The 144,179-nt window shown below is 40.0% G+C and overlaps 5 protein-coding genes and 1 pseudogene across 28 annotated transcripts in view; all 6 read right to left on the reverse strand.

The window, feature by feature from the left end:
* Positions 1–17,516, reverse strand: part of DENND2C (DENN domain containing 2C) — a 78,244-nt gene extending 60,728 nt beyond the window's left edge. For all 5 annotated transcript variants that reach the window (XM_003733537.6, XM_009001942.5, XM_035252525.3 and 2 more), the window contains exon 1: positions 17,421–17,516. The gene's annotated coding sequence lies outside the window, so the exon portion shown is untranslated. The remainder of the gene's footprint in view (positions 1–17,420) is intronic.
* A 3,754-nt stretch (positions 17,517–21,270) lies between these two features.
* On the reverse strand, positions 21,271–47,845 carry AMPD1 (adenosine monophosphate deaminase 1). Of its 3 annotated transcripts, none has more exons than XM_002751265.6 (16): positions 47,750–47,845; positions 46,185–46,196; positions 41,088–41,268; positions 39,294–39,456; positions 36,624–36,789; positions 28,576–28,795; positions 27,902–28,031; positions 26,671–26,865; positions 25,929–26,060; positions 25,492–25,655; positions 24,043–24,169; positions 23,710–23,873; positions 22,946–23,066; positions 22,102–22,275; positions 21,815–21,925; positions 21,271–21,455 (listed from the first exon to the last, which is right to left on the reverse strand). In XM_002751265.6, exons 1-16 carry the CDS (start codon positions 47,769–47,771, stop codon positions 21,297–21,299), a joined length of 2,241 nt encoding a protein of 746 aa, XP_002751311.1. In that variant the 5' UTR covers positions 47,772–47,845; the 3' UTR covers positions 21,271–21,296. The 3 variants fall into 3 exon arrangements, with proteins under 3 accessions (XP_002751311.1, XP_078188956.1, XP_009000191.1); XM_078332830.1 differs by having other exon boundaries at positions 46,185–46,348; XM_009001943.4 differs by lacking the exon at positions 46,185–46,196.
* A 2,602-nt stretch (positions 47,846–50,447) lies between these two features.
* Positions 50,448–51,366, reverse strand: LOC100389677 (pre-mRNA-splicing factor SPF27-like; annotated as a pseudogene).
* A 9,201-nt stretch (positions 51,367–60,567) lies between these two features.
* NRAS (NRAS proto-oncogene, GTPase) lies at positions 60,568–73,731 on the reverse strand. Of its 2 annotated transcripts, XM_002751266.7 has the most exons (7): positions 72,258–72,371; positions 71,644–71,771; positions 69,690–69,868; positions 65,866–66,025; positions 64,879–65,002; positions 64,516–64,554; positions 60,568–64,418 (listed from the first exon to the last, which is right to left on the reverse strand). In XM_002751266.7, the coding sequence occupies exons 2-5, from the start codon at positions 71,752–71,754 to the stop codon at positions 64,883–64,885; spliced, it is 570 nt and encodes a 189-aa protein (XP_002751312.1). In that variant the 5' UTR covers positions 71,755–71,771; positions 72,258–72,371; the 3' UTR covers positions 60,568–64,418; positions 64,516–64,554; positions 64,879–64,882. The 2 variants fall into 2 exon arrangements, with proteins under 2 accessions (XP_002751312.1, XP_035108428.1); XM_035252537.3 differs by lacking the exon at positions 71,644–71,771 and having other exon boundaries at positions 72,258–73,731.
* CSDE1 (cold shock domain containing E1) lies at positions 72,890–113,213 on the reverse strand. Of its 16 annotated transcripts, XM_035252528.3 has the most exons (22): positions 113,151–113,213; positions 105,118–105,504; positions 100,610–100,697; positions 96,279–96,425; positions 94,470–94,668; positions 93,068–93,177; positions 92,575–92,667; positions 91,866–91,963; positions 89,954–90,035; positions 89,528–89,656; positions 89,267–89,392; positions 88,454–88,666; positions 86,488–86,628; positions 86,238–86,402; positions 82,628–82,735; positions 81,850–82,025; positions 80,877–80,989; positions 79,290–79,409; positions 76,166–76,344; positions 75,212–75,375; positions 74,207–74,339; positions 72,890–73,824 (listed from the first exon to the last, which is right to left on the reverse strand). In XM_035252528.3, the coding sequence occupies exons 4-22, from the start codon at positions 96,414–96,416 to the stop codon at positions 73,777–73,779; spliced, it is 2,535 nt and encodes an 844-aa protein (XP_035108419.1). In that variant the 5' UTR covers positions 96,417–96,425; positions 100,610–100,697; positions 105,118–105,504; positions 113,151–113,213; the 3' UTR covers positions 72,890–73,776. The 16 variants fall into 16 exon arrangements, with proteins under 16 accessions (XP_035108419.1, XP_035108417.1, XP_035108423.1 ...); XM_035252526.3 differs by lacking the exon at positions 100,610–100,697; XM_035252532.3 differs by lacking the exon at positions 96,279–96,425.
* A 12,787-nt stretch (positions 113,214–126,000) lies between these two features.
* SIKE1 (suppressor of IKBKE 1) lies at positions 126,001–136,168 on the reverse strand. 2 transcript variants are annotated; one of them, XM_002751267.7, is made up of 5 exons: positions 135,933–136,168; positions 135,603–135,708; positions 134,697–134,839; positions 133,070–133,183; positions 126,001–131,119 (listed from the first exon to the last, which is right to left on the reverse strand). In XM_002751267.7, exons 1-5 carry the CDS (start codon positions 136,089–136,091, stop codon positions 131,018–131,020), a joined length of 624 nt encoding a protein of 207 aa, XP_002751313.1. In that variant the 5' UTR covers positions 136,092–136,168; the 3' UTR covers positions 126,001–131,017. The 2 variants fall into 2 exon arrangements, with proteins under 2 accessions (XP_002751313.1, XP_009000193.1); XM_009001945.5 differs by having other exon boundaries at positions 135,921–136,168.
* Between the last annotated feature and the right edge of the window lie 8,011 nt (positions 136,169–144,179).

A 144,179-nucleotide genomic window follows, 5' to 3' on the forward strand; every position in this document is an offset into this window, starting at 1 on the left:
TGCTGGGATCACAGGTGTGAGGCATTGCACCTGGCTACTTTCACATAATTATTCTTTTACGAATCCCCTCCAAAGTAAAAAATAACTGTCCCAAACTAGAACCTTTTAGTTATACAAATTGCTTCAAAACAACTTTAAATGTAACCTAGTGTTTTCCTAGTGTTTTTGTTTTGTTTTGTTTTGGAGACAGAGTCTCGCTCTGTTCCCAGACGCATGGTATGATCATAGCTCACTACAGCCTTGACTTGTGGGCTCAAGTGATCCTCCTGCCTCAGCCTCCCAAGCAGCTGGGACTACAGGTGTATGCCACCACACCTGGTTGATTTTTTAATTTTTTTTTCTCTACTTAAGAGACGGGGTCTCGCTGTGCTGCCAGGGCCAGTCTTGAACTCGTGGGCTCAATCCTCCTGCCTCAGCTTCCCAAAGTGTTGGTATTAGAAGGTATGAGCCAACACGCCTGGCCAACATAACCTAGTAAGACATTGGAAAAGAAAGGCAGCAAAATCATTACTAAAGGATTCAAAGGTTGAAGAAATTTTCCGAAAGCTGAAAAGAAGCAATTAAAGAAAAAGTTTTAAAAGTCACAAAGTAATACTACTTTTTAGGAATTTTGAAAATTGAGAAAACAGGGGAAAAATACCTGTAAGTCTAAACTACCTCCGACATGGTCACTGGGACATTTTGGTATATTTCCTATCCTTTTTTTTAAAGCACATTTTTATATACTTGCAATTACTGTGCATATATAATTATATCCTGCTTTTTTCCATTGAGTTACATAAAAAGATGCAATTTTCAAGGATTTTAGACTACAAACATAACAGGCTTTCTTAAAAACATACATTCATAACAATTGTACAATGTAACTTTCTATTTCATTCTAAAGCTTAAAAACCAGAAGATGCATACCTCAAATTTTCAAATGACATTCCAAACTTATATATTATTTGCATATTTTATCTCACTTGACAGTATAAGAGCAACAAAAGTAAAACTGCAGCAATATAGTTATTAAATACATCTCATATCCCTCACAGTGCCATTTAAAACATAGTAAGGGCTGGCATGGTGGCTTACACTTGTAATCCCAGCACTTTGGGAGGCCAAGGCAGGAGGCTCGCTTGAGGCCAAGAATTTGAGACCAGCCTGGGAAACACAGTGAGAACTTCACTCTACAATAAATAAATAAATAAATAAATAGCCAAGTATGAAGTCCCGTAGTCCCAGATACTCAGTGGCTAAGGTAGATGGACTGCTTGAGCCCAGGAAGTGGAGGCTACAGTGAGCCATGATTGTGCCACTGCACTCCAGCCTGGGAAATGGTGCAAGACTGTCTCTAAGAATAAAAAATAAAAATAAAAAGTGCCTGTAATCTCAGCATTTGGGGAGGCCGAGGTGGGTGGATCACCTGAGGTCAGGGGTTTGAGACCAGCCTGGCCAACATGGTGAACTCCCATCTCTACTAAAAATCCAAAAATTAGCCGGGTGTGGTGGCATGTGCCTGTAATCCCAGCTACTTGGGAGGCTGAGGCAGGAGAATAGCTTGAACTTGGGAGGCGGTGGTTGCAGTGAGCCGAGATCATGCCACTGCACTTCAGCCTGGGTAACAGAGTGTGACTTAGTCTCAAAAAAAAAAAAAAAAAAAAGTCATTACCAGCTTTTCTCCCTGAACAATTGGCTGGCCCTAATTAGGCAAAGCAGAGTAAGGCTGGCAGGCATACTTGCCTCATGCTAAAGAGCAAGGTAAGGAGAGCATTTGTGTAGGAGGGCTGCCTTCTGTGGAGGTATCAGAGCCCAAACAAGGTAAGGCGTGCAGTCTCACGGAGAGGTAGCCCAACATGGGATGTTAGAGCTTGAGCAGAATGAGGAGGGTATCCAGGCTGACAGATGGCCTGGTGTGGGTTGTCAGAATCAGGGCAAGGGGAGGAAAACATCCTAATGGAGAGCCAACCAGCACAGAGTATTGGCAAGTGGACCTCGGGCTTGAATTCAGCTCCTTGGCTGGGTGCCAGAGTGTAATGCACAAACTGCCCAATCAAACACAGCACCCTGACTGAATACTATGCAACTATGAAAAAGGTGAGGAAGAGCTCTGTATGCAGATATGCAAGATATGTCCAAAATAAAAGTGAGGGAAAAGCAAGTAGAAAAATAATTTCCAGTACACTTTTTAAAAGGATATACATATGTCTATATACATGCCCTCCCTGCATTCATGCACTGCAATAATATGAATTCGGATGTTAGACAATTGACTCTTATTCTCTGTTCAGCCCCCTTTTCTCAAATGGGGGATGGGCTGGCTATAGTTCTCTTCCTCAAATTGTAGGAGGCGGGTAGTTGGGAAGCAATCATTCTTCTGACCATTTGAACTTTCTCAGTTCAGTATAGTAAACCCTTGGTATGTGTAGGGATTGATTCCAGGACCTCCCTTGGATACCAAAACCCACAGAGGCTGAAGTCTCTTATATAAAATGGTGTAGAAATTTGCATCATAAACCTACTTATAACTTACATCCTCCCTTTACTTTTTTTTTTTTTTTAGAGGCAGTCTCCCCATTGCCCAAGCTGAAGTAGAGTGGCTATTCACAGACACAGTCATGGTGCACTATAGCCTCAAACTCCCAGGCTCAACTGATTCTCCCACCTCAGCCGCCCAAGTAGCTGGGATGACAGGTCCCATGCCTGGCTCTCTCCCATATGCTTTACAGAATCTCGAGATTACTTATAATACCTAATACAATGTAAATGCTATGTAAATTACTATTATACTGTATTGTTCAGGAAACGGTGACAAGCAAAAAAAAAGTCCATACATGTTCAGTACAGATACAACCAACCAATTTTTTCTGAATCTTTTTGAACCATGATTGGTTGACTCTACAGGTGCAAAATCCACTAATACAGAGGGCTGATTGTATATGTTCAGTTCAGTTGTACCAATAAAGTTTTTTTTATCTTCACATTGGGACTTTTTTTTTTTTTTGAGGCAGGGTCTCACTTTGTCACCCAGACTGGAGTGCAGTGGTGCTATCTTCGCTCACTGCAGCCTCCGCCTCCTGGGTTCAAGTGATTCTCTTGCCTCAGCCACCAGAGTAAGTGGGATTACCGGTGTGCACCACTACTGGCGTGCATTTTTTTTTTTTTTTTTTTGTAGAGATCAGGTTTCGTCATGTTGCCCAGGCTGGTCTTGAACTCCTGGACTCAAGTGATCTATCTGCCTGTCTTGGCCTCCCAAAGTGCTGGATTCCAGGTATGAGCCACTGTACCCAGTCATCTGTCAGAACTTTTTATACTATTACTATTAAGCCATATTTTTAAAATGTTGTTTTTTCATTATCCTTAAAACAAGACTCAAGATTTTTATAAGATTGAATTTTTCGTCCCCACTTATTAAATTATGGTGGCTAGGCAAGAAACTGTCAATAATGGTACCAGTGAGAGGACTTGGGGTAGGAAAACAAGTTATTTACTTTTTATTTTATAACTTTTTATAATGCTTAAAAGATTTTATCATGTTTATGTGTTTTTTTGTTGTTTTTAAATGTTAAAACAGAATCTGAATGGTGGAACAATGGACCTTCTAAGTGGTATTTGTTATATTTTTCTATACTAAGAAAATAAATTAAAACCCTAATAAATTTTTTTTAAAAAATGAACACTTATGATGATGTAGAGATATCACTTCCAATAATTTATCCTAATGAAATAAGTACAAATTCATAAAGATATATGTACAAGAGGAGATTTAGAATACTATAAAACTGAGTATAAATGTCCAGTAGGTGACAAATGTACCATGGTAAATCCATACACTGAAATATTATGAAATTATAATATGCTCAAGATGTATTAGGTAAAAGAATGTTATAAAAGGTTATATAATACAAATTAACTGTAATCTGTATAAATAAATAAATGGAATTTATAGTTAATATGGATATGCACCGAAATCCTAACAATGATTATGTCTGGGTGATACAACCATGGTTGAATTTTCTTTTGGTTTATCTGTATTTTCTTTCTTTTTTAAAAAATTATACTTGAAATTCTGGATACATGTGCAGAACATGCAGGTTTGTTACATAGGTAAACACTTGCCATGGTGCTTTGCTGTACTCATCAACCCATCATCTACATTAAGTATTTCTTCTAATGCTATCCCTCCACTAGCCCCCACACTCTGACAGGCCCCGGTGTGTGACGTTCCCCTCTCTGTGTCCATGTGTTCTCATTGTTCAACTTCCACTTATGAGCGAGAACATGCAGTATTTGGTTTTCTGTTCCTGGGTTAGTTTGCTGAGAATTAAAAAAAAATTTTTTTTTGTAGAGATGGGGTCTTACTATGTTGTTCAGGCTGGTCACAAACTCGTGGCCTCAAGCGATCCTTCTGCTTCAGGCTCCCAAACTGCTGGGATTACAGGAGTGAGCCACTGTGTTCAGCCTGTTATAAACATTCTTATACGTATCTTTGATAGACAAAATCACACTTCTCTTGGGTATTATCTAGGAGTAGAATTGCTGGGTTATAGAATAGGCATATTTTTTGTTTTTGTTTTTGAGACAAAGTCTCATTCTATTGCCCACCTGGTATGCAGTCCCTCAATCTTGGCTTACTGCAACCTCAACCTCCTGCATTCAAGCAATTCTCCTGCCTCAGCCTCCTGAGTAGCTGGGACTACAGGCGCGTGTAACCACGCCTGACTAACTTGTAGTTTTAGTAGAGATGGGGTTTCCCCATGTTGGCCAGGCTGGTCTCGAACACCTGATCTCAGTGATCTGCCCGCCTCAGCCTCCCAAAGTGCTGGGATTACAGGCCTGAGCCACCATCCAGGGCCAAGTATGTATATTTTTAACTTAAGTAGATGTTGTCAGAGTTTTCCAAAGAGGCTGTACTAATTTACACTCTCACCATTAATACATGAGGTTCCAGTCACTCCTCAATCACACTGGAATTGTTAGTCTTTTTAATTTTAGCCATTCTTGTATGTAGTTCCCACTGTGATTTCTATGTCACTTTTCAAACATTTCAAAGTTTGTTTGTTTGTTTCTTATCATACCATTATTTTTACTTTATTACTATACCATCACATTTTATTTTATTTTAATTAATTAATTTATTTATTTGAGATGGAGTTTCTTTCTGTCGCCCAGGCTGGAGTGCAATGGCGCAATCTCGGCTCACTGCAACCTCTGCTTCCCAGGTTCAAGCGATTCTCCTGCCTCAGCCTTTCGAGTAGCTGGAATTACAGGCATCTGCCACCACGCCCGGCTAATTTTTTGTATTTTTAGTAGAGATGGATTTCACCATGGTGGCCAGGCTGGTCTTGAACTCCTGACCTCATGATCTGCCCACTTCAGCCTCCCAAAGTGCTAAGATTACAGGCGTGAGCCACTGCTCCTGGCACCATATTTTATTTTTAAAATTATTTTTATACATCATCATGTCCTGTTGAAATTAAGCTTTATAAACTCCAAAACATTGCTAATCGAGAGTAAGTCAGTTCTCAGACATTCTAGGTAAGTCCTCATGTATCACAGATGGTAGCTTAAGTCGTGAGAGTAGACAAAAGATGGTGGAAATACTATCAATGTGCGGAATCATGGAAACCGAAGGGAGAGACTCTAACAGGAAGAACAGAGTGGTCAGCAGTGACAGATACATTATCAAAAGGTCAAGTAAGATAAAAACTGGAGTATCTGTTCATCATTAGGACTTGGACAAGAGCAGGTTCAGTGGCATGGAGAAGGCTGAAGGAAAACCAGTGAATTGAGAATCAGATGAGAAAAAATAATGCAAATATCAACTATAGACAATCCATTCAAAGAGTGTATCCAAGTAGGCAAGTGGACAACAGAGTGGAGCCGGACAGGAATGTGATGTCCAGGAAAGCTTTCTAAACGTGTTTCTTAAACAAGCTTAATCTTGTTTAAACACCAGTGGGAAGGAGTCACCAACGAGGAGGGAAGAAAAGAAACAAGGGTATAAAGCAAAGACCTCAAGAAGGAGAGAAAGCATGGGCCTCCAACGGAACCTGGAGAGATTATCAGCATCTGCCAGGAAGAGGGAAAGTCTTCCACTGGCACAGAAGGTAATGATTAGAGAAAGATAAGAGTGCAGGTAAATTTCCAGGTTTAGGGGCTACACACTGATGAACTTTCCATCTGATGGCTTCTACTTTCTATTTTAACAGCCACGGTTATTTGCTGAGAGTAAAGTGAGAGATAGAAGAGCCAAAAGTTTAAGGAGAAGGAAGAAGGTTTAAAATAGGGGGTGTGGGGAGGGGAAGGTGCAAGAATACACAGGTTCCGTAAGCAGAGAGCTTTCAAAGAATTTTGAAAAAAACCTTTGAGAACATTCGTCATGATTACGGACTACAGATGAAAAGAAAAGAGAACATCAGATAAAGAGTGGGAGAAAGGCTACTGAGAGGAACAAAACCAGGATAACGTGGGTGACGGACATGAGAAGAAAAGGTTCTAAAAAGAATGACGCAAACCAGTGTCATACAAGTAAGGAGAATAAAAACTGAGGAAGGATCCTTGCATTTGGTAAGAGGACATTAAATAAATGGATTTTTAAAGGATGGTGAAGGCAGATAACAGCTAAAATTTTTAAAGAAGATTAGTGAGGAAATGAAGAACATATGAATACAACATTTATTTGAAATTCAGTAAGAGGGAGAATAAAAACAAAAAGGTGACACAACTTCAAATGAAAAATTTTAAAGTTGGGGCAAATCGGTATTTTTTAAAACTGCAGCAAAAAATAATGAAAGATATATAAATACATGGAAGAGGGAGGAGAAAGTCTGATGGAAGAAACGTGCTAGTGCTCATGAGAGGTCAAATGAATGGCATACTACTTTGCAACAGTTCTTTAGTCTTAATTCAAAATGATAACTGAGGCTGAGGAGGATTGCTTGAGCCCAGAAGTTCAAGACCAACTGAACAACATAGTGAGATCCTGTCTCTATTTTTAATTTTTTTTTCATGCCCAGACTGGAGTGTAGTGGCGTGATCTCAGCTCACCATAACCTCCACCTCCCAGGCTCGAGCGATTCTCCTGCCTCAGCCTCCCGAATAGCTGGGACTATAGGCATGCTGCCACCATGCCCGGCTAATTTTTGTATTTTTAGTAGAGACAAGGGTTCACCATGCTGGCCAGGCTGGTCTCAAACTCCTGACCTCAAATGATCCACCCAGCTTGGCCTCCCAGAGTGCTCGGATTACAGGTGTAAGCCACCATGCCCGGCCTTATTTTTAAAATTTTTAAAATGATGATAGGCAATGTCATTTAATTATTCTTCACAGTAAAAGAAGAACTAAGCTGCGGTAATTCATTCTCTTCTTGGAGTCACATTAAAATCAATTATTGATGTGATGCATTGCTTCTCAGTCTTCTGGCTAAGATCAAGTGTACTGACATGACAGGGCACAAATGAATCTCTCAGCCAAATGTTTTTCTTTAATGCTCCAGGTTTCTCTTCAGGAAAATAACAACTAAAAGTCTAGCAACAGTAATAAGAACTATCAATATCTCCACATTTTATTTTCTTCAAACTTTCTTCACTGATAAAGTCATCTTCAAGATGCAGTAATGGCCAGGCGCCGTGACTCACGCCTGTAATTCCAGCTTTGGAATTACACTTTGGGAAGTTGAGGCGAGTAGATCATTTGAGGTCAGGAGTTCGAGACCAGCCTGGCCAACATGGTGAAACTCCGTCTCTACTAAAAACACAAAAAATTAGCCAGGTGTGGGGGCTGGTGCCTGTATTCCCAGCTACTTGGGAGGCTGAAGCAGGAGAATCACTTGAGGCAGCCAAGGTCCCACCACTGCACTCCAGCCTGAGCTACAGAGAGAGACTCTGTCTCAAACAAAAAAAAGATTCAGTAGTGATGCTTGAAAGACATAGATGCCAGACATAGACAATAGTAGCAAGTGTCATTTGTCATAAAAATGTCTTTTGGAACCCTTCAGCATACAGCTTCAAAGATAGGTCACTAGACAGCCAAAAATAGCAGTCAAATTTGCAAATTTTGTTATTCTAAAATATTGAAAAATATCTGCCCAATGAGATTTCCTTCCTTCCTTCCCTCCCTCCCTACCTCTCTCCTTCCTTCCTTCCTTCCTTCCTTCCTTCCTTCCTTCCTTCCTTCCTTCCTTCCTGCCTCCCTCCCTCCCTCCCTCCTTCCCTCCTTCCCTCCGTCCCTCCCTCCTTCTCCCTTTCTTCCCTTTTTTTTTTGACCAAGTCTCATTCTGTTGCCCAGGATGGAGTACAGAAGCATGCTCACAGCTTATTGTAGCCTCAACCTTTGGGTCTAGGTAATCCTCCCACCTCAGTCTGCTGGGTAGCTAGGACCACAAGCACATGTCATCATGCCTGGCTAACTCTTTGTATTTTCAGTAGAGACTGGGTTTCACCATGTTGCCTAGGCTGGTCTAGGCATAATCATTTAAAGTTATAATCATTTAAAAGTTTTTTTCCCAGTTTAACTTCTGAGGATCAACAATTTATTTTTTAAAATTCTGCACACATACTTGTACAGCTGTGGTCAAATTTAAACAACACAAGAAAATCCTCCTTATTATCTTCACTACCTAAAAGCACAGTACAACTTAGAATATCAGTGACCCCATTCATTTGGATTACAAAATCTGCACCAGACTATAGCCACCTTACCATTATTGCTGAAATGTCCCATAATGGTACAGAATAGAGATATGTCATCACTAAGAAGTATAATTTTTAATTTCCAGCTGATTTAGCATCAAAAATCATGAGCACAATATCCATGAATTCTAGCTGAATACTTTTTCAAGAGATAATGTAGCCATTTTTCCCTTATGCCACTGATACATGACTAAATGAGACAATAGTCTTTCTCAGGAATGATACTTGAATAAATAGGAAACTGAGATAACTTTGTCTTTGTTCTTTCTTTCTTTGAAAATATTTGAAAGGGCTTACTTAAAAGTCCAGTATGCTATATTTCCAAGAATCTTTTTAATCTTAAAGATTTTTAATTTGTATTTGCAACGCCAATTAAATTCCCTGTAATTATAGGAAAATGACAACACGGGTCCGTCATTTTACTAAAGTTTTGCCCATTTGGTAAAATCATATTTTAAAGAATCTTCATTGAAAGTCTTATACGTTTTCTCAGGTGATCATTTCCCTCAACGTTTTTGTTCTTCCGGATCCAGTTATTGCATATACCTCTGCATTTTTTACTCCGTTTTTTCCTCTAATCGTGAAACAACAAATTTTAAAAGCAAATTGATCTAGTTTGATTTAAAAATACAATTATCACTAGAGTCTTGAAAATACCACACTTGACAAATGCAAAGTTCAAAAATAAAATTTAGTTGAATGACTCATCGTTTTTAACAACAGCAGATAAAATTCTCCCACACTTTGGTTAACCGTGATTTATGTCAATATAACTATACAATGACAGCTGTCGCATTACACTCGTGATTAAATTGACCATCACTCTAATTCAGATAATTTTCCTCTTTTGTTCCAAGTTACCCTTATAGTTTAAGTAGGGCCCAGGGAAAAGGAAATTTTCAGTAAATGCTGTTGTGCAGCAGGCTATGTCATTTCCTCACAAAGTCCCTATTATTATAGGCTTAATAGACCCTTATTTAATCAGAATATCAAAGAGTACAGATAAATATTTAAATACAAAATTATGCTTTACATTGCTAAGTAACCAATTTAAACACATCCCACACAGCTGGGAGATTTTGTTTTTTTACTCCAATGGGAAAAAAGACAGAGAAAACTGCAAATCCCTTTTAAGTAGCAGCAAAAATCACTCTCTCTCTTCCCCACTACCAATCTGTCCTGAATTTTAACATCCCCAAACAAAAAAATCCGTAAACATGTCATTTCTATGAATTCAAACTTGAAGGAAATAAAATAATTTCTCTCCATGTCCTTTGTTGTAAATATTTATCACTGCTATGAAAACTATGAAAGTTAGAAATTTAACTTTGAAAAGTAAAGCATAAATAATAACCTTTAAGTAATATAAATTGATTAATATTGCCTGAACTAAATGCTAAAAACTATTTTCACGCCACTAACCAGAAGTCTAAGACTCATAAGAAAAAGCCGGGCGCGGTGGCTCATGCCGTAATCCCAGCACTTTGGGAGGCCAAGGTGGGGATCATGAGGTCAAGAGATCGAGACCATCCTGGCCAACATGGTGAAACCCCGTCTCTACTCCAAATATAAAAATTAGCTGGGTGTCGTGGCTCGCACCTGTAGACCCAGCTACTCAGGAGGCTGAGGCAGGAGAAATGCTTGAACCCAGGAGCGGAGGTTGCAGTGAGCCGAGATTGTACACTGCACTCCAGCCAGGCACCTGGTGACAGACAGAGACTCTGTCTCAGAAAAACAAACAAAGCAAAACAAAACAAATCAAAACCAAAAAACAAATCTTGAATTTCTTCCTTACAAACAGGGGCCAGGCATAGTGGCTTCAGACCTGTAATCTCAGTGCTTTGAGGGGGCTGAGATGGGAGGGTCTCAAGCCCAGGAATTAAAGCCCAGCCTAGACAATGTATCAAGATCCCATCTGTACAAAAAGTTTTTTAAAAATTAGCCAGCCTTGGTGGCATGCACCTGTAGTGCTAGCTAATTGGGAGCCTGAGGTGGAGGGATCGCTTGAGCCCAGGGGTTGGAGGCTGCAGTGAGCTATGATGGTGCCACTGCACTCCAGCCTGGGTGACAGAAAAAGACAAGACAGAAAAAAAAACAAAAAGAAAAAGAAAGAAAGACGAAAAAAAGAGAGAGAGAAAAGAAAGGAAAGAAAGGGAAAAAGAGAAAGAGAGAGAGAGAAAAGAAAGGAAAGAAAGGGAAAAAGAAAGAGAGAGAAAGAAAAGAAAAAAGGGTAAACACCTGGGATGGATAGCTGTGAAAAAGTCCTTTAGATTTTCTTCTCTTATCATTTACTTAATGCTTCAGTCTTATAATTTAATATACTGTTTATGAAGTGAAGACATTGTCATGCTTTCTTTTCTTTAGAATAAAAATCATTCAAGGCAAAGAAGAAAAAGAGAAAAAAATTCCATCCTGTGTAACACTCTGGGAACTAGTGCAGAATACCCCTTCACGTTTGTCTTTCATTTCATCCAGGTTTCAATGGCTCCACTTTCACGGAAGCAAAAAGATCAATGTTGTATTGTAAATTTACTTTTTTATTCTGACTCTGTACAAGTTAATCTACTTCTCTGTATCTCAGGTTCCAAACCAGTTAAGGGAATATTTTCCATTTTAATGAGAAATGGAGGATGAGTGAAAATGTTTTAGTTATTTTAAGAAATGTACAAGAATTTAAAAATAGGAGGTATAATTTTGAAGAACCATGATTTTGTTCTAAACCAAGCTTACGAACTCAAGTATTTCAAAGAAGAGCCCTTAGGGCTGGCAAGACTATGGCCTACCTGTGGGTCAGTCTGGCCCACTGCCTATTTTTGCAAGGCCTCTGAGTTGAGTGGTTTTTACATTTTTTAATGGCTGGCGGGGGGGATCAAATAAGTATAACATTTTATGATGTGAAAATTATATGAAATTCAAATTTCAGTGTCCATAAATAAAGTTTTATTGGAACACAGTACATGCTTATTCATTTAAGTGTTGTCTATGGCTGCTTTTTGACAGAATTGGGTAGGTGTGACAGAGACCGTACGCACACAAAGTATACAATGTTAATATTTACTATCTAGCTCTTTAAAGAATATTTGCTAACCCCCGCTTCAGAAGACCATATAGTTATTCTTTTCTTTTCTTCTTTTTTGAGATGGAGTTTCACCCGTCACCCAAGCTGGAGTGCAACGGTGCAATCTCTGCTCATTGCAACCTCTGCCTCCCGGGTTCAAGCAATTCTCCCACCTCAGCCTTCCAAGCAGCTGGGGCCTTAGATATATGTAACCATGCACGGCTAATTTAAAAAATTTTTTTTGTAGAGATGAGGTCTCCTTATGTTGCCCAGGCTGGTCTAGAACTCCTGGGCTCAAATAATCCTCCCGCCTTGGCCTCTCAACGTGCCAGTTATGGGCAACAGTCTTTTGTTGTTTTCTAAGCTTTGTCTATGACTTCCAACAACTAAAGATCCAGTGTTGGGATAGGAATATGCTTTCAAAGCTTTGATTAAAGGTAAACAGGAGCCAGGCACAGTGGTTCATGCCTGTAATCCAAACACTGGGTAAGCTGAGGCAGAAGGAGTCCTTGTGCCCAGGACTTTAAGACCAGCACACACACACACACACACACACACACACTATATAATATATATATATACATATATAATGTATATATGTATACATATATACATACATAAATTTTTTTTGAGACGGAGTTTTGCTAGTGTCTCTCAGGCTATAGTGCAATGGTGCAATCTCAGCTCACTGTAACCGCCACCTCCTGGGTTCAAGTGACTCTCCTGCCTCAGCCTCTCAAGTAGCTGGAATTATAGTCTGGCTAATTTTTGTATTTTTAGCAGAGATGAGGTTTGGTTTCACCATGTTGGCCAGGTGGGTCTCGAACTTCTGACTCAAGTGACCCACAGCCTCAGCCTCCCAAAGTGCTAAGATTATAAGCATCAGCCACTGCGCCTGGGCAAAAAATTTTTTTTAATTATCAGGGGGTCAGGCCAGGTACTGTGATTCATGCCTGTAATCCCAACATTTTGGGAGGCCAAGGCAGGTGGATCACCTGAGGTCAGGAGTTCGAGACCAGCCTGACCAATATGGTAAAACCTCATCTCAACTAAAAATACAAAAATTAGCCAGGTCTGGTGGAGTGTGTCTGTAGTCCTAGCTACTTAGGAGGCTGAGACAGGAGAATTGCTTGAACCCGGGAGGCAGAGGTTGCAGTGAGCCGAGATCATGCCACTGCACTCCAGCCTGGGTGACAGAATCAGATTGTCTCAAGAAAAATAAAATAAAAAATAGTGGCGGTACACGCCTATAGTCCTAGTTTAGCAGAAGATTGAAGCGGGAGGATTCCCTAAGCCAAAGAGGTCCAGGCTGCAGTGAGCTATGATTGCATCACTGTATTCTAGCCGTGGCAGAGCAAGACCCTGTCTCTTAAAAAAAAAAAAAGTAAATAAGCTATACATGCCATGCAAATAAAGAGACAGAAAAATCATTCCATAATAAAGCCAGAAGATCAATGTTCTTGTGTAGCTGTGAATTTGCTATGAAGTTTTTTAGGAAGAGAAGCGCCAATAATACTTTGGGCAATAAGGACAGTCCCTGACTTAATGATGGTTTAACTTAACGATTTTTCAACTTTATGACGATGTGAAAGCAGTATGTGCTCAGTACTCTCCTTAACTCACAATGGGGTTACGTTCAGATAAATCCATTGTAGGTTTATCATATGCTAACTAACTATATCTTCAACTTACGGTGAGTTTGTCGGGACATAACCCTATTGAAAACTGAGGAGTATCTGTACTTCTGGAATAAACGAGTGAGTCCCAAATGAAATTTTAAAAGAACAGGACTCATCTGCATGGAAAAGTTGTGCAACTTTCAATTAATACCCATTTCATTGCTTTATAATAATAATTCATGGGACAAGATGAGCGTAGATAAATAAATAATCCCTTCTACTTATATGAAACAAATCATTTATTCTCGGTCCTCTTCTCTTCTAATTCTATATTCAATTTAATCTGTCCTTACAGCTTCAATTAACACTTCCTGCTTCCTCTGAAACCCGAATCACCAATTTCAGCTTCTGGACTCTAGAGCTTCTCCTGACATCTCCGCTTGAATGCTCCAAAGACAATTCAAACTCAACATGTTCAAAATGGAAACCACGATCTTCCTCTGACATTAAAAAATAAAGACCCTTCATCCAAACAGTTTTCCAAGCTAAAAAACTAAGTCATTTACTTTTCTGTTCACCTTCTGAGCCGATTGATTTTAAAGCCCTGTGAACTCTACGCCTTCACTATCTACCCTCTCCTCTCCATCCCTCCTACTAGTTTCCTACTTCAGGCCCTAATCCTCTCTTATCTGTGCTATTTCAATAGCAAGAGTCTCCCAACTTATCTCCCTACCTTTTGCCTCTCTCTATCCCATCCAGCCTCCAAGCCATCTTCAGGTTATCTTTCTTAAATACTTATATCTAAAATCCTTCACTAGCTCTCCATTGTCTTTAGAATCAAGTCCAAAGTCCTTAGCATGAAACTCTGGCTCTTCAGGACCTAGCACCAGAAGACATCGTTCCCCTCTTTTTCTGAATCATAACTTTTTACTTCCTAAGTCTGTAATGTTGTCTTATATCGTACTTCAAAGCATTAAAAGTACTTTTAACACTATATTTTTTAGAGAAACATCCCGCCAAACTGAATTACTCATTTCTTTGTTCCAAATGAAGGAAACTGAATCCCACATTACCTAGAAAGTTTAGTGATCCTAATGCAATCAGCAAGGAAGCTCTGCACTTTTTTTTTTTTCATCTTATTTCCAGGCACCCTCTCCTTTAGCCCAACCACCCATTTCTATACACTCTGACCTTCAGTGACAATGGACTACAAGACATTCCTCAAACATACCATATACTTTCACACTTATCCCTGGTTTTCATTCATACCTCCTGTTTCCTGACCCAATTTCAGCAAACTCCCATTCATCCTTCAAAGACACATTTAAATATGGTATCCTCTCTCTAACCCTCCTTCCTACCACATGCAGAATTATTTTTCCTCATTAGTGTTCCCATTAAACTCTACCTATACTTTTTTTTTCTGCAACTCTTCAAACATACCTAAATCTATACTTCTTTACAGCTTTTATCATGCTGAAATTGTAGGGACTTATTTACATGTCTGGTTATAAGCTTTTTGAAAATAGGGAAGCATTTTCTTTTCTTGAATCTCACACTTAACTGACCATCTAAGAACAGATATTTTTAACTTCTTAATGAAAAAAAACACCTCATATTGTTAAGATAATGCCATAACTGTCATTACTGAGGGACTGAGAGCTTAGAATCAAACCCATGTCATTCACCAGTAACAACAAAAAGAGTTCCTACATACAAACTATAATTAAATCATATCTTGGACATGACTTCTTCGATATATTGCAATACCAGTTTACTTTTTCCTCTCTTTCCTTCTTTTTGAATAAGTTTTTTATAGACCTCTTTTTAAAATACTTATTAGATTTCATTTATATTTCACTCACAGAATTTGAAACTCAGTATAGTGCAAAGGTTATAATCCTTGGAGGGTGACTGATTTGAATCCTCCCTCTGCTATCGAGGTTGTCTAGTCATGGCCAAGTTACTCAACCTCTCTTTGCCTCTTAATGAGATGATCATAATAACGTCCCTCATGTGCTGTTGGGAGGATTAAATAAGCTAATTACATGTAAAGAATTTAGAATACTGCCTGGCACAGAGTAGGTACCAACGAATGCTAGTTGATGTTGTTATTGTTACCATCCGCTTTAAAAACAACTTTTGCTTTTTCGGTGCTTATTTTCACCCACTTGGTAGAGTGTAATCTCCTAGATGAAAGGAATTACATACTGCTTTTACATAAATATCAGCTTGTGCCTTGGAATACAATAGGCCCTCAAAAAACAATGTGAATGTAAGGTTTCAGACCTCCAAGATCAACAAATTAAAAATCATAGAAAAATTTATACATGGAGTACAAGTTTAAAATTCATGTTTTAAAGTAGTTTCAAAACACCCATCCTCCACTGACTTGTTGAAACATGTTTAAGTAAAATTTCTAAAGCAACACCAAAAAAATTACATTCACTAGTAACTCTCCCTCTACTACTTCATTTATTTTGATCTTGGTATCCAGTGGTCTAAAATTCTCACCTATAACTTAAGCCTCACTACAAATCCTTTAAAAGTAATATATTTTTCAGCTTTTGAAAACTGCTTATTCTCAATAAGAAAAATGAATATTCTTCCTTTATTGCTGCATTTAAAAAATGTACTACCACATTCAACACACACATACACCAACTAATGAAAGACTAAGACACATAATTACTACATTTCCTGGTTTCTGCCTGGCAAACTCAGAACAGGCCTACAAGTATCCCCAGCAAAAGCCCACGGATTACAAAACTGTCATTTTCCTTTTTATTTCCCATCTCCCCCCTAAAATCCCTCACACACATACCCACAGTAAATAACAAAAACGTCAATAATAAAGGCTGCATGAAAAAATATGGCCATATATTAACCATATTTTGAAGGATTTAAATCTTCCTGTAAGCAGCCCCTCAATTCACAAAAACAAATGAAAGTCTTGATTTGGAGCAATATCCCAAACTTCCTTTCGCAGGTATCTTAAACGACAACTATTTAGCTAAGGCAAAGAAGTAGATTATTTGATTGCTACAGACCTCATGGTAAATGATTCAGCAAGTGTATAGATAACACCACTGTGCTAGTCTAGAAAATTTCAGCAATCAGTGAAAAATAGAACACACTCAAACAATGGTGACTTTGTGTAAAAAGAGTGTAAACAACTTATTTACACAGTAAGCAAGGATCTAGCACTTTATCTAAAACACTGCAAGAGAATCACACCAGGCACTTAGTAGTTGCTTCACAGAATATACATGCTCCACACGCACGTTCAAATATCTGACACTGTAGAATACTCTCACTCATCTCATTTGACCCAGAGAATACCCATAGGCATGAACGTGTCAGTTTCACAGTTAGAGAAAGGGACCCAGGAAGTCAATTCGACCGAGGTATCACATCTGGTTCCGTGGGTTCTGGCCCCAGACTTGAGTCTTTTGAGTCATAATCTAATCATCAGCTGCTATACAGCACTAGTTACTCAAATGCTCTTAAATGTTCCACTGTCATATTTTTAAATTAAAATTATACTTGACAACTTTCGGTATTGTGCTTATTAGATGCTGTTAAGAATCAAAACACCAAAAAAAAAAAAAAAAAAAAGGCAAAAAATTGTTTAGAAGTGCATCATCCCAGCAGGTCTAAGTTCAAGCTCACTGGCTAATCTTGGCGAAAGGCCGCGTCTCCCCCGGGCTGCGGGGCGCTCCCTCCCTCTTCCCCAGTAAAGAGCGGCGCCCCGCCGAGGGGTTCCCAAGCCCCAGAGGTGAGCGGCGAGGATATCCTCAGCCAGACCCGCCACGACGTGCGGCCACGAGAGGACGTCCCGAAGCCGAGCGTCCGCTGGGCCCAACACTCTTTTGCTCCTCCGGACCGAAGAGGTGCAGAGACCGCGGGGCGCTGGGACGCTACCTCCGCCAGCCCGGCTCGCACCTTCCGCGGACGACGCCGCTGCGCCGCAGCCCCGCGCCCGACGCCCAGAGGGTGATGCCAACCGCCCCGAGCGTCCGAAGTCCCTTCCGCTTGACACCCCGCTCCGGACCACCCGATTCGTACCTGTCTGAACCTCGACGTTGCCTCTGCAGTCGAGCTGGTCCCCAGAGCCTCACTCCGGTCGGCTCCTTCCCGCCCCCGCAGGCTCGGCCAAAGTCCCCGCCCCGGCTGCCGCCCCACCCCCTAACCCCGCCCAGCCCGGCAAGGCTCAGTTCTCATTGGCTCCTATTCCCACCCGTCACGCTATGCCCGCCCCCGGCACCGCCCCGGCCTGCGGTGAAGGGAACCTCAGTGCCTTTGCGCCTCAGGTCTGCGGAATGGACAGAACCTTTGCAGGACCTGGGTCGCAGCCACGCTGCAGTCCCAGCAGGCGGGCGACCGGACCGGCGCTACCGTCGTCCGGCTGAGCCGTCGAGCCGGAGCTCCATCGCCCTTGCCTTGCCTGCCGTCGCATCGGCCCCCAGGCGACAGCCCTACGTTTTACGTGAAGGTTGACTCTTCGCTACTACTCAACAAGTTGAAGCCCGGCTTCATCAGGGAATCCGAGCACTGTTTCCGTGGCTGACCTCGTGAGCAAACAGTTGCAGTACGGTGCCAGCTTGAAACGTCAAGAGAAGTAAATAACTCCCGCAGCACCTCAGGCTTGGAATCTCAGAACAGGGGCGCCTTGAAACTCCCAGTGCCTGAGGTCAGCCCCCACGCCCTGTTGAGACACACATGCCTAAGCACTCCGCCTGCAACACGTTCTTGCCCAGGTATGTGCATGGCGCTGTGCCTACTGCAAGCCGTAACCCAGTTTCACTGAGGCTGCCGGACAAGGATCAGTGGAGCCTGTTTCCCAGGCACTCGCTAACCACCCCACCCCGCCTCGCCCTGCCCCACCCAGCCAGAGCCTCCTGGGTCTGGTGACCAAACTCTTCCTACATTTGTTCACGCAGAAGTACCAAAATAGAAGACTACCAGAAAGAGGTGTTTAGTTACGTATCACAGATGACTGTCATAAGCGAACTTAACCCAAACATAAAAGCAGCATATCTCAAACCGTTGTGAAGCTGTGACCTGTAGGCAGCAAAACAGAAATTACATTCTATGATGTGTGTGTATGGGGGAGTAATGATCATACTTAAGAAAAAAAGATCATGCCTCAATAAGGAAATAAATGTGGATATTGTTTATAGTAAATTTTGAGCACTCGTTTTTACGGGCTTCCCCCGTCAAAAAAAAATTATTATCTAATGTATCTATTTACTTATTTATTGAGACACGGTCGCTTTGTGTCACTAACACCGGAGTCCAGTGGCCCAATCATAGATCACTTGAAGCCTCAACCTCCTGGGCTGGAGGAATCCTCCCACCTCAGCCTCCCAAATAGCTAATGCTGTAAAGCATGCACCACCACCCCCGGGGAAATTTTTTCATTTTTATTTTTTTGTAGAGACAGGGTCTCACTATGCTTCCCCGGCTGGTCTCCAACTCCTAGGCTCAAGCAATCCTCCTGGCTCAGCCTCCCAGAGTGCTGGGATTACAGACATGAGCCTCTGTACCCCGCCCAGAAATGTATTTTTTGACCTTTGCATTCAGGAAGATTATTTGGCAAAATGAGGCAGGTTGAATTCCAAGTATCACATGTGAAACCAAATTTGTAGATGTAATAATGAATTCACATGCATGTATTCTACTGCCCTCTCATGGGTAAAATGGAGATATACATAATGGGAGCTAATGCCCTTTGAAGCCTGAGAATACAGTGTTTAATGTAGCAATTTGTATTATTTTGATGATGAGGAAGCCAAAATAAAATAAAATCTGGTTCTTTAAAGAACTTACAAATACTTAACAAACAAAACTTCAGAAATCAGGAAGATATTCTTATACCAGAGCTAGTACAAACATGCTGTCAGGGTTACACCTACGCTTACAGCTGCCTGTACAGAATGTGGAAGCTTGCAGGAATTTGCTTTTATTTTTTTTTTCCATTTGAAAGTTCAGGCTGGGCACAGTGGCTCACGCCTATAATCCCAGTTCTTTGGGAGGCCAAGGCACGTGGATTGCTTGAGCCTAGGAGTTTGAGACCAGCCTGGGCAACATGGTGAAACCACATCTCTTTTTTTTTTTGAGACGGAGTTTCGCTCTTGTTACCCAGGCTGGAGTGCAACGGCGCGATCTCGGCTCACCGCAACCTCCGCCTCCTGGGTTCAGGCAACTCTCCTGCCTCAGCCTCCCGAGTAGCTGGGATTACAGGCATGCACCACCGTGCCCAGGTAATTTCTTGTATTTTTAGTAGAGACGGGGTTTCACCATGTTGACTAGGATGGTCTCGACCTCTTGACCTCGTGATCCACCCGCCTCGGCCTCCCAAAGTGCTGGGATTACAGGCGTGAGCCACCGAGCCTGGCCCAGTGAAACCACATCTCTACAAAAGATTCAAAAAATTAATTGGTCGTGGTGGCCTCTGACTGTAGTCCTGGCTACTCGGAAGCCTAAGGTAGGAGGATCACCTAAGCCTGGGAGGTCGAGGCTGCAGTGAACGGTAATTGCACCACTGCACTGTACTCCAGCCTGGGTGATAGAACAAGACCCTATCTCAAAAAAAAAGGTCGTTAGTTTCTGAGATATTTCACAAAATTCTCTTTTTTACTTATAGCCACATACTCTATAACTTCTAGTTGTCCTCTAGGACAACTAGAGGATAGGAATGAAATCATATTCTGTATACCTTTGGTGTTTAGAATAGTACCGGATACTTTAGCTATTTGGTCAATAATTGTTTATTGAGTAAGTTGAATGAAATATCAGCCCAGTCACTACATGCCAACACAGTTGTAGTGTGGAAGTATCATCTGTCCATTTGGAATTTCACCTGAACTTGAGTAATAGGCATGCTTCTTTTTTTTAAATTCTTTTTATAGTTTTTTAAACTTTTTTATTCTTTTTAATTTTCTTTTTCTCTTTTCTTTATACTGAGAAAAGTGCTTGGAAGGCACGCTTCTTAAAAGTTATATGTACATTTTACCTTGGTAAGCAAAATCATTTGAAATGTACCAGTTTAGCTCACTATAATCTTCTTGTCAATCACATCCTTAAAGCTAAGAATCCTTTTGTAAGGAAAGTTCCCCCTGAGTATAATAACTCATAAGCACTGATTTTCTATATTGGGGTGCACCCTCTAGTTTTGTCTAAAAAAGCCACTATTCACTATTCACTTATATCTTGCCAAAGGACTTTTTTTTTTTTTTTTTTTTTTTTTGAGACAGAGTCTTGCTCTGTTGCCAGGCGCCAGGCTAGTGTACAGTGGCATGATCTCGGCTCACTGCAACCTCCATCTCCCGGGTTCCAGCAATTCTCCTGCCTCAGCCTCCCGAGTAGCTGGGACTATGGGCACGGGCCACCACGCCCAGCTAAATTTTGTATTTTTTAGTAGAGAGGGCTTTCACCATGTTGGCCAGGATGGTATTGATCTCTTGACCTCGTGATCTGCCCGCCTCGGCCTCCCAAAGTGCTGGGATTACAGGCGTGAGCCGCTGCGCCTGGCCGTCAAAGGATTTTTTAATGGTTCTAAGTGCCTTAAGCAAATTTTGTTCTATAAACCAAAAGTCTATCTCCCAAAAAGTCATTTTCTTGTATTTTTGCCCAGCTTTAACGGATGTTTTGCCTGAAAGTCATAGAGACTGCAGTCAGAGAAACCTACGTTCCCACTGCTACCCTTCACCAGGTATATCCTCGTGCAGGTTATTAATCTTACTGCCTTTAGTGTACTAATTTCCCCAAAGTGGAGATAATAATATCTACTTTATAAAGGTTGTTAGAAGGATTAAATGAAATGATATCAGTGGAACATCTAATATAGTCCTTGGTTTATAGCAGGGACTGATAACAGGTAACTATTATACAAACTCTACAATGAGAATCTCACTTATATTATTATTCAGTTTACTTATTTTATTCTGTTGATTTAAGACCCTCAGCAATTAAATTGAGTTCATAACACCAGGTTTCATAGCGATAGGCCATTCGGATTTGGGCTACGTTTGTCCTCCGGATGTCATTTCCAGCAGGGCCCTCCTCCAGATAATTATCACCCAGAAACTTTGCTTTCTCCTGTAAGAGAAAAGGATGCAGAATGATTATTGTCTTTTCACCCTGGTATAGACAATAATTGCCTTCTTTACAAAAATTCCTTCTTTACCTTCGCCACTGACAAAAGAAGAATAATAAACCATTAAAAGCACTCACCTGGTGCCTCAGTGTTCACAGTCTGCTGAGGAATCAAGTGTATTTTGCCTCCCTTGCCCAAAAGCATAGGCAAGGAGATAGCATAATCCCTTCTGGCCCCTATCCATAGTAATGGCATATGATTTGTGGGACAATTTTTGTACATGTGCTTCCCCACTACTTTTTCAGTATTCAAGTTAGCAGACCCTATACTCAGAAGGGCAGCCTCTCAAGGACAGGTCTACCTCATGAGAAATTCCGCACTGCAAGACACTGTTCCTTGCCACTTCACACATATCACAGGTGCTCAGCTTGAAGACTTGTGCAGCAATAGCATATTCTTCCATTAGGGGCTCCTGCAGTTAATTAATTAAAATTAATTATTAAATGAGGAAAAAAGAGTAATGAATTAATTAATAATATGCATCCTGCTCAGCAAGAATAATCAAATACCTTGACTTGACTTTCGAATTCTGGATGGAAAACAACAGTCCAGTAAAATGGGCTTGTATTGCCCAGGCCCATACTATACCTTGGTAAAGTGGAATTGCATTGGGTCATCTGTAGACAGTGAGATCATTAATCCTTTCTGAAGGAAATCCAAAAAAGGATTTTTGGCATACTCTAGAAATAGGCTATTATTACTTAGCGGTGACATGGCGATGGGAATCTGGGCTAAGAAAAACAAGTACTGTAACACAGGACTCTGAAAAAGAAAAGTGAAAAAAATATTTCAAGATGTTGAAAAAAGGAGTACAAACTAGAAACAATACAATCTCGTGGTCTGCCTTAAGCTTCAGCTTTCAACAAAATTATCTCTTGTTCTTCAAGTCCCTTAATAAGGAGAATTTAGGATTTTTTCAATGTGAATGCTATTTAGAATAAGTGTATTTAGGATACATTAATTTTCAGAAGGATCGAGTCACACCAAATTGTTTATTCTATCTGTAATTGCCTATGCTAGATGGTCTGTCTCAGGCAAAAAAAACTTTGCCTTGAAACGTTCTTTGCTTTCTCTCTCTACAAGAAGGCGCTGACTCTCACAAAAAAAAATCTTGACGCATGCTATAACAAGAAATCTGGCAAAAACAAGCTTAAGGTAAGCCGGGCCATCTCTGAATTATCCCTTGTCAGGATTGTAAGCTAGAAGTCAGGGGATCTTGTTAACTTATCTCTGACAGCAACTAGCTAGGTAATCTTGAGCAAGTCCCTTGACTTCTCTCTGTAGAATGAACTGCACTAAACTAAAAAATCTTTTATGCTCTATTTGAATATGATTCCAGTGTTGATAATGACTTGTGACAGTATGGTTGGTTAAGGGAAAAAAGATTCCTCTAGCTCCAATATAAAAGTTAAGAAGAGAGCTTCCAACTCACCTTTTTTAAATTCAGGCCATGAGAGATATTATCTGCGATCATGAATGCTGTCATGAGATGGGTGAGGGCTCCAGCTTCCCCACAGTGAGGTCGGAACAGAAACGTGTTCATGCCTCGTTCCCTGGGGAAATAGAACTGCTATAGGAATTGCAAGTTCTGGGTATGGAGTGATTTACAGGAAAAATCAGTAGAAAAATGAACACTCTGGAAGGAAGTAAGCCATCCAAAGAATTCAGCAAAACAGCCCCAAATCGTAATCTTAATTCTTGCTAAATACAAAGTTTCTAAAGAGAAGCAGCAGAGGATATGGGGGTAAGGAAGCAAGTCAAGTGTTGATTGCCTGGATGGAAATATCTTCAGTCTCAATAGGAACGTTACCAATATCACCATCTCATCATTTATTCCATTCACACTTCAAGGGAGAAATGTTTCCAGAAAATCCCAGTATAATATCCCTCTATTTATTCCTTACCCAAGTATATCAAGAAGGGTAAAATGAAGTTTTATAATTAATTGTAATGATTAGTATAAATTCCTGAACTTCCAAAAAAAGGAACTGTGAAAATATTGAAAGCATCAAAATATCAATTTTTGTCCCTAAATAAATAAACTGAAGAAAAAAGTTAAGGGAAAGAAATTTCTGATTTGAGCCAATTGTAAGCATCACAGTAATGCACTGAGGTCTTGACCACCTTAGGTACCAATGTATGAGGAAGAGAGCTGTGTCGAATAGGCCCTCCTAGCTCCAGTTCTCTCCTACTCACTTTCTCAGGCTGTTGAGCACCATGATGTTTGCATACATGTAGTAGGCATAGTAAGTGTAAGATGGATTCTTTTCCAATGTCCACTCCTGGGGCTTGGGACTCTTGGAGGAGAACATGTGGCCACTGTGTTTGGACTCATCATCCACACTGTCAAAGCCAGTGATCTGTTAGGAAAAGTGAACCATGCAGTGTGTTCAGTGCAACTGCAGGGTCCCAGTCCTCACACAAAGGAACAGACCAAACAGAAAGAGATAAGCACCAAGAATTAGTCATGACCAGGTAGGAAGGCTGGTTCACGAGCATCAGTACGAAGGCCTGAAGGGTCATGCTTACATGCTTGAGGAAGACACTGAGCTTTGGGTCAGCCTGGGGGTTGATGGTGGCCTCAAACACTGGCATGAAAATATTCTCCAGCATTTTTCCAAAATGTGGAAGGAAATTCTTGGAACGGAACACATCACTAGAGGCAAGAATGAAAAAAATTTAGGAGAAAAAAAGATTTTTAGGACTGTTAGCCCCACCCAGTATGAGGGAACCAGAGGACCAAATGTCATGGACAGGAAAAGACTTGGTATATCTATCCTAGGTTCATGCTCCTCATATGTTCTTCTTGGTTACCTATAGAGATGGATCCAGTTTGGGCTGGACATAGGAAGTAAAAATTTTTGGGTGGAACCTATGCCCCCATCTTTTTTACAAACCTTTATCGTAAGAAAACTAAACTTTCACAGCTAAGTCCACATAGGAGAATATAGCAATTATGTCATAAAAGTTTCAATGATTTATATATGTGTGCAGCTACAAAATAGGGAGCATGAAATGATACCAAGAATACTTCTGATCCAATTTTACAATTATATAGCATTTCATATATGCCAACCACTCTTCTCAGGGCCCAGAAGTATTAGCTAATGTAATCCACATAACAACTCAATAAGTTAGGTATTGTTTTACCTTGTTTTAGAGATGATGAAACTAAGGCACAACGAGGTGATAAAAGTTAACCCGAAGTTGCACAGCTAAATGGTAGAGCCAGGATTCAAGTATCGCCACTCTGGGTCCAGAGTCTATACTCCTAATCAACCTACTGCCTCTCTGCCTATTAGACAGGAAGTATTATCCCAGTCAAAAAGTTACTTTTTTGGGTTAAAAACGCAGGATGAAACTCTTGCATTGCAGCAGGTCACATGGAACACAAAGGCAGGTAGCCAGAAAATATATAAACACCTAAGTTAGATAAAAGATCAATGATACCGGACAAACCAAAAGAGAAGGCATCCCTGAAGGCGATGAATGATAGCAGGTGGTCTGAAAGGGAGATGACTTCCTCAACAACACCATTGATAAATACTCATTGATTGTGGAGAACTTGAGCACTTGTAGGTGAGACAGTCGACAGACTGTGGTAAAGGTTCTGATACAAGAAAGCCACATCCCAGTAGAGATGAGCATGGGAAAGAATGGACTTCACACAACGAAGAAGACCAGGTGAAAGAAAATGTGTACCAAACTGTACATACTTCTTATTCTATTGTAGTTTTAATCATTCTCAGCCAGATATTTATGATCCTCATTAAGTTAGAGGACTGAACTGAAATGATCTTTCTAGCTCCTGTCTGTGGTTAAGAGTGCTGCACGCAGAAAGGACAAAACGAAGCATGCAGGACCCAATAGTGAGTGCCGATTTCTTTCTAGATGGGCAACACCTTCCTCATTCATGCAGGGGAGTTGAGGCAGATGAGACAAGGCAGGCTTGAGAGTTTCTGATGGGCAGGTACATACTAGATCCTGGGGACCTGGATCATCCATGTCATATTGGGGCAGTGGATACCGTTGCAGACGAACCAGGAGGAGAGTTTGCTCCACTCATCAGGACTGCGGCCATAGATGGACAGGCGGGGCTCAGCATGCTGATACTTGGCCTCCACCAGGTCTGCACCTACCTCCTGCAAGCCAAGGGAGAAGTGCAAGCCAGGGATTCCCACAAGTTCCTCTGGGGTCCAGGGAGAGGAGGTTCCCATTCTATTCCTTTCAGAATCTGAAAGGGTCAGATCCTTAATCAATCTTGAAAAGCACTGTTAATTTCTCTACCTTAGGAATAGGGGTCTTTAAAAATCTTTTTTTTTTTTGAGACAGAGTTTCACTCTTACTACCCAGGCTGGAGTCCCTTTCCTCAAGAACCATGCCAGGTACCATAGATCTGATTGGTTCCTCCTCACCTTGATGATAGTGGCAAAATATTCCCCATTAATGTAATTGTCTGTCTTCAAGTAGAGGTCCCGTAGCTCACTTGCTCCTACAGGGTTGTATTTGTCATTGAACTTATCAAAACGCTGGAAGGTCTGGCGTCCCTGAGTCAGGAAAAAAGAGCAGAAATGTATTTTTGCCAGAGCTGTCTGGACACAGGAGCTAGAAAATAGTCAAGCAGAACTGGGGCCTGGTAGTGGGGAAGGGCATTGGGCTCCAAAATGGAATTTGGGGCTGGGCACAGTGGCTCATGCCTGTAATCCAAGCACTTTGGGAGGCTGAGGTGGATGGATCATGAGGTCAGGAGATTGAGACCATCTGGCCAACATGGTGAAATCCTGTCTCTACTAAAATACAAAAAAATTAGCTGGGTGTGGTGGCACACCTGTAGTCCCAGCTACTTGGGAGGCTGAGGCAGGGAAATTGCTTGAACCGGCAAGGCAGAGGGTGCATGAGCCGAGATCGTGCCACTGCACTTCAGCCTGGCGACAAAGCAAGACTCCAGCTCAAAAAAAAAAAAAAAAAAGGGGGGGGTGGATTTTACTGGGACAGGTGACAATGAGCAAACTTTAAAATTGTCAAATTGTCTATGGTGCTTTCAGGCAGCATGGTAAGCCAAGATGGTTAAGAGGGCTCTGAGAAGGGAGGGCTTGCAGGAGAAAGACGTGAGGTTCTGAGTATTGACGTGAAACTGACTTTGCCATTTCAACCTACAGCATGAACATCCAGCGAATCAACAGTCAGGTCATAAGGATGCATTTTTAACTGAGCAAAAACTTCCTTTAAGGTCATATTCTTCTCCTTGGTGCTATAGACCACTCTGTCGGCATCGATTTGGTAAGATTTCTTAATAAAACGCAGCAGATGTTTCTGGTTCATGCAAGCGGCTGCATGGATATGGGTGTCCACCTGTGTGTACATTTAGAGAAAGAAAAAAACATCAATCAGCCTTAGCTATCCTACTTTGTTTAGAGGATATGATGCTGCAAACCCCACTGTGCTGGGACAGAGAAAGTAACGAGGATGTGAGCTGGCGGAAGTGCTTCAGCAATAAAGAACTCATTACAACCGTGATGCGCCCATGAGAGGATGTGAAAGGCTAGGCTAGATGCAGTAGTAATGCTTGCTTCTTCTGTATAGCTGCACATCCAATTTATTTCCTACGTCTGATCCACGCTACATTCTTCTGGACCATTGTTCACTCCTGAAACACAACTGGAAGTGAAGTAACTACCGTAACGTTCAGGCCCTAAGGAGAAAGGATTGAAATTATGGAACCATGACACAGTGAGGGAATTTCTGAGGTAGATATTCTTATAACTAAATTTTATACTCTGAAATTTCAGCAGATTTAGTCCAAAGTTGTATAGGCAGCTAAGCCAGGATTTGGGCCTGAATCTCTGCTCAAATATTTCCTATTCCCACTTTGTTGTAGTCGTTTTAATGGTTAAAACACATCTTGGAAGTGTTTCTAGTTCACTGGATTTCACAATCTCTAGGCTAATTTGATATTCACAATCCTCATGTGAATTGGATTGGGCAGATGTAGTTCTCAATTTTACAAATGAGGACACTGAAATGAAAATATTTAGTCACTTCCTCCAAGGTCGTAGTCAGCAAGTCAAAGAAAAAGTATTAGAAGGAAGATCTTTCAAATTCTAGAATGGTCATTTTTAATGTTTTGTTGTTGTGGTGGTTGTATTTTTGTTGTCAATGATAATTATAATTTTTTATGTTAAAAATGTGGCAAACCTTTCTATGGGGAAAACAATAGAAATGGCACTTAACCCTAACTCTTTAAATATAATCTGTCTGTTTTTGCTAAAATCCACTGAACCTGTAGAAATCTTAGATTTATCAGAAACACACTGTTTTCTTGGGCTTCTCAAGAAATAATTGGATTGTTTTTGCCCAGGAATTACCTGTGAGCTACTGAAATGTTTACCTTCCTGCAGTTATAAAAATCTCGGTGGGGGTTGTTTTTCAGCTCCTTCAACTCGTCCATCTCGTTGAGCATCTGATGGACCTGGAACTTGGAGGAGAGGAACTTCAGGCGCCGGTGGGTGTAGGTCTTTCTGTGAAAAATAAAATTACGTAATTCCAAAAAGTTGCAGACATTCAAGAAAAACAGCCACAATTTTGAAACGATCAGGACCTTTATCATTCATATTGAAACGAACTTTTCAGTTTACTCTGCAGTTAACCTCACTGAGAAGTACTGGGCTCCAAGGGCTTAATCTTTTCAACAATCTTATTTACTGAAAATAATGAGGGAGACATAATAATGAGGGAGAACCTGGAAAGGTATCTTAAAAATCAGTGGAGAGAGTGTTGTTCAAAGTCAAAGGTCCTGGCTTTGGGGTCAGCAGATTCGAGTGCGAATCCTGACTCAGTCAGTTGTGTCACTTTAGGCAAGTTACTTAACTCCTCAAAGTCTCAGCTTATAAAACTGGAATCATAAAAATAACCACCTCACAAAGCAAGTGTAAGGAATAAAAGGAACAATGTACATGAAAGGTTGAATACAGTGTTTGAACATAGTACCCATTTAGTACATACTTAGTCTTGCTATGAGTAGCAGTAGTTGTACTGGTTGTTTAGGTCTCGCTAAATACTTACACAGGTCCTTGAGCAATTAAAGCAAGTAAAAAATTCATATCGTCTAAGAAGGTGTCCAGATTTGGGTAAGGAAGTGGCTTAGGCTCATCTTTGCTGGCTGCTGCTTCATTAGGATAGACGTACACTACACCGTCCTTCATTTTGAGGTGATAGCCCAGGTTTTCAGGAAGGTTGTCTGTTTGGAAAGGATCTTCTCCCTTCTTCACAGGAGGAGTAAAGACTTTTTCAATCAAACACAGAATAATATGTTAGCACATAGGATGAACTACCACATAAAAATAACTGAAATCTGAAATACTACAACATCTTATTAGCTTGGAATCTGGTACTTAAGTTGTAATTGTTTGGAATTAAGCTAACCTTTATTTTTGCATTATTTTTCAAAGATAACTAAATTAATAATATAAAATTACTATAAAAGTAATATGTTGACCAGACGTGGTGGCTCACGCTTGTAAATCCCAGCACTTTGGGAGGCCAAGGTGGGCAGATCACCTGAGGTGGGGAGTTCAAGACCAGCCTGACCAATAGGGTGAAACCTTGTCTTTACTAAAAATACAAAAATTAGCCGGTCTGTGGTGGCATGAGCTTGTAATCTCAGCTACTCAGGAGGTTGAGGTGGGAGAATCACTTGAACCCGGGAGAGGTACGTTGCAGTGAGCAGAGATCGCGCCCCTGCACTCCAGCCTGAGCGACAGAAGGAGATCCTGTCTCAAAAAAACAAAAAGAAAACAATATATTATCTAGTGTAAGGATAAGTTTCAAGTTCTTTGGAAGTACTGTTTACATAAAGTAACCAATATACTGCTTATAAACAACGTTAATTATTTACTGAAGTTGGTCATCGAAGGCTTTCTGTTTAGAGCATATTATTAGCTGTTAGATAATAACATAAAAATAAAAGTCAAACTACAGTTAAAAAATAAATTTGGATCTTTACCTTATTTAAGCCAATCTTTTTTATTAGGCTTAATTTAGAGTATTTTTTGAAATAGGCTTTTAAAGATCAGTTTTGGGTTCACAGTAAAATTGAGTAAAAAATGCAGTTTCCAGGTGGGGCATGGTGCCTCATGCCTGTAATCCCAGCCCTTTGGGAGGCCAAGGCAGGTGGGTAATTTGAGGTCAGGAGTTTGAGATCAGCCTGACCAATATGGTGAAACCCCATCTCCACTAAAAATACAAAAATTAGCCAGGTGTGATGTTGTGCTGCATGCCTGTAGTCCCAGCTACTTGAGAGGATGAGGTAGGAGAATCTCTTGAACCCGGGAGGTGGAGATTGCAGTGAGTAAGTTTGTGCCACTGCACTCCAGCCTGGGTGACAGAGTGAGACTCCATCTCAAAAAAAAAAAAAAAGAAAAAAGAAAATGCATTTTTCTATACTCCCTGCATCCACACACGCACACAGCCACTCCCCACTCTAGACATCCTGCATCAGAGGGTCCATTTGTTACAATAGATGAATCTACATGAACACATTATAATCATCCAAAGTCCCTGGTGCACATTAGGGTTCACTCAAAGCCTATGGGTTTTGGCAAATGTACACTGACATGTATCCATCCTTACAGTATCATACAGAATAGTTTCACTGCCCTAAGAATCCTCTGTGCTGCACCTAAAGTGGTTTTAATGTAAAAAGAGATATAAAATAAATTATTATTATAAGAGTTATAATTCTTATGAGAATTATTTTTTCAATCTTTTAAAACACATAAAATTTCTGCTCAAGGAATTGAGAAGAGATTAGGTGAATGTGTTCCCTTCTTTCCACTGCTAATAATTTCAGCCTAAGAAAGCCGTGAACACATTTCACACTGTCAGAGCCTTTTAGAATTCATCCTTTTACCTTCAACAAGTATGCTCATTTATGCCTCTTTACTGCTATGCCCAAGGAAGGCATCAGAAAGTCTCCTGTTTGCAAGTGATGCCTGCAGCAGCCAAAGTGAGAAAAATAGCATAGGAAAAAATAAAAAACAGTCTGCACATTTCCTATTCAAAATTCGGAGATAAGGAACTGAAGAGAAGTGAAACAGCATGTTGCCACATCAAATATTAATTTTGAAATCTTTATACTCAAGGATTAATAGTAAGATAAAGTGTAATTTTGGGGAAATAGAGACAAGACAAACAAACTAAATGTCAATATTATAGAGGATGGGCAAACTACTGTTATGAGTTACCAAACTGGAGACATGTTTAATATGATTTTAATATTAAAAGGAATTACAGAGAGGAAGTTGTAGAACTGGAGATCTTTAATAATATGACAATTTGGAACTTCAAAAATCTTAAACATTTGCCTCTTCATAAATTTTAGTTCTCGGATTGTAATCCTCAAATTGTAAGACAATTACAGAAAGATATGTATATAAAGATGCATATTGTACCCTTGCTAGAAACAAGTTTTTAAAAATTGGAAATTTAATTGCCCCAAAATAGGAATTAAGTCAATTATAATCCAATTATACAATTGAAATCTGTAAAATTATTAAAACCTTATTACTGAAAGATAATGTACGTAATTTTCTACAAGGCAGAAAGTAAATACTGAGACAGTAAATCAAATGCTGTGGAAAGTCAGAACGTATAGTTCACTTCTGTCCAGAAGGCAAGAAATGATAGTCTTTGGGCTGCCTCTAGAAAGACTGGGTTGCCTCTGGATTCTTGGACATGTGTTGAATAAGTGAGGGGAAGGACAGCCTGGGCACAGGGAAGCATAGCAGCAATCCAGGAGCAGGAAAGTGTTGAACTATACAGAGAATGAGAAATATTTCTAACCAGAACAAGAGTTTAACGAGTAGAGAAAGTAAGTTTAGAAATAGGTTGAGTGTGCAAGTTCAAAAATAAACAGGCTGGGTGTGGTGGCTCATGCCTGTAATCGCAGCACTTTGGGAGGCTGAGGCAGGCAGATCACTTGAGGCCAGGAGTTCGAGACCAGCCTGGCCATTATGGCAAAACCCCATCTCTACAAAAAATACAAAAATTAGCCAGGCATAGTGGTGCACGTCACTAATCCCAGCTGAGGGAATGTGGTTTTTTTGGGGGGGGTTTATGAGGGGGCACAGTTTTTAGGGCAGAAACTTCCCAATGCCTTGCCCCCCTTCCATTTTTTTTTTTTATTCAGGAGATGTAACCGTTTATGTTTGAATTTTGCCGGCATGGGAAGAAACTAAGAGTTAATTATTTTAGCAGAAGTTTTAAGGAACTTTTTTTATTGCCTGGGGTTTCTTTCAGGTGAAAAGTTCTCTTTCTCCACGCTCCTTTGGACTTTATGTTTGGGTTCCTTTTTACAAACATTTCCTTTGTGGAAGCTATTTTTTTCTCTTCTTGATTTCCCCTTTTGTGGAAGCCTCTTTTTCCCTCCTAAACTTCATTTTTCTTCCCTTCCACTCAGTGTGGAAGCTGCTTTTCTTTCCTGGATTTTATGTTTTTGGATTCTTTCTTAGTGTGAGAGTTAGCTGTTTCTTTATCTCTCCTTCTCCAGTTTCTCTCTCTCTTTAAATAAATTACTTTCTACAAACACTTTTAAGTCCCGCATTTACTGTGCACTGCACTGTGGTCCCCTCTCTCATTCTTAAGAGGGCAAGAGACCAAGAACCTGGAGAAACTCAGGTCCTCTCAAGTCCTCTCAGGTAAGCTAAGGGCACCCTAAACCCCTAAACCCCAATGTAACATTTTGGCGAGCCAGCCAGGAGAGGGGTACAGCCAGGCAGAGCTGTGGAGAACTGGAGCAGCAGCGCCTCAGAGGCACAACCCAGCCTGTCTTAAGCAGCATGGCCCAGCCAAAATTAAAAGCGCAGTTTTTTTTCCCTCTAAGCTCTCTCTGTGTCTCTCTCTCCCTCCCTCTCTCAGCTGCTTTTCTAGGCAAAAACCTGCAGAAGGTGGAACAGGCAAACGCTCTCTGCATGTATCAGGGGCAAAACCAGGCGTGTGCAGCCAGGCCAGGAGGAAAGCTGCAGGGCGGGGCAGCCAGGTGCAAAGTCTCTAAGCAAAGCAACAGCACTTAGAAAAGCAAAGCGGTGGGGAGGGGCAGCATAAAACCGAAAAACCCAGCTGTTAAAAACTGCAGTCAGGAACGGCACAAGGGAACTTCCCCCAGGGCGTTTGCCTGCCGCCATGGGTCCTTGTGTTGGCAGTGGCTGGAAAAGTGGCCCAGGGTGTGTGCACATAGTCCCAGCAACATGGCAAATGGAACATCACAGGAGCCAGGGCAGGCCTTCCCCTCCAGCACATAGCAGGGCGGTGCAGTGGCCTGGCTTTTAAACTAACCCAGCAAGCAGCTTTTTTCTTCTCCCAGTGCAGCTGAGGGAAAAGAAGCAGCTGCTGGCTGTCATCCCGACCCAGCTTTCAGCAGGCCACACCGCTTAAGATTGCAGCATTCTCATTCAAAATATGGCTTAAAAAAGCTTTCTGCCTTCCCTTAATGCAAGTGGCCTGTTAGCACAGTTGGTTACGGTGTAGAGCTAGCAGCTGCCAGGTTACTGGTTCAAAACCCTGGTGAAGCCAATCTTAAATTGGTAAAGCCTTTTGGAAAAATTCAAAAGCTAAAGGCTATGGGACTTTGTGTTTAGTGTATAATTTGTCTTGCTTGGGATTGGCTCTCTCTCTGGCAAAACTTTTCCATCTAAAAAGTCAGTTAAACCGGTTCCAGGCCCCAGATAGTCAATGGCAGGTCTCACAACCTTAAACGCATTTTCTTACAATGGAAGATGGATGGGTTAGGGGAAAAAAAGGTCTGGCATCAGCCATGCCCAGCCTGCCTTCTTTAAATTGTGTGCTCTAATGGCTCCTCCCTAAAAGATTACCCTTCTAGGGCAGTTTTATAAATTGGCCTGCAAAAATTAAACTTTTGCTGGAAAATATCAGTACCCATCTCCTAGCCTCACTGGCCTGGTTCAAGGACTCATTGGTATGAACCACTCAGCCCAACAGCCCTTCATGCCTCTATGGTGGTCACTGAAGGTCAGGCAAACAGTAAGTTCCATAAAGCTGGTAGGTCATAATTTAAATCCAGTACATGGAAGGCCCTCTAATAAAATAAATCATGCATCTTGAGCACACAAAATTTTGGGGTACTAACTGAAAAATGTTTCATTTCAGTATCCTTAGGTACTTTACCTAAGAAACACCTTAGGTCAAAGCGGCTGTAATTTCTTTAACTGGGGGTGCGGGCATTCCTTGTGTTCAATTTCAGATGGGTGCTTATAGTCCCAAGCTCAAGTCCCCATTAAAGTGTATACTGGAAAATTAAAACCAATTTAACACACAGTCTTTAAAAAAAAAGCAGCTCATTTTTCTCTAATGAACAGTGTGTCCAAATTACCCTCTGCTGCATAAAAAGCTAGCCCCTAAAGGGAAGGGAAAAAAATCCAACAGCTTTCCTTAAGCAATTGTGGAAGGCCTTAAAAAAGTACACCCCCATCCCCAAACTCCATTGAACATCAGTTAATACTAAAGGACAAATATATTAGCCAGCAGCAAATATCAGGAAAAAGCTTCAAAAGCCAGCTTTGGAACCAAAACAAAGTCTGAAATCATTACTAAACCAGGCAACCTCAGTGTTTTACAATAAAAAACAGGAAAAACAGGATAAAAGGAACAGGAAAAATAGGGCGGCCTTAGTCATGGGTCTCAGGCAAGCAAACCCCAGGGGCTCAAATAAGGGAAAGGCTTGGACTAGCCACCAGTCTAGCAAAACTTGTTACCAGTGTGGTCTAAAGGAACATTTTATAAAAAATTGTCCCCAGAGGAATAAACCACCATCTCATCCTTGCCTGCTGTGCCAAGGGAATCACTAAAAAGCATGCCGTCCCAGGGGATAAAGGTTTCCAGGGCCTAAGGTGTCAGGACTAATGGTGCCTAAAGCAAGTGCCAGCACCAGCCATCACCCTCACAGAGCCCCAGGTAAAGCTGACCATAAAAGTCCAGGAAGTTAATCTTCTCCTGGACACTGGCATGGCCTTCTCAGTATTTCTCTCCTGCCCTGGAAACTTAGAGCTTGTTCATTCTCTCCCCTCAAACTCTCCCTCTCTGGGCCCATCTCGGAAAAAAACGTTGTAGGTCATTCTGTCTATCTCAATGGCATTAAGGTGGTGAAAATTAACTCATAAATTCATCACATTCAGCTAAAGCCTTGGACACCTCCTAAAAAAAGTCATAAATCCTCCACTCCATAGCCTAAAGCTCCAGAAAACAGTCCTTCATATCCCTGCAAGCCATTAAAAAAATCTACATCTGCTTTTCCAACAAAATCCCCAGGAAAGTAACCAAGCATAAGTCTAATTTATATCCTGGCATTAACAGGGCTATAACCCTCGACTTTGCTCTCTCTCAGACTCCAAGTATCCTTTTCATAGTGGAAAGGAAATCTGTCCCTTTCTAGAAAAAATGCTGCTATTTTGTAAACCAGTTAATTGTTTTAAACATAAAACTTGAAAATCAATCAAACACAGGGCTGAAAGCCTTCCAGAAACAGTATTGTAAGGCTTGTTTAACAACTGACTGTTCTGGCTCTATTTTCTCCTAGGCTCGTTTATAACCATTCTTTACTTGGTGTCTGGGCCTCTCACTTTTAACCACCTTGTCACATTCGTTTCTTATAAAACCATAAGGTCACAAATAATCCTGCCACTGGAACCTTGGATGTTCTTGGCTTGTAAGCTCTATCATAAACCTCTAAATCAACCTGCACCCTTAAAAGGCTCTGAAAAAAACCTCAACTGCAGGGCCCCTTCTACGCCCCATTTCAGCAGGAAGTAGTTAAAAAGCAATCAACGTCTGAGTTCCAACAGAAGTTGGGCTTTCTTGTTCAAAGCAGGGAATGAGGGAATGTGTTTTCTGTCCAGGTCCACGAGGGGGCGTGGTTTCTAGGGCAAAAACTTCCCAATGCCATGCCCCCACTCCCATCTCTCTCCATCCGGGAGATTTAACGGTTTATGTTTGAATTTCTCATGTGTAGGAAGAAACTAAGAGTCAATCACTCCAGTGGAAGGTCTAAGGAACTCCTTTCTTAGAGAAGGTGGGGGCTCCTCCCAGGCTAAAAGTCCTCTTCTTCTACACCCCTTAGGACTCCATGTTTGGGTCCCCTTCCAGGAACACTCCCTTCGTGGAAGCCATCTTTCTCTCTCCTGGATTTTCCCTCTGGAGTCCCCCTTCCACACTCTCTCCTGGAAGCTTGTCTTCCCCTCCTAAACTCCATCTCTCCCTATTCTCTTCTGCTCCGTGTGGAAGCTGCCTTTCCTCTCCTGGATTCCATCTTTCTGGATTCCATCTTTCTGGATTCTCTTACTCAGTGTGAGAGTCAGCTCTTTCTTTTTCTCTCCCTCTCCTGTTTCTCTCTTTTAATAAATCACTTTCTACAAACACTTTTAAGTGTGGCATTTACTGCGCACTGCGCTGTGGTCCCCTCTCTTATTCTTATGAGGGCAGGAGACCAAGAACCTGGAGAAACCTCCTCTCAGGAAAGCTAAGGGCACCCTAAATCCCTAAACACCAATATAACCCAGAAGGCTGAGGCAGGAGAATTGCTTGAACCCAGGAGATGGAGGTTGCAGTGAGCTGAGGTGGTGCTGCACTCCAGCCTGGGCAACAGAATAAGACTCTGTCTCAAAAAACAAACAAACAAATAAAATGTAGTTAGGAGGCCTCAAATGCCAAGCTAAATACTGAACTTTGCTTTATAGATAGCAAGGAGCAGCTGAGAAGGATGTGCTCAGATCTGTGTCTTAAAAATTAGCACCAAAGTAAAGATGAACCAAAAGAGTGAGGCTAAAATTTAGCAGAGTAGTTAAAAAGCTCTTGCAATAATCTGGGCAAGGAGAAGGAAAAGCCTGAATGAGGGTTCGGGGAGTGGTGAAGAGAAAAGGTTCAGAGGGGAGTTGTGCAGACTGCAGCCAGTGGTTGGACGTGCGAGGAAATGGGGCCACAGATGACTATTACTATGATATTTTTACACTGGATTACTCATAATCTAGGGGCGTATTTGACATTTAATATTTAGCAGTTTGAATGAAAGATATATTTCATACATTACGTAAGGGAATTGTTACCTGGGTAGAAGCTCTCATTTGCTACCCAAGCCTGGCCGTCGATGTTCCGCAAGTATTTGGACGGGGTTTTAGGGAACCTCTGAAACGACTTCTGCATGTATTTCTCCCGTATGCATAGTGCCCGATACAGACCTTTGCAAACAATTTCGAAATCTTCAACTGTAACCTGACAAAAAAATAATATCAGCATATCAGGGTGAATCCATGAGAAACTGAGAAGTGGGTGAAGCGTATCCTTGGCACCCCCCAGCTCTCCTGAGTGTTACAGCCCATTCTGAGCCTCGCCACTCACCTGGCTGCTTCTTAATTGACTTGGAACCTGAATCTCCCTCTCAGAGCAGGTCCTGAAGCTTTTCTAGCTTTTTGTCTCTACCAAACTTACCTGTCCTACAAGTCTTCCCCTTATAATCTTGTATTCGTTTGTTTTTGGTTTTTCTTACATAGAAGTGATTACCTAGCTAATAGGATTAAAAGAACCCATTTTAATGTGGTATATAATTTCTTCCTTCCAAGTACGTGCGGAGATTTTAAGTACAAGACAATATCTCAACTGAAACACCATTTGACTCAAATTGTGAGAATTCACACCGCTTGTTGGTCAGTGAGGGAAATATTTTAGGATAAATATGGGGTCATAAATCTCTCAAACCCATGCATTGCCTTCTTCAGCTATGATGGATCAGAGCATCACTCTGTGAAAAGTTAGTCTTTTAGATGGTTTTATTTATTTTTAAAGATGGGGTTTCACCATGTTGGTCAGGCTGGTCTTGAACTCCCGACCTCAGGTGATCCGCCTGCCTTGACCTCCAAAAGTGCTTGGGTTACAGGCGTGAGCCACCACACCTGGCCAGATGGTTTTAAAGATAATTTTATTTCTGGGTAAAAATGGAGAGATTCTAGAGTAAAGCTTTATTAGAGCTGCTGGAAATTTCCCTGCGCCCATCCCCAACTCCTGGCTCGGCCAGGCATGCGCAAGTAGTTATAACTAACTTAACACCACTGGATGCTCATTATCAGAACCCGCAGACTTTTACTCTGGGACTAACATACGCTTGTCCCCAGTAATTTAAGGTCCAGATATTGATCCTGAATGAGTTTATTTTAAAGACCTGCTGATCTTGGCCCAAAGAGTCTGGCACAGGTGCTAGGTCTGGAGGTCTGCTTCTGTACTTCCAATGGCGTGCGTAGCTCATTGTCACCAAATAGGTCACTGGTCTATGAGGTCCTCAAGAATGAGAGCTGGGTCTCACTCACCTTCATGTTCTCAACACTTAGCACACAATGCCTAGCACAGAATAAGTGCTCAATAAAGACTGATTAAAGTGAAGCTAGTACTTATCAGGGATTAATGATCTTGGGAGCTGAGCCCTGATTTCCCATTTGCCTCTCTGTTTAAATTACGAGGATGAAGACTAACTTGGGTCCAGACTACAGCCAGGAAGAGCGTAGACTGTTGCTCAGCAGCCCAGCCACGTTGAGCCAACAGGTACAGCAACATACGTTGTTTTTCCCAGACTCCAGGTCAAGTTTCAGGGGCCCTCCAGTTTTCAGGAGGAGAAGCTGCTCCTTGGCTTCTGTATATTCTGTTCGTCCTCCGAACATCTTTCTTTTTAGTCTTATTTTCACTCCATCAAGCAACCGGATATGAAGTTTATCTCCAAATTTTTATGTTCTTTTGAATTCTGGAGTTCTCCAAACTGTGTTTCCCCTGTACCCATCTTTATCAGACATTTCTTTTTAGCTGTTTAGTGGCTAAAACCCCTGCCGTTCAGTTAGCACCTATGTTATACAGAAAATGATGAACGAGAATGAGGTGAATTTAATTGCTCTGTCACTTTTCAGTATCGTAGGACTGACCCTAAGTGGGTCAGTTATATGAGAAGGGGGCTCAGCACGGGTCATTAAAACTATATTTGGAGCATCAACTGATGGCTGCACAGCAGTTTCACCAATATGATGCTGATTCTGCAAGTCCGTGTGGCAGAGATTTATTAATTGACCAACTGTTCTGGATGAGACAAGAAGGTCAAGTTGTTTGTGACACGAGTTTACTATCCCTGTGGCGTACTAGAGTCTGTTCCAAATAATGATCTACCGTGTAAGCATCTGTAATGAAATGGAAGGGTTCAGCTTGTCAAAAAACAACAGCCTCAATCTAACCTCTCTCTCATCTTCCTTCTTTTCTCTTGTTCCTTCTTTTTTCTCTTCCCTCTCACTTTCTCTGGATCTGTTTTCTGTGGTTGCTTTATGCCACCTGAACCCTTCTGACTATCCTAGGTCTGCTGGGGTCCTTTTCCCCCCAGAACTCCCCATGCCTCCCAGAGGCTCCCTTTTCTGATTTATGACACCATCAGTGAGACGTGCCCACCCTACTGCTCTCCTTGGTCCTTTGCCCAAATCTGTCCATTGTATTCTGTGACATACACACTGCATTCTACTCTATATTCTCCACGTGCTATCAAATAAGATAGAGGAGAAATTATGTGGGATGATAAAAACAACACAGAAATATAAGACATACCATGTTAGTATTTGAAATGCAATAATGAAGTGTAACAAAGGACAGGTGAGCTAACACCTCCGTCAACAAAGAGAAGAAGGTAAGGAGCTAGAACTGTCAAGCTGAACGGTCTCCTGGTTGCTAAGTCTGAGTGGCAAGAAACAACTCACCCCAGAGGCATAGTCGCCAGTGATCTGCACTCTCTGAAAATCAGGCACGGTCTGGTATGTTGGAGATGAACTGTACTCATCGATGGGGGACAGCTGGGTGGAAGACGGTTCACTTAGTGGAATGGAGAATCTAACAGTCTTCCGTCCTTGGAAACGCTTTTTTCTGGGTTCGAAAGTGAAAAGAGTTAATTTTGTCTTCATCAGGTGGTTCATTATGATAGATGGATGTTTCCCTATACAATTTTATTCTGAGGACAAAAAGTAAAAATTAAAATGTGGTTGGGTATCAGAAACAGGATTCACGCATAGTGAGAGGAAAAATCACTGAAGACTAATGACAGTGTGCCCCTGTCCCTGGTCTACCTTGGGACCGCCTTAGCGATCCTGCTAGAAGGCCTTCGCCATGACACCCTTCTTCCCAGGCAGTGCCCTCCCGGCAGAACAAGCAGTCTCGGTGCTAGAGAAGACACAGGCTATGTCAGCTACCACCTGAATCATTTTATTCATGTTCCTTAAACATAGATAAAGGAGCTCCCATCTACCCACCTGGACAAAATGGTGCAAAAATGACTACCTTATAGGAATTCTATGAGATTTAATGTATATAAAATGCCTAGCACAGTACCTGGAACTTATAAGGTGTTCAATATTATTTTCTCAAATCAACAAGAATTTACTGAGTCTGACCCAAGTTTGTTGCTTTGACCCAAGTCCGATGTTAAGTCCTATGGAGGATACCAAAAGAGGTGGACTGCTGTTCTTTCCTCAAAAATGTAAAACCAAGAGAAAGACAGCAGAATAGTCTTTTTCCCCTTGAAGCAGGTGGGATGGGTGGGGGCTGCAAGGAGGGGGTTTCAGCGAGGTGGTTAGTATAGGTTTGAGGTTTGAGGACTAAAGTGTGGCTGCTACTGAATCCTAGAGTGTTCAAATAAAGGAAAATAGAGTTGGTGAAGAAGGAATTTCAAAGACTGCTTGGGGGAGGCAGCAAGTATGTATCGTGGACATAAGATGGGCAGGGCATGAGGGCAAAAGTGGGGAGCAGTATTCCTAGGGCCAGGAGGTGGTCACAGTAGCTGGAGGACAGGATTCTTGTCAGGGAGCATAACATTAAGGTTGGCCTTATCAGAAGATGAAGGCTCTTGAGTCCCAGTTTATATAACCATTGTGTGTAAACTGAATATGTTCACAGCAGCCATTTGCCCACTTTGGTTTGAAATAATTCTATGGTATCTTAGCTTAGATGGGTAGGGAGGCTTCAATCAAGGGAGATGTGAACCAGATAGGAGACGCACTGCTTTCTTCTTTTTTCATCATTGGCACCTCCTCACTCTACTTACTCTAGGATGTACAGTGTGCAGGGAAAAGGAATTTTTTTTTTTTGAGACAGACTCTCACTGTGTCACCCAGGCTGGAGTGCAGTGGGGCAATCTCGGCTCATTGCAGTTCCACCTCCCAAGTTCAAGCGATTCTCCTGCCTCAGCCTCCTGGGTAGCTGGGACTGTAGGTGCACACCACCATGCCTGGATAATTTTTGCATTTTTAGTAGAGACGGGGTTTCACCATGTTGACCAGGCTGGTCTCAAATTCCTAACGTCAAGTGATCTGCCCACGTCGGCCTCCCAAAGTGCTGGGATTACCGTGTGAGTCACTGTGCTCCGCCTTAGGAATTTCCAACTCCGGCAGAGTTCTTCCTCTGAGTCGAACCATCATTCTGCTCAATTGAACCGTATCATCCCTAGCAGATCCCCCCTCCTTAGATGCCAATATACTAAGCATTCTCCTTACACCACTTACCTCCTGGCTTCTATAGAAGTGGACAGAGTGTCCAGATGGAATATGTGTGCTTGCATCTCACGAAGAGAAATTGGACAGATCTCTTCCACGTCAAAGGGGGAAATCTCCTGACGACCTCCTTCATCTTTCACTTCAGAGGCGAACACTTTTTCAGCAAAGCTGCGCATGGCATCATCAATTTCTAAAAGAGGTTTTCACATATTAGTGTTCAAGCCCCTTTGCAAAAGTCATCTGAGAGTGTCTGCTGTGTGTAAGGCATGGGGCAAGGACTGTGCTGCGTGCATGGCTCCCCTGCTTTCCAACCAGGGGCCCTGAAACACCGCAGAGCTCAGTGTCTGCTCTCCTTTTAGTGGGTTTCTGTGTGGGTACCTTGAAAATATGCTCTCAGGAACATGGGTCAGATTCTCACAGCACATTGCGGAACAATCCTAGAGATGAGACTGAGGTCTTATAGGACTGCACCTCATGGAAGGTCACCTGTTTCTGGCCAGGCTACACTGGAGTTCATAGTTTGAACCATGCAGCACAGTTCTTCCCATTAGGTTGGTGGAGATTTTTTGATGGTTTTATAGATGTGGATAAGGTTATTGGACCTTGGAGTTTTTCTTGTTAAGGAGAACCAGTGATTGCAGTGATCTAAATAATTTTGAGAAATAAATGTATACTTTAGGGTCTTTATTCTGCTTAAGACAGATACTGTGTTTTCTCACACATCAAACTTTGTTTTTTTTCAAATCCAGACAACTTGGTGATATGCTGCTGTGTGCAGGGAGGGGACCACTAACATTTACTACCTAGTGCTGGCAGTCCCATTTCTTGTGGACCTGGGCCTCAATAAAAAATGACCATTGGAAGGCAAATTTTACCTGTACAGACCCTAATTTTTCCATTCTTTTTTTTTTCCCTTGAGATGGACTCTCGCTCTGTCATCAGGCTAGAGTGCAGTGGAGCAATCTCAGCTCACTGCAACCTCTGCCTCCTAGGTTCAAGCAATTCTCCTGCCTCTGCCTCCTGAGTAGCTGGGACTATAGGCACATGCCATCACGCCCAGCTAATTTTTGTATTTTTAATAGAGACAGGTTTTCACCATGTTGGCCAGGATGGTCTCGATCTCTTGACCATGTGATCCACCTACCTTGGCCTCCCAAAGTGCTGGGATTACAGGCGTGAGCCACCGTGCCCGGCTTTCCCATTTTTAAAATGGGGAGACATCATGCTTTTTAGTTTGGCAATGAATACCCTAAGACCCTCAGGATATAAGAAAACCAGTGTCTCTGGGCGCTGTGGCTCATGCCTGTAATCCCAGCACTTTGGGAGGCCAAGGAGGGTGGATCACTTGATGTGAGGAGTTCAAGACCAGTCTGGCCAACATGGTGAAACCCCGTCTCTACTAAAAATATGAAAATTAGTTGTGCATGGTAGTGCATGCCTGTAGTCCCAGTTACTCAGGAGGCTGAGGCAGGAGAATCATGTGAACCCAGGAGGTGGAGGTAGCGGTGAGTTGAGACCATGCCACTACATTCCAGCCTGGGAGACAGAGCGAAACTGTCTCAAAAAAGAAAAGAAAAGAAAACCAGTGTCATCATGTGGATGGTGACGGCCACCAAGTATCTGCCTTTCTGTCAAATTCCACTGTGTTCTCCACATCCTCAGTGTTTTCTGTCCAAATAGTCATGACCGCTAATACTTTTCTTGGTATTTCCAGAAAAGAGTTGGTGGCAATAATGACAATGGCAAATAGGTAACTAGTTGGAGCAACAGAAGAAGACAGAAACATTCCCAACAGGATGATGGAGCAAACTGTATGCAGAGAGAAAGATGCCCCCACCCATGAATGTCTATATAGGCCTGCAAACGTCCGTATTTTCTATTCTAAATTAGACGTCATCTGTTGAAGCTCCTTGCTGTGCACTTAGCACCTCCTACATCTTCCTCTATTTCTGTTTCTTTATCTGTAAAGTGGGAATACTAATACCTACCCAACCTCGCTGGCAAGGCTGTTGTGACACAAAGTGAAATAATGTACGTGGAAATGCCTTAAGGAAAATAAAGCACCACATTATATTGAATGATGTAATTTGTGGCATTGGTCAAACAGATATTTGGTGTGTAGGGTTAGCTTGGACTATGAATGAGATGATAAATGATATGACTTAGTACATGATACAATGTACACTGGAGATGAGAGTAATTAATTCATAACTTCACCAACAATAACAGTTCAGCCCGTTTTAAAAACCTGGTTTGTTAAGCAAAGTTAACAGCAAAGCCCATTATATTGCCCCAACTTCATGCATTTATCTGCTTCATTAAACTCAAACACCTGAAACCAAAAAGCATCTTTGCCAAGCACCATGATCCATGAAGAAACAAATGGAACACCAGGTAAATGCATTCGATGGCCTGAGAATGCCTCCACACCCTACTGCCAACGGATCCCCAGAAATAATCTCACTTCTCCCTGAGCATCACGAGCAAGCACATGCATCTCAAGGGAGAGTGGCAAGCGGACGTTGGAAGCGGCTGTATGCACCATGACGGGCAAATGGAAATAGGACAGTTGGTTATGAAGATGAAAATGAGGATGATGATGTAACTGATCAATAATGCTGGAGGCCTCAGGAAGGACGGTGTGGAAATAGACATCCAGAAACCGAATCCTACTTGCTAGACTCTTACAGAACAAGCATTCATTGTCTGGGAGTGTACATTTCTATTCGTTTCATATTTTAAGACAGTGTTGTTTTTACTAAGATTATATCTCTCTAAGCCACTATAGACAGTTCAAAAGTAGAAACTTTACTCTTGAGAAGTAGCTTACGTGATGACCAGAAGTTATATGGTTGATATTTCCTTCCATTGAATCAACCACTTGATTTGACTTCATGTAACCACAACTGAAATTTGATTCCTAATTCAAGAGCTCTGCCTTTAAAAAAAAAAAAAAAAACTTTGAGGAGTGGGTCTGGCATGGTGACTCACACCTGTAATCCCAGCACTTTGAGAGGCTGAGGTGGGAGATTGCTTGAGGCCAGGAGTTCGAGACTTTGGAGGCTGGGCAACACAGTGAGAACCCCATCTCCACAAAAAATATTTTTCAAAAATTAGCCAAGCATGGTGGCATACGTCTGTAGTCCCGGCTACTCAGGAGGCTGAGGTGGGAGTATCGTTTGAGGCCAGGAGGTTGAGGTTTCAGTGAGCCATGTTTGATTGCTCCAGCCTGGGCAACAGAGTGAGAACTTATTTCAAAAAACAAACAAGAAACCCCAAATTTCAGGGACTGGTGTTGATTATAGAAAGGAAAGAGGGAAACATATTTCAAAAGGTAAGTTGATAGGCTGAGCGCGGTGGCTCACGCCTCTAATCGCAGCACTTCGGGAGGCTGAGGTGGGCAGATCAGGCACATCACCTGAGGTCAGAAGTTCAAGACCAGCCTGGCCAACATGGTGAAACCCTGTCTCTACTAAAAATACCAAATTAGTTGGGTGTGGTGGCACGTGCCTGTAATCCCAGCTACTCGGGAGGCTGAGGCAGGAGAATCGCTTGAACCCAGGAGGCAGAGGTTGCAGTGAGCTGAGATCATGCCACTGCACTGCAGCCTGGGTGACAGAGCAAGAATCTGTCTCAAAAAGAAAAAAGAAAATGTGTCTGTGACAGCAGGGTGGCCTTGGGCAAGCCACATAATCACTGGGAGCCTCAGTGTTCATCATCATACAGGGGAATGTTAATAATAATAACGTCAACTTCAGGGAACTGTTATGAAGATTACACAAACATACTGTCCAGAAGTTGGAGATTATTATTTTTAACACAGGAGGTGCAAGACTCTTGAAGAGGAGTATCATGCTTGCTTCTTCACCCAACAGGCCCAGAAAGCATGCTTGTTTCTCAACAGTGCTTTACTACTGTGTAGGAAAGACAACGCTGTAGGCCTTTCATCTGCCACATTTCATCTCCAGAGGAATTCAAAGGCAGACCTACTGTCAGTCAGAAAAAGGACAAGTCTAATTTGAGATTGAGGGGAATATGCAACTAATGTTATAGTTTTACCTAAAATAGGTTTTGAAGGCTGGGCACGGTGGCTCCCGCCTGTAATCCCAGCACTTTGGGAGGCCAAGGCAGGTGGATCAACAAGGTCAAGAGATCGAGACCATCCTGGTCAACATGGTGAAACCCTGTCTCTACTAAAAATACAAAAAATTAGCTGGGCATGGTGGTGTGTGCCTGTAATCCCAGCTACTCAGGAGGCTGAGGCAGGAGAATTGCCTGAACCCAGGAGGCGGAGGTTGCGGTGAGCCAAGATCGCGCCATTGCACTCCAGCCTGGGTAACAAGAGCAAAACTCCATCTCAAAGATAAATAAATAAATAAAATAACTAATTAATTAAATAGGTTTTTATTTTATCTGGTCACAAAAATTCACAAGGATTTTTGTTGTTGTTGTTGTTGCACTGGAGTTGGTTTACTAAGGCAAGACTCAATAGGCCCCTTTGGCTAATCTGTCTTTTATTTCAAAATTTTAAACAGGCTTGGTGTGGTGGCTCACACCTGTAATCCCAGCACTTTGGGAGGCTGAGGTGGGCAGATCACTCGAGGTCAGGAGTTCAAGACCAGCCTGGCCAAGATGGTGAAACCTACTAAAAATTCAAAAATTAGCCAGGTATGGTGGTGCATGCCTGTAATCTCAGCTACTTGGGAGGCTGAGACAAGATAATCACTTGAAACTGAGAGGCAGAGGTTGTGATGAGCCGAAGTTGTGCCTCTGCACTCCATCCTGAGCCACAGAGCAAGACTCCATCTCAAAAAATAAATAAATAAAATAGATAAATAAAAATAAGCACCTCATGAGGTTTCCTTTTTTAAAAATTATATGTATATATAAAATCTTTATACATGCCCTAGAATCCAGAAAAGGCATGAGCTTCTTTGCTATGCTATGGGATATCTATGGTCATTATTAATTTTTGTTGACTTTCAAGGCCATTATTTAATAAATACTGCTGAAAAATAATCATGTTTCTGAATTAAGGAACATAAAGAGTATCATTTTTTAAATCGATACTCTGACAAATGGCAGCAAAAGTAATGCAATACTCACGTTTCTCTTCAGCTGTATGAAGTAAAATAAAACAAGGTAAAATATGCGAACAACTTTCTGAAATCACGGTGGCTATTAATCAGTGCTTTGGGATAGATGCATGTAAACTGCTCTTATTTCTGCTCATGCTTCCAGCTTCTCTACATTTTGCTGCCATCAGAAACCTTGGGAATATGGTCATTATACAGCTCTTCATTTTCTTTTCTTTTCTATTATGTCTCAACATTTTTAAGTATACTTTTTAAAAGGCACTCTCTGTAAAATATTATTCTGTAAAATATCTGATAAAGAAAAATGGTAATGCTCATAGGATGTTGGTAGCGGTAAACGTAAAACAGGTCATTTGATAAACAATTTAGTAACACCTACCAAATAATCATTTCTGAGAAGCTATCCTATGGAAATAATCCTCAAACATGGAAAAAGTTTCAGGTGTCAATATTATTATCAGAACATATATATATATATATATATGTATATATATATATATATATATATAAACTATAAAGAATCTAAGGGAATAGTTAATGGAATATTTATGCAGTCTTTTAAAATGGTTTTTAGGAATAGTTTGGGATATCACGATAAAGTGGATACGTTGTAAAGTTAAACCAAAACATTATCCTGCCAAAAGCAGATTACATGTGCAATATAATCATAACAGCATCTTTTAAAAAACTTCTTTAATTTTACACAGAAAAGAGATTGAAAAGAAAAAAACATTGAAATGTTAAGAGTAGATGTCTTTGCATAGTGCTGAGGACTGCAAATGTTAACCATCAGACCCAGCCATTTGCAGTCCTCAGCACTTTGGGAGGCCGAGGTGGGTAGATTGCTTGAGCCCAGGAGTTTGAGACCAGCCTGGGCAACATAACGAAACCCTGTCTCTACAAAAAAATACAGAAACTAGCTGGGCATGGTGGCACGCACCTGTAGTCTCAACAACTAGGGAGGCTGAGGTGGGAGGGTCACCAGAGCCCAGAAGATTGGGGCTGCAGTGAGCCCTGATCGTGCCACTGCATTCCATTACCGAATTTCCTAACTTTCAAAATGAGTGTTTATTTTTTCAGCACAATTTCTATTTCACATAAAACATGTATTGCTTTTATCATTTAAAATTATAACATTATTATTTTTTAAATTACCCTGTGTACAAACCTGGACCGCAGAAAGCTATTCTCATGAACCATGAGAATAAACAGATTGGGTTATTTTTGTCATGTTCATGATTTTCAACTCGGACCATAGACAGAGCCATTGTGTAGGCGCCGTCTCAAGTACGGCAGCACACCGTTTGTTTAGACTAGCAGAGTAAACAATAAATATCTCACACATTTCTCTACCGGGATCATCAAAGATGCTACATACATAGTAACAGTTTTAGAAACTTACCCACATCCCAAAACTAAAAACAAAAAACCCTTGAAAATGTTTTGTGTTTTCCTGAAATGTATTTTAAAGTTATCATAAACCCTAATTAAGAATGATCGAAATTGATAAGGTAGCTAAAGGAACAGTTGCATATGAATAAGAAAACAATTGAGCTCTCCATTTTATACACCTACCTGGGAGTTTGAACAGAGGCATTGTTGCTGAGATCCTTGATTCTAGGATAGCACAGTGGAAAGGAAGAGAGAGGAGACTGTGGATGACTGACTGGCACTATAAAATATCCTGACATTCATTTTATTATTTTGCTTTGCCCCCTGAAATTTGACCCTTCTCTGCTAAGTGGAGAGAGATGAGCTTTGGACCTATTTATAACTTCAGCCATTTGATAGTGAAAAACAGGTGAAGCTTTCAGTCTTTGGGATTAGAAGACGTGGGCCAATAATTGCATTTCAGTACTCTCTAAATCTTCCTACAGACCGGATCTTTGGCAAGTGTAGTACAGGAAGTGACCACCGATGATGATTTCCCACCTTAGTGAAACAGTGAAGTCTTTCTGGTTTCTGAAGCTGGGATCCTCAGGGTTTCACATCATGAGAGCAGCTTTCTGTGGTTTGTGAACATGCTGGTACATTCATCAGACTCTCAACAGACGCACACGCACACGCAGGAATGCATGTTTTCGTTAGAAATACATCTGACTTAGCAGAAATTCAGTTGACAATTTAATGAATTAAGTGATGAATTTACTTCAAGTCTTACAGAAACTCAACTGTCCTCTGGAGTGCTCAGTTACCACTTCTCTACCTATTGTTATAACAATAGCTTTGTTTTGATAACATTTTATAGTATGTAAAACACTTTGCAAACATTATCTATTTGATACTAATTACAATCCTTTAAGGCAAATAATACCTTATTCCTGTTTCCCAAATAAGAAAACTGGGGCTCTGACAGGTATCTTGCCCGAAGTCATTCTGTTCATCAAAACGGCAAAGCCAAGGCTCTCTGGACCCAAATCTCATGCTCTTTCCACAGTAACACACAGTCTTATTATGACGAATTATCTGATGGCTACTGCCAGGTACAGAAGGTACACTGCTAGACTCTGGAAAATTTTAATTATAACAGCTTACATTGAAGACCAGCTTGGCACTTCAGATTAGCAACAGAATTATGGGCATAAACTAAATGATCTTTTTACTGTTAACTGTTTCTTTTTGAAAACTGGGACAAGCCTTCTTGTTGGCAAAACTTAAAACTTAATATTTTAGTGCTTTGCCTGTGGCCATCCTCTCAATCAGTAATATTGAACACTTTACAAAGGTATTACTGAACCAAAATATTTGTTCATTTCTTTCCAACTCCTTTTTTTGTGAAATTTTCACCTGAATTTCCCAACAGTATCTATAAATTGATATATCCAAACCAAGCATCTTTCTCCACAAACCTGCTTCTCCTTCAGCAATTCCTATCTTTATATAAGTGATAGTCTCCAATTTTCTCATTCCAATTGTGTAAATACCCTTGTTGCCTACCCAGAGGTCATTTTCCCTATCTTTCTTACAAATGAAAACTTATTTGGTTTGAGCATTAATGCGCTCAGCCAAAAAACAACATATGCTAGATTCCTCAGTGGCTAGAAGCAGCCGTTTGACACAGCCTTGCCCACGTGATGTAAGCAGCACTGCTGGGTGGGATGTCTCCAAATGTTCTTTTAAAAGGGACCACCAGCTCAGCTGGCGCATGTTTTGCCTTTTGCCCTTCCTCTTCTTCCTGCCTGGAAAAGGAAATATGTGGATAGGGGGTTCCAAACCAACCATTGTTTTAACACAAATGGTGAGCAGGACAAGAGCCACGTGAAGAATACCCAAACAGAAAGAATCAGGGTCCCTGATGGCATCCTGAAGCCACCATATTAGTCCAGGACTTCCCATATATAGAATTCTAGTTTAATTAAAAAGTATTTTTTAAGAGACAGGGTCTCACTATGCTGCTCAGGCCAGGGCATAGTGGTTATTCACAGGTGGGATCCTACTGCTGACCAGTACGGGAAATCTGACCTGCTCTGTTTCAGACCTGGGCTGGTTCACTCTTCCTCATGCAACGTGGTGGTCTTCCGCTCCCTGGAGGTCACCCTGTTGATGCTGAAATTAGTGTGGACACTTGATCAGCATAGATTTCTACAACCCAGAACTCCTGGACTCAAGTGATCCTCCTGCCTGAGACTCCTAAGTAGCTGAGACTACAAGCATGCATCACCATGCCCAGCCAGACCTCTTTATACATCAGAAAAATACATTTGTTTTAGTCACTGATTAGTCAGTTCTTTTTTTGGTTATTAGAAACCAATGTAATTTCACCTGATAAGTCATTAGTTGCCTCAAAGTTGGTTAATTGCAATAGAGTCCTGATTATTTCCTCTGCCGCCAATCCACATTGCATAATTCCACCACGTTAAATCTTCTGAAAAACCACTTGATCATTATATTCTCAGTTCAAATACATTCAGTGACTTTTTCTTTTTTTGAGATGGAGTCTCGCTGTCACCCAGGCTGGAGTACAGTGGGGTGATATTGGCTCACGGCAATCTCTGCCTCCTGGGTTCAAGCGATTCTCCTGCCTCAGCCTCCTGAGTAGCAGGGACTACAGGCACACACCACCATGCCTGGCTAAACTTTGTATTTTTAGCAGAGACGGGGTTTCACCATGTTGGCCAGACTGGTCTTGACTCCTAACCTCAAGTGATCCGCTCGTCTCGGCCTCCCAAAGTGCTGGGATTACAGGTGTGAGCCACTGAGCCCGGCCTCAATCTCATAATTCTTACTGACAAAGGATACCTAATTTGACCCTATCTGAATTTCAACCCAGTTGTTATATATTCTTTCGCTGCCAGTTTAAAATTGGAGTACATTTTCTTAACTTCTGAAGCTCCTTCTGTGCATGTTCCATCATGTGAACTAGATTTTCATGATATACTTTCCGGGCATTACATCCATGCTGTGACCGTAGCTCCGCATTCTTGATTTGAACTGCTCGATGCTCTAACTGGGCCGTAGAACTGTTTACACATTGTTGCCATGCAGTAATGTCATCTTTCTTTCTTTCTCTTTCTTTCTTTCTCTCTTTCTTTTTCTTTCTTTCTTTCTCTCTCTCTCTTTCTTTCTCTTTCTTCTTTCTTTCCTTTTATTCTTTCTTTTTTTTTTTTTTGAGACAGAGTTCTGCTTTGTTGCCCAGGCTGGAGTGCAGTGGCTTGATCTCAGCTTACTATAAGCTCCACCTCCCGTATTCAAGTGTTTCTCCTGCCTCAGCCTCCTGAGCAGCTGGGACTATAGGCATGCGCCACCACACCTGGCTAATTTTTGTATTTTTAGTAGATGGGGTTTTGCCATGTTGGCCAGGCTGGTCTCGAACTCTGGACCTCAGGTGATCTGCCTGCCTTGGCCTCCCAAAGTGCTGAGATTACTAATGTGAGCCACCGTGCCTGGCCCCAGTAACATCATTTTTCTAACTCAGGGAAGGGGCTGGAAGCACATATCATTTCATACTGAGCAGTTCAGTTGGTTGGTGAGCAGCCATTCTTTCAAATCATTTCTCATTATGTTAGTTTCAAAAGCAGAATAATCTGAGACTGTCACATAACTCAGGTAGTTTTTAATAGGCTGGTATCTGCAAGTTTCTTTCTCCACCAGCATTGTGGCCACTTCCTGGAAACCAATAGCTTATAACCTTGATCAAAATACCACAGTGCATCCACCACAACGTCTCTGCCCACCAAACCTATGCCTGCCATTCTGGGAAACTTAGGTTTGCCTGCATTTTCTGGGTACCACATATTTTAAAGACAGATTTATCAAATCACAAATTAGATATGGGGATCAAGGGAAAAGGAATTTTGAGACTAAATTTCAAGTTTCCTTGTGGGTGATTTGTAGGAGAGTAACGTCACTCACTAAGATGCCGAGCACAAGAGGGTGAATAGGATTAAGGCCAAAGCCAATGTATTCGACTCAACTCATCAAAGTGGAAATATCCAGTAGCAGTTGGATGTCTGGCTCTGGGGCTCAGGATGCAGTCCTAAACTGGAGATAGATTTGAGAGTCACCAGCAATGATGTTGTAAAACTCTGATAATAAATTACATCACTTTGAGAGAATGTGTAATGAGAAAAGAACAGAGGGCCACAGATGGATTCTTTTTTTTTCCCCAGTTTCCTGATCCTTGACCTAGTTCTCTCTCGTTTTTTTTTTTCTTTTTTATTGAGATGGATTCTTGCTCTGTAGCCTAAGCTGGAGTGCAGTGGCACAATCTTGGCTCACTGCAGCCTCTGCTTCTGGGTTCAAGCCATTCTCCTGCCTCAGCCTCCTGAGTAACTGGGATTACAAGCACCCGCCACCACTCCCAGTTAATTTTCATATTTTTAGTAGAGATGAGGTTTCACCATGTTGGCCAGCCTAGTCTCGAACTCCTGACCTCAGGTAATCTGCCCACCTCGGCCTCCCAAAGTGCTGGGATTACAGGTGTGAGCCGTTCTTAAGGACAACCGATACTAACGGTTGGTTGTAGAAAGAAGAGGCCACAAAAAGAAAGGTGAAATGGGAGGAAGGAGAACCAGGAAAAATCGTATCACGGAGACTGTTGGAGAAAAGCATTCTGAAACTGAGTCGTGGGGTTAAATGCTGTGAGGCTTCATGAGAGGGAAGAAAGCAGTCTATAGGCTTTGGCAGTTAGAAGGTTGGTGATGACTGTTGGCTCAGTTCAGGTCCTCCAAGAAGATGCACAGACAAGATTAGACATGCAAGACATTTATTGGGATAAAACCTGTGAATGATAGAGGGGAAAGAGCAGGAGTATGGAAAGAATGCCTTCAGATCATGATGCGATGCAGGTTTGACACTTGTGAGAGGAGAGACGGGGAAAAGGCCACAGAGAATAGTCTGAGAACATCTTAGGCAAATGGTGAGTTCCCCGACAAAGATTGCCCTGACAAAGTATGAGTCCTGTTGCTGTGGTTTGAATGTGTCCCCCAAAACTTCATGCGTTGGAAACTTAATCCCCAATGCAATGGTGTTGGGAGGTGGTGTTGGTGATTGGGTCATGAGGCCAGAGTCTTTATGAACGGATTCATGTCATTATTGTGGGAGTGGGTTGTTATAAAGTGAGGCTGGCCTCTGGTGCCTTTCCCTCCGTCTCTTGGGCTCTTCTGCCTCATGCTCTTTTGCAGTGAGATGACTCACCGGATGCCAGCGTTATGTTCTTAGACTTCCCAGCTTCCAGCTCTGTAAGCCAAATAAAGTTTTATTGTTTATAAGTTACCCAGTCTGTGGTATTCTGTTATAGCAGCAGAAATGGACTAAAACAATTGCATAGAACAAATCTGGCCCAATTTTAGTATCTCACTGTGTTGTCATTGATTCTGGGATGGGCACGGTGGGTACTCAACATGACTTCATGTTTACAAATAAAGAGGTGTGGCATCTGTAAGCTGTCAGCCAGCCGTGCTCCATGAGGCAGGTTCAAGAGCATCTTCTCCCACCTCCATGGCCATAACAGTTGGAGAAGTTTGAGAAGACTCATGGGAATGGAGGTTTGATGGTTCTGACTTGAAGAGTGAATGGGAGGTGAAGAAGTGAAGACTCTTCTTCCCTCCTTCCTTCATTCTCTCTGTCTGATGTTGTCAGACAGAGGATTTGGAGAACAAAGCAAAAGTAGATGGCGGGGGAACAAATAAATATAAAGAAAGTAGAAACAAATGGGTAGAACAAGTTTCCAGCTCTGGAGGACATGGGAGGAGGTGGAAGCAAGACCCAGGTGAAAAGAGAGGGGAGACCTTTTTTCTTTGAATCTGGAGTGGTGGAGGGGAGAAGGATGCAGATAGAGGTACTCTGAAATGGGTGAGTAAGTTTGGGGTATTCAAATCCTGCATTATGTTTTAGATTCTGGATTTATTGAGTAAATGAGTGAATACAAAGTTGTAAACACGTGGTTATGTCTAGAAAAAGCTTTGTAGGTTTAAGGAATGAGGAAGAGTACAGAGCAAATATTGTCTTTACCACCAAGTTAAAAATGAGACGATCTTAAGAGAGGGATTTTTCTTTTTGGAAATTCCACCTGATGCAGGTTAAAAATATAATTTATTTTACTATGAAGAGTTTCTAAAAATGCATATATTCTAACAGTTTATTTATTTATTTTTTTGAGACAGAGTTTTTGCTCTGTTGCCCAGGCTGGAGTGCAATGGTGCAATCTCAGCTCACTGCAAACTCTGCCTTCTGGGTTCAAGTGATTCTCTTGTCTCAGCCTCCCGAGTAGCTGGGATTACAGGTGTCCACCACCACATCTGGCTAATTTTTGTATTTTTAGTAGAGATGGGGTTTCAGCATGTTGGCCAGGGTGGTCTCAAACTCTTGACCTCAGATGATACACCCACCTGGGCCTCCCAAAGTGCTAGGATTACAGGCATGAGCCACCATGCCCAGCCTATTCTAACATTTAATGCTTTAAAAATAATCCAGTTTTATCTATTTTTATTTTCTCATACAATTTAAAGTGAATTTTATTATTTAAAAAGGACCAATTTCTTGATTAAAATTCAGGGCTTACTACTGCATATGGGGAAGTAGGCACCTTTATATGTAGTTGGTGTAAGTGTAAGATTTTAGCTTTTCTGAAAATAAATTTGGCAATATATTTATCAAAAACCCTAAAGAATGTGCTTATCCAACAATTTTATTTTTATGACTTTCTTAAGAAAATTTTTATGTAAGTAATCAAAAACGTACTTCAAGAATAAAGTAGCTAAACCTTTATAATAATCAAAAAGTAGGAAAAACCCACACGTCGACCATAGAACATTGAATAAAGTATGGTATAACCATAAAATAAAATGCCATACAATAAAATGATATAGATTAATACATATTAACAAGAAAAACATTCACAAAATTTTATTAGTGAATATTACAATGATGTATAGTATAGTCTTTGTAAAAAAAAAAAAAGAAAAGTATTAATTTACATATCACTACAGTTTACCCTCACATTCTTTCTGGGTAGTGTGATGACAGTGATTTTTACTTTTTTCTTTGGGCTTATTTACATTTTCTACTATGAACAAGCATTATTTCTATCATAAGGAAACAAACTGAATTTAAAGCAAAACAAAAACAAAAATCTCAATCATATCATCATCTGCAGCCTTCAAGGAAAATGCCCAGAAATTCCCTCTAATGGGAAAAGTCTACTTACTCATTCTTTTTCTCTAAGCACGCTTTTCTTCAGGCACCAGTATATAAGATAAACTAGGCTTATTTAATTCTATCTTTGTTTTAGTTTTTAGCCAAAATATTGTTTTCTATATCTTTTAAAATGATTGGTGTGCAAATATTTCAGTTATATCATGGACCACATCAGGTGGAGCTAATCTAGGGACTTAACCATTGTTTACAACATTATTTTAGTGGAAAACATTCTAAGATCCAAATATCAAATTCACAAAGATACTTTTTAAATAGGAGATTTCTTGTAGTTCATGGAGTTGGAGGTACTGGAGGCTCTGTGGGAAGCAGATGACGCTGTACAGGAATGAACTGTACACAGATTACTGTGCCTGGGTTTCCATTCCGCTATAGCAGGTCTCCCTCCCTGCTGTGAAACTTGCTGGGGCCCCCACCTCTTTCCAACCCGTGCTTCATCCCACATTCCTCAATGCCTCAATGCCCACGGTAATTTGTGGTTCAGAAGACAGCATACCAAAGGGTTCTGTGGGACTGAGGGTGACAGTCGGTTAACTGCCAGCTCAATTTTTTTTGTTACATTGCTTTGGTGGGAGCAGTTCTGAGTTCATTACAACTTCCAGTTTAGGAATAGAACTGGAACATAGTTGCCAGCAGCAACCATAGGTCTTATCATCCTGTTAGAGGTATAGAACAATTCCTTTATACCTAAGGCATGCATTTTGGTTTGGAGCACAACCAAACCTGTGGAATGGTGAGGAATTTTATGGTACTTCACTGCATTCAGTCTCATTTTCCTGTCAGTAATAATTTCCATACATGCCTAAAAATAAAGAAGTCAAATTTATAAGACACATCCTTTTCCATGAGACAAACTGACTTTATTTCCTGTCTCTGGAATGGAACTGAAATTCAGCAGTTTGCTGTAAACAAAACAGGCTTGTACTTCAGCAGTGTACTATGTTCTGTTAGAGGAGAGAGGGAAGCACCCCGTGGGGTCCCTGCAATAAAAACAGCGATAGAAACTGTTGCAAGTTGTTTCTTGTGGATGTTGTGTTTTTACTATATATTAACTTACTTAATTTTCACAATGGTCTTTTGAAGAACTATTATTGCTTCCATGTTACAGTTGAAAAACTTCAGGTATAGAGAGGTTGACCCGCTCAAGGTCATACAACTAGTAAGAAGTAGAAGTGGCATTCAAGCCGAGGTATTCTGGCTCCAGAGTGGGGCTCGTAAGCTCTTATACACCATCTATTATGTAGAGTGCAATGAACATGATTGTGTCTATAAGAATACTGGGATCTGGCCGGGTGCGGTGGCTCACGCCTGTAATCCCAGCACTTTGGGAGGCCGAGGCGGGTGGATCACGAGGTCAACAGATCGAGACCATCCTGGTCAACATGGTGAAACCCCGTCTCTACTAAAGATACAAAAAATTAGCTGGGCATGGTGGCGCGTGCCTGTAATCCCAGCTACTCAGGAGGCTGAGGCAGGAGAATTGCCTGAACCCAGGAGGCGGAGGTTGCGGTGAGCTGAGATCGCGCCATTGCACTCCAGCCTGGGTAACAAGAGCGAAACTCCGTCTCAAAAAAAAAAAAAAAAAAGAATACTGGGATCTGGACTAGACATGAGGATGTGATCTGGTGATTTGCAGTTTGATAGATGGCTGTGGAAGTAGATTGGTGAAGTGGTTTTTATGCTTTTACTTATGAAATATATATATATATATTTTTTGAGACGGAGTTTCGCTCTTGTTACCCAGGCTGGAGTGCAATGGCGCGATCTCGGCTCACCGCAACCTCCGCCTCCTGGGTTCAGGCAATTCTCCTGCCTCAGCCTCCTGAGTAGCTGGGATTACAGGCAAGCGCCACCATGCCCAGCTAATTTTTTGTAATTTTTAGTAGAGACGGGGTTTCACCATGTTGACCAGGATGGTTTCGATCTGTTGACCTCGTGATCAACCAGCCTCGGCCTCCCAAAGTGCTGGGATTACAGGCTTGAGCCACCGCGCCCGGCTGAAATATTTTTTAAACTAAATATTTTCTTCCTCCCACCAGAGACAGGAACTCACTCTGTGGGTCAAGCTGGAATGCAGTGGTAGTGGTGCCCTCATAGCTTACTGCAGCCTCAAACTGCTGGGCTCAAGTGATCCTCCTGCCTCAGCTTCCTGAATAGCTAGGACTACAACAGGTGGGGCACTAGCTAAGTTTTAAAACATTTAGAGACAGGGTCTTGCTATGTTGCCCAGGCTGTTCTTCAACTCCTGGCATCAAGTGATCCTCCCACCTTGGCCTCTCACAGTGCTGAGATTCCAAGTGTGAGCCACCATGTCCAGCCTCAAACTAAATCTTGAATGAAACCTGAAAATGAAAATGATGAATGTGGAATTAATCTGGTGTGAAACTTGTTGGTGGGAACTCCCACTTCTTCTCAACCTGCTCTTCATCCTACCTCCTGCTCCTTCCTTGAAGTTGGGGGACAAGGGAGGAGGAGAGAACCATAGCCATTCAGCCTGTCTTCGGTCTCCTTTATACTCCAAAGGCTTTGAGCAGCACGGTTTAAAAACTACTAGTGGCCAGGCATGGTGGCTCACGCCTGTAATCCCAACACTTCGGAAGGCCAAGGGAAGCACATTGCTTCAACTCAGAAGTTGGAGAACACCCGGGACAACATAGCAAAAACCCATTTCTATAAAAAGTACAAAAAAAGCCAAGTGTGGTGGTGCACAGGTAGTCCCAGCTAATGAGGAAGCTCACATGAGAGGATTGCTTGAGGATCCTGGGAGGTGGAGGTTGCAGTGAGCTGAGATGGAGTCACTGAACTCCAGCCTGGGCATCAGAGCCAGATCCTGTCTCAAAGCAAAACAAAACAAAACAAAACAGCTAGTGAATCAAAAAGAGCGGATTCTGGAAAACAGGAGACCCAGGTTTGAACTTTAGATAATATCAATACATTTTTAGGGGATTCAGTTTTCTCATCAGTAAAATGGAGATGATTCCTACTTGATATGGTTGTGAAGGATTAAACAAGGTATACAAAAGCATGAAGCAATATATAAATATTAGTTTCTGCTTTTTGTTTTGAGACAGGGTCTCACTGTCACTGGTGTGCAGTGACACAATTTCAGCTCACCACAACCTCTGCCTCCCAGGCTCGAGATTCTCCTACCTCAGCCTCCCAGTAGCAGGAATTACAGGCATGCACCACCATGTCCAGCTAACTTTTTGTATTTTTAGTAAAGATGGGGCTTCACCATGTTGGCCAGGCTTGTCTCGAACTCCTGACCTCAAATGATTCACCTGCCTTGGCCTCCCAAATTGTTGGGATTACAGGCGTGAGCCACTGTGCCCGGTCTGGTTTGTTTCTACATTGACTTGATTTGAAAAGGAGAGGCCCAAGTGGCAATGAGATGTGAGACAATATATGTTGCATCCTGGTAGCCAAGAGGACTTGCAGAAGAATCAGGGAAGGTGACCATGGGCAGTGTCCAGAGGTCAGCAACCAGAACACTGAAGTCAAACAAGTTATGTCAGGGTAAACACTGTCCTTCAACTTTGAAGCAATCACCAAATTGCAATTAAGAAATTTTGTTTTAGAGGTTTCTGGGGAGACCCAGTAGAATACAAAAAATTCATAAGGAACCAGTATGTGTCCGAATCACTGCCGTATGCCCAGAGCAGTACAGGGACTAGGTATGTAAATCAATTAGGAAGGAAAGTCATAAGGAAAATGTACCAAACTACTGTAATAAAACATTTTGTTAGAACTTGTGGCTATGCTTTATTGGGGATCCAAATACAGTTCTCTTAGAGTGACACAGGCCTTGGGAATTTCATTTCATATGCCATGCTAGTTTCCTTTTGGACTTTAATAGTAAATGTCAAACTCCTCAACTTCACAGCCTAAACAAGCACACACTTACAAGATCTCTTGATCCAACTTTCAACATGTCTTTCCACTTCATACCATTGATTCCCAAAAATATTCCTATCAGGAATGTTGGGTCTCAGTTGTAAATGTGAATTGAGTTACAAGAAAATATTTTAAAATCATGTGCAAGTTTTCTTTCAGACTTAATTATAATCCACACATTTCAAGCTCCTACAGAAATATCAATAGCGCCAATTGTACCATGTCCGTAGCATCCATTCTGAAAGATTGCTCTTCATAACTTGGGTATTTCAGGCTGTTGCGAATAGAGACTGCTAGTAGACAACTGCTAGCTACAACCACATCCTCCCGTCAGGCACGTAGCTGCCTCTATCTTTAGAAACGTTTAACAGCACTGTAAGTCACAATATTGCAGGTGCTACCCATTTTTACTTCATATGGCTTCTACAAGTTGATGGTAATCTGAATTTATAGTAGTTCATTCCTCCCCTCCATTCCCCACTTCCACTCCAAACACCAGTAGTCTATAATAGACTATTTTGGTGCAACTCTGAAGTAAATAATGTGGTAGAATACAACTGCAAAAAATGGTCAACTCACGTCTAGTTTCATGAATCTGAACCCTCTTATGTTCCTTTTGCCACTGGAAAGAGTATTTCTATCTATTTTGTATGTTCCTGAAGTTCCAGCTTTCTATTAAGGTGAAGGGCCACATTTCACTGCCCAGTGAATTTTAAAAGCATTACAAAGCACACCCTTCCCTTTTGGAAACTGGACATTTGGAAACTCTGTGCTCTTGAGTCATGGAGCTGGACAGCCTCAGGCAGTTTTGCAAAGTGATCACTAGCAAGGCCTCTTGGCCCCTTCTCATGTATTTATGGATATCAAATAACTCATGCAACTGTGTTGGCCTCTCAATGACCTCGAGTACTGCTTATGAGAACAGAAACCTTAATAGCGCAGAGATGCACAGGATGTGCCCTCATATTCCAAATAAGCAGGCTTTGTTAGGTACCTTCTCATCAGTTGTTTCTGTAGCTTTATTTTGCTGAACAGAACAGCAGTTCTCATCAGAAAACATCCTTTCCTCTTTTCAATTAGAGGATCAAATATTAAAACAAATTTTTGTAAAATGTATATGAAAAAGAAATGGACTTTGTATCTTTCTCTCTCAAACTAATACCTAGGCCTCTATATGAGGTGATAGTTTTAAAGATACAAAGTTCATAATTCTGTTTTTCGTATACATTTTACAATTAAAATATTTATACTTTCTAGTCGTTCTAACTAGAAAAAATACTTTGTCATTTAAAATTGGTTTTCCCAAGCTTACTTCAGCCACATGTTAATGACTTACATTCCCTGTCTCCTTTTTAAGAAAAAAAAGTGAAAACAAATTTTGATAAGTCTTTGGTAGAGTAAACCAAGGTCCTCAAAATTATAATATTCCAGTTAATTGAAAATGCCTAGATATGATATTATTCTTTTTAAAATCTCCTTAAGGTTGGGCAATCTGATACATCGTAATTCAACTCTCCGATTTTGCAAGTGAAGTAAAATTATATATAAGATTTTGGGCCTCAAGTTCTCTAGGCCCTAGCATCAATGCTCTTCCAACTACAGCAAGATTGCTAGATTGTTCAGTAATGCAAAACCAAGACAAAAGAGCTCCAATGGCATCTTAATGTATGCATATCTGACAAATATCTATGAAATCACCCCCAAGGTAAGACTTGAAAGTCGGTTTTTATATATTTTATGTGATAAAATGAGGAACTCAGACACTCTAACACTTCCAAATGTCACATCCAAAAGTTTGAAATTAATATTAGCATTCTATAAAGGCACTTCAGCGAAAATAAGAATTATGACTAAGCCAAGAACTTCCAGTTTTTATTTTTTAAACATCATTTAACAAGGAAAACATTCAACCAAATTAAAAAGAATTAGATTGGATTAATTTACAATAAAATAATCAACTTAAAATATCAGCCCTTCCATTTAGGGCCAAGGAGGCCAATGGTTCCTGTTTAAACAGCAGAATTGCACAATTATTTTTACTTATATTTAATGGCACACAAAAATAAAAGTTTTACTACTTCCACTGACACCCTCCATTCCCTCCAGAGTAGAATTCATACAATTGCATATTAGGTCAGAACTCAGGCTTTTAAAAATTATCTTGGCTGGGCACGGTGGCTCACGCCTGTAATCCCAGCACTTCGGGAGACCAAGACGGGTGGATCACAAGGTCAGGAGTTCGAGATCAGCCTGACCAACACGGTGAAACCCCATCTCTACTAAAAATACAAAAATTAGCTGGGTGTGGTGGCATGTGCCTGTAATCCCAGCTACTCAGGAGGCTGAGGCAGGAGAATCGCTTGAACCCGGGAGGCTGAGGTTTCAGTGAGCTGAGATTGCGCCACTGCACTCCAGCCTGGGTGACAGAGCAAGACTCAGTCTCAAAAAAAAAAAATCCTCTTACATTCTAAAATATAATACAACTACTCTGGTAACAAGAATACTTATAAAACAATTCTTATAGAAATCAAATACCTTAGATAATTGCGTGGCACATTAGACTGCTCAAAGAAACAGCAAAGATGAAAAATAATGTACAAGAATTATAGTCCCTTGTTTATAGAAACCATCCAAATAAAATATTTTCCCTAATTTTCCTTGCTTCTTATAATTTATTAGCAGAGATGAATTACAAGAAGTAGAATGCACCATTTTTTTGGTTCTTGGTTGTAGCTGCCAGCTTAGTTCATGACTATAAATATAAAGCAAATATGAATATGCTCACAAGTTCTGGAATGGGAAAAAACCCAGATAGCTCTAAAATGTTTCTCTATCCTTGCTTTCAAGTCATGACAAAAAAATTCACAGCAGTTTAAAGGATGGTGAAAGACTAAACATAGGGCCCACTACAATAGAGATTCATTTTACCTATTACACTCCTACAGTAAAAACTGTAGTAAGTATGAGATTATATTTAAGTAACATTCTATAGTAGGCTGTTGGAGCAAATACAGCATTTAACAGGTTCATTTATAGACAGGCATCGTAGCCTTTAGACAGAACATCTTATTTTCACACTCTTGAACATGTAATATTAAAAAAAAAACAAAAGGAACAAGTAATTTATGACAGCTGGCCAGGCACTTAATTTGGGGAAAGAGAAGGATTTCGAGGTAAACTAGAATTATTTTCAGCAATCACAAACATGGCCTAAAAACTACTTTTTACACCATACTGAAGGTATTCAGCTTTTAAGTTTGTCACTCCTTTGTGCCAAAATTCACACCTAGGTCTGACTTTTTTTTTTTGACCAGTCTCGCTTTGTCACCCAGGTGATGGAGTGCAGTGGCACGATCTCTGCTCACTGCAACCTCCGCCTCCTGGGTTCAAGCGATTCTCCTGCCTCGGCCTCTCAATTAGCTAGTGCCTGGCTAATTGTAACTTCTTAAGAAGCTATTCAAGGAACATACTCAAGTCTGAATTTTGGCCCCATTTAGAAACTTCTGTGCTTAGAACATACTTGAGAAAACTGTTAAGTACATACAGACGAAGGCTATTTATTGGCACAAGCGCCCAAGATGAGTAACTATCTTTCTCCCTAATTTGACATCAAATTTAATAGGTTCTTAAGAAAAAAAAATCAAACTGCCAGTCACAGAAAAACAACAACAACAACAACAAACAAACTGAGGTGATAAGCCTCAGGAAAAGTAGAGTAACACTGCCCCAGAAGGAGCAGAAACAGAAAAGCAGAATTCCCGTTTACAAATGACAGTACTGTGAAAGTTCCCAGAATTAGCAGTAAGGAGCACAGCTCTCCAGTAAGTTACATCCTGGGCACAGAATATGTTTCTTCTTTTTTGAATTTCAAGGTAATATGACATTTGCTTAATAAATGAAAATTCATAATATAGAAGATGGAGGACCTCAATAAGCATTTAGCTATCAGATGACAGGAACAAAGTGGCCATTTTGGAATTAGTCTTTTATCCAAAGTTATCCCATCCTATTTTTCATGAGAATTACCAGGGTATTATCTGCAAATGAAAATGGCAAACCTCCAAATCCTCATAACTATCAATTATATCTTCCATTCCTGTCTCAACAATTTCAACTTCCTGTTTTGAACGAACTCATCAGCTCAGACTTATCAATATCTTGTTTTAAACCATTCAAAGAACATTATGAATAAAGAAAATTTAAAATATTTTTCAGCTGAGACACCCTCATTCTCAAATGAGAATATCTGTTGAATTTAGAGTTTCTACATGGCTAAAAGGAAAAAAAAGGTTTAAATACCAAGTTTTCCAGTCACGGTAAAGGGCTTGTGCTAACCGACCTCTTCTTTCCTTGCAGGGCTAACTGCAGGCATCCAGCAAAATGACCAGCTGGAGTTACTGCTGCAGGGAGCAAGTGGAGAAGAATTTCTTTCTCTGCGATGCTAACTGGATTTTTCAAGTTTTGAAACTATGACCCTGGTCCATTAGCACCATGCTTTACTCAACTGCAATAATCAAGCCCCTATTGCTGTGGGGAGAGGTGTAGAACGTAGGGTGAGAAGGGGATTCAGGGCAATTATATACATCATTAAGATACCGTGATATACAGTGAAAATGTAATTTGTTAATATACTATATTTGAGGTTTGAAAATCACTGGTCACAGCTATTAAGTAACAATGCACCAAAGTTTTACAATATTTGAACACCTGCAAATGTAGAGCTTTCTGGTATGACCCAAATTTGAATACAAATAGAAGTTCATTGAATATTAGGCTTATCAGTAAGCTAGAGGAAACAAATACATTTTATAGGTAGTAACCTATGAAAAAAGTGGAGATTAGGTAACAATTAAGTGAAATTATTCATATGCGTTCAGTTTCATCTTTCTCCTGGGAAAGCCCCAAAACAGGCCTCTGGAAAACCAGAACTTTATACATGTACAAAATGGCATCTGCTCTCATATAGATATAGCTTTCCCTCAATGGTAGATAAGTCACAGACATATCTCAGACATTCACTTTCATGCATATTTTTGAGACATCTATTCCACTGAAATATTATAAAGGAAGTCTACAAACCACTTCTATAAAAAGGCACTTCACTGTGAAAGTTGGATTTAATTACATGAAAGCTGAGAAGACTAGGATAGACTCAAAATTCAGTATTCCTTTTTGTATTTATTAATCTAGAGCAGATGCCAGTTTAGAGAATACAGCCGGTAACATTCAAAAGAAACCCAACAGTAATAATAACTATATTCTTGGCAAAACAGTAATTTATGACATTTCTCCAAAAATTAGCATAGTTCTAAGTTCAACAGTAAAAAGAAAAAAAAAATCACCAGCAGTTGCTACCTTAGAGCTCAAGACACTGTTTTCAACAGAATTTCACTTTTGCAGTTTGGTTCTCTGTTTCAAACATGAACTGCTTTTCAGATGAAATGCCTGCGGTGGCAGAAGTGTGTTTGTGTTATGGAATAACCCAGGGCAGAAAAGTAACAGGGAGTAACGAGAGGTGCATTTCTCTGGTCAGACAGCCAAGTGAGGAGGTAGTTATTCTGAGAACTTCTCAAATAGAGAATATTATACTAAACTACTGAGAGTTGGGGAAGTAGCAGGAGCTTCTCTGTGAGACTAAAGATCGCAACAGGAATACTTCTCCTCCAGGGAAGTCAGGACCAGGGTGTCAGTGCAGCTGAAATAAAAATGAAATTTGTGTAAGTGACACATTCAGAGTATGAGAAAAACGAGTACAGAAAATTAACAGGAATGAGAGTACATTTCCACACTACCTTGAAAGTGGCTCTTTTCTGATAGAACTTTAAAAGTATCTGTAAGAAAAGAACACAAACCATGTCATTATCATCTAGTTTCAAAGGAGTGATCCTTCAAATACCTGGTCATTGCCAGGAATAGGTAAGCCTACATTTCATAATGTCTGATAATTTCTAATGTTATAAAAATATAAAGATACCTGTGGAATAATTAAATGTTTTAAATACTTTAGACCTCAGTACTTTCAGAGAGTGCCATAAGGAAAATATGCAGAAGAGCACAGGCAGAAACTCAAATAACATACAGACAATAACACTAACACTCCTCCAAACTGCCCAAATACTAAGATTTAGAATTATGCCAAAAAACCATATGCTCACCTTGTTACATCACCACACATGGCAATCCCATACAACCCTGAGTCCCATCATCACTGCTGTGGAGTTTTTTCATTCGGTACTGGCGTATTTCTCTCACCAGTGTATAAAAAGCATCTTCAACACCCTATAAAAGGAAAAAATGAAAAACAAACAAACAAACAAACAAAACGAGAGACTGCTCAATGAACACAATCCAAATTGTAAGCTCTCTCGCATTCGTACCTCTTCATGTGGACATAAGATTCCAATTACTAAATGAATAGCTGATAAAATAAAATACGGTGATTTAAGGAAGAGAACACTAAATTCCACATTCTTATTGAATCACATGAACAGGCTGATATAAAAATGGCACATTTTGTCAAATAAACACTCAGGCAAAGGAAAAGGATAATGTGAGACATAAGGAACAGAACTACCAGATCTAAAGACTCCATTCAGGAGGCTTTAGTCCTAAACAGCGGCTGGTGTTGACAGAGAAAGAACTAATGTTTATCAATATTTTTGGTCAAGGATCTTCACTAGAAATATTTGAGGATGTTGATGTAGGAGGTAAACATGCCATACTAGAATATTACTAAGTTCATTTTGGGTTTAAACAAGTGATAAGAAAAAGAACACTATTAAAACATGCCTAACAGGCCAGGTGCTATTAATCCCACAACTGCAATCCCAGCACTTTGGGAGCCCCAGGTGGGAAGATCGCTTGAGGCCAGGAGTTCAAAACCAGCTCGGGCAACATGGTAAAACCCCGTCTCCACTAAAAATACCAAAAGTAGCTGGGCATGGTGGTATGCACCTGTAGTCCCAGCTACTTGGGAGGCTAAGGCAGGAGAATCGCTTGAACCCGAGACTCGTCTAAAAAAAAAAAAAAAAATGCATAACAACAAAGAATATGAATGTGGATCACATCTCTGTCAGAGTTTATCAACTGATATTCTCTGCCTGGAGCAAACCCTTGCACAGGTGCTGAATGCAGTGCCATACCTGTCTGGTCTTGGCTGAGGTTTCAATGAATGGAATCCCGTAACTCTTGGCCAGTTCGTGGGCTTGTTTTGTATCAACTGTCCTTGTTGGCAAATCACATTTGTTTCCCACTAGCACCATAGGTACATCATCCGAGTCTTTTACTCGCTTAATCTGCTCCCTGTAAAAAGGAATATGTTATCAGAACATAAGAAAAACAAGATTAGTCTGGGAGAAGTGGCTCATTCCTGTAATCCCAGCACTATGGGAGGCTGAGGAGGGCAGATGGCTTGAACCCAGAATTTGGAGACTAGCCTGGGCAACATGGCAACATCTGGTCTCTACAAAAAGTACAAAAATTAGCTGGGTGTGGTGGTACATGCCTGTGGTCCCAGCTAATTGGGAGACTGACGTGGGAGGATCACCTGGGCCCAGAAAGGTCAAGGCTGCAGTGAGCCATGATTGTTCCACTGCACTCCAGCCTCGGCAGCAGGAAAAAAAGTAAGAAAAGAAAGTGAAGAAACGAAAAGGAAAGAAAGGAAGGCAGGCAGGCAGGCAGACAAGACTTCAGAAAGGAATGGCTAGAGCAAACTAGCACATTTTATGTAGCCCTATTAACTTCTAATATTTTCACTTTTTCCTACCACTTAAGAGAAGACGTAGTACACTAAGGAGACTGCTTGAGACTTGATGCAGCAGCCATCAGGAAGTCATAAGTACAAGTCCACCTTCTACTGGGAGTAGATGGGTATTTTATCCTGATACATGCCCTAGTTAGGCTCCTGGATTCTCCCAAAGCACTAGGCTCTGGATTTAATTGGCAGCTAGAAATCACCCCTTAAATTAAGGTCTAAAGTATAAAAAGTAAAGCCCACTGCTGCTAAATAACTAGGCGTGATAGTATTTAATGGAAGACAGTCTATCACTTTTCAAGATGGGTGGTGCTCAAACATTTTCCTCAAATTATAGATGAAGCTGGGCATGGTGACTCCTGCCTATAGTCTTAGCACTTTGGGAGGCTGAGGTGGGAGGATGGCTTGACCTAGGAGTCTGAGACCAACCTGAGCAACATGGCGAAAACTTGCTTCTACAAAAAATACAAAAATTAGCTGGGTATGGTGGCATGTGTGCCCATGGTCCCAGCTATTCAGGAAGCTGAGGTGGAAGGATCCCTTGATCCCTGAGAGGTTGAGCCCTGAGAGTGTCATCCACTCCACTCCAGCTTGGGCAACAGAGCAAGACTGTCTCAAAAAAACTAAAATAAGCTGGGTGTGGTGGTTCACACCTGTAATCCCAGCACTCTGAGAGGCTGAGGCAGGGGGACCACCTGAGGTCAGGAGTTCGAGACCAGCCTGGCCATCATGGTGAAACCCCATCTCTACAAAAAAAAAAAAAAAAAAAAAAAATTAGCCAGGCATGATGGTGGACACCTGTACTTCCAGCTCCTCAGGAGGCTGAGGCAGGAGAATCTCTTGAACCCAGGAGGTGAAGGTTATGGTGAGCCACTGCATTCCAGCCTGGGCAACAGCAAAACTCCAATTCAAAAAAAGAAAAACTAAAATAAAACACTAGCTGGAAGTCCAAGCTATAAATTAGAAAACACAAGAACTGCTCTTAGTAAAGGGAGGCTGAAGCATCTGACTGACAGGACTCCCTTCGATGACATGTAAGACACACAGCGGGGAAACTACTGGTTTAGATCGTCTTGACCAACGTGATCCGGCAGAACTTTCTGTGATAATGGAAATGGTCTGTATCTCTACTGTTCAGCATGGCAGCCACTAGCAGCTACCGAGCATTTGGTGGTTAAGAAACTAATTTTTAAATTTTACTTCATCTTAATTAACTGTAAATAACCACTTACTGCACAGTACTATTCTACACTCTACTCTTGTCTGGTATCTGAACTGCAGTCCATTGGCTATTTGCAAAACTGCTTGATGGCAGCAGCCTACATTAACAGGTAAGACAGCCTTAAGCACCTGGACCATGCCACTGTTAGGTTACTACTGATTTTTACATTCAACAAGCCTCTTTGAGGATCCATAGGAAAATTTCCTTCTAGTAGCAGTATAATTCTGCTTCTTCTGAGCAACTGACTGCTTTCAGCATACAAACACTGAGTCTTTGGGCTGGCTACTTCCCATTTCACAGTGGTGACCAAATTTGTAGCCCACCTTTAGAAAGTCATCGGAGTTTCATGCAGTCACAGAATATACTCACTCCTAAATTTGTTTTATTTCCTTTGCCCTTATTTTTTGTCTCACTTAAGCCTATTTTTCATTAATTTTATCTTGCTTTACTATACGCATTTTAATAAGATGTTTTAAATACTCTTTGGTTTAAGGTAAGGCACATAGAAAAATGAATAAATGCCTTGTAAGAAAAAAGAAAAATGACTTCTAGAAATTCAGCAAACATTATTAGATGCATGCCAAGTGTGGGAATCTTACTAAGTATTACCATCACTTTTAGACAGAAAAAAATGAGAAGTACAACGGGTTAGGAAAAGAACACTTGAATTCAGTTCTGGACCAATCTGCTTTTGAAAGCAGACATCTTCACATGGATGGAAAACAAGCCAGGACTCAGGCCTTTAGGCAGAACATTTAAGTAGCATTTACTGTGTGCCAGGTGCGATTCTGAGTGATCTGCATATTTATTAAAACTCTAACCTTCACAACAACTCTATGAGGTAGGCATTATTATCTCCATATTATAGGTAAGGAAAGCCACATAGCCCCAAAGTCACATCGCTAATAATTAGGGCTAGGCTTCAATGATCTGCATATTTATTAAAACTCTAACCTTCACAACAACTCTATGAGGTAGGCATTATTATCTCCATATTATAGGTAAGGAAAGCCACATAGCCCCAAAGTCACATCGCTAATAATTAGGGCTAGGCTTCAATCCAGGTAGAGTTGCTATTCTTAACCATTGTATCCTTCTGTTTAAGAACACTGTGCTAAGAAAACGGAGCTTTGGGTTTTTGGTCCTGGCTCTGCTACTAATAACAATCCTGACTCTAAAACCTAACAAACCATCTTCTGAGCTATTTCTGATTCAGTAAAATGAGACTATTGTACTAGAATGTTTATGGTCCAATCTAGCTCTGAAACTTTATGGTTCTATAGACAAAGTCTATCTTTATGTTCCTTTGCTTTGGTTTCATTTTTATGTATTCACCTTTTGTTTTTTCCTATCATCTTTTTTTTTTTTTTTTTTTTTTTTTTTTTGAGACAGGGTCTTGCTCTGTTGGTTAGGCTGGAGTGTGGTGGAGTGATGATGCCTCGACCTCCTGAGTTCACATGATCCTCCCACCTCTGCCTCCTGAGTAGCTGCCACCATGTCTGACTAGATTTTTAGATTTTTATTTGTGTAGAGGACAGGGTCTTGCTCTGTTGCCTGCTGTGTTGCCCAGGCTGGTTTCCAACTCCTGGTCTCAAAGTGATTCTTCCACCCGGGCCTCCCAAAGTACTGACATTCCATGTGTGAGCCACTGTGCCTGGCCCATCTTTTCCATTACATACTGAAAGATGTTTCTTGGAGATGTTTTCCTCTCTGAAATTCCTTTGTGATCTCTAATTACAACAACTATAGTTCCGAACCGTTCCCCGTAGCAAGCTTCACTTATTATTAAACATTACAGGAAGAGTATATTATGTAAAATAAATTCCAGTATTAACTTTCAGTAATTACTCTAGATTCTCAATGTCAAACAACCTAAACCAACTCTTGCCATAACTAGAAAGCTCCATCTTCTCTAGCGTGGTATCCTCATTTCCCCATAAAGCTTCGGAACACAAAGATCGTCCTTTCAGAGAAAATAATGCTCCTAGTACCTGTAGAGGTTAATATCCGCAAACGACTTGCTATTATTGATGGCAAATACACAGAGGAAGCCTTCGCCTGTCCTCATGTATTGGTCTCTCATGGCACTGTACTCTTCTTGTCCAGCTGTATCCAGTATGTCCAACAGACAGGTTTCACCATCTATTACCACCTGTTTTCTGTAAGAATCCTGGGGTTGTGGAGAGTAAGGGGACGGGAGGAGAAGGAGGTTCAATATTTATTTAAAAACCACAAGGAATGCAATGTATTTGCCAAGGTTAAATACATTTCTAACTATTCAAGCCCATTTCTGCCTACCTGGTTTGTCCCTCAAATTGCTATTATATAATCACAAACAAAAAGTATCCAATGTCACCCTAGGTAAAACAACAACAACAACAAAACCATCAAATTCTATATGCCTGAAGAAAAGAAATACAGTTACTCTGTTCCTGGACAAGATTAAAAAAACAAGGTAACTCAGTTGACACCTCTACTGCAGCCAGGAGGCTACAGATTAAGAACCTAGTGTATTTCACTAAGCAAAGAACTGGACTGTTTTATTTGTGCTGTTTAAGAAATCTAAACCAAACCTCTACCAATTAGAATCCGGCCCTATATACATTATTTGTGTTCATGACTAAAGACACAAATACCTTTAGTTTCAGAGAAGGTTATAACACCAAATATTTTTTTTTTCTCATGCAGATGTACCTTTGGGAAATATTCCTGGATCAAATTCTTAAAGGTTGCAAACAAAGTATAGTTATAATTAATTTCTCAGGAAGACAGACATGAATAGATCATACAAAAAATTTTCATTTTGGTTTGAAGGCAACAGGCCTTTTATTTGTATTTTAATAATGTCATCACACTTGGAGAATTCTGGAGTATTAGAAGTGCTCTATCCTGTTATCTGGGTGGTGGCTACATGAGTATATAAAAATGCAAAAAGCACTGGGCTGTAGACCTAAGATTTATGTATTTTACTTATGTAAATTGCTCAAAAAATAAAACAAAATATTTTAAAAAGTTATTAAAATGTTAAATATTTAATATAAAGTATTAAAGCTGTTAAGCTTGAAATAAAGATTTTGCCAAGGATTAGCAACCAATTTTTTTTATAGTGGCTATATTAGAGTTACTTTGCATCAATTAAACACTAGCAGCCAGATGGTAGGAAGGCCCAGTGTTAATTAAAATAATCTCTAAAGTTAGACATTTCTAAACTGAACAAGACAAAAACCCTTTATTTAAACAGCCTTAGATGCCTCTTACTGAAGACAATTTGTACCATGAACTCTCACAGTAACAACAGAATACCTAAGTATTATTACACAGTCCTTTACCATTCATAAATAACTTAAATGTATTATTTAATTTTCCATAACATCCGTGTGGATAGTCAAGACAAGTTTATAGTAATTTAATACATGATGAAAATGAGGCTGAGAGAGATTCATTTGCTTAATAACATACAAGTAAATTAACTGGAAACAGAGACCCAAATCCTAGGCATAAAGACTAGAAACCTCAAGTTCTTGTGACTCCAATCATCTGGTCTCAGCTGCTTCAACTAGCTAATATATAAAAATTGAAGAACACTCAGATCTCTGAATCCTTTATCTCCATCCTATTATCTCCTATACAGACAGTCTCACTACTATGGCCTGTGTTTCTCATGTAATAGAGATGTCATATACGAAGAAACTCATGAATGAACTCAACACTGAATTTGCAATAGTTTACATAACTCTTAAAAACTGGAAACGTTTTAGAAACTTCAGCAGCTAATAAAAATGAAGTGTTCTCTATAAACACGGAAAGCTTATTGTATATCTGAATGCAGTACCCAAAACAACTTTTTACTTTCTCTCCTTTTATTCTTTTAATAAAGAATATGGGTAAAGATGATCCAATAAGTGAGAGACAGGGTCAGGTCAGCGGGCTACCACTGGGCCTCACCTCTATGGTGGGATCATATTCATCTACAAAGTGGTTCTGGATTAGCTGGATTGTCAGTGCGCTTTTCCCAACACCACCTGCTCCAACCACCACCAGTTTGTACTCAGTCATTTCACACCAGCAAGAACCTGTTGGAAACCAGCAATCAGGGTTAATTGACGAGCCACAGTTACAGTACTTTAAAGCTTTCTATAATCAATGGAAACGAAAACCTGAGCGTGACCTTCCATTTGGTTCTTAAAGTGATTGGGGAACACAAAAACACCAGGCTAATGAACGTCGGCCTCACATTTCTGGAGTACAGTCTTCTAGCAACCCCCACCCTTGGCTAGTTTTCAACAGTCCTTGGGCCCCGCCCTCAGCCTAAGCAATGGAAATCCCCCTTCCTATTACTCCTGTAAGCCTTTTCAGCTCCAGCGGGCAGCCTACAGGCCGTAACTCCTTTTCATTTTCCCTTCCGTCTCCAAAGATCTCCCCACGTAGGCACCAAATGGAAGGACCCCCGCCCAAGGCCTTTGTCTCCAGCTGGTAAATTTTGCTCGATTCCTGGCATCACTGAAACGCCTGAACGTTCCGCAACTCAAAGCCGAACACTATGCATGCGAGAACCTTACCTCAAGCTCTACTGCCTCTGCTTTGGACAGATTTAGGACCACAGCTGGGAAAAATGTTGGAGACCCCGGAACCGCCATGAACAGCCCCCACCAGGGAGCGGCACTTCCGGCCCCGCCCGCTACGTAATCAGTCGGCGCCCTAGGCGCCTGAGTCCCCGCCCTGGCCACGTGGGCCTCTGAACCAGGAGTCACGCGGCAGGCCGCACCCAGACCCTCCCCTCCCACACGGGACGTTTCAATAATGAAAGCGCTAGGTGCTAGTGTCTCAAAAATCAGTAAAACTTTATTCGCTTCCATTCTTTCGCCATTAACAGAAAACTGGAGAAAGCAAAAATGTTTTGTGGTTACAAAGATAAACGGCCTTTTTACCCAGAGATCAAAACCTCAAACGACAAGGGGGAAGATAAAAGAGCCCTCCCCCACATCCCCTGAGCTGACCCTTGTCTTCAAGACAAAGCCTTCAGTCCACTGGCTAGGGACCCTGTATATGGCCAATTCAAGAAGAGGGCCAAGAAATCAGACCCATCTATTCCCGTGATATAAAGTTGAACAGAAGCTACACCAAGGGTCAAGTGTCTGTATTTCACAGGACACAGTAACCAGGCGGCTACTTATAAAAAAAACAAGATTCATTTCAGGCACAACTTTTTTATTTTTTTTTTTTCTGTTTTGTTTTTAAATCAGTAAAAGAAACTGGGTCCTAGAAGCTGCAGTGATCTAAGCAGCAGCAAGTTTGTGCATTTTTTTTGTTTTTTGTTTAAATATGTTTAAATTATCACACTGCTGGCACTCCTCATTTGCATGAAATTCTGCACCATACTTACTTATTGTAGTAAAGTTACCCCCCATCCCAGGAAAAAAAAAAACTACTCTGGAAGATAATTTTCACTGAAATATAACCAAACTTCTTTAAGTGGATTGTGACAAGATTATAAATGATATGAAAAATAACATTTCAAAATTTGGCCATTAACTTTAAGAAATGGTTTGCCTATACAAATTTTTGTAATTTTTAAAAGATAATATATTCTACCCTCATATGGTCCTCAGAATTAAAGCATAATGAACAGGAAGGAAAAGAATGCAACTGAGTGCTAAGGCAGAACATCTTGCCAGAAGTCATTAATGAAGGTAGAATATAAAATGAATTATCAAGTGCAGAATTTCATAGGGCCAACAAGATATAACAGTCTATATTTTTCACTTACACAGGCGAAGTGGATTTTGCAATTAACAGTTGCGTTAAATGCACCAAATAAAGCTCCTAAAATTGATACTATAAGGCGCCACCTTAAGTTTTCCAGGCTGCAACTGTGCATTATTTTAAAATGGTTTTCTTAAATTTATTTATTTATTTTTTAAACATAACACGAGAGGAAGGTGTTAAAACTGGTGTAATAGCTCAATAGAATAAGTATTCCAGATTTCGGGAGGGATGAAGAGGGAGATATTCAGAACCCTTCACCAGATTCCCCCCAACTTGATCATAGTGGATTAATGATGTGCTTTGTGGATGTGGTTAGTCAATGACACCAGCTTGACGGATCTTTCTTTCTGCACCAAACCCCTGTGGGGGGGAAAAAAAATCCTGCAGTTAATGATTTGAGTGCACAACAATCACGGTACATTCACTATTCCCAAATGAAACTACAAAAGCATTATTTTTAACCAATTTATGCACCACTAATTCCTTCCTTGAGAAAATCCATAGTAAGCCCTTCTGACCCATTACCTAAACTATCTTCAAAGTATCAAGAAAATAAAATGGGCTTCTTACTGTAAGCAACCATTAGATTAGGGGCTGAACCAATGTGTAGGAAGTCCTCAACTAGTTATAAGCAATATGGAAGTCTCCTTGCTTAAGTTTCCCGATCTATTATTTAAATAGAACCACATATTATATGTTGGTCTTTCATTTGGCCTCCCCCAAGCCTTGTATGGGCTCATACCATTGAATTATCTGGTCCCCTTGGCTGACGAAGAACCATTAGGCGAGGAGCACTGGCATCATCCAGGGTGATGTTCTTCAAGCGATTGACCAACCGATCAGGCCGAGGAGCTGCAACAGCCTTGGGGCCCTCGCTACAATGAAGTCAAAAGATGACAAGAAACCACACTTTGTGGGCAGATAGCAAGCACTTGCAAAGGAGTGTGTCTTCTATCTAACTGCCAAAATGACTCACTTTTAATGACAGGACTCTCACCTCATCTACCTAGCTGGAAAGACAAGACAGACAAGTTTGTTTATATATTATTTCCCCCAAATCAATGTTCCAACTTAATAGGAATGAAAGGAATCATTTGCAGACCCTAGACTTGAATGGAATCAGACTGACCAGTTCCACAGATGCATAAAAAAACAAGGTAGCAGATGTGGTAGCTAACACCTGCAATCCCAGCACTTTTGAGAGGGCAGGGCAGGAGGAACACCGGAGCCCAGAAGTTTGACACCAGCCTGGGCAAAATAGTGGGACCATGTCTCTACAAAAAATAAAATTGGCTGGGTGTGGTGGCGCATGCTTGTTAGTCCCAGCTACTCGGGAAGCTGACATGGGAGAATTGCTTAGGCCTAGGGGGTTGAGGTTGCAATGAGTTGTGATGGTGCCACTGCATTCCAGCCTGGTTAACAGAGTGAGACTGTCTCTGGAGGGGGCGGGGATAGGGGTGGGGGGGGGTGATGAAGCAAAGCAGCATTATGAGTCAGGATGGTTAAACTATTAGAATTTTAAGCACCATATAACCAGAAATGACTTAATGGAAGAAAAAGAATTTGGAAAAAAAATTTTAAAACGTACTACAAAATCTTTTTATCTTAGATTAGAAGTAGGAAGCATCAAGAAATAAAAAGTGGCAGAAGAGGAGAAAAAACAAGGCACAGACAAGTAATGTAACAGACTACAGAAGTTGAGATACTACAGGGTAGTTACTAATCAAACCACAGTAACAAAACTCACCAGACTCGCCAAACATTACAGGCGCTGCACTTGCCAGTGCGCTGATTAAGAATCACTGAGAACTCCACCTCATCTCCTGCCTGTAGCTCAATGCCATCCTGAACTTCTTTCACATGGAAAAAGAGCTTCTTGCTATCTCCTACTTCATAGTTAATGAAGCCAAACTGGGAAAAAAATAAAAAAAAGGAAGTAGCTAAAAAAAGAGAAGATATGCCACACCTCACTCTCCATGAGGCACAATGCCTGTCCCTATTATCTTGAGGATGTATAGAACATGGTATGCTGCTGATGACACTGCAATCCAGCTGCCTGTGGTAAAACTTGTCAGGGAAGAAATGTATCTTTGAAATCAATGCCATTCACTGTATCATAAACTTGACCCAAACAAATAAAAGTTCCTTCACAGATTATGAACTAAGCTTTTTGAATTAAGCAAACTCACCAGGAAGCTGTTACTTCAACATACACATTGTTTTGATCCCTTCTAGAATAAAGCTGGGTTATAGTATTCTATGAAGCAGCCATACAAAATGTTGTATTCTCTGTACTGACGAAAAACATTCTGAGAACTCAAATTTCCCTGAGATCTCAGTAATAAGACTAAGCTTGTTTTTTCAGTACCTGTGAACACAATTTGTTTATGCAAAAGCAGCTCAAAGCAAAAGTGTATAAACCCATATAGTCCTTCTATTCTGGAAAGCTCACCCCAAAACTTACCTTCCCCGTTGTGTAATATTAGTTACTAACACCACTCTTACTTTCGCATTGCTAATATAGTCACTTTTTCTTTGTGTAGTTTTCTGTTTTTATTAAGCACCTCAAATGACTCAAAAAAAGCTAAAGTAGAAATAAAAAATCAATGTTGATGATTTTCCCTTGGCTAAAAAAATTTCAAAGTTTTGGTTACCAGCTCATAGAAGGATCAAATTCAGATGCAGAGATACTGGCACTTACCTGATCTTTCACACATTCCACTGTGGCCCTACGCAGGGGTGTGATGTTGTAAGCCATAGTTTGTGCATTTTGGCCCAGGACACACAATTGGAACTTGACGCTCTCCCCTTTCTGCAGGCAATCCCCTTTGTTGGCCATCCCAACGATGCCAAATGGATAGACCTCACCTTTCATATTCCCTGTAGGAAAAAAACAGGTACAAAGTCTGAAAGCTAGAATTTCACAACAGTCCTCTGCTGATGATCCTAGGAAGTTTATGTTACCTAAAAACAATATATATTTTTAATACTTGGAAGTTTCACCTTAAAGCTTAAATGAAATCCTAAATGTTAAATACTACCATGGAACCAAATGAGAACATGATAGCTCATCAGTAGTTTACTAGCTGATGAATAATTTTAAACTGGATTTATAAATTACAAGAAAAATCATACTGTCATTTACAATTCCATTACCTGTTTTAAGCACTATGAGTTGCTAATGTCCACAAGAATATCTTCTTCCCAAGTTCACAATATGAGCCAACCAGCCAAAATATTTTTGTCCCATAATCAGCCAGTAAACAACTAAGCAGGCATAGGCAAAAACAATCTAGATAAATTTCTTTGACACTCCATCTCCTTTTTTTGTTCCAATTCGGGCTCCCTCAAACTAATAGCTTCCTTTTTCCAGATCAGAGATCAAAAAGATTTTTCCTAAAGGGCCAGATAGTACATACTTTAGGTTTCTAAGTCATCCTGTCTAGCCAACTCTGCTATTGTAGTGAGAAAGCAACCAAAAACAATCTATAAACAAATGCTCGTGGCTGCCTTTCACAGAAAACTATCACCAAGAAAGGCCACTATATACGCTGAGCTCTGCCTCAAAGTATAAAGTTGCCTGGAGGCCAGTGCAGGCTACAGATAGAAACTATACCAAAGAATTCAGCTGCCTAATTCAGCATCCAAGCAAATGTATTCAGTCAACAAAGGGAAAACATGAGAAAAAACAGGTGGGAAGTGGAAGCTTCAGAAATGCTTTTAAACATCCTCTTGATGATTACAACTGAAGAAATTTTGTTGTTGTTGAGACAGGGTCTCACTCTGTTGCCTAGGCTGGAGTGCACTGTTGTAATCATGGCTCACTGCAGCCTTGACTTCCTGGGCTCAGGTAACCCGTCCACCTCAGCTCGCAAGTTGCTGGGACTACAGGCATGCCCCACCATGACTGACTAATTTTTTTGCAGAACAGGGTTTTGTCATGTTGCCTAGGATGGTCTCAAACTACTGGGCTCAAGTGATCTTCACACCTTGGCTTCCCAAAGTGTTGGGTTTACAGGTGTGAGCTACCACACCTGGCCTTTTTTTTTTTTTTTTTTTTTTTTTTTTTTTTTTTTTTTGAGATGCACTCATGCTCTGTTGCCAGGCTGGAGTTCAGTGGCATGATCTCAGCTCACTGCAACTTCTGCCTCCTGGGTTCAGCCTCCAGAGTAGCTGGGATCATAGGCAACCACCACAATACCTGGCTAATGTTTGTATTTTTAGTAGAGACAAGGTTTTGCCATGTTGGCCAGGCTGGTCTCAAATTCCTGATCTCAGGTGATCCACCCACCCTGGCTTCCCAAACTGTTGGGATTACAGGCATGAGCTCCTGCGCCTGGCCTCAGCCAATTTTTTTATTTTAAATACAGGAACCAAAAAATTTTGAGGAGATAATCCGAAGAGATCAAGTCATGAGGAAGAGTGATTAGGGGAAGCTGGTCTGACCTCATGGAATAAAAATTATTACCATTTATGATGTATATACTGATTCATACTTTATAGAACCTTCTAAGAAGATTGACGGTATTACCATCATAAAGATGAATAAACTGAGCTAGTCAAGATTTGTCCAAGATTATATGCCAGAACGATGTCCAGATCTAGGTCTGCCCATCTTCAAAGTCTTATACTGAGTTACAGCTGTGTTCCTAAATAAGAGAGCTAGTTCTTACCAAATGGGAAAATGTGATCTGTCTAGTCCCAGGCTTAGAGATGCCTAAAAAGTTTTCTTTTCCACAAAATCCTTACGTTGGACTATATCCCACAGTTAGTGCTAAAGAATAAGTGGACTGGGAAGTGGGGATACGAAAGGAAGTAAAAGCAGCATGTTAGGAGATGGAAGGGCAATTTGATATTGTATCATGAGTTAAAGTTAGTAGTCCATACTCCCATGGCCTTTGTAGGGGTGTGATTTCATGGCGTTTGTTTAAAAGACTCACTTGTATTGCCAATTCCTATTTAGAGGTGTAGTAGTGGTTTTATGTAAAACAGAAATTCTAAGAATCCTATGTGGTAAAGGAATAGGTTATCAAGGTTCGTTTCCTTCTCCCAAATGACTTGCTATTCACCACTTTATGTTTGGTGACTCTCAGATGATCTAAGGACTTATTCTCTTTGTAAACCAAGCCACCATCTTTGGCTGAAATACTCAAACCCTCTTACCTACTCCGCCATCATGTAATTCTGCTATCCTAATTATCATCTGCAGAGTTCTCTGTTTCTATCATGAATTTATGCATACAGATCACATAAAGTTGGTGTACTGGAACTCTGGAAATTCTTGAAGATGGGGCGGAGGGAGGGGGGGCTGGGAACAAGGAGAAAGCAGAAAATGAAAGGAACCCTGACCTAGAGATGAGAAGTAGGATCCTGAAAGAATTCTAGCTATTAAGGAACAGCTATGTACATCTGTGTAGTGTGGGGGAAAAAAAAGAAACTTTTATGCAAGCAAAAATACAGAATTAAATAGTTACTGATTTAAATACTGGCAAATAGAGGAAACTGAGTATTTGATTATCATACACTCAACATTAAATGTTTTGGTATGAGACATTGTTCTTAAGTTTATCTCAATATAACTCATAATTACTTATGTATCAGTTATAATGTTCACAAAACGGTTATTTTTTTTCACTAAACCCAGACTGACTCATTTTCAAGGGGCATAAAAATAAAAAGCAAGCATGAGAGAGAAGTCACTTTTCCTTAATTCAGTTTTAAAGAAACCTGAAAACAACTGCAATGAGCACCATATTTTAAAACTTTACAGGTGCTCATCTGAAGTTATGGCAAATTTCAAACAACCTGATAGTGATGATCCTTACCCTCCTCCACAATCTCAATCATTCCTTGGTACTCAGTCTGTGTTGGATCAACACTCCTCAGGGGGCGAATGACTTTGCCAGAGTAAATGGTGGGATCAGCTTCCTCAGTAATGCCATTCACTACAAAACAAAGACATATGCATCCTTCAATTTTATTTCATGTCTACTGTACAGAAAGTCAAGTAAGCAAAAAAATAACAGCACAAATGTTAACGAGGTAGGTCGGCTGCCTGCTATGGAAATGGGGTAGGGAACACGAAGCCAAGTTCTATTTCTAGAACAGCTGCTTGACCTTAAATACGTCTAAAATACCATCAAAATGCCCGATTTTCCTAAATAAACTTGTTTAAGGAATTAAGAAGTATTCATAAATAAAACATGCCTTGCTCTCTTACTTTTTCCAGATGCCTTTCCTGGTCTCTAAAATGGAAATCCCAATGCTTATATACTGTACTATCTTTATTACATGTATTATTGTCTTACTAAACATCATGTACAATATTTTACTCCTCGTCTGTCTCATATTTTCCACCAAAAAATAAGGTAAATGAATGCAGGGATGTATCTGATTTATTCACTGCTGTATTCCCAGTGTCTAAGAGATAACACACACTTAAGAGTTTAGATAAGAGCCAAAAATAAGTTGCAAGTCTTTTAAAGTTAGAGATCCTAAATTACAATAATTTTCTTCCCATTGTTTTTCACATTTAGATTCATTCTTCTCCAAAACAGTCTTCTAGGGAAATGCCTCTTTTCCCTAATCCATGGAGATTTATATGAATCTTGGGTTAATTTTTTCTTTTTTTGAGACAAAGTCTTGCTCCATCACCCAGGTTGGAGTGCAGTGGTATGACCATGGCTCACTGCAGCCTCAACCTACCAGCACAAGTGACCCTCCCACCTCAGCCTCCCAAGTAACTCACTACAGGCATCTAGTACCACAACTGGCTATCTTGAGGTTATTTCTTAAAAGATATCAATGAATTAAAAATATAAAGCAAATTACCTAAAAAAGCTAGGCCAGTCCTTCTTAAACTTCAGTGTATGTCAGAAACATCTAAAGGACTTATTAAAACAGAATGCCCACCCAGAGTTTCAGTGGGTATGGGATAGTCAGATAATTTTTTTTTTTTTGAGATGGAAGTTTCGCTCTTGTTGCCCAGGCTGGAGTGTAATGGTGCAATCCTGGCTCATGCAACCTCCATCTCCTGGGTTCAAGAGATTCTCCTGCCTCAGCCATCCCAGCAGCTGAGATTACAGGCATGTGCCAACATGCTCAACTAACTTTTCTTCTATCTTTAGTAGAGAAGGGGCTTCTCCATGTCGGTCAGGCTGGTCTCAAATGCCCGACCTCAGGTGATCCACCCGCCTTGGCCTCCCCAAAGAGCTGGGATTATAGGCCTGAGCTACCAGTCTGGCAAGAACGTGTATTTCTAACAAGCAACCAGGTGATGCTGCTGTTCTGGGGAACCACACATGAGAATGACTGATGTAGAACAATTAGGCCTCATCTCCTCTCCGTCTACTACCCCAACCGTTATCTCCCACTTAGAAGCCTTGGCTGAATAAGAAGTCACAATGTATTACCTGAGTGTGTTTTGTTCACTTTTTCTGCACTGACTTTGTTGCCTTTGCCTTTGGACAAGCTATACTCGACCATGTCCCCCAGTTCCAGGCTATCAACATCACCAGAGAACTCACTAAGGAGAAAGGAAATAACATTTACTAAACATTATCCCAAACATCAACAGCAGCAAGCAGCCTTTATTTTACAGTAACAGTCATGGCTTGACATGCTTATTTATGTTAGACACCATTTTAAGTACTTTCTATGTATTGAGTCTTTTAATCCTCAACAATGCCCATGAAGAGGTAACATTATTCCCAACTTTAAGATAATAAAACTAAGATACCAAGAGATTAATTTGATAAAAATTACACAGGTATTAAGTGGCAGGGCCTGGATTCAAAAACTAAACTGCCTGGTTCTAAGAGCCCTTACTTTTGTTTTGAGACAGAATCTCACTCAGTTGCCTAGACTGGATGGAGTATAGTGGTGTGATCTCAGCTCACTGCAACCTCCGGCTCCCAGGATCAAGTGATCCTCCCACCTCAGCCTCCTGAGTTGGTGGGACTACAGGCATGCACCACCATGCCAGACTAATTTTTGTATTTTTTGTAGACATGGGGTTTCACCATGTTGCCCAAGCTGGCCTTGAACTCCTATCTACCTTTTCCGCCCCAAAAGTGCTGGGATTATAGGCATGAGCCATCATACCCAGCCAGACCCCTTACTCTTGACCACTACCCTGTATTATATACCACTATACTATTGGCACCAACACATAAAATAAGGCGGCACAGGCTTCTTCTATTTCTTTTGGCCACATGCTCTGTATATAGAGATCAGTGATTAACTTCAGTTTATATCTTACCATAATTCTACCAATATAAAATCTGGGACTCAACAAGTATAATCAATCAAGGCTAAATGTTTTTTATTCCAACATCAAAGAATGGATGGTAAGCTAGCCATAAGTTCCTAAAAGTCACACCTTACCTGTAATGGAAAAAGATTTCCTTATCATGATTGGCTGTTTCAATAAATCCAAAATTATCCTTCAGAGTTGCAACATAACCCAAGAGCCTCTTGGAGTTCGAATTACGACCTAAAAGTCGCACACAAGTTGCAACCTGCTGTCCAGGCCTCTGTTTGTCACTAACACTAAATTCAACCTGTGGAAATTAAGGATGCTTATTAATATCATAGCACTTCCACAACAATATCCTTAACTCAGAAAACAAGACATATAACTCCCCTAGAGCATGCTTTTCATTCCAAATATCCTTTGTAACTACGTTAATGGAAATGATTTCCACCAAAACATTTGTGTCTCATCTCACTTTTCATAAAGGATCAGTTTTGTTCTTCAGTCTATTTTCCTTATAAAGTCCTAATTTCTTTAGAGGGCTATCCAAAAACCAAACATGAGAAAAGAAAATGAACAACAATGTAAAATCTTTGGTGTGCTTTTACTCTGATGTTTCAGTACTAACTGTTTTAACTTTCTTACCAGTAATAATTTCATTTAAGCAAACAGATTTAATCATGTTTATCTAATGTTTAAACAGCTAGATTAACAAAGCTTTGATTAACAAAGAGCTTGACAGACTCTGTTTTAATAAGCTGCTTTCAAATAGAAAGACATTCATGTATTTCTTTTAAACACAAAATATATGTTAGCAAGACTTGATAAAATCTGAAGAATCCATCCTGCAGGATTTATGACTAAGATGGTAACTCTTAATCCTCTCTCAAATGAGCAGAATTATCTTGCCTTATCTCCTATTTGAGGAGAAGTAGATCCTTCCACATCCTTGGCTTGAAAAGCAATAGTCAGTTTCACCCCACAGTCATCATAAGCAATAATGCCATCTTCAGCCTCCTAAAGAAATATTTGAAAATACAATGAAAACAATTTCAAGAACAAAAACCAACAGAAGCCACTATACTTCTACAGATTCTTGAGCCAAAGGATTGGTACAGCTGTAAAAATGTCTTATTCCAAGGTTTTCTAGTAACAGGTTATTCATATGAATAAAAGGCGGTCTTGCCTTAAGACTAGCTCAATCTGCTGTAATTTTTAATTGGTCTTCAGTCTTAAGAATCTAATTTTTGCAACCGAGGAGAAAACGCTTACTGAAAATGTTTAACACAACTGTGCTCCTCAAAGCCAATCAGAAATTAAACTGGGTGTGTTACATCCGACGAGGTGGAAATTCTATAGGGCAAGTTTTCCCAAAGAAGCTGAATCCTCTTTTTCTTTTTCTTTTTTTTTTTTTTAGACGGAGTTTTTCTCTTGTTACCCAGGCTGCAATGGCGCGATCTCGGCTCACTGCAACCTCTGCCTCCTAGGTTCAGGCAATTCTCCTGCCTCAGCCTCCTGAGTAGCTGGGATTACAGGCACACGCCACCATGCCCAGCTAATTTTTTGTATTTTTAGTAGAGACAGGGTTTCACCATGTTGACCAGGATGGTCTCAATCTCTTGACCTCATGATCCACCCGCCTTGACCTCCCAAAGTGCTGGGATTACAGGCTTGAGCCACCGCACCCGGCAGTATCCTCTTTTAGTAGCACACAGCACCTTGCATAGTTTTTAATATATAATCTCAATCAATATACTTATCAATGTATGAGAATCTGGTGTATGATCTAGTACATTTTGAGCACTTGACATAAAGAAGGTGATTAAAAATTATACCAGTATTTCCACAATAACTTTTAAAAAAATACCAGACTTTGAAGAGAAACAACACTTACATCGTCTTACATGTATGAACAATTAACTCTTTAAAAAAGTCAAAGGACTGGTCTGAAGGTAGTGAGTTATCTTAATTGATTGCTTAGTCAGTTACAGATCAAACCTCCTTGTTCTACTCTCTCCCCTTCTCACTAGCGCACTTGACTAAAAAAAAAATTTAAAATATAGAAGTCTAAGAAAGTTCAGGTGTGTCATATGGAATCATACAATAAATAACGACAGTGTACAGCAACTACGTAACTTACACTGATTTTATGGTTTCAAAATTTCTGTGGAGATAATGCCCACATCCCTACTCTAGCCCTGACTTCCTTCCTAAGCTACAGTCCTCATTACAAACTACGACATATTCAAAAGCAATTCATTTTCCTCTTCTATCATATTCCTTCTATAACTGCTATATAACAATTATTTATTGAACACTTACAACATTTCCAGGTATGAGGTATTATCAAATTAATCTTACATCAAAATCACCCCCATAGTTTCTTTTCCCTCATTTTACCAATTGGAAAAATCTGAGGAATTAAGTAAACCTTACCAAGGTTACAAAAGCCAACACAAAATAATCCAGAGGATTTGAGTTTGGTTAAGAACAGTGTCAGTGAATTCAGGTCTGACTCCAATGTCATCAACTTTTCCACAAGTCAGCCAAACTCAAAAGGTTACTGTTCACCTTTTGCTCTCAACCCTCTCTATCCACTAACCTCAGCATCCAGTCAACAGCTAACAACATACTATACATCAAATATACTAGATAGAAATAGGAGAATCCCTGCCCTGAGGGAGTCCAGTCCAGCAGACAGATTCATAAACAGCTAAGTGTTATATACCGTAAGAGGGATTTACTAAGGTAATGTTATCGCTTCTTGGCCTTCTGACTAAGATCAAGAGTATTAGCGTACTGGTGGACTAAGGAAAAAAACAATAGAAGAGCAGGGAGTCTCACACAAAGGCCGTCTTCATGAAGCCAGTTTGCCAGACACATCTGGGAAGCACAGCATTCCAAGAATTGAAAGCTATTAAAAATAAGCCCCACTGAAGTGTATTTTTATCTTTGTTAATAGTATCGTCTGCCAAATATGAAATTCCTATTATGACCTAGGTACTTTGAGGGCTTTTTAAACTATTACACAATCATTTTTGAAATTTAGTAACTGAAGCTCAGAGGTGAAATAATTTCCCAAGCTATAATAAGTGATAAGCAAGATACTAGACTTGATCTTTCTGGCTAATAGTAATTATTAAATTACAACATGACTTTCCAGTATCTCTCATCTCTGTGCCTAATTCAAGGACTACCTTAACTATCTGAGTAATTGCACAGTAATCCTTTTCATTTTTTGTCTTTCTCCACACCATCTAGGCTTCATATAACTACCATTATTCTCCCAAAGCATATACCTGATGTCACTATCCAAAAGAAATCTTTTCCTTGAAGTACAGAACAAAGTCTAAGCCTAATTTTTTTTTTTTTTTTTTTTTGAGAAAGAGTCTCACATTGTTAACCCAGGCTAGGGTTCAGTGGCAATGATGCTGGCTCACTGCAACCTCTGACTCCCAGGTTCAATTGATTCTCCTTGCCTCAGCCTCCCAAAAAGCTGGGATTAGAGGCACCTGCTGCCACACACCCGGCTAATTTTTTTGTATTTTTAGCAGAGATGGGGTTTCACCATATTGGCCAGGCTGGTCTCGAACTCCTGATCTCATGATCCACCTGCCTCGGCCTCCCAAAGTGCTCAGATTACAGGCGGTGACCACCATGCCCGGCCAAGGTCTAAATTCTTTAAAGCAGTAATCAACACCTTCCCAGTCTAGCTAGACCCTGATTTTTCATCCTTATTTCTCTTAACCTCCCTCACCAACAAAAACCCACATACAAAACAAAACAAAAAATCCTGTCAGACTAGTTACTCATTGCTTCCTAAGGAAATCCTGAAATTTTCTCATCTGGCTTCATCTGTACTCTTACTCTGAAGAACGCTCTTTACTATCTCCATCTATTAAAAATGTCAATACCTTAGCGAAACCATCCCATAATTTTCACTACAGCACTCTCGCTGACCTTTAATAGCAATATTTTATATTCTGTATGAATTACCTGTTTCTATACAACTCTCAATTTGTTATTAACTTGAAAAAACAAATCATCTCAGCCATCTTCAGATTTCCTATTCAGTGGATTTTTCAATATATGTTCAAATGTGTGAACTGAGGCCACCCAACTTTGAAAGTTTTAAACTGCTTGGAAGACACTACTAACATTTTATATAAGTGGTTCTCTACTGGGGGTGACTTGCCTCCCAAGGGACATTTGGCAATGCTTGAAGACCTTTTTGGCTGCCACGGAGGCAGGGAAAAGAGATTAGGATACTGACTTCCAGTGGGTACAGGCTGGAAATGCTGCTAAACATCCCACCCCCACATTAAAGAATCTGTCCATCCCAAAACGTCAATAATGCTGGGATTAAGAAACCTTCCTTTAGTTCACTGTTAATATGACAGAAAATTATGAAAGAGACAAAGTCGACTGATTATAAATGTAATTCATTACTGTGTGCCTTTGATTGAAGCAGAAGAGGAATACAGAGCTACAAAAATCATTTGGATTATGCAAAACCTACCTTCTCTTTGCCTTTATTGGGGCTAGTGGTTTTAGGATTGGAAAAAGTGGCTTCTTTTTCTACTGTGCCCAGAAAACGGTGATCTGAATGAGAATGAAATGAAACCGTGCCCTTGGGAAGTTTTTTAATCCTAATAGCATGATTTCTTTGAGCAGAGAGCATATCCTAAATATGATAAAACAAAATTAACTTTAAATTGTAAAAGAAAGCATCAAGAAACCCTTCCCAACTTTTCTCAAAAACGACTCACAGGAACCACAGTAAACTCTACTTCATCTGCAATATGGAGCTGGTTCCCATCCAGAATTTCACTGAAGTGGAAGAACATACGAACATCACGATCCACACACTTGATGAAACCAAAGCCATCTCTCATGGCAGCAATCACACCCTGAAACCAAAATAATATTTTCACTGGCTGTGAATCTTGTCAAGTAAGGCAACATTCAACTTTAAATGCACCATCAAGTTAAATTCATCATTTCTCTGATGTGACACAAATACCGTTTCCACATTTGAACTGTTCTCACTTAAGTACAAACTCATTGCTTTCAATAAACTAACAACATGAGCAATTTTCTAAGACGCCCCAATTGTTACTTCCTGGCAAATATGCACTGGAAAAAATTACATTTGAATGTAAACACATGAACACAATGTATTTTATAAAAGCCCAAGCCTATTGACAATTTCCAGAAACTTCAATATTTACAGACCCATAATTCCAAACTAGACAAAGGCAATTCTCTAGTTTCTACCTCAAAAATTGCATGAGTTTAGGCACAGGAAGAAGATTTACATCTGAAGAATAAAATACAGAAAATCTTTTCTCCTGTTTCTTTTTCCTTCTTACTAAATTATCAGCTTTGTAAGGACACTGTATCAAGAGGACCTAGAACATGGTCAGTACTCATGTTTAATGAAACAATGAATACATTATCAATCTGCGATTGTATTACATACCACATATTTGCTCACTGCAGAAGTGATTATTCTGTAAGTTTTAAACATGACCTAAACAATATTCTAACATTTAATCCTTGCTAAGTCCTGATGGTAGCCAAGTTACATTTTCCATACTGTAAAGCAGAACAGATCTTGCCTTCAAAAAGATTAAAAAAAAAAAAAAAAAAATCACACATTTAGACCTCCATACTTTTAAACACACTGTGTCAAGTACAATCAGTTCTTCAAAGGCAAAGGTTAAAAAAAAATCTCAAATTTTCATTCAATGTACCTAGTTCCACTGACGACACTGATAGTGTAGGTAGTATGATTCCAAACATAACTAAATATAAATTTTGTCTGAGAAAGTGAGTTCATAAAAACGAAGTTCATAAAACATTTTGGGAAGTAATTCTGGTTGGTATACGCCACTCTTGGACATAAACTCTTTAAAAATAACTTGCAAAGTTCTGCCAAATCAAAACCTTTTTGACTTTGGTTTAATTGCAAACTTGTCCAACCTGTGGCCAAGGACAGCTCTGAATGTGGCCCAACACAAATTCTTAATCCTTTTTAAAACATGATCGATATTCTTGTGATTATTTATTTTTGAGACAGTCTCCCTCTGTCACCCAGGCTGGAGTGGAATCGTGTGGTATAGGCTCACTACAAGGGATTACAGGCACCCACCACCACAGCCGATTTTTGTGTTTTTGGCAGAGCACGTTTTGTCATGTTGGCCAGGCTGGTCTCAAACTCCTAACCTCAAGTGATCCGCCCACCTCTGCCTCCCAAACTGCTGGGATTACAGGTGTAATTACTTCGCCTGGCCGTGATTTTTCTTTTTAAAACTCATCAGCTGTCACTGGTCTTAGTTTATGTGTGTTCTAGTGTCTACATCTTTTGGCTTCTCTGGACCACACTGGAGGAAGAATTGTGTTTCCTAAAAAACTTAAGCCATCACTGATTAATGCTTTAGGAAACAGTTTGGGAAAATCTACTTTCTACAATGATGAACTTGAATTTTCTTACTCTTCATACTAAGGGCCAAAGAATCACTGACTCTCAAGAGTTCCATTCAAAAAAATTTTCACATATATTTCCAAGATAACTGCCAGAGATAACCCAGACTGACTAACATATCTACGGTTCTTAATCACCTTCCATTATGGTCATTTAACTTAAGAAAATTTTTAATTTAGCAGTATAAACTTGACTATAACATTGGTTCCGGCATATTAGATATATATCTAGTAATAACCAACACTTACCATTTCTCGGGCTTCATTAGTGAACTGAAATGTATTTGAGAGAACTTCTATATTGGTTGCTCGTTCTAATTTGTCACGTCGGTCTGTTGAAATATTAAACCTAACGTGATCACCCTCCAGCAGGGTCACCTTGGATTTCGTATCTTTGTCTCCAAAGGGAAGTTCTTTAGGGATCACAAAATCAACTTTGATGCGTCCTGGCAATGGGTCATTCTGATGAAAAGGAAAAACGATTTTAGCTGGAGATTTCTCATCCTTCCTAGTTCTAAGTCAAACAAGAAGAACACATACTAAACCGCGTTATTTGCAACAGATAGTTCCCTGAAGCAAAAAACAGGTGTTGACACCGTAAGTCCCATGTGAATGTTTCCTGTTCTAGGGTCACATGAATCGACCATAAAAATCACAGCATCGCAGTTAAGACCCTGCACTCTGGTGCCAAAAGGTTTTATTTAAAGAATTTCTTCAGCAATGGCACCACTTGTGTCCTCACTCTCGCCACAAAAGAAACAAACTGGAAGGGTGGAGCAGGGGCAGAGGAGGGAGCAAATGTACACCTGAACTGCAGTCTAATCCAATCAGATGCTTTCCAATTTAACTAGCATTTTCTCACCGCCCAGTTTAAAAAAAAACATATTCATGGATATATAGATCAGTGGTTTCGCTTTTACTTTAAATATACATAACAAGAGGTACTCAGTTGTTCTACTGTCACAGTATATTAACTGCATAGGATAAAATTTCAGTGTATCACACCACATTATTCAATTACTACTGAGGCAAAACAGGACTCTCCTGAAAAAGATGATTTACCTGGTTTTTACTGGGTACTTTTGGGATAACTTTGGTTACAGTTCCTTCAAAATGTTCAATGCTGATATCTTCAAAAATGACTGTTCCTTGAGGCAATAGTCTTACATCTGTTGCAACTTCTTTACCCTAAAACAGAAGGGGTTGGAGGTGGCAGTGGGGGGACAGGGAGAGGAAGAATCATGTAATTTTAAGTGTTTCTTAAAAACATAACCACCTCTGATCTTAAAAGGTCAAAAAGATCAAGTTAGCTGACTGTCTTACATTTCTGTCCTTGATTGTGAATTCCACGTCATCACCAGGCTGTAAAGTTTCTAAGTCACCCTTAAATTCACTATAGTGAAAGAATATCTCTTTTACAACATCACCTCTTTCAATAAAGCCAAATGCCTCCTGAAGCAAAACAAAACAACATTATCATCATTGAATGTACAAATTTATGATTACAACTTAAAACCAATAATTTTTGTAAAATTCTACCATAGTCATAGTAATATAATTTGGTACAATCTAATAATATCAATTAAACAGCCAATTTTAAAGAATAGAATGTATTAGCAACCAACAAATTTAGAGACTACTTTTGAGGTTAACAGTGAAATGTTTTTAAAGGGTAAAGACAAAAAAGAAAAAAAAAAGACTTGAGTTTAAGTACAACACAAAGTGGCCAAAGAAAAACTCAACACTTACCTTCATGGCACAAACTACTCCCTGACAGCGGGCTTGTTTCTTTTTTAACAGCATAATGTTGCGAGCACTTACAGCACCAGTACTAGGAAAAAAAAATAACTTCAAGGAGGAGGAATGAAACAGGGGTTAAAAATATATTTACTGGCTTGCTTAGATAAGAGTCTAGACAAACTAGTTTCCTGGGGCTTCAGGAATTCTATCATCACTAAGAATAAATACAAGGTTTATTACATTTGATTATTTTCATATGGCTTCATATGCAAAGGACTTCACTTAGCCGCCTACATTTGGCAAATATATATATATGTCATTTTTCTCTGAGACTGTTGCTGGAAGATTTGTTTTTACAGACTTACACATGGGTGCATGATCTTCTACTCTGTTTTTCTATTTCAACAAAAGAACTGAAAGCCATAAAGCAAGTGTTATCAAAGGTGGGGAATACTAAAGTTTTAGAAATTTAGAATTTACAAAGTTTGCTAAATTTAGTAGCTATTTTATTAATTATGAGTAAATAGCCATATTTTCAGCGAGTGCTAAATTTAGTAGCTATCTCATTAATTATTTCTGCGTAAACAGCCATAAACGTTGAATAAATGAAGTGATTTTAAGAGAACCTGCTACACTTTTAAAAATACTGATATTCACCTCTACTGGAAAATAGAAACAAGAGACACCACATGCTGCTTTAATACCCTGATCTTTGTGCAGCAGCAATGTAAATTCAGTTTTGTTTTTAAGATAGCATGGACTATTTAAGACACAATGGTACTGTTAGTCTAAATGTTTTAAGAGGCCTATATAAACCAAGCAATTAACTTCCCTTAATTTTTCATGGACAAATAACCCAAAATGTGCTTTCTCCCTGCCCCCTCAAAATGTAACAGTCTAACAAAGACACCAGAAAAAGTCTGCCTTCTTTTGTAACTCACTGTAGTGAAAAGGCTTTAAGAGTCAGATGGGAATTTAAATGTCTGCTATTAAAAAGCAGCATGAACATCGACAGATAACTCTGAGAACTTATACCTCATTTTACAGATGAAGAAACTTACCAGGTAGGGCTGTTCTGAGGATTAACAACTATATAAATTCAGGCCTTCAGACTGTAATTTGGTATCTCTACCCAGATATATCAAAAACATCTGAACATTCAAAAACTGCCAAAGTAAGTATGGTTCTTTTCCCACCTTCAACTTTCTCCATTTGTCTCCTTAGACCAATTTATGGTCTGTCCAGTAGACCAGGCCAGAAAAACAGTATTTGGGACTCATCTGAATTCCAATCCCACCTTTATCTAAACCAATTAAGATTGATGATTCTATCTTCTCAATGTGACCTGACTCCTCCACCCCATCCTCTGAATCTATCCATATTAGGCATTCACCTTTCATTTTAACTGTCACATCACTGACTCTTGTCAACAGCATCCCCATTTTTCAAAAGTCTATCACTTCTACCACCTCCAAAGATCTAAATCAATCATACTTCCTTGTTTTAAATACTTCAAAGATTCCTAGAATTGTGGAAGAATACTTAACCTTAACTTTCTGGTCAATTCAATCAAATTTTTGGCCATTTCCCCGAAACATGACATGATACTACTTCTATCCATAATGGTTTTTTCCCTCTCTCTAGTGACTATATCCTTCCCTCAAAACACTATTTTTTGAAAAACCTTCATGATCTCTAGAACAAGTCCTTGAAAACCCTGACAATGTTTTAATTATCTTCCTATTTCCGACACTGCATCATAGCTGTAATAATCATAGATCCCAAATCACTAGCTGATAAATTAAAAGTTCATGAAAACCATCCAAACTTACAAGTCAGGACTTCAAATTTCTTAATGGAAAACAAAACAAAAACAAAAAACACTTAAGTGAGGAAATTAAAATAAAAACAAAAAACTTACTGTTTATTGTTATCAATTACGAAGTTTATTTTATCTCCGGTTTCTAGCTGAACGTTTCCTTCGACATCTTCAGGGGTGTAAGTCAGATAAAACACTTCCTGTGAATTAATACATCATTATTACTATTTTGGCAGGATGCATATTAACTGTATACTGTGATTTACTTAAAAATCTCTTATACTGGCATTTTAAGCCAAATTTCTTAAATACTTTATGACAAGTAAGTTATTTTATTCATATAAACACACACTTCCCCCTCCATGGTGCTGATGACTTCTGCAAGTCCACAGCTGAGCAGCAATCCAGCGTCAAAAAGCTTACACATGTGGAAGCATTTGCCCAGAGACTGTAGTTACATTTCAAAAAAAACAATTTTATATAAAACATTCCAAATAAAAAAGCTGGCGTTAGTGCTTAAAAGAAACCAGAAAAAAGATCCCCCCCCCCCACAAAAAACGTGATTAAAAGGAACATTTTACCTTAATGTTCTAACTAAGGTCATACTTGGGCAAGCTAAGACACTTGGAAGTCCTATGGAATTTTTTCTTTTTAAATATTTTGATTATGCTGCATTTGAAGCTTCTTAGAAACCAAATTTAAAACTGATTTTAACAATTGCAGCTTACGTTTTCTATTTTGAAATTTTAAAGTACGCTTATAGATCACATGGTGGATCAGGCAAAGGTTTAAGAAAAATACACAAGTTTACCCCATTACGTTCGTAGCATACACTCCCTGTTGGACTCTGACCCGGGGCAGCTGGAGATTTACTCTCTAAGTTGTGAGGAACAGCGCACACAACCTACCAGTCAAAAAAAAAAAAATTTCCATTGCTAATCATTTCAGTAGCAGCACTGTGCAATATAAACTAAATTTTAATATCCTCTATACTATACATAGGGATGCATTTTAGTATGATCCACAAGAGGATGTCATGCTGCCAAGTTTCAAACTTACAGTACATAAACTGACTGTAAGCATTGACTTAGGGTTATATGTAAAAACCCAATTGAGTCTTGACCACATTTTTATTTCAGGTCAAGAAATGCCAGTGCTTTTGATATAATCTTAAAATAGTAATCTTTATAAACTATAGCTCTCTTTCGTGCAAACTGAGGAGATGGGGAGAATCTTCCTTTTCTAATGTGAAAGATATGCAAATGCAGGGCCCTATAAAAATACAAAGCATCAAAGTCACTAACTTGTCCATTCATTCGTTCTTCAGGAAGGATTTCTTGTTTTATCTTCACCAGTTTAACAGCAATGGGTTTCCCAGTCCGCCGGTCAGATGACACTTCGAATTCAACATCATCTAAAATAAAGAATGTGTTACGTTTGTTTCACTTATTTTTTGCAAAACGTTATCTTGCTTCCAAGCTATACTTAACACAGCATTTGAATTGCCTTAGACCAGTGGTTTTCACAGCCTGGTGCCTGGACCAGCAGCATTAACATCACCTGGGAGCTTAAAAGAAATGCAAATTCTTGGACCTCACTCAAGTCCTACTTAAAGACAAACTCTGAAGATCAAGTATGGCAATCTGTGTTTTAACAAGCCTTTCCCATCATTCTGATACACACTCATGTTTCAGAACCAGCATCTTAGACTGAGAGCCATGTCTTAACGTTAGTTTTTATGGCATCTACATACACTGCAGATGAGATAATTTAACAATCATAACCTTTGGCAAGTTTTTTTTTTTCAACTCCTGTCCCTCAGTTTTCTCATATGTAAAAGGAGAAAAATTCCAAAGAGGAGTGCCATGAGGATTAACCAAAACAATGCTCATATAGATGCATCTTGTTAGCTAGTATGCTCTTTTCTCAAACATATTTTTTTTAAATGCAGAGGCCTCATAATTTCAGTCCTTTAGTAAGCCAAACAATTTGACATGTAAAAACATTTTTTTTTTTTTTTGAGACAGGGTCTCCCTGTCACCCAGGCTGGAGTGCAGTGGCATCATCTAAGTTCACTGCAACCTCTACCTCCTGGGCTCAAGCGATCCTCCCACCTCAGTCTACCAAGAAGCTGGGACTACAGGCACAAGCCACCTTGCCCGGCTAATTTTTGTAGAGATGAGGTTTTGCCATGTTGCCCAGGCTGCAAGCTGGTCTTGAACTACTTAGCTCAAGGAATCCGCCTGCCCTCGCCTCCTAAAATGCTGGGAATACAGGCTTGAGATACAATGCCACGCCTGTGAAAATAATTTGTATGGTATCAGCCAAGATGAATTTCCATATAATCTAAGACGTGACATTCTAAGAATTACTCTTTTCAGGTACTACCAAAAATAGTACCTGATAAAATAACATAAACAACATTATAGAAGTTCAATACTCCTACTGGCTTAAAATATTACAGGTAAACAGTCATTATTAGGGGAAACAACAATGAAATCTTCCAAGCATTTTATTGTAAATATATGCAAAGACATCTTTTAAGGATTCTGCTGGTTTATACAGATATTCTTCAGTAAACAGTACAACTAAAAGTCCAAAATGTTATTTACATAAAACACTTTTTTTGAAAAACATTCATGATCAAGTTAATATGCAAGACAAATTTTGTGATTACATTTTTACAAAGGAGAACTGACAAATTACCTCCTACTTTTAAGTCTTGTAGGTTGCCATTATACTGTGAACAGTGGAAGAAAAGTCTAGCTTGACGTTCTGAACACTGAATAAATCCATAAGAGGTTAACAGTTTTTCAATAACCCCAGTTTCACGCAGTGCTGCTGAAGTACCATTAGGGTACCCATTATGTCCATTGTTGTGGAGAAGGTTTGGATCAAAGCTCATCTGTTTTAAAAAGAAAAAGAATATATACAGATCTAGACATTATCTCCATAGCATATTAAGTCTTTAGTAAGTCACTAAATCTTCTATACAAAAAGGGGGGAAAAAAAAGAAAAAGGAAGATTATGGACTTTTATTACTGCAACATTTATTTAGCTAATAAAACATTTCAGAGAAAACAAGTTATACTGGGGAAGTGCCCCCATTTATGGTAGAATTTCCACTTACCAAATAAAAATAGAATTTCTGGGGTTTAATATTAAGGTATAGCAACTACTGCCTTTACATGAACTGAAAATTACTAAAACAATTTCAGAACAAAGGCAATTAACATTAAGAGACAGCAACCACAAACTACCAGACTCTTCCTTAAATGATTTGGTAACACCTACTTTGAAACTCCAGCTGATACCTTAATATTTAGTAAGTCATGCACTTGGAAGGCACATCTAAAGTTAGTAGAGATTAACAAAATAAACTTTCTATGCAATGCAATATTTAAACTAGAAAACTTCAGAGTAATTCATGCTTAGGTCCTTTAATAAAAGACTATCCAAAATAGTGCATTAGAAAACTTTTGAGACAAAACTCCAAGACAGCAAAAGCATTTTCATTTTTAAAATGCTGAATCATTTCACAGGCACATTAAAAGAAATCTTTACCTGAAAGAAATCCTTCACTTTTCACAAAGATGATGAAAACTGTAACTATCATTTCTTTCCCATTTAGCAAAATAGGAGCTATTTAAAAGTAATATAATGGAACCTGCCAGTCATAAAATACTATCACATCAGATGTTTCATTTTGCCTTATTTGAGTAAAACAACAAAACAAACTATAACTGAAGGACAAAATAAAATAGGACAAAATCCTTAGCAAAGCCTAGGTCTGTAACCACAGTAATGGCACTTCCAAATTATTACAATTATGTTTTAGGCCCTTTCATTGAAAATCTGATTTATAAGTATTTCCATTTAAGTGGATGTTGGGAATTATTAATAAAAAGGATGTATTTTCATTAGGAAAAAAGTAAAATTCTAGAAAGACAAACCAAAGTACGAGTCAACAATGTGTGTGGATAGTCAAATCATGTTAAATCAAAGCCACCACACCTGGAGGTAATTAAGTTCTAATTCTTTCACACTAGTCACCGTTCTGTGTTTGACATATATTAGCTCACCTAACTTTCACAAAAGCCCACAAGAAAGTATTAGCCTCATATTACCAATGAGAAAACAGACAGAGAAGTTAAATGACTTGCCAAAATCAAACAGCAGAATAAAACCAAGAAGGTCTGGCTCTAAACCAGAGCTTCTCAAATGAAGTTAACCAGCACTCTGGTTAAAATACAAAATCAGACTCTGGGCGTGGGGATTTTCCATCTCTATTAAGATCCAAGATGGTAACAATGCTTCCGATTCTTAGACATACCTTGAGCAGCAACACCCTAAACTACTGAAGTTATCTTCAGTACAGAGACTGAAGGTGAAAAAAAACATGAGGGAAGTTAGAGAGTGAGTCTGCAGGACATTTCAACCAGAATGAGTGGCAATCCTAGGTCATGCTCTTAACACAAAACAAGATAAGCTGAGATGGCTGCTTTCCTGACTTACAGATCTCTGATAAGTTGGGGTCCTCTTTTGTTTTTTAGTCCCAGATGAGGTAGAAGATGAAGATAAGGGTAAAGAAAGTGAAGGAGGGGCTGCAGGAGAGGGGTGAGGATCTGATGACACAGTAAAAACGTTCTCCATCTCACACAGCTGTTGTAACACAGTATAATGTTGATAAACACGATCAATAACAATTTAATGCACATTTGACAGTCAACCTTTACACATTTTTAGCTCAGGCTTAGCAAAATATAATTAATTAGATTTCTATTGACAGAAAATATAGAGCATTAACATTACTAAAAAAGGTGAAATGTATTTTTTTAAAGCCCTTAAAACATATGATGACATCTACAATTCTGAAAATGCCAGAAGGACTCTGATAGTTGTTAGAATAAGACTAGTCAGTCAAATTTCTTTTCAATGCCCAGCAAAACTTTAAATAGAACCTATCATTTTCAGTCACTAGTTTCCCCAAAGTAGAGTATACACAGATAATCCAATGGGGTGTGGAAGAAAATAATTGGAATGATTTTTCTGCCCATAAATAAAAATGAGCTTTTATAAATATTTACTACGTATTTATAGTCTAGGTCTCACCGAGTTGGTATGTCAGATGGTCTACAAGTATCATATACTATTCAAGTATTCTGAGGGAAGAGTAGAGAACTCTATAAGAGGACGACAGTGAAGTCCTCACTCATTTGCTCTTAGCATATTACAGTATGCTCAATAAGGAGATATACACTAGATATACAAATTTAGTTATCTAGTGTAACTAAACTACCTCCACAAATACATAAATGAGGCCAGGCGTGATGGCACACACCTGTAATCCCAGCACAAGGAGGCTAAGGTGGGCAGATCGCTTGAAGTCAGGAGTTTGAGACTGGCCTGACCAACATGGTAAAACCCTGTCTCTACTAGAAATACAAAAATTAGCCAAGCATGGTGGCATGAGCCTGTAGTCCCAGCTATTGAGGAGGTAGAGGCAAGAGAATTGCTTGAACCCAGGAGGGAGAGGCTGCAGTCAGCCAAAATTGTGCCACTCGACTCCAGCCTGGGTAACACACAGCAAGGCTTCGTTCCAGAACAACAAAACCAAACAGACAAAATGGTTGAAAGATTCTTGCAGAAGAACCTCAGATGGAAGATAAGGCAAACAAATATAAACAGCATAGGAACTGACATTTCTATTCCTAGTACTAGTTCTTCAACCTTCACATTAAGGAAGAAACCAGCTAATGAAATATGATAAGTATGCCAAAAAGTTAAAATCAAGACTATGATACGGATTTACATTAGATGAGATACAACATACTACATGTAGATTTACCTGATATTAATTCATTTATAAAGCTTTTTAAAAATGAAACACTTAAAAACCAGCAATCCAGAATGTAGTATTTCTAGGGAGAACAGAACATTTCTGCACAAGTAAACTATTTTTCTAATATCCCTCACTTCATATTTCTCCTCATTTGTACCACTGTTTTACAATGCAGACAGAATTATAATTGCACAATTTATAAATATATACACATATTACTAACGTATGGTTTTAACAAGCAGTATAAAACTGAGAACCATTATTCTAGATCACTGAATGACTTTCAAGTTGTGCTTCTTTCATGTTTATTTATTTCTGAGACCAAGTCTCGCTCTGTCACCCAGGGCATATTTATTTATTTTTGAGACAGAGTCTCACCTTGTAGCCCAAGCTCACTGCAACCTCTGTTTCCCAGGTTCCAGTAGATCCCCCTGCCTGAGCCTCCCAAGTAGCTGGGACTACAGGTATGCACCACCACACCCAGCTAATTTTCTATTTTAAGTACAGACAGGTTTCACGATGTTGGCCAGGCTGTTCTTGAACTCCTGCCCTCAAGTGATCACCCCCTTGGCCTCCCAAAGTAATGGGATTACAGGCATGAGCCACACTGCACCTAGCCTCATGTTTATAGTTCTGATTACTACTTAAACAAAAACACAATGACATGATCTGAAATCTAATATCCCTGAAAGCTGCAAAAAAGCCACATTCTCAAATCTGCAATCCTACCACACATCTCTGCAGGTAGGAGATAGAAATCCTCTTTTTCTCACCCAAAGGGAAAATGAACCAGAATCAGAAAGCATCAAAGGTAGCATTTTCTTTTAACACTCTAAATTGTTCCCCAACAAGAATGTTGGCATCTGGGTTCTATTGTACGACTCTCATCTCATCCCTGGATGCATACCAGAAGAGTTGAAAAAGTTTTCCCCTTCTCTCAGAATCTTTGCTGATTAGAGCTCTTTTCTTAGCCTTTATCGATTTGGAGGAGGCCTTTATTTTTCCAAAGGTAAACACATACCACTCAAACAACTTTAGATAAGACATGTTAATACTTTTCAAATAATTTGCTAAACTGTGTTTTTATGGCATTGCAAATTGTTTTTTTTTTTTTTTTGAGACAAAGTTTCGCTGTTATTGCCCAGGATGGAGTGCAACGGCATGATCTTGGCTCACTGCAACCTCCGCTGCTTAGATTCAAGTTATTTTCCTGCCTTAGCCTCCCCAGTAGCTGGGATTATAGAGGCATGCACCATCACACCCAGCTAATTTTATATTTTTAGTAGAGACAGGGTTTCATCATGTTGGTCAGGATGGTCTGGAACTCCTAACCTCAGGTGATCCACTCGCCTCACTCGGCCTCCCAAAGTCCTGGGATTATAGGTGTAAAATGCCAAGCCCAGCAGCACATTATTTTCTTTTTCGAGACGGTGTCTTGCTCTGTCACCAGGCTGGAGTGCAGTGGCACAACTGCAGCTCACTGCAACCTCTGCCTCTCAGGTTCAAGTAATTCTCCTGCCTCAGCCTCCCAAGCAGCTGAGATTACAGGTGCATGCCACCACACCCACCAGCTCCTGTTTGTATTTTTAGTAAGACAGGGCTTCACCATGTTGGCCAGGATGGTCTTGATCTTCTGCCTTGGCCTCCCAAAGTGCCGGGATTATAGGCGTGCACCACCACACCCAGCTTCAAATTATTTATCAGCAGCATCAAAAAACTTGTAAGTATTTTACTATTAAACAAAATGGAAGTTATCACAAAAAAAATTACATAAAATTAGAGGGCAAATGGAAGTAGATAATTCAACAGATCCTGGTTTATAAAAGACACCAACAAAGGTGGCGATAGAAGGAACCAGTAGGTAAATGCTATAGGTAAATGTTATTTGGCTTCTTTTTTAATAGGGAGAAAATAATCCACAACTTAGTTGTTTGCCTAACAGCATATAAAAATGTATTCAGATCAACTGAGTTAAATGCCTTAAAAACATATTTAAAAACCAGCCAGGCTCAGTGGTTCACGCTTGTAATCTGAGCACTTTGAGAGGGTGAGGTGGGTGTATTGCCTGAGCCCAGGAATTTGAGACCAGCAGGGCACATGGCAAAACCCTATCTCTACAAAAAATACAAATGTTAGCTAAAATTAGCCAGATGCATATAGTCCCAGCTACTCAGGAGGCTGGGGTGGGAGGATTGCCTGAGCCTGGGAGGTCAAGTGGTTATCCTGACACTGCCACTGCACTCTACCTTGGGTGACAGAGACCCTGTCTTCAAAAAAAAAAAAAAAAACCCAAACCACACATATATATACATATACACACGATCCCAGATGTGTGTATCTGTAAAATCGTTGCAAGAGGGAACTTTCTAGATTTGCACTCCAGCCTGAGTGACGGAATGAGACCCTGTCTTTAAAAAAAACAAACAAACCCAAAACACACATACACAGACACCCTGGATGTGTATACTTGTAAAAATCTTTGCAAGGGGGAACTTTCTAGATTTTAAATCAATTGAAGAAAAAAAAAAAAAAAAACAAAAAAACACAAGGGACCGATACCTGATTACACAAAAAGTAAAAGCTTTTAAACTCAAACCTAGGGGAAAAAGTATAAATACACCAGAGTAGTATTGACAATTCTAGGCAAATCAGTAGAATTAGATTACCAGAATAGAAGATTCTTGAGGGGCAGGAAATTCTATTCAAAGCTAAATCTCTAGATTTTAGATAAATGGTGCCTGGCACAGAGCAGGCACTCGTATGTGAAATTACTGAAAGATACTAAGTTAGCAAATAAATCATCCTTGAATATCAATCATTCAACTTTAAACACAAAAGTTCAAAACCTTAAACATTAAAAACCTTGAATTTTAGCAATAAAAAATTCAGATAAAACCGATTAATACTTTCACATACCAAACCAGCAAAGATAAATAATGTTAAGATATTGAAAAAGTGAGCTAAGAATAACATGTATACTTTTATGGTAGTAAACTGGTACAACCTTTTAGAAATGCAATTTAGCAACATGTATCAAATGTCCAGATATTTTTCTTAATAACTGCACTGCAGAAAAGCTCTCCTGAGGAAATCTGTAATGTGAAAAAAGCTTTATGCACAAGCATTCTAACAAATATATTTTTATAACAAATTCCTGGAAATAATCTAAAGTCTAACACACTTTATGGTTCAAGATGTCATTAGGAAATGAGACATAAGGTATTTATACAGTATGATTTCAAATGTATTTAAAGACCAGAAAATCTCATTTAATGTTCACAGATGAGAAAACTCTTAGGCATCTTAAGGGCACAGAGCTAAAAATGGCAAATATGAGAATCGAATCCAGTTCTGATTCCATTTCTAACCAATGCCTTATTCATTCAACCACAATTGAGTTCCTACAATGCATCAGCACTATTTTAGGTCCTACTTATATCACAGAAAACACAACAGACAAGTATGTTCAGCCTCATTAAGTTTAGACCTTCTATCCTTTTCTACATATTTACTTTTAAAATTGAAAAAGTCATTGACAAAATTAGTCATCCTTTAATAAAAGTAGAACTGGAACAAATCTCAGGTCAAATTTAAACTTCATTTCTAACCCAAGAAATCAATTAAAGTTCCTGTAAGAACATAGAGGTCAAAAGACTGTCTTTCAGTCGTGACTCTCAAGTAACTTTGAACATCTCCGGGATTTATTCCTCAACAGTAAAGTGGGAACACCTAACTGGTTTCCAAGTTCCTTTGCAGGGGGAGGTGGAAATCTATGCTTTGTAATTTCTTATTACAGCAGCTAAGCAGTTTTTCTCCCTAATTTGGGTCTGCTCAGCTTCTACTGATTGTCAAAGAATTACTTTGAAAAAGGTAGCCTATTTCACCATAAGATCTTTAGAAAACCAGTATTCTCAGTATTAACATATATTCCCTTGATTTCCACTGTTTCTTTTCAATTTTCTGAACACAACCATTTTTCATACTAACTGCTGTCTTCTGGATAGGTTCTAAATAATTACTCATCGAAGTGCATTTCACTACTATTTTACCCAACCAATACACAGTACTGAGTGTTTACACCCTTGATTCTGTAGACTGAAGTTTTATAATTTTGTTTAACTAAAAAATATTCTCATTATTTCTTCACAAATCACATTAGCAAAATCAGGTTTTCTTTCAGTTACTCTGTAATTGATCATCTGTTCCTAAAACTAATCTAATGCTTTTAGAACGCCGTCTCTTCTTTTTTTTTTTTTTTTTTTTTTTGAGACGGAGTTTCGCTCTTGTTACCCAGGCTGGAGTGCAATGGCGCGATCTTGGCTCACCGCAACCTCCGCCTCCTGGGTTCAGGCAATTCTCCTGCCTCAGCCTCCTGAGTAGCTGGGATTACAGGCACGTGCCACCACGCCCAGCTACTTTTTTGTATTTTTAGTAGAGACGGGGTTTCACCATGTTGACCAGGATGGTCTTGATCTCTTGACCTCGTGATCCACCCGTCTCGGCCTCCCAAAGTGCTGGGATTACAGGCTTGAGCCACTGTAGAACGCCTTCTGTTGGTTAATCTGGTATTCCAATTTGGTGACTAATTTAAAAATTATCAGGCTCTGTGTAGTTTATCTTTTAATCATTTATTTTCCTACCTTAATACCTGTCTCACAGAGTTGTTATGACTGAATGAGTTGCTTCACGTAAAAAGCCTAAAATAAGTGCTTACTTAGCACACAGGTATTCACATAACTACTTATTAGGTCTCCGAAAAAAGCAGGACAAGGATAGCACCTGGCAGCATACACCTGGAGAGTTCTCTAAAATCAGTTGGCTACTAAACTCTTAATTGTTATTCATCCAACATTTCTCCATATTGACCATTATGCTATCATGAGCTACTCTTGTCAAGTTTTTTTTATTCATTGGTTCTATGGTTTTTGCTAAGGATGAAAAGTAAGCTCAATAGTTCCTGCATCTGACTGAAAAATCAGGACATTTACAGTTCCTGTCACAGGTCTCTATTTAATTGACTACCATCATATACCTAGCAACTAGCACCCTAGCATCTACCAAGTAATCCTGGTATTTTCTCAGTCATCTGGGGCTTCAGTTTTCTCTTGCTTTGCTAAATATGCAAATTACTGTATTCAGCAGAAAAAAACTAGAAGCACAACAGGAATTTCCTAGTTTGGTTTTTCTCCTGTCGTCACCTTTAGTCTACCTCGATCAACTCATTCACCAAACAATTCATGTCTATTTTCACATGTCAAACAAATGTTTTATAAGCCTTATTCTTTCTTGCCATTTTATGGCTAATTCCACCCTTCCATATAAATTTGTTCCCAATTATGTACAACTTTTACTGACTTTACAAACCCCCCCTTAAAAATCTGAGGTGTTCCACTGCATTACCAAATCTGTTTCCTCAACTGTGTGCCCCCTTTAGCTGAACCATTTCACAACAGTACAATCACAACTAATATTCACAATACAAAGATTAGGCTAAACAAAAAGCATTTCTTTTAATAGATACCGGTAGTTTTTAGTCGTTAAGGACTAATTCTGATGCACAGTAAGGTCAAACACTATTACACAATCCTTCAATAAATTGGAATTACAGTCCTAAGTGCTTCCTGAAATAGCAACGAAGCTTTTGTAAGTGAACGACCTATTTTCATTCTTCATTTTATTTGACCTCTGTAGCATTTTAAAAAATGTTTCCCACTGACTTCTTGAAATGATCTTATTTGGTGTTTCCTCCTGACTTCTACTTAAATGCTCTCTTCATTGGTGCTTCTTCCTTTTTTACCTATAAACTGATGACTCCTTTCCAAATTCCTTTATGTCTACTAACTTTAGAAAATCTGGAAACTAAAGATTAAAAAGGACAACTGCTCTTCATAATCCTACCCTCAAAGTTAACCACTGTTTAATAGTCCATACTAGCCTATTTCCTTCAACTTCAGACTGCTATCCAATGAATACAATATATTTCCACAATAATGTTAATATTGATAAGTTACTCTAACTTCCCGATTCCTATGAACAATGAAGGTTTCTAGCTTGGACAACTGGATTTGATAAAGTCATTCTCTCCAAATTTATCTTCAAATCTGGTTAGTCTCCAAGTCAATTCTACCATCAGAACATCTAGCATCTACCTTTTTCTCTGCCTACACCCTAGCTTTTATCTTCCTTATACTTGATCCACTGCTTTAGACACGTCTTCCAACCTGAGCCTTTCCCTCAAAAGTGTCACCATTTGTCTTTTAAAGGTACACTTTTGAATATTACTTTAAAATGTAAAGCAATAAAGCTATCTTACTTTTGGGGGAGAAACCCATTAAGCCCTTGCTTATAAACATCTGATTGCTCTCCTACAGAATAAAGACAATTTGGGTCAAGCCTCCAGCAAACTTTCATAACTCCAACAAAATTGTGTTTTCCACTCTGTTCATAATGGACAACTCAATATATACCATGTGCTTTCAGGTCTCCCCAAATCTGCTACTTCTGTTACCTCTATACCTCTACCAATGTCTCTTCTCCCTCTTAACAAAGTACTACTCACCTTCAAATACCCCTCTCTATAGGTTTTCTTTACTCTCCTCCTTCCCTCCAAGGGAACAGCTTCAGTTACAGTCTTAATACTTTATAAATATCTTCTAGCCTATATTAAACTGTGATATTTTGTAATAAATTGTTCTAAATCTTAAATCCATTAATATCTTATTCATTCGTTGTGTTTCAGCACTAGCAATGCCTAACAATACAGTAGGCATGTCAACTATTCATTCACAAATATGCACTGTATATGTAGGTACGGATATAAAGCAAGGTTCTTCTCTGAAGAAGCTAACACTGAAGAGAGTAGAGAAAGAATACAGATGTCAGTACCAAATATCACCAAAGTTTCATCAACTCCCATAGAAAGACTAGATACACATTCTTATTGGAAATCCTAACTTCTAAATACTACAAAGCTTCTCTAAGAGACCAGTAAGTCAAGAGAGATCAGCATGTATTAATATAATTTGCTGTGAAAAATCTCAGTTTTGACCATACTGTCCTTACCTAAGAAGAGACACTGTTGATAATTTTATACTAGCTGAGAAAAGAAAAACTTTCTGAGGCTGGGCATGGTGGCTCATGCCTGTGATCCCAGAACTTTAAGAGGCCAAGGGAGGTGTACTGCCTGAGGTCAGGAGTTCAAGACCAGCCTGGCCAACACAGTGAAACCCTGTCTCGACCAAAAATACAAAAAATTAGCTGGGCATGGTGGTGGGCACCTGTAATCCCAGCTACTTGAGAAGCTGAGGCGGGAGAACTGCTTGAACCTGGAAGGCGGAGGTTGCAGTGAGCCGAGATCACGCCATTGCACTCTAGCCTGCACAACAAGAGCAAAACTGTCTCAAAAAAGAAAAAAAAACTGTCTTCTGAATACCTTTAGAAAAGATTTTTTATTTGACCAAATAATCAGGAAATCCAGAACTATGGATTCTTAATAGGAAATTACAAACCTACCTCGCAGTGATAATCAAATATTGCACTTTCAGTAGTATTTGCTGATTCTTCTTTTTCAGCACACGTTTCAAAGGATGAAAGTTGCTAGTATTAAAAAAAAGAGCGAGAGAAAATGATCTACCAAGCTAATAAAGAATACAACTGCTGCTGCACCGGGCAATCTCACAGTACAGCACTGAAGAAAACAAAGACTACTAGCAGCGTTGGGAAGTGCTCTTTCAAAGCTGTTGAGTAGGCACAAACTTCTTGTTTCAGATCAAGTGTTGTGTCTTCAACTTAAGGGTACTCTTCTTTGGTCTTGTTAGTTGTTACGAGGTTTGTTCCTTGCCTGATCTGAACTTGAAGCAGCAGTTTCAGGTGGTAAAGTCTGTTCTGTTACACTTCATACTAGAGGTAAAAAATGGAGACATTAAGTATAACATATATAAAATAATCAGGGACAGTGGGTGAGAAGAGGGACAAACTCATAAGACTCATGGGTCATGCAAGTAATGCAGAAAACTCAGAAACACGCTCATGTAATGTTATTTGCAGCAATCTCTCAATTACTAACAACTACCTCCTTTGGTATCTCATAGCGAAGACCTCAAATTATTCTATAGTCTTCATGGACCTCTTCCCCCAAATAAGCTCAGTTACATGGCATAATATTTAATTTAATACAAGTATTTTGTAAGGATCTAGCTCTGTGGAAAACATAAAAGAAGTTCCTGCTATGAGAGCATAGACAATCTTGCTGAGAACCAAGATTTATACATGGAAAAAAAAAACAGAGTATAGGATAAAATGCCAAAAATTGTTTTGCTCAATTAGTATCAAGGTACCTATTATGTCACAGATTATCTAGAAATACTACGTATTTTTTATTCACAACTGCATGTACATCAAAGCAACACAGTAAGCATGGAGAAGGCTTTTAAACACGAGCACTGAAATTTGAACTGAACCTAGAAAATCAGGAAGAATTCTAAGAGAAAGAAAACAGCGGAGTATTCTATGTATGAAATAGCATGTAAGCCAAGCCAGAATATGCCACTAAATTCTAAGTTTCTTCAGAGCAGCGACCAAGCATTATATGATTTTCTAAGCCCAGCATCAAATGAAGTCTTCTGCATGAATGCCTGTGGCAACATGTGTGGCCTGTTGTTCCAGAGGAAAATCAACAGGCTAGCCTGGCTACACAGAGGGCTGGGATGAAGTGAAATACGATATACGGTGTGATAGGTGTAGAGGAGCCAGATTATGAAGCATTTCAACTTGATGTAATAGGAAACAGTGACTTAGTTTTTTATTAAAAATGGTATTATGTCTTGAAATCCTATAGGAGATGACTTAGTGAGCAAATAGAAATCTCACTTGCACTGCTGCACTAAATAGATGAGAAATGTCTACAGAAGAGAAACGTATTTATCAGTAAAAATCACAGATTTCTGCTTTATATTACCTATAAAATAAACAATTATTTTGCACTGACTCCAGTGTTAACAAAATGGTGTTAATGAAAATTATTTCTATGAGAAGACAAAAGTGGACATGCTGAGAAATGGATAATATATTTGAAAATGTCAGAAGAATGACTATCAGGTGACAAGTCAGAGTCGGTGAAATAGCTCAGAGGAGCCTAAAACCAATCACTGGTACTAGTAAACACCACGGACAAGTTGTTTGATCTCTCTAGGTTTCATTTTCCTCACATGCAAAATAAAAATTCCATAAAAGCTAATCTGGCCATTTTCTATTATCTAACAGCCCATGACTTTATATTGTTCATTCAAATACCAAATGTTACACTTGTCTGCTCTTTCCACTTTACTTAGATCATTCTCCTATTATCCAGACTAGTTTAGGGTAATGATGCTCAAATATTTTGGAAGCATTAAAGTAATACCTACGCCCAGCCCCGACTCCTAGAGAATATAACTGGTCTGAGATAGAACCACTTCTTTAATTATCTTGATTCTTCCCCTCTCCATCTCTACACCCAATGAAGTTGTATTAGTATTTCCTTCAAGATATCTTTTGTATTCATTTCTTGTCCTACTAAGTGACATATTTTAGCTCAGGTGTCTAATATATCCACCAACTTCCAGTGTCCACACTTTCCATTTCCTGTCACATACCACCACCAGACTATCAAAAACTTGAATTTTGGCCAGGTGAGATAGTTCACACCTGTAATCCCAGCACTTTTGGAGGCCCTGATGGGAGGACCACTTGAGCCCAGCTCAAGACCAGCCTAGGCAACATGGAGAAACCCCATCTCTACTAAAAATGCAAAAAATTAGCCAGGTGTGATGGTGTACACCTGTAGACCCAGCTCCTTGGGACCCAGAACTCAAGGCTGCAGCAAGCCACGATAGTGACACTGCACTCCAGCCTGGGCGATAGATCAGAATCTTGCCTCGAAAAACAAAAACCCTCCAATTTTCTCTCTCATCTCTCCTGTCAAACATCTTCAGTTATTTTTCCAGCATTCTAGATGGGAAGTTTTTAATCCTGGCTAACCATCCACCTAAGAAACCTTAAACAAACAAACAAAAAACCCAACAAAATCAAAGCCTGAGTCCCACACAGTTTCTAAATTTCACCACACTAGGTTAGGGGCCAGGCATTGTTATCTCGCCTCACCCCCTGCCCCAGGTGTTTCCGACCTCCAGCCAGGATTGAGTACTACTATTCAGGTGTCTCTGTTCTACCTTCCATCTTTATCCTCTACTCTGCTCCGATTCTCCCAGAAGTCCATTCCCTCATCTAATCCTGAAAACACTACTCTTGGGAGATTCCTGAATTCTAGCTTCTTTGCTTATATGGGTCTTCCCACAAAAAAATACAATGCTGTGATCTTCAAGGTGACAAAAAAGCCTTTCTTGACCATTCCAGCAGTCTCATTCATTACCTTAATTCCCACTAATGAATGCGGCAGTAACATCCACTGCCTGCATCAAGCAATTTGCAGCAAATGGTACCAAGAAATTCCTGTACTGTTTACTTCATATTTTTATATATCTTGTTCCTCCAACTCTATTTCAAATTTCTGAGAGGCAAACTCAACTTTATCACAGCCCCCTTTAGCACCTAATCCAGCGCTGCCATAAATAATCCAATCCAAAAGGTAGTTAATCCAGAAGCAAAAGGACCCAATTCAAGTGTAAACAGTTATATCAACTTTAACTGTATAAAGTTTTAATTACCCAATCAAGAAATAATCTCTTCTTTAAAAAATACAGACTGTGTGTATTGGTTTTATCTTAATACTTTAGGTCTACTTATGAACCCAAATAACTCAAGATGGAGACAACAAGTTATCTTGAAAAACCCGAACCAGATTAATCTACTCCAGGTTGTTGTATTATATTAAGAACTGTCAAGTTCATGATTCAGTAATACAAAAAAAAAAAAAAGATTTCTGGACTTGAAACTCTGGAGTATTGCAGGACCATTCCTAGGCACTAATGAGGTCTATCAGGAGCTATTAAAGCTCAAACAAACCCATCAATAATTTAGTGGCTGAATTAACATCTTCACACCTATGAGATATTTATAGTTAACTCAATAAAACTTCAAGGTATTGGTCAGGCATTTTAATACAAACGGCTAACCACTCATGCCCAGATTAACATTTATTGGTGATACAAATCACCTCTTTTGCCTTAACCCTATGAATATAAGTGTATCTCCTCCACCTCCCTAAAAGCTTGAAACTTAAGACACATCAAACACTGGGTGCTGCGCTGGGGCAGTAGCTCTTGCCTGTAATCCCCAGCACTGTGTCAGGCTGAATCAGGAGGATCGCTTGAGACCAGCCTGGGCAACAAGGTGAGATACTGCATCTACAAAAAGTTTTACAAATAACAAACAAACTCACTGGGTGTGGTGGCACGCACCTGTAGTCCCAGCTACTCGGGAGGCTGAGGCAGGAGAATCCCTTGAGCCCAGAAAGTTTGATGCTGCAGTGAGCTAGGATTGTGCCACTGCACTCCTGCCTGAGCGACAGAGCAAGTCTCCAACTCAAAACAATCACCCCCACAAACCTACCATAGGGTACCAATAAAAACACTAGGGAACAATTTAAATGTGTATCTGAGAATCTCCCTGACTGCTAAGTAATCAACTCCTTTTCCCTTGCTCAGCATGGAAATAGTATTAATCACTACAATCTCCACTTCCTGAGTTCAAGCAATTCTTTTGCCTCAGCCTCCCAAGTAGCTGGGACTACAGGTGTGTGCTACCACACCTGGCTAATGTTTGTATTTTTAGGAGATGGGGTTTCACCATGTTGGCCAGGCTGGTCTTGAACTCCTGACATCAAGTGATCCATTGGCCTCAGCCTCCCAAAGTGTTGGGATTACAGGCGTGAGCCACAATGCCTGGCAACCACCTCTTTTATTTCATGTCTTCCTCAGTTGGCTGTTTTACCTCAAAGGCCTAGCAGAAACCATGGCATAGTAGGCACTAAATCAATACAGGTTAAACTAACAAACACATTTATATGGTAAGTAATCCATCTAAAATGTATCACACTACCTAGTTCATCATTTTGACAAATTATTTTAAAAGTATATGCAACACTCACTTTGGGAGAAGTTAATGAAAGGCTAAGCAATAAGCCAGTCTACAAAAAAGGAGACTGCTCACCTAACCTACTTCCTTCAGGCAGTAGCTTCTTTTGAGCAAAAAAAACAAAGATCCCAATAGATAGAATGGGACTGAAAAGATCCTGTATTACCTGACATTTTGAGCACCACAGTTCATAACTGAAGTGCATAATAGGTTTTAATTCATTTTTACTTTAGGATATAATAAAATCTACATAATTAACCAACCGAATCTAAGTCACCTGTAGAGTGAAATAAAAAACCCAAACTGATGCAACTATCTTTTTGTATCTATACAGTAGCAGCAACTGCGCTGGGTTATTATCTAAACAGCTACTGAGATATTTAAAATGATCTATCACTTAATTGCTTACACATACGCCTAGAAGTCTAATACTTTTAAGCAGTACAAAAGGCAGTGTGGGAAGATGCTGAAGAAACACTGTAGACACATCAGAAAACAACAGACCAGCAGTGTCCAATAGAAATACAGTGCAAACCACATGTGTAATTTTAATTCTAGTACCCATATTACAGTCCAAAGAAACAGATGGAAATTTAATGTCTTATTTAACCAATTATATCCAAAATGTTATCTCCACAGGCAATCAGTGTGAAAAATTCAGATTTTTACATTCCTTGAAATCCAATGTCACCGTACAATGACAGCACATTTCAATTCAAACTAGTCACACTTCAAGTGCACAACAGCCACCCCTGGCTGGCAGCTACCATGTTCCACAGCGTAAGTACAAACTGAGCAGGGATATGAAAAAGCACTACCGTGCCAATTAAAGCAACAGAAAATAAATGTAAGGCTATTGAACAAAGATTTTCCCTAATAAAAGTAGGCAGTATTTAGCGTCGATGCTTGTCGTTACTCAATTGGAGAAGCAGAAATGCAAATAACTGGTATGTAATGGTTTTAGCTGCAAATCAACGGAGAGCTTACATGTGCAACATAGGGAAACTGATCATCAATTTATTTTCAGCCACACAGTTTTACCTCAGCACAAATGTTTTACCTCAGCACAAAAGGACATTAAAATATTAGACACTTTTGTGTTGTTTTTAACTAGGTACCCACACATCCCAAGTGGAAAACATTCTAATATCAAAACAAAGGAATTTTTAAAATCCTCACGGAGCTGAAGGGATTTAACAAGTCACTCTCACCACAGTAGTTTCACCACTTAAGACAGTCTAGCTTTTTACAAAATAGGTCTCAAAGTGTTTCCTCTTCTGTTTTCTGAAAAGACAAGGCTAAGAAAGCACATCAATTCGTTGCTTACTTAACAAGATCAAGATTTTTATCACATTTTGCAACACCATTCTGAAATGCAACTCCTCAAAAATCTGTCCAAAAAAACACCGGTCCAAAATTTCCATGTTTTAACTACCTTGTTGAAAGTATGCCCCTCACAACAATGTGAAGAGACTTAGTGCCACTGAACTGTAACACGAAATTTTATGTTATATATACTCCAGCATAATTTGATATTTTAGCATTTTGTTTGTTTAAAACAAAACTCGATGGCCCTACACGATGTGTCTTCAGGTTGGTGGGGAGGGGGAAAAGGGGGTAGGGGTTAAAGCAGGACTGCAGGTCAGCTTTCACACTTTCAATTTTGATTTATTAGGACTTTACTCGATTTTCAACCACACTCGCTAAAGGTCACACAAGTCAGAACTTATTTACAAAAAAAGAAAACCTATCTTCTGTGCCTCAAATACTTTAGTTTTCAACTCAGCTGCTATAAATACTCATCTCGATGATAAACATCCAGAGCAGCTGCAAAACCACTCAAACTATTACCTTCTCTTATTTTAGTCCTAGGGCTAAAACAAAACAAAAAGAAGGGTTTTTTTTTTTTAATCTAAAACGAAACAAAAAGGTTTTTACCTAGGTTTTATGACTCAGGTATATGCCTATTCAAGTATATAAACTCCGTCCTTACCCACACCAAATATACCCATTATTGGTTAGTACCAAAAGAACACCAAAGTATGTGTTCAATGTAGTATCAAGAATGTTTCTAGCTCAAAATGAAAATTACTCAGCATTTTAGTATAGAGTAGCTTATATTTTGTGGGCTATAATTTGAAACCGGTATTTTAAAAAAGTAGGTTAGCAGCAATGGCTGAGAACTGCCAGCTCATACCAGCCTGACGAAAATTTAAGTCTCTCAAAAAGATTTAACTACCACAGGGCCTTTGAGCATTCTCCCTCCCTCTCCGCCCTCTCTCAACTGTTTAAAGAGCATCATATTCTTTCACTGAACAAGAAAATTAACTTGCCCAACAACGTTCAGATTGTCTTTGCAGATTGAGCCTGTTTCAGGGAGCGTTCTCTGCCTCACCTGTGAGTTAAGCAAGACAGCTGCCATCTGGATGTTCCTAAGGAAAAACCTTAAAGCAAAAGAACCTTGGCACTAAGATTCGTATTGATAAAACTTCATGGTAAAAATCTGAAGCTGTCTCCGACGGGGGAACTCTTAAAAAATTTTACACGGAATGACGAAGCTAGGCCGTTCATTGCACAATGTGGGCCAGGCGCTGACACCATGAGAGCTAGAGGAGGTGGAAGGGAAGGACACCACTGAGTTTTCAAGGAGTACGCCCTTTCCCCAAGATAGAGCGGTGGGATCCACGTGCCTAAAAGATTGGGACTGGCTCCCTTTCTCAAGACGCCGAAGAGGAGACGATGAGGGGAAGGCTGGGTGCTGGGACCCAGCTCTAGGTGACTGGAGTAATGATGTCAATTCCGCCACGCTGTGCCAGATGTGGTTGGGGAAAGGTGTCTTTAAGCACTTCCCCTAGATATCTAGATGGAGCAGGGTCTCAGTCTATACACAAAGAAGCCGCCACTGCCGCACTGCGCTCTGGTACTGGTAGTCAGATCCCCAAGCAGGTAGGGGCCAAGAAACTATAGGGTCCAGAGTCAGAGTAGGCCCCTCTTCTCGGTCTCCGGCTCTTCCAACCTCACACAAAGGACCGCGCCACCACCCCCTCGCCCCGCCCGCCGGGACTTGTAGTTCCCGTTTCCCCAGCCAAGCCGCAGAGGGGGAAGCAGCCAGACTACAGCTCCCAGTAGCCTCCGCGCCCCAGCCCCGCACCCTCTGCCTCCATCTTGGCTGCGGTCGGAGCCTCCATTTTCGCTCCCTCCCCCCACTTTAGTCACCACCACCACTAACACCACGCGCAAACGGCTGGCCTCAACTCCTCGTTTCAGCTCTGCGACCTGACGTGAGGCCCAGGCGGTTGAACGGGAGACGTATGAAAAAGCCCAGGGTAGGGAATTAGGGTGCCTTCTTCCCTACCTAGAGCTCTACGAGTGTCCACCTTGACTCAGAAGGTTTTCCCCTTAGCCTTGGTCTTATCATCAGCCCTTCCCCTGAGTTCTTGCTAACCCCAGTTGGACCCTGAGGTCCTACTCACCCCAACAGCTCAGCGCCCCCTCTCCAGCGCCGCCATAAGCAGCACGGCCCGGTACGTAGGAATAAATCTCGCTTCTCTCGCGAGAGTTGGGGGTGGGGTGGGGGGGGGAACTCCGAGCGCGTGCACGAGAAGGGGCGGGGTGAACCGTACTCTCAATACGCTTGCGCAGCAGGGCTGAGTGACGCCAAGCAGTTTACTGCCCTTAACCACAACCAACATGGTGTCTGCATTCCCTTACATTCCTTCTTGGGTGTGCTGCGGGAAGCAATCTTGGTGTTTACTGACTCCTCCTGGACACTACGGGTGGTGGGTGGCTTTAAGCGTATTTAGTCTGCGCGTTTGAATACGTTTTAGCCCACAATAATGGGGTCAACCTTGAGGGCGAACAATTCTGAGGGCATATCCAGGAGTCATAAAAAATGATTTCTCTTTAACCAGCAAAAATCCGAAAGGGCCTGATACCCGTTTCTTCTCATAGTGCAAGCATTCTTTCTTCTGTCTACTACACTAGACGAATTCTTTAGTATAGAGTCAGCTTTTTAGCAAGGTAGTTTGGAAATCTAAATGAGACCTTTCCCTTCCATGAATAACATTGCAACAGATGCACAAGAGTGAGCAAGACTACATAATCACTAAACAAAAAGAAACAAATTCAGTCAACTGACCTTTCTAGTTACCAAAGATACTACTATTGTATCATGTAAGCGAAGAGGGTGAATCATTAATTAAAAGATTGAAACCAGAGCATTCATCCAATGGGGGAAGAGGGAAGGAGGAAAATAGGTAATTATGACCACAGAAAGTTCAGTGGATTATCCCTTGTCAGACAGTAGAGCATGCTCTTCTGGTGAGAGAAATGCTTTTCCCAGATTCAATGCTTCTGTTTTCATAGATTCAGTGGCTCTCTCACTAGACAGTATTGGATAAATAATGAGCAGCCAGTCTCCTGAGAACTCTTCTACCCACTTTTTGCTTACAACACATTTACTTGACATGTTGTGTGTTTAATCACGGGGAAGTATAAAGTTGTAAAGAAAAACAGACATCGTCTTGTCCTCAGGGAACTTTCAGCCTAGCATCATTAATGATCACAAAAACAAATCTAAACATACACTTTGAAATAAGTGCAATGAAGGAAAGATAACCCCCAATTCAAACCTCTTGAATTCTAACAGGAAGCAGTGTCCCACTTCTGTTCAAAAATTTCCCCTCCAACTTTGTTGCTGATGTCCAGTCCCATGCATAACACCTCAAAGCCCCTCTGCTGTCTTTGATGACTTCCCACACTTTCCTCAGCACAAATACTTGCTTCATTTTCAATGCTTTCCTAGTTCACCCTATCGTACTTATTAGTTTTTACTAGGTAGTAATACAAACAGCACAGAGCTTATGACATTCGTCTTTGCATCCCTGGTTGCTGATGGTGCCTGGTCTCGACAGTTCTCCAAAGCTTGTTGAATAAATAGCACTGACAACAGTATGAGAAGTTGTTAGAAATTGAAATGTTTTCCTGGGAAAGTATAGAATGTAAATATTCCCCTCCCCTCCCCTCCCTCCCCTCCCCTCCCTCCGAGATGGAGTTTTGCTCTTGTTGCCCAGGCTGGAGTGCAATGGTGTGATCTTGGCTCAACCTCCGCCTCCCAGGTTCAAGCGATTCTCCTGCCTCAGCCTCCCAAGTAGCTAGGATTACAGGTATGTGCCACCACACCTGGCTAATTTTGTGTTTTTAGTAGAGATGGGGTTTTTTCCATGTTGGTCAGGCTGGTCTCGAACTCGCTACCTCAGGTGATCCAACTGCCTCAGCCTTCCAAAGTGCTGGGATTGCAGCACACCCAACCCAGAATGTAAAGATTTCAAACCAGGTGTTTTGTTCACTTTGCCCAGTTCTTAAATTGAGATCCCCTTCCTGTAACACAGCTGGTCTGTATATTCTAATCTTATGTTGTAGAAAAACTGTTCCAGGCTCTTGCACTAGACATGAGGTCATGTGAAATTGAAAAGTAATTCTACTTTTAGCATACATTCTCACATATCACAGCAATAGGAAATGTAAAAAAAAATAGTCTTACTAAATTCTGTCAGTACAATTACTATTGATAAGAATAGGAAATGTAAAAAAAATCGTCTTACTAAATTCTGTCAATACAATTACTATTGATAAGAAAGGATAAAGCCTTGATTTCTACCATTACATATAGCTTCCGAAGACCTTCTTAAATTATATGATCATTTCGTCATCATCGTTCTGAATATATCCCAATTGCCTTTAAATTACTTTAAATTTTAAAAAAATTCCTCCTTGTTCCAAAATTAATATCAATTTACATTTAACACAAAATGCAAATCTGTATAAATCCAGAAATATACATTTTGGCTTCTAATACATTAAAGAAAGTAACAGGTGGAGCAATTTGCTGTAAATCACAAGTTAAAATGATTTACTCTTTCTGCAAATACAACCCATAAAGAGAGGTAGGTTTCATTTTTAGATCACTACATAATGATTTTTTTTCAGATGAATTTTGAAATCAAATCATGTTGTTGTTTTTTTAAATTAAATCAGAAACGCGTTAAATCACTTTGGAAAACCATCTCCCATACAACAGGGTGACATGGATTTTGGGAAGTTAGTCTGGTTAAGGAACCATCAGAAAAAAAAAAATTTGAGAAATTATTTTTAGTTATTCACCATACTTACTTTTCTACTCTGAGAAACTTAGACAATGAAATTGATTATGGTTGTGTGCTTTTTTTCCTCTACAATCATCAATAAGCACATTATCTCTGAAGTCCACTTTAGAATCAAAAGTAAGCATTTCTTACAGTTTGTAAGGTTTTCTCGAGCGGTAGTGGGTGAGATTTTTTTCATTTCTCTGTTGAATGAGAAAAATTAGGTCAATGTAGAGCTTTTAAAAAATTTAAATAAGGCTATATTTATTCCAGATTTTAAGAGTTGTTTTTATTCTGACAGTATGTCCTTCTTATTTAGGAAAGCTAAAGAGGGTCTTCTTTTATACAATTATGATAGTCTTGGCACGGTGGCTCACACCTGTAATCCCTGACTTTAGAAGCCAACATGGGAGGATCACTTGAGCTCAGGAGTTCCAGACCAGCTGGCACAATGTGGAGAAACCCTGTCTTTACAAAAAAAAAATTAAAAATTAGCCAGGTGTGGCGATGCATGTGTGATTCCAGCTACTAAGGAGGCTAAGATAAGAGAATTGCTTGAGCCTGGGAGGTCACAGCTGCAGTGAGCCATAATTGTGCTACTGCACTTCAGCCTGGGCAACATAATGAGACTCTGTCTTAAAAAATATTTAATTAGGTAAACAAGATAAAATTATGATAGTAGTGGATGGTAAAGGAGTCCACATCCAAGGTTTCAGCACAGAAATAATACTTCTAAAGCAAAAACATTCATAAAGAAGAATGATTTCCATAAGAATGTAAATAATTAAGATTTGGTCCTATAGGCCTACAACCCAAAACTTTTTATTCTTTTACTAGCCTCTAAACAGTTAAAGTGCATTATATAAATAAGAATAATGTAATAGTAGCACTAAAAAAAATAAACTATTAGAATTTAAATAAGAATGCAAAAGCTTTATATAATGCTTCCCTTTAAAATGTTAACATTGCACTTAATGGGAGAATTATGTGGGCATGCTAAACTGCTGCGCCAAAAGTAACCATCTCACATTGTAGCTCTGGGAGTCAGTTAATGGAGGGAAAGGTAGAACAAAAGAATATTTATAATTTAACTTAAACTCAATCTTCATGAAATCCAATTGTATTTAATATAAATCCAAACTCTTTTACTGTGCTCTTTAAGGCCCTGAATGATCTAGTCCCCACCAAATTCTCTAACCTCTGGTTCACCGGTTCTTCTAACATTGTAAGTTCGTTCCTACTTCAAGGCCCATGAATTTACTTCCAGTGTTCGCGCCAAGGGCTTGAGACAGTTAGCGTGACTGACTCGCCCCATCTTGGCTGCTGGACCTATCTGCTTTTCCCCCGCTCTTGAGGGCTTTCGAGTCGAGGTAAAAATGGCTAAGCCACTGAGGCAGAAACAGAATGCAGAGTAAGGGCCTGCGGTTTATGAGGACATTTTGCTGACTGCTTTCATATCCCCTTTAGTCTCTGTGTAAGCAATAGGCTTGCTGCAATTGAGATGCCTGAGAGGGGCAAAGACCCCTGCCCATATTTTCTCAGGAGCGAAGCCTCTGTTCTACCTCCTGATGGAAAACATGATTGACAAGCCACCTTAAGGGCACCATTGTTTGCTTGCACTGTATATCTTTGAAAAACATATATTAACTCTTAAACTGCTTTGTAAGCTATTACCACAAGCCCCCTCAAAACTGCTTTGTGAGCTGTTATCACAAGCCCCTGATAACTATTTTTACGTGATTTCTGTTCCCTTTTCTGTTTGCCCCCTTTTCTGCTGAGCTAAAGTAAATGTAACAAGAAAAAAGGTATAAAAGCTGTAACCCACAAAAATAAAGCTGCTGCTTGACTACAAGTCATCCAGACCTCCAGACTCCGCTTTTCTTTCTTCTTTCACTTACGCGCGCTCTCTCCCTCAGGTTGAACGAGACATCTACGTTGGTGGTCTCGGGTACTCCCGCAGGTCGGTAGCCCCCCCAGCAGATGTGCCGGACCCCAACATTTACTGTTGCCTCTTCCTGGAATGTTGTAGCCCAAATCTTTTGTTACTTTCTCATCATTCAGATTTCAGGTCAAATGTTACCACCTCACAAAGGCCTTTTCTAAAGTAAAAGTACCAACTAAACTATCACTTTCCATTTGCTCGTTGCTCATCCCTGAGAACTATAGCATAAGCTTCAATTCTCTAGTTCATCATTGTAGCCCAAAAACCTGGCACAGTGACTTACATATGCAGTAAATATTTAAACAATATTCATTGAATGAGTAAATTACACTTATTTTATTGAATTCAAGGCAGTAGTGATTGTATGATAGGTCATCAGTTATGGACTACTAATGAGAAAATATGTAGTCATTTTCATTATTGATATGGTTTGGGTGTGTCCCCACCCAAATCTCATCTTAAATTGTAGTTCTCATAATCCCCAAGTGTCATGGGAGGGATCCAGTGGGAGGTAATTGAATAATGGGAGCAGTTACCCTCATGCTGCTGTTTTTGTGATAGTGAGTTCTCATGAGATCTGATGGTTTTATAAGGTGCTTTTCCCCCTTTGCTCAGTTCTCATTCTTTTTTATGCCACTATGTGAAGAAGGATGTGTTTGCTTCCCCTTTCACCATGATTCTAAGTTCCCTGAGCCCTTTCCAGTTATGCTGAACTGTGAGTCAATCAAACCTCTTTTTAAAAGTAAATTATCCAGTCTTGGGTGTGTCCTTATAGCAGTATGAGAATGGACTAATACAGCAAATTGGTACCAGCAGCTAGTTGGGCATTGCTATAAGGATATCTGAAAATGTGAAAGCAACTTTGGAACTGGGTAGGTAGAAGTGGGAACCGTTTGGAGATCTCAGAAGAGGAAACAAAAATGTGGGAAGGTTTGGAAATTCCTAGAGAATTGAAGGCTCAGAAGACAAGAAGATGTGGGAAAATCTGGAACTAAAATGCTGATAATAATATGGACAATGAAGTCCATAGGCTGAAGTGGTCTCAGGTAGAGATGAGGAACTTGTTGGGAATTGGAATACAATACAAGTGATTCTTGCTTTCTTGCTATGCTTTAGCAAAGAGACTGGCAGCATCTTGCCCCTGCCCTAGAGATCTATGATGATTTAGGGTGTCTAATGGGAGAGGTTTCTAAGTGGCAAAGCATTTAAAAGGTGGATTGGGTGCTCTTAAAAGCATTCAGTTTTATGCATTCACAAGGATATGGTTTGGAATTGGAACTTATGTTTAAAAGGGAAGCAGAGCGTGAAAGTTTAGAGCATTTGTAGCACGGTGATGCAGTAGAAAAGAAAAACCCATTTTCTGGGGAGAAATTCAAGCTGGCTGTAGAAACTTGCATAAGTAATGAGGATAAAAATGCTAATCATCAAGACAATGGAGAAATGTCTCCAGGGCATGTCAAAGTGCTTCATAGCAGCCCCTCCCATCACAGGCTGGCAGACCAAGGAAGGAAAAATAGTTTCCTGAGCCAGGCCCAGGCCTGACCTGCTCTGTGTAGCCTTGGAATATGTGCAGCTTTGGGATACTTGGCAGCCTTTGGGCATAGTATCCTGAGTCCCAGCTGCTTCACCTCCAGCTATGGCTAAAAGAAGTCAAGGTATAGCTCAGGCTGTTATTTCAGAGTGAAAGCCCCAAGGCTTGGCAGCTAACACATGGTGTTGGGCCTGTGAGTATGTAGAAGTCAAGGATTGAGGTTTGGGAACCTCCTCCTAGATTTCAGAAGATGGTGTGGAAATGCCTGGATGTCCAGGCAGAAGTCTGCTGAAGGGGTAGAGCCCTCATGAGAACCTCTGCTAGGGCAGTGCAGAAGGGAAATGTGGGATTGGAGCCCCCACACAGAGTCCCCGCTGGGGTACTGCCTAATGGAGCTGTGAAAAGAGGGCTGTTGTCCTCCAGAATGGTAGATCCACTGACAGTTTGCACTATGTGCCTAGAAAAGCTGCAGACACTTAATGCCAGCTGTGAAAACAGCTGGAGGGGGGCTGTACCCTGCACAGTCACAGGGACAGAGCTGCCCAAGGTCGTGGGGAGCCCACCTCTTGCATCAATGTGACCTGGATGTGAGGCATCAAATCAGTCAAAGGAAATAATTTTGGAACTTTAAGATTTGATGAAAGCTGTATTGTATTTTGGATTTGCATGGGGCCTATAGCCCCTTTGTTTTGGCCAATTTCTCCCATTTGGAAAGGGTATATTTACCCAATGTCTGTACCCTCATTGTATCTAGGAAATAACTAAATTGCTTTTGATTTTACAGTTTCATAGGTGGAAGGGACTTGCCTTGTCTCAGATGACACTTTGGACTTGGAATTTTGGGCTAATCCTGGAATGAGCTAAGACTTTGGAGGATTGTTGGAAAGGCATGATTATGTTTTTAATTGTGAGGATATGAGATTTGGGAGGGGCCATGGGTGGAATGATATGGTTTGGCTGTGTCCTCTCCCAAATTTCATCTTGAATTCTAGTTCCCATAATACTCATATGTTGTGGGAGGAACCCTGTGGAAGGTAATTGAATCATGCAGGTGGTTACCCGTATGTGCTGTTCTCATGAGAGTGAGCTCTCACAATATCTGATGATTTTATTTATTTATTTATTTATTTAAGATGGAGTTTCGCTCTTCATACCCAGGCTGGAGTGCAATGGCGCAATCTTGGCTCACCGCAACCTCTGCCTCCTGGGTTCAGGCAACTCTCCTGCCTCAGCCTCCTGAGTAGCTGGGATTACAAGCACGCACCACCATGCCCAGCTAATTTTTTTGTATTTTTAGTAGAGACGGGGTTTCACCATGTTGACCAGGATGGTCTCGATCTCTTGACCTCATGATCCACCCGCCTTGGCCTCCCAAAGTGCTGGGATTACAGGTGTGCGCCATGATGCCCAGCTGATTTTGAATTTTTTTTTTTTTACTAGAGATGGGTTTCACCATGTTGATCAGGCTGATTTTGAACTCCTGTCCTCAAGTGATCCACCTGCCTTAGCCTCCCAAAGTGCTGGGATTACAGACATGAGCCACAGCGTCCCACCTATCTGATGGTTTTATAAGGGGCTTTTCCCCCTTGCTCAGCACTCATTTTCCTTCTTGCCGCCATGTGAAGAAGGATATGTTTGCTTCCCCTTCTGCAATGATTGTTTTCTGAGGCCTCCCCAGCCTTGCAGAACTGAAAGTCAATTTAACTTCTTTTCTTTTTAAATTACCCAGTTTTGGGTATGTCTTACAGCAGCATGAGAATGGACTACTACAATTATGAAATAAAACTTTCATTACTTAGAATTTTTATTTTATATTTTTTGAAATAACTATTTTAAACTTCTTCTTCTTCTCTTCCTCTTCCTCTTCTTCTTCTTTCTTCTTTCCTCTTCTTTTTTCTTCTTTTTTAAAGACAGGGTCGGGTGAGGAAAAATGAGAACACATGGACACAGGGAAGGGGGTACTACACACTGGGGTCTATTGGGGGGAATAGGGGAGGGACAGCGGCGGAGGGGGGAGCTGGGGAGGGATAGCCTGGGGAGAAATGCCAAATGTGGGTGAAGGGGAGGAAGGCAGCAAAACACACTGCCATGTGTGTATCTATGCAACTATCTTGCACATTCTGCACATGTACCCCAAAACCTAAAATGCAATAAAAAAGAATACAAAAAAAAAGAAAATATTTTCTAAGCTGAAAATAAATAAATAAATAAAGACAGGGTCTCGCTCTGTTGCCCAGGCTGCATTGCAGTATCATGGTCTCAGCTCACTGCAGCCTCTACCTCCCAGGCTCAAGCAATCCTCCTGCCTCAGCCACCTGAGTAGCTGAGACTACAGGCATGCAATACCATGCCTGGCTAATTTTTGTATTTATTTGTAGAAATGGGGTTTTGCCATGCCCAGGCTGGTCTTGAACTCTTGGGCTCAAGCAATCCTCCTGCCTCAGCCTTCCAAAGTGCTGGGATTACAGGCATGAGCCACCTGTGTCCAGCCTAGACATAGATTTATATCAGGTATCCCTCTTGTGTATATATGAATTTTAAAAAGAAGCAAAATAAATTTGTTAAGATATTCCTAAAACTTCTTCACAACATCTAACTCTTCTGAATCTTTCTTTTTAGTAATAAATTTGACTGTATTTTTAAAATTCCATTAATCAAGAGGCAATATAATAAAGTTTAAAAAATCAACAGACAATATGTATTTGTAACATATAAAAGAATGTATTGGTATCATGAATATATAGTAAATTTATATATCTTAGTAAGAAAAAGAAAATGGAGAAAAGACCAAAAAACCTGTATAGGCAGATAGGTACTAGAAATTTTTTTTTTTTTTTTAAGATTTTTACACCTACAGAAGATGTAGAAAAATAGTACAGAAGACCAGGCACGGTTGCTTACACCTGTAGTCCCAGCACTTTGGGAGGCTGAGATGGGCAGATTACCTAACATCAGGAGTTTAAGACCAGTGTAGCCAACATGACAAAGCCCTCTCTCTACTAAAAATAAAAAAATTAGCTGGGCATGGTGATGGGTGCCTGTAATCCCAGCTACTCAGGAGGCTGAGGCTGGAGAATCGCTTGAACCTGGGAGACGAAGTTTGCAGTGAGCTGAGATCGCGTCACTGCACTCCAGCCTGGGTGACAAATCGAGATTCTGTCTCAAAAAAAAAAAAAAAAAAAGTAGAGGAAGTTTCTGTAAACCCTGTACCCGCTTCCCCTATTTTAACCTTACATAACTATAGAACAATTTTCAAAACTAGGAAATCAATTTTGACATGATAATATGACTTGAACTATAAATTTATTTTGCACTATACCAGCTTTTCCTCCAATGTCCATTTTCTCCTCCAAGATCAAAGCTAGAATCCCACACTGCATTTAGTTTTTATGTCTTCTTTGTCTCCCTTCTATGACAGTTCTTCCGTCTTTGTCTTTTACAACTTTAACACTGAGACAGGCTGGGCACAGTGGCTCATACCTGTAATCCCAGCACTTTGGGAGGCTGAGGCGGGTGTATCACTTGATGTCAGGAGTTTGAGACTAGCCTGGTCAACATGGTGAAACCCCATCTCTACTAAAAATACAAAAATTACCTGGGCATGGTGGGAGGCACCTGCAATCCCAGCTACCCTGGAGGCTGAGGCTACAAATTGCTTGAACTCAGGAGGTAGACATTGCAATGGGCAGAGATAGCGCCACTGTCCTCCAGCCTGGGTAACAGAGTAAGACACTAACTCAGAAAACATGTATAACTTTGAAACAGTATCAGTTACTTCGCAAATATCCCTCATTTGATTTTGTCTGATGTTTTCTCTTGATTAGATTGAGGTAATGCATTATTTGGAAGAAGGCTGCAGAGGCTATGTGCCTCTCATTGCATCAGTATTGGGGTATATAATGTTGAAGGGTATTATTATTATTATTTGAGATGAGGTCTCACTCTGTTGCTCAGGCTGGAGTGCATTGGCAGCCTCCGCCTCCTGGGTTCAAGCAATTCTACCACCTCAGCTTCCCGAGTAGCTGGGATTACATGTGCCCACCACCACGCCTGGGTAATTTTTGCATTTTTAGTAGAGACGAGTTTTCACCATGTTGACCAGGCTGCTCTCGAACTCCTGACATCAGGTGAGCCACCCACCTTGGCCCCCCAAAGTGCTAGGATAACAAGTGTGAGCCACCGTGCCTAGGTGTTGAAGTGTATTATGAATGATGTTTACCTTAGTCAGTTTAATCAGTTTATGTTTGCCAAGATTCTCCATTGTAAAATTACTATTTTCCCTTTGTAATCAGTAAATATTTTGGGGTGGGGCAATGCCTTGGTAATGTACTGAATAGTGTCCTCCATAAATTCATTCCCACACAGAAACTTAAAATGTAACCTTCTTTAGAATAGGGCCTTTGTGGATGTAATCAAGTTAAGATAAAATCATACTGGTTTAGAGTGGGCCTGAATCCCAGTGAGTAGTGTCCTTAGAAGAGGGAATTTTATACACTGACTAGAGACATACATGGAGAATGCCATATGAAGACAAGAGATTGAAGTGATACATTTAGAAATCAGGGAACAAGAATTGCCAGCAACCCCAGAAGCTAGGACAAGGGCATGGAAAACATTCTCCCTCAGGCTTCTAGCCTCCAGGACTGAAAGAATGAATTTGTTTTAAGCCACCCAGTTTGAGTTCATTTGTTATGGAAACTCTAGGTACTAACACAAACATATAAATATCCTGTGTTTGCTTAAATTTTAGTCCACCATCCATTGGTGGATCTTGCTGAGTCTTTTTGGTTCATAGATGTCCAGGTTTTCCCACATAGAATTATTTTGAACCCACCAAGAACACTCATAACGTAGCATTCCTCAAAAAGTGCTCCATGGTTTCCAATATTTTATTCCAAGCTGCTAAGTCACTGTGGTAGGCAGAATTCCAAGCTGGCCACCAAGATTCTCCTGCCGCTATACATGTCTTACATCATCCCATTGTAAGCATAGGTGAAATGCGGTTATGCGAAGCTGTGTCACTTATATCTCTTTTCTGACAAAGGGATTACTGCAGATATAATTACGATCTCTAATCAGTTGGGTTAACCAAGAGGGAAATATTCTGGCTGGACCTGACTTAGATGTATTCTTAAAAGGGAGTCTAAAGGGGAGATATTCTGGCTGGACCTGACTTAGGTCAGGTATTCTTAAGAGAAGTCAGAGATGATGTCCTGTTGGCCTTGAAGACAGTCTTTGAGTTGTATAGATGTACCAAAATGAATTTTGTCATTAGCTATGTGAATGTGGGAGAGCCTGGAGCCTCAGATGAGATGCAGTTAGTTCTGACACCTTGATTTTAGCCTTGTGAGTATATGAGAGGAGAGCCCATTTGAGCCCTGCATGGACTTCAGACCTACAGAACTGTGAGAGAAGTGGATACTGCTTTAAACTGTTATTGGTGGTAATTTGTTTTATAGCAGTAGAAGACTAATACAGCCAGCCATACTCCACATTTGATGCTGGCACACTTTCGATAAGATATCAATGGAAAGTACAGAAAATGGCCAAAACCCATGTTCCTTTTTCAAATGGTCCTTAGTTTGATTGAAATATTGAGACTGTAATTCAACCATTGTGGAAGCCAGTGTGGCAATTCTTCAAGGATCTAGAAATAGAAATACCATGTGACCCAGCAATCCCATTACTGGGTATATACCCAAAGGATTATAAATCATTCTATTATAAAGACACATGCATATATATGTTTATTGTGGCACTGTTCACAATAGCAAAGATTTGGTACCAACCCTAATGCCCATCAATGATAGAATGGATAACGAAAATGTGGCAAATACACACCATGGAATACTATGCAGCCATAAACAAGGATGAGTTCATGTTCTTTGCAGGGACATGCACGAAACTGTAAACCATCATTTTCAGCAAACTGACACAAGAACAGAAAACCAAACACCACATGTTCTCACTCATAAGTGGGTGTTGAACAATGAGAACACATGGACACAGTGATGGGAATATCACACACTGGGGCATGGTGAGGGTGCTAGGGGAAGAATAGCAGGGGGTAGGGGAATTGGGGAGGGATAGCATTAGGAGAAATACCTAATGTAGATGACGGGGTGATGGATGCAGCAAACCACCACCATGGCAAGTGTATACCTATGTAACAAACTTGCATGATCTGCACATGTACCCCAAATCTTAAAGTATAATAAAAATTAAAAAAAAAAAAAAGAAATATGGAGACTGTCTTTGTCCAGTCATTCACCATGAGTGCAAACCAATTTTGTGTATGCTTACAGTCAACCACATCAGAACCTGTGATTCTGATGTAAGATATATCCCAATATCAAAGATATTAAAATAAGAAATAGAATCTTATAATCAGTAACATACAAAAATTCATCAATTAGTTCCATACATATTTCTACAAGGCTAGATGAAATTTTGAGTGAAGTTGTAGTTAACTGAAGCTCTGAAGGTTCTGCCTCCTCTTTAGCATTCCAGGAGCAACAAAACAAAAGCACGAACTGCTTTTTCCTGTATTAGCAGATAACACCCCTTAATTCACTCTGAAAGTTGCCATGAGATCTATCACTGAAATAACTGCAGAATATGAAATATGACCTCTTATAGTTAAATGTGTTTAATATAAATGAGGCAGAGGAAAGGAGAGATAAAAATTAGTAAGATATTAGCAAGGATTTTTAAAAAATGTATAATTTATTATATATGTATATATTCCTTAACAATATGTTGTATGATCCAACAATGAAATATACATCCATGAAAATGACAGATATAAAACAATAAAACATATGAATGTTAGAGATAAGTGAAAAAAGAATCAAATCCTTGGACTACATAGAGTATGATACACTTTTTTTTGAAGTTCAAAAAGAAAGAAAACTAAAAAGTAAGTCACTTTAGGGATACATATGTATTTCAGGTGTTTTTACATGTGAATAAAACTATTAAAAAGGGCAGGGGGGTGGGCAAAGATAGGAGAGGAGCTCAAATAGATGAAATGCAAGCTCTGCTAATGTTGTCATTCTTAAGTTAGGTGATGAGTTATTATACTTGATAGTTTATTTGCATTCCACATTTACCCTTTTATAAGCATCCAAATTACATTTAAGTCAAAAATTATGTGTAAAGTATTAATAAAATTTATATGTGTATGGTTGTTCCCAAAACTATGCTTATTTTATCAAGCAGAGTTCTTGGTTATAAGCAATTCAGGTAGGTTTTAACAACAACAAAAAACCCCTGATTGTATTAAAAGTAATTCTCAGGATCTCTAGGACACCCAGCAAACAAGAATTAGAGGTTACAGACCAGGCATGGTGACTCTTGCCTATAATCCCAGCACTTTGGGAGGCTGAGGTGGGCAGATCACCTGAGGTCAGAAGTTCCAGACCAGCCTGTCAACATGGAGAAACCCCATCTCTACTAAAAATACAAAAATTAGCCGGGCGTGGTGGTGGGCACTTGTAATCCCAGCTGAGGGAGGAAGGATGAGGCAGGAGAATTGCTTGAACGCAGAAGGCGGAGATTGCAGTGAGCTGAGATAGTGCCACTGTACTCCAGCCTGGGTGACAGAGCAAGACTCTTGTCCAAAAAAAAAGGAATTAGAGATTATCACTAAACCACTTTTGCTGCTCCTCTGTGGAAATGAATGCAGTAGTTTTGTTAGTTACCATCTTCAAAGGAATCTGCATGGTTCCTTGCTTCTTTATATCACTAACTTTAAAGCTGAAGGCTGCAAAGGAGGCTGAGAAAACATTTACCTGGTAGTTTCAAATTCTTTAGGAGGGAGGAATGTGGAATGCTCTGCCTCATTAGCTGAGGGATTCCCTAAACACAGGAGTTAAGATACTGGGCAGCTAAAAGAGAAATGACAGATGTTTGCTACAGTCCATGCTCTTGGCTATTCAACATTAACACACTCCTTCAGCTAATTCTTCCAAAACTATATTCAAGGGGAAAGGACTTGACAATGTAACAGTCACAGATACTGTTAGTTACTTTCTCAGCATTCTTTCTTCTTGGTAATACTGATTTTATTTGGGACAGTTATGTACCCTGCTTTCTTTGCAGGTACCAGTGGCCATTTAACTGGGTAGGCAATTAAGTCAAGGGGAAATCCGTTTGGAATTTCTGGGAAAGCTCTATTTTCCCTCATAAAAGGGGATATATGTAGCTGGCACAGGGCATTTCCATTTTTTCTTCCCTACCTTAAACATGGCATGACATTTGGCTCAGCAACAACTTTCTAGCAAACCCAAGAAAACAGCACGAGGGATGAAAGCCAACATGGTAAGGAGGCAGATTTGAAAGACACAACTGCCTTTTCCTGTGTATAATATATTGAGTCACTGGTTTTACATTATCCCTTTAGTTGAATGCACACACACTCTCAGCTATACCATTCTAGAAAACACTATCTCATTAGCTAAGACTTCATTTATTGAATTCATAATATTTTCTAATATATGAACTGTGGTGTTTCACACTGTTGCACTATTAATCAAAATAGATTTTGCTATTCAAGAAACATTTGAACTCCCCGCAGTATTTGGCATTTAAAGGCATCTCAAGTTAGTGATTAAAGATGTGCCTAAGACTGTCTGGGTTTGAATCTTGGTTCCAGTTTGGACAAATAACCACCTCCTTGTGCCTGAGTATCTGCAAAATGAGGTACAGTTAAAGTGGAGATTATATAATACAGTACCTGACACATAGTAAAGCACTCAATAGATGGTAGCCATTATTGGCAATACCATATATACTCTGCTTTTGTGGCACCAAGGTTTTCTACTTCCCTCCTACTCATTTATTATTTCTACTGATTTCTCAAGTTTGAAGTCCCTTTTCTGTATCCTATAGACTTACATAATGGATTTCTCGCACTGCATTATAATGATATATACACTTGTCTCCTGTACCAGAATTTTTCACTTTTAAATGCATAACTATTAATGAAGTAGTTGGCACATAGACTAGACTTCTTCTTTTTAATCTTTTAGAGTGCTAATCATTACACAATGGGGCCTAGACTAGACATTTTTAAATGAGTGTCTTTAGGAATTGTCTGGGATGATTATTAGAATACAAATTCTTGAACTCCATCTCCAAAGTTCTATTTCAGTAGGTCAGGGAACTACATTTTGAAGAATACTAAAATAAACCTTCAATGTTTGAATCTAATTATGCATAAAGTGTTAATAATTAAGAATTATAGATATTGATATAATACTACACCAATATAAAGTACTATTTGTAGAGTTACACTACAGTTATACTGTGCTAATTACAAAGTATGTATGATTCTTGTGATGACTACTTGACGATGTTTTTATATATGAAAAAAAAACCTCTGCATTTCCTAATTTGACTTATTAGTGAGTAAAATTAACTAATCTTCTAAAAATGCAATTTTTGTTAGAAAAGATAATTTTGAACTAAGATTTTAACCAGGTAAGTTCTTCAGCCACCGAAGAAGAAACTTGAAAATCCATTTAAAAGGAAGAACATTTCTCCCCCACTCAATTTGCTAACTACACATTATCTTCATAGCATTAACACCAGCCAGAATTTATATTATACAGGGCATTAAAAGCTTCTTAGACTTGTACCTCAGGCTTTTGATTTCCCAGGGGAAAAAGTTAATATGCAGATTTATCCTGATGCTTGAGATACAAAGAACTTTATAAACAGCTCTAAAGGAATATAAAGCAGACAAAGGGATACCATATTATACCTTAATTTGATTATTTTATCATTTTCACTGAAATCTAGCCATGGTAGATTTGGCCATGGCTGCTAAATGGTACTCTAGTACCTGTCTCCTGAATGGACTTATGGGGTCACCTAAGGTACACTGCAAGGCAGATAATAGCTGGGCTAATTACTTACTCTTGGGAAATGAAATGAAAAAACACTCACATTTGGAGGTGTTTTTTTTGTCAAATGCTATGCAGGATCTAGAACAGAAATTTGAAAAATTCTTAAATGACATATAACTATTCATTAACACCCAGTGCTCTAGGTGACATCCATTAGTATTACTGGGATCAGATGCTTTAGGACATCTTTGAAAGATTCTGTTGTTTTAACTGGAGTTAGTTCTTTATAGATGTATGAAAGAAATATTACATCACATACAGCACTAACAACTCTTTTTAATACTGTGTCTCTCCCATGCATTATGCTGCTTAATGTTATTGGAAAATACAAGTTTAGCATTATTTCAACGAATTCTGGGCAAATCTAAATACAATAGTGTAACATGAAGAAATTTATAAATGTGAAATGTGAGTAAACTGAACCGGGAATGATTTGATGAGTGAATCCAGCTGACCACTGGGCATTTTTATCTCAATGTTGCCTACATAGCACTATGAGTGTAATAATTCTCATTAGGTAATAAAACTGCTTCCTTACCTTTGTATATAGCTTTAAAAAGAAAAAAAGCTACTTTTATGTAAAAAATAGACCTAAAAAGAAAGTCAACTATTAGTACTAGGAGTGAAAGGCATCTAATCCAAGTAAGTGACAGTTCTTAACTACAACATGGAAATTATATAAAAGTTAAAATAGAATGTAGAACTAGTAGGATAACATTGAAAAATTGACTCAGGGAGGCTGAAGCGAGTGGATCATGACATCAGGAGATCGACACCATCCTGGCCAACATACTGAAACGCTGTCTCTACTAAAAATCCAAAACTTAGCTGGGCGTGGTGGCATGTGCTTGTAATCACAGCTATTTGGGAGGCTGAGGCAGGAGAATCACTTGAACCAGGGAGTTGGAGGTTGCAGTGAGCTGAGATCGTGTCACTGCACTCCAGCCTGGCAACAGAGTGAGACTCTGTCTCAAAAAAAAAAGCTAAGAAAAATTGACTCATTATATTTGGGTTTTTTGATTTTCTTGTGTTTTTGGCTGATTGTATTTAATAAAAGCTAATTTTAGTATTTGAAATAAGTGCACTTACATGTGTGCATGCACATACACAAGACAAGTTCCTCAGCTTTGAACAATGTGAACTTTGAACAATGTATGACAACTATACTATCACTGGGGAAAAATATAGCTGACTTATTTCCAAGTATGTTTCCTGGGACTAGCAGTAGGTTCTCTCAAATTAAAAGCAAAGGCACCAGGCCATAAAGTGCCAATTCTTAGCACCAGAGAGACTTAAAACTTCACAGGCGAATGACATTACAAATCAGAGAATCAACTGATTTAGTTCTGTGGAATTGTATTATTTATATCAAATGAAAAAAAAAAGATAAACCAAGGTTTATGCCAAATAAATTTAAAAAGTTAAATCTCTCCTAAAATTTCCTAGGAGTGTATTTTACAATGCTATACATAATAAAATTGCTGGCTTATAAAAAAATGCTCAAAGTTTCAGAGATGTGAAAAATAACAATGAATTGAAAACACAGTTTATATAAATCAAGGTCCCAGAAATAAAAATTAAAAGTAGTCTCTTTGAGAAAGGAATAGTGAAATTCAGCATGTATCCACATTAATACATCTGAGAACCGTTTTCATGGACAGCAATATTGACTGGAAATTCTAAATTGCCACCTGATAACTGTAATCAAGGTTAAATCAAATCTGAGGCAAGACACTTAATGAACAGTACTTGAATGGGAAGATAGTAACTTCCTTCTTTGATAGACAATCTCCAGCCATCATTCAGAGCTCAGTTATTTGATGGCTTGTGAAGTGGTGTCCATTGAGTTTTCCTTTCTGGCTTGAAGAGACTCACTGCTGATGGACAATAATTCTCGAAGTTCCTTATTTTCAAGCTGGAAAAAAAAGGCATGTTTATTTCTGGTATTTTTTACTGTCAAACTGTGTTATAAAAACACATTATTTTGGGCCAGGAGCAAAAAACATTATTTTAATTAAAAAAATTTTAAGGAAACAAAAAGTCCACGAATTGAGAATTTCCTTAAATACTACTTATTTATTCATTTAACAAACATTTACATGTAGAATGTAGGCAATGATACTCTTTTGTAGTAGTAATTTACTGAGTAATTTCTATATACCAACTGTGAGGCTTGTAAAGGAAAAACAAAAAACAAGGTCCCTCTCCACCTGAGGAATTCACTGTTATATTTTTCATGGTTCCCACAGTTTTACTATTATTTATTTTATTTAAAAAATTCCTAATAATCATTTCACTCTGATTAGTCTCCACTCCTGGATATCTTACAGTTCTAGAGAAACGGAAGAAAAGGGGCTTATTAAGCATGTAGCTGGGTACTGCATGGGTGCACTGTATATGTTATCCCACAATAACCCGTAGGGTAGGGTATCATTGCCTACATCCATATTCTACTTAAGATGAGGATACTCTGTCTTACAAAATTCCAAAAAGTTGTCAAAATTCAGACAACTTGGATGTGATACTGCTGGGGTCTGAATGTGGTCATGTTTTTTCTACATGAAGTATTAAAGTAGAACTTGTCCCACATTTCCTTAGGGCTATTTCCATAAGTGAGGAAATTGGGGACAAATAGAAGGTCATTCTATCATTTCACTGGCTCCTAATTACTACTTGGGACCTGTCACTACCTTCGATTTCTAGACAGGGTAGCTTGCACTCTTCATCCTTATTCTCTGCAGAAAATTCTGGTAAACCAAAGCATTTTTAGCTTCACCAAGATGTGTGGAAGCCGCAGATAGAGTAACTAAGAGATTAGAGCCTGTAGTCGATAAATCTACCCCATGAAGTGCTTCCTTCAGTATTTGTATCTGTCTCCTAGCACTTACACATACTATTTCATATCATATAAGTACTAGGGTTATTCCTTCCACTAGACTCTGGGTAGGTACCTGTTTTTTCTCTCTGGTATTTGTCAAAAGGCCCAGGACAGCACCTTGTAATAAGCAGCACTCAAACCAGTAACTGAAATGCTTCGCTTTTTTTTTTCTTTTAAATTTTTGAGACGGTCTCACTCTGTCGCTCAAGTTGGAGTGCAGTGGTACATGTGATTGTGGCTCACTGAAACCTCGACTTCCTGGGTTCATGTGATCCTCCCACCTCAGTCGCCAAGTACCTGGGATTACAGGAGCACACCACCACACCTGGCTAATTTTCTGTATTTTTTTTGTAAAGACAGGGTCCCGCCATGTTACCCAGGCTGCTCTTGAACTCTTGGGCTCAAGCAATTCACTTGCCTTAACCTCCCAAAATTGAAATGTTTTTCCTTAACAATTTTATGGGCACACTATACCCCAAACCCTTTTTTGTAACATATTCCTATTCTAATCAAAATATGACATAAGCATAGCTTTTAAGAAATCAAGACTACATGGCTTATACAAGCGGTTCTTTGGCTTTGCACCCCAAATGCAACCACTATTTTATCTATTTCTTTTGGTATTTAATTCATAATTCTAAATAATACATTTATACTGCTATTTCCTGATCAAAGATTTTAGTTAGGTATTACCTATTTCCCTTCTTATTATGGCAGATGAGGATTTTATCTCACATATAACTTCTCCCCTCCACTCCCACTACCTTCGCATGATATCTCAACTTCTTGCCAATACATAGTTGGTATTTCCTTTGATTGCTGTTTACTATATTTTCTTTCTTCATAGGGTATGAAGGAGGAGTTTTAATTTTAAATCATAAACACACAGAAAACATCAATATATTACAGTGATAGGACAGTGAGGGTGTATCTTCCAGACTCTGGAAACTCTGAAATACTGTGAACCCAAAATGACAACAATCTTACCTCTAATTGGGCTAATTTTTCCTGAATCTTACAAAACTGGTCATCATCCACCTGAACTGCTTTCCTCATCACTTCTCCCATTTCACAGATTCTGTCAATCTGACTCTCAATTTCCTGTGGAGATATTAAGGAAACAAAGGTGAAAAAATCATTTGTTCTATAGAAATAAAGAACGTAAGAGTGTGTGTGTTATGATTTTTAAAAGTTCATTTAATCTATGTTACAGAAGTTACAGTGGAGTTTCACTACAATTTTAGTCCTCAGATATAAAGCCATAGTCAAGTGACCTTGTGGTATTCACAGATAATTTTTTTTTTTTTGAAAAATCAATTGTAGTTTAACTACCCATTGGATGTTGGATACTATCTCTAAGTGGCTAACTTAAATTTGAATACGTTAATTGGCAGGAAGCTTATTACATTTCATCTTTGGACATATCACTTAGAAAGTTTATCTATCTGAGTAAACTCTGTCTCTTTCAAGGTTCAAGTTTTTTCCTCCATAAGAGAAAAAATAAAATCTACTTTTCTATTCCAGATGAAAGCCATTCAAATATTTATAAAATATCTGTTTCCTAAAACTTTTAAGTCAGTAAAATGCATTCAATGGAGTTTAAGACGAAGCTTATCTTTCACTGCATCTCACAGTAGCATATAGTAGGCTCCAATCTACACATCTAGATTTAAATCATACAGTACACATGAATGTACAATGACATCTACGAAGCACCTACAAGCATAAGAATAATTACTGAGTCTCTCAAATTAGATCATAAGCAAAGTATAGAAACTATGCCATGCTTGTTTTTTTGTTTTTTTTTTTAAAAAAAAGCATACTTCTCTTCCCTAACAACATGGTATAATGCTATGTAGTTCAGTTTAAAAAATGTTTACTGACCGCCTGCTGTATGTCAGGTACTATGGTAGGAATAAAATATGAATTCATGCTCCTTACAACAAAGGAGCTTAAGTGAGATGTATAAAGAATAAGCAACCAAGTGTTTACTGGGCATCTTCAACACTAACTGGCATTATGTTTGGTGGGAGAGCTAAGAATTAATGAACATCTTCAAAAGAGATCTTGGTAAGGGAGGGGGTACCTTACTCCTACTCAAATAAAAGGACCTGAGCAGCCCCATCCTCCTCCTTTCTATTCATATCTTTACAAAGCCATGGCAAAATCAACAACAAACGTGATAAACATGAAAGGAAAACAAGCTTACTTTTCTTCAAAAACAAGCACACATGGCCAGGCACAGTGGTTCATGCCTGTAACCCCAGCACTTTGGAAGGCCAACGTAGATGGATTGCTTGAGCACAGGAGTTTCAAACCAGCCTGGGCAACACAGTGAAACCTCATCTCTACCAAAAACCAAAAAACCACATACACAAAAATTAACAGGGCATGGTGGTGTACACCTGTAGTCCCAGCTACTCAGGAGGCAGAGATGAGAGGATGGCTTGAGCCCAGGAGGCAGAGGTTGCAGTGAGCTGAGATCGTGCCACTGTACCTCAGCCTGGTCGACAGAGCCAGGCCCTATCTCAAAAAACAAAACAAAAACAAGCACACAATGAACAATCTCAAGATTTCAATTCAGTTCATTTCGAATTTATTCAAAGTTTCTTACTGCAGAGTGAGACTGGTGAGCTTTCAGGACTGGTTCGGCATCCACAGCTTTTTTAGCAACCATTAACTGTAACATCTGTTTCCGGTACTTGCTCATGATGAGTTCCAAAGCATCCTGGTGTTCCTCCAAGGAAACCCAGAGCTCTATCAAAAATAAAATAACTTGGCAGTGATGTCTGAGAGAGCGCTCCCATATCCAAAGTCTTAACAGTTGGAATTTTGTAACACTATAGAGATAATATGAATCCAAAGCTGTAAATCAGGGTTTAAGTCCACAAAACTGAACAGTTAAAGTCTATGTGAAAGATAACTTTCTAGGCAGAGAAGCAGAAACAACAAAGGATATGTCATCAGAAGACACGGGTTTGAGTTCAGTTCTGTAACTTGCTTCGTTAATACTTGTAAGTAAATCATTTAGCGTCTCTGAGTGTATTTCTTAACTGCATTGTAATAAATAGCTAAAAATGAAGATAGGAGAATACAGTAGAATGATACCTGTGAAACCCCGCTGGTAAACAACTAGTAATACTACAATTATTAATAATATACTAATCAAGCCGAAGAATATATACCCTTAAAATAACATTCTGCTGCTTCCCTTGCATGAACAAGAACATAAACAAAACCTTAAACCTTACCTTTAGTGTTTATTTTCATTAATACTTATTAAACATTAAAGTTTGCAAGAATTCAACTCTACTTAGCAGCTCTTTGGTAAGCTGCTACAAAATCAGTCAGATGATCTTGAAAAGGGTAATCTAAAAACCTTTGCTGTTACCGGGCCAGCACAGGAAGACTCGCCTACTAAAAGTACTGACCTGGAAATATATGTACATTTTTGTGAACGGTTAGGGCAATTCTGCAATACCTTTCAAACTATTACCAGATATGAAAAGGCCCGACTAACCTCTGTTTTCCTGCTGCAAGTCTCTAATCTGTGTGTTCTCTTGGGACAGCAGAATGTGAGGTTTGTATTTGGACATGTCCTTCATATCGGATGCATCCTCTTGATACTGGACAAACAGAGACAGACTAAGTAGAGAACAGCGGCAGATGCAACTGAAGAGGCAGAAATCAGCGCTCCGGGGCAGGTTTCTCAGCCCCGACCCAGGAAAAATGTCTCACCGCCGCCCTCTGAGACGCGGAATCAATTCCAGGCCGAGTTCCCACTTTACCTCGCTCTCCACCCTTCAGTGCCCAGAATCCGAGAGCACTGGACTCCTACCCTCTGCCTGACCTGATCCGGAAGCGCCGTCCCCGCCTCCCGCATAGAGGCTACCCGCCGGTGCAACGCCGCCGACTGATCCACCAGTGACTCAGCGGCCGCATCGTGCTCCCGCAGCCTCTCCAGCAGCGTCTTGGCATCTGTCAGGATCTTCTCGATGGTGCAGCTCATAGCAGCGGCACGACCCCACTGGACCTGCCGGGCTCAGCTACGCGACTTGCTGAGATCTGGGAGTCTGTCTCAGCATTACAAGCGTCACTTCCGGGCACGTTTAAAAGGTGTCTTGCGCCTGCGCAATAGCAGTCCCGTTTGCGGGTTTACCCGCTGGAACCTGTGGCTTCTTTGCAGTCCTGCCCAGCGCGGAGCCCCAGACCTGCCCTTGCCACGCCCTTGGTTTCCAATTCCCACAGCCTGCTGGTCAGGCCATGATTAACTGGGCAGTAGGAAGTTCTCCTTTCCCTACTGGTTTTCATCGATGTGGGTTGTTACTCATAGTTTTTATTTTCATTTAATTTTTAATTTAAAATTTTTGTTTTTTGAGACGGAATTTTGCTGTTGTTGCCCAGGCTGGAGTGCAGTGGCGTGATCTCGGCTCACTGAAACCCTTGCTTCCCGGGTTCAAGCGATCCCCCTGCATTAGCCTCCCAAGAACCTGGGACTACAGGCATGTGCCATCACATGCGGCTAATTTTTGTTATTTTTAGTAGAGACAGGGTTTCACCATGTTGGCCAGGCTGGTATGGAACTCCTGGCCTCAAGTGATCTGTCTGCCTCGGCCTCCGAAAGTGCTGGGAATATAGGCGTGAATCACCGCACCTGACCTATTTTCATTTAATTTTTTAAAAATCGTGGTAAAATACACATAAAATTTAATATCTCAGCCTTTTTTTTTTTTGAGATGGAGTTTCACTCTTGTTACCCAGGCTGGAGTGCAATGGCGCGATCTCGGCTCACCGCAACCTCCGCCTCCTGGGTTCAGGCAATTCTCCTGCCTCGGCCTCCTGAGTAGCTGGGATTACAGGCACGCGCCACCATGCCCAGCTAATTTTTTGTATTTTTAGTAGAGATGGGGTTTCACCATGTTGACCAGGATGGTCTCGATCTCTTGACGTCGTGATCCACCCGCCTCGGCCTCCCAAAGTGCTGGGATTACAGGTGTGAGCCACCGCGCCCGGCTATCTGAGCCATTTTTAAGCATACAGTTCAGTAGTATTAATAGCAGTACATTCACACTGTTATACAGCCACCATCAGCATCCATCTCTAGAACTCTTTCATCTTGCAAAACTGAAGTTCTGCATTATTAAACAGTAGCTCCTCATTCTTTCTTCTCCCCATCCCCTGGCAGCCACCATGCTACTTTCCTGAATACCTGACATGAGTGAAATCATACAGCATTTGTATTTATGTAACTGCCTTATTTCACTTAGCATTATGTCCACAAGTTTTATCCATATAGTAGCACATATTATATTTTCCTTCCTTTTTAAGGCTGAATAATACTCCATTGTATTGTATATTCTGCATTTTGTTTATCCATTCATCCAGTGGGTTGCTTCCATCTTTTGCTATTGTAAATAATGCTGCTATTGCAACTGGCTCACATCTGGCTGCTTGCTGTTTAGAGGCCAAAAACATGAGAAGCGAGGTGCGGTGAAACGAAAGCAGTTTTACTGATCACATGCTCGCAGATGGGGCGTGGTTAGGCTCATGCCTTCAAAACAGCATTCCGTTTTTTTTTTTTTTTTTTTTTTTTTTTGTCAAGGTATCCCAGAGACAGTATCAATTTCCAAACTTTTATTTCGTCCCATATCAATGCCAGGGTGATGTGCTACCTGCCCTGAGTCCATCATGTCCCTCCTATGATTAACAGACTTATAGTCAATTAAATGTTCTAGGCCAGATGTGGAGGAAGGTGGGCAGGCACTCTTTAACCTTAAACCCCCACTTAAGGATTGTTAAGAGCCAAAAACCAAAAGCCAAAAGGCAAGGTCACAAAATTGTCTTATCTATAAATTCCGTGCATTGAGCTGCTGTAATCTTGGCTTGTCACAATTACCCGTACAAACCGCAAGCATTTTGTTGAGCTGTGTTGGTATCTGTGTGCCATCCTTGTTTTGTAGGGGCTGAACTAATTTGAGCCTTCAGTATTGGCCCTTACAATATTATGTTTTAGTCTTTTGGCCTGGAGGGATTGAATAGTTTCAAAGTCTGTAGGTAAAACAAAACAGAAAGAAGTAACATTTCGAACACAAAGGTCATAAACCCTGCCTACTTTTGAGAATGACAGGAAAGGAAGTTCATAGGTAGCTAAACATTTAAATGATTTAGTATCAAGGCACTGAATAAATTATACTAATTCAGATAGAGGCAAAATTGTTAAATGAATTGTAATGTTTTTGAACACAAGACTGTCCCTGGGCCTCATGAAAGCAGTTTACTTTGTCACCTTTGCAGTTTAGTGTCAGATACTGACAGGAGTTGGTGCCTTCTTTGGATGAGATATGTGTAAAGCCCTGTAGCTCAAAAGCACAAGGATTAGTTAATATCACCTCATAAGAACCTTTTCAAAGAGCTGGGATTACAGGCACGTGCCACCACGCCTGGCTAATTTTGTATTTTTAGTAGAGACCAGGTTTCTCCACGTTGGCCAGGCTGATCTCGAACTCCTGACATCAGGTGATCCACCTCCTCAGCCTCCCAAAGTGCTGGGATTACAGATGTGAGCCACCACAACTGGCCAAAAATTATTTTCTTTAAGAATGTTGACAACCCCGACTCTCTTCTGGCTTGTAGGGTTTCTGCAGATACCCTCTGTTAGTGTGATGGGCTTTCTTTTGTAGGTAACCTGACTTCTCTCTCTGGCTGCCCTTAACATTTTTTCCTTTATTTCAACCTTGGATAATCTGACAATTATGTGTCTTGGGGTTGCTCTTCTCAAGCAGTATCTTAGTGGTGTTCTCTGCATTTCCTGAATTAGCACGTTGGCCTGTCTTGCTAGGTTGGGGAAGTTCTCCTGGATAATATTCTGAAGTGTGTTTTCCAACTTGGTTTTATTCTCCTCATCACTTTCAGGTACACCAATCAATTGTAGGTTTGGTCTTTTCACATAGTCCCATATTTCTTGTAGGCTTTGTTTGCTTCCCCTCCCCTCCCCTCCCCTCCCCTCCCCTCCCCTCCCCTCCCCCCCTTCCCTTCCCTCCCCTTCTTCCCTTCCCTTCCCTTCTTCCCTTCCCTCCCTTCTTTCCCCTTTCCTTTCCTTTCCTTTCCTTTCCTTTCCTTTCCTTTCCTTTCCTTTCCTTTCCTTTCCTTTCCTTTCCTTTCCTTTCCTTTCCTTTCCTTTCCGTTCCTTTCCTTTCCTTTCTTCTTTCCTGTCCTTTCTTCTTTTTCTTTCTCTCTCTTTCTTTCCCTCTCTCCCTCCTTCCCTCCTTCCCTCTCTCCCTCCTTCCCTCCTTCCCTCCCTCCCTTCCTTCCTTCATTTTTTTCCTTTCTTTCTTTCTTTTTTTTTTTGTGTGTGAGACGGAGTTTCACTCTTGTTGCCCAGGCTGGAGTGCAGTGGTGCGATCTCGGCTCACAAACTCCACCTCCCAGGTTCAAACAATTCTTCTGCCTCAGCCTCCTGAGTAGCTGGAATTACAGGCATGTGCCACCACACCCGGCTAATTTTGTATTTTTCGTAGAGATGAGGTTTCTCCATATTTGTCAGAATGGTCTCGAACTCCCAACCTCAGGTGATCTGCTCTCCTCAGCCTCCCAGTGAGCTGGATTACAGGTGTGAGCCACCACACCCAGCTGTTCATTCCTTTTCATTCTTTTTTCTCTAATGTTGTCTTCAAGCCTTATTTCAGTAAGTTGATCTTTAATCCCTGATATCCTTTCTTCTGCTTGATTGATTCAGCTCCTGATACTTGTGTGTGCTTCTCAAAGTTCCCATGCTGTGTTTTTCAGCTCCATCAGGTCATTTATGTTCTTCTCTAAACTGGTTATTCTAGTTAGCAGTTTCTGTAACCTTTTATCAAGGTTCTGAGCTTCCTTGCATTGGGTTAGAACATGCTCCTTTAGCTCAGAGGAGTTTGTTATTACCCACCTTCTGAAGCCACTTCTGTCAGTTCATCAAACTCATTCTCCATCCTGGAGAGGAGTAGTAATCATTTGGAGGAGAAGAGGAATTCTGGTTTTGGGAATTTTCAACATTTTTGTGCTGCTTTTTCCTCATCTCCATGGCTTTGTCTACCACTGATCTTTGGGGCTGATGACCTTTGGTTGGGGTATTTGTGTGGAGGTCCTTTTTGTTAGTGTTGATGTTGACGTTGCTGCTTTTTGTTTGTTAGGTTTTCTTCTAATAGGCCCCTCTTCTGTAGGTCTGCTGCAGTTTGCTGGAGGTCCACTCCAGACCCTGTTTGTCTGGGTATCATCAGTGGAGGGTGAAGAACAGCTAACATTGCTGCCTGCTCCTTCCTCTGGAAGGTTCATCCAATAGGGGCATCTGCCTGATGCCAGCTGGAGCTCTCCTGTATGAGGTGTCTGTCAACCCTGGGAGGTCTCTCCCAGTCAGGAGGCAGAGGGGTCAGGGACAGACTTGAGCAGGCAGTCTGTCCCTTAGCAGAGCCCAAGCACTGTGCTGGGGAGAATCCTCCTTGTCAGGATCTGCTGCACTGTTCAGAGCTGGCAGGCAGAAATGTTTAGGTCCGCTGAAGCTGTGCTCACAGACTCCTCTTCCCCCAGGTGCTCTGTACCAGGGAGATGGGAGTTTTATCAGTAAGCCCCTGATGGGGCTGCTACCTTACTTTCAGAGATGCCCTGCCCAGTGAGGAGGAATCTAGAGAGTCAGTCCAGCCACAGCCACTTTGCCACACTGTGGTGAGTTCTGCCCAGTCTGAACTTCATGGCCTCAGCACTGTCAAAGGAAAACCACCTACTCAAGTCTCAGTAATGGTGGGTGCTCCTTCCACCCCAAGCTTGATCATCCCAGGTCGACTTCAGACTGCTTGGTTGGCCGTGAGAATTTCAAGCCAGTGGTTCTTAGCTTTCTGGGCTCACTGGGAGTGGGACCACTGAGTGAGACTACTTGGCTCCCTGGCTTTAGTTCCCCTTTCCAGGTGAGTGAACGGTTCTGTCTCGTTAGGGCTCCAGGCACCACTAGGGTATGAAAAATAAAATCTACAGCTACCTCCATGTCTGCCCAAACAGCCACCCAGTTCTGTGCTTGAAACTCAGGGCCCTGGTGGTGTAGGCACAAGAGGGTGTCTCCTGGTCTGTGGATGCAAAAATCATGGGAAAAGCATCGTATCTGGGCCAGATAGCACTGTCCCTCATGGCTTCCCTTGGCTGGGGGAGGGAGGCCCCTGGCTGCTTGCACTCCCTGGGTAAGATGATGCCGCACCCTACTTTTTCTTGCCCTCTGTGGACTGCCCCACTGCCTACCCAGCCCCAGTGAGATGAACAGAGTACCTCAGTAAGAAATGCAGAAATCAACCATCTTCTGCATTGATTTCACTGGGAGCTGCAGACTGAAGCTGTTCCTATTTGTCCATCGTGCTAGTCTCTGGGACTCATTCTTTAGAAAGACTATTATAAATAATTTCTTTTAAATTATAGCTAACTTAATCACACACAAAATTCCTTTGACAAATGCTCCTTCACAAAGCTTGTCATAACAGACCATGACATGCTTTGAGTTTCTAATTTTCCTATACGTCTCTCTCTTAAGTAATCAGTCATTTTACTTTAGAACAAACATTTACCTTACATGATTCTTTTTTTGTACAAAAGTATTCTCTTTTCTTTATAGCATTCCTTACCAAAAATATGCCATAACTTTTTTTCATATTTCTCTCCCTTACTGATTTTTTAACCCTCTTCAATAAATAACTTTAAAATAACCTCCAAATGACACAGCATTTTTTTTTCAATAAGAACACAACTTATAGAAGTATATGTCAGCTGGAATACTTATCCTTTGAAACCTTAAATTTTAGTGAAAACCTAGGAAGCAGAAAACCCTGAACTGTCTGATGGATATTAGTATTTTATAGATGAAACCATTCCACAATTTTAGAGACATGTTTTTCTACATCATAACCTTTTCATAATTAGAAGTGACCCAGATATTTAATGATCATTTATTACCTCCCCAGGCTCAGGTAATCCTTCCAGTTCAGCCTCCCATATAGCTGGCACTGTAGACATGTGCCACCACAACTGGCTAACTTTTCTACTTTTTTGTAGAATCTGGGTCTTGCTACATTGCCCAGGCTGGTCTAAACTCCTGGCTCAAGTGATCTTCCTGCCTTGACCTCCCAAAGTGTTGGGATTATAGATGTGAGCCACCATTTCCGGCCTATTTTTATCAATCATTTTAAAGTCAATTTTATTTACCAAAGATTCATGTAAACTTGAAAAGCATTTGGACTTAATTTATGAGTATTCATTTACTTATAGGCCAATTTTATAGCATGCTAGACATGACATAAAACATAATACATGTACACATACATAAACGTATCTAAACATGGATATGTACCTGCACAAAGATTCAATCGCTTTTACCTCACAACTCTAGCCATAAGATAGTAATACAAACTCACCACTTTATAAAAGATGGCTGAATCCAAATTCTTTTTCTGAGGAAATTGGAACCTGTTCACATGGCTAAACCTTGTTTGGTCTGATAGGTAATCTAAGGAAAGCTGTGTGTGGTCCAGAGTTTGGGTTATGTAGTTTTTGTGGCAGTTTTGATTTTAAAAACATCTTTTACCTCCTTTTTTTTCTTTCAGTTTCTAATGTTTCCATGTTAGCCAGAACTGGCTGACGTGTATAAGAAAAACAAACTCTCCAAGTAACCTTGAAATAGCAAGTTTTATCTTAACACGAGTACCTTAATAACAGGTTCAAAGCAGACAGAGCAGAAAATAAATTGATAGTTTAGAAAGCTGCTTAACTTTATGATTGCAGGCTAACCATTTAAACTCTGAATTTCCTTAGCGTAATTTGCCCATTAGTTAAAAATATGCACAAAAACTGGCAATGATATATAACCAGCGGACTCCCAGATAATCTAGGAAAGAGTTCACATGCTTCCTCACTGCATCCCCCAAAGCTTGACACAGTTCCAGGAAATACTCTGGGTTCCCAAAAAGGATGACAGAATCCCAGGCCAGGAGGTTGAAAACTGTTTCTCCCCCAGCGAGGACGGGAGCAGCCTATCTTGCTGCCTTCTGACAAGCAGATGGGACTCAGACTGGTTTTATTGGGTAGGACAGAGACTGTGCTGAATTATCCTTGGAGGGAGGGGTAACAGTAAACAGAGACGCAGACACAAACAAATCTGACGTAGATGGAGCACTCCAAATTGATCCTGAAGAGGGAAGAAGACTGGAGAAAAGTCCTGAGATCTTGTCTGAAACCCAGGTGTCACCACAGAGTGACCTGCATTCAGTCCAAATGTCACAGAAGTCCGTCCACATGGCACTGCAGATGACCTATACCAGGTCCAGATGACAACAAAGCCCAGATGGGAGAGACAGAGGATTTCTGGGTGCACTCCAGTTGACTTGCCCAGTCTTCTAAGTCCACTGACTTCTCAGATGCAAGAATCCCCAAGACAAAAGCAGTCTTGGTAACTGCTGGGAATTCCCTAAGGGCCCAACCATGGCGTCAGTTAGCCATGAGAAGCTGGTGTTTACAAGTAAACCCTGTCCTGCCTCTCAGCATAGGTGGGTAAGCCCTGGTGCACTGCCACAGCCAACTGGAAACCAGGTGTACAGGTTGAGTCACAGAAATACACAGTTCTTCACCTGGGGTACCAAATTTGTAACTGGAATGGCCTTTGGCCATTCACCAATGGTTAGCATTTAAATACAGTTGCTCTCCTTTCTCCACACCTTGCTTCTCCTGTATTTGGCCTCTGAGTACTGAGCAATGGGATTTGAGCCAGTCATACCATGACCATAAGTGTATAAATATTCTTTAAGTCCCTACCTTTGGTTCTTCTGGGTAGACACACAGAAGTATAACAGGGGAGGCGTGAAGTTGAAGGGAGTTCTCAATTTCAGGCTGTCCCAACACTTCCCCCTCATCCATCAATACACCAATCTTTAATGTTGTTTTGCAAAAATTATACAAATTACCCAAGACCTCTTTTGCTTGTTCTGAATTATTTTCATTCTGGTCTAATTTCTGTCTGTCTCCTGTTTCTTAGCTACATTTGCTCCTTACTATTTCACTTTTGCTCTTTGGGCCAGTAAGCAATTGTGGGTCT

Source organism: Callithrix jacchus, chromosome 7 (assembly GCF_049354715.1).
Source record: "Callithrix jacchus isolate 240 chromosome 7, calJac240_pri, whole genome shotgun sequence".
NCBI classification, from domain to species: Eukaryota; Metazoa; Chordata; class Mammalia; order Primates; family Cebidae; genus Callithrix; species Callithrix jacchus.

Excerpts from the sequence above, each read along its gene's own strand:
- NRAS (XM_035252537.3), bottom strand. The coding sequence starts at position 72,554 with ATGGAAGCGAATAAAGTTTTACTGATTTTTGAGACACTAGCACCTAGC. Across the intron at positions 69,869-72,257 it reads CAGAGGCAGTAGAGCTTGAG|GATTCTTACAGAAAACAGGT; the intron begins GTAAGGTTCTCG and ends CCACAACCCCAG. Across the intron at positions 65,003-65,865 it reads CCTCAGCCAAGACCAGACAG|GGTGTTGAAGATGCTTTTTA; the intron begins GTATGGCACTGC and ends TTCCTTTTATAG.
- AMPD1 (XM_002751265.6), bottom strand. The coding sequence starts at position 47,771 with ATGCCTCTGTTCAAACTCCCAG. Across the intron at positions 28,032-28,575 it reads TTAATTGCTCAAGGACCTGT|AAAGACCTACACCCACCGGC; the intron begins GTAAGTATTTAG and ends TATTTTTCACAG. Across the intron at positions 26,866-27,901 it reads ATTTTTATAACTGCAGGAAG|GTGGACACCCATATCCATGC; the intron begins GTAAACATTTCA and ends ATGTACACACAG.
- CSDE1 (XM_035252526.3), bottom strand. The coding sequence starts at position 96,416 with ATGGAGAACGTTTTTACTGTGTCATCAGATCCTCACCCCTCTCCTGCA. Across the intron at positions 94,669-96,278 it reads CCCCAACTTATCAGAGATCT|ATGAGCTTTGATCCAAACCT; the intron begins GTAAGTCAGGAA and ends TTTTTAAAACAG. Across the intron at positions 89,393-89,527 it reads TCACAATCAAGGACAGAAAT|GGTAAAGAAGTTGCAACAGA; the intron begins GTAAGACAGTCA and ends CTTCTGTTTTAG.
- SIKE1 (XM_009001945.5), bottom strand. The coding sequence starts at position 136,091 with ATGAGCTGCACCATCGAGAAGATCCTGACAGATGCCAAGACGCTGCTG. Across the intron at positions 135,709-135,920 it reads CGGATCAGGTCAGGCAGAGG|TATCAAGAGGATGCATCCGA; the intron begins GTAGGAGTCCAG and ends CTGTTTGTCCAG. Across the intron at positions 133,184-134,696 it reads CTCACCAGTCTCACTCTGCA|GAAATTGAGAGTCAGATTGA; the intron begins GTAAGAAACTTT and ends ATATCTCCACAG.